The 144,179-nt window shown below is 40.4% G+C and overlaps 2 protein-coding genes across 4 annotated transcripts; one reads left to right on the forward strand and one right to left on the reverse strand.

The window, feature by feature from the left end:
* The first annotated feature begins 5,287 nt into the window (after positions 1–5,287).
* Positions 5,288–19,342, forward strand: LOC124277434 (acid-sensing ion channel 1A-like). The gene is made up of 9 exons (XM_046713132.1): positions 5,288–5,768; positions 8,306–8,728; positions 11,795–11,924; positions 12,292–12,390; positions 12,589–12,769; positions 15,708–15,770; positions 16,537–16,702; positions 17,690–17,781; positions 18,558–19,342. Exons 1-9 carry the CDS (start codon positions 5,644–5,646, stop codon positions 18,704–18,706), a joined length of 1,428 nt encoding a protein of 475 aa, XP_046569088.1. The 5' UTR covers positions 5,288–5,643; the 3' UTR covers positions 18,707–19,342.
* Positions 19,343–20,059: 717 nt separating this feature from the next.
* On the reverse strand, positions 20,060–90,956 carry LOC124277397 (protein Shroom2-like). Of its 3 annotated transcripts, XM_046713079.1 has the most exons (8): positions 89,832–90,956; positions 84,971–84,996; positions 57,944–58,612; positions 33,985–36,207; positions 24,908–25,043; positions 24,322–24,423; positions 23,323–23,496; positions 20,060–22,774 (listed from the first exon to the last, which is right to left on the reverse strand). In XM_046713079.1, exons 1-8 carry the CDS (start codon positions 90,822–90,824, stop codon positions 22,517–22,519), a joined length of 4,581 nt encoding a protein of 1,526 aa, XP_046569035.1. In that variant the 5' UTR covers positions 90,825–90,956; the 3' UTR covers positions 20,060–22,516. The 3 variants fall into 3 exon arrangements, 2 of the variants coding, with proteins under 2 accessions (XP_046569035.1, XP_046569036.1); XM_046713080.1 differs by lacking the exons at positions 84,971–84,996; positions 89,832–90,956 and adding an exon at positions 83,502–83,727; XR_006898815.1 differs by lacking the exons at positions 20,060–22,774; positions 23,323–23,496 and having other exon boundaries at positions 33,984–36,207.
* Positions 90,957–144,179: the final 53,223 nt, after the last annotated feature.

The raw sequence follows: 144,179 nt of genomic DNA on the forward strand, positions 1-144,179 counted from the left end.
AGGCTTAGTCTCTGAAAAAATATAATTTCAGCCAAACCAAAAACTTCAAACTGAATAGGAACCCCAGTGCCCTCGGAGATCCTGAAGGTATGCTGTCCCTCTATTTGGACTGGTTTTCCTGGTTCAAACTCGGTTTGGCTGGCCCTAGTTTGTCATACAGACCCTGAAAGAAAAATATTCAAGAAAGTCCATGCAAGTATAGAATATGTGGCAAGGCAAGATTCCCCCAGTTTAAAGTATATGGGCTCCTTTTCATTACATTTGATCATTATAATTTAGGAATACGTTTTCGGTAAAATATGTTAATTTCAGAAACTCGATGTTAGTCTTGGGCCAAACTGTCGTCCATATTGAGTTTTGCAGACGATAGATACTTTGACATTCACGTAACAATATTTATTACGAAACACAGAATTCTCCAGCATTTCTAACACTTCCCTCCTGTTACAACGAAGTGCAACTCGTGTAAATTTTAATTTGTAAATTTGCTGCTATTTCTTATGCATTGCTTCACAGTCAAGACGTGTGGTGGGGTAGCCTAGTGGTTAAAGCGTTCGCTCGTCACGCCGTAGGCCCGGGTTCGATTCCCCACGTGGGCACAATGTGTGAAGCCCATTTCTGGTGTCACCCGCCGTGAAATTGCTGGAATATTGCAAAAAGTGGCGTAAAACCAAACTCACTCACTCACTCACAGTCAAGACAAATCATGGTCGTTTGTTTCGAAATGGGTTACAACAGAACATATGATTATGTATACAAGCGTGCAGCTAATAAAACGACTTTAATACACCATTTCTTACAGACAAAATCTGGTCAGCATCAACATATGGTACGAACGGTTGATTGTACATAAGCTTGAATACGAACCGGAGTACACACTGACCTCGATGGTGGGTAAGTTGTTTCCCTTTTTATTAAAATCGTATCATGTATTCGTCACGGTGTCTCTTTTCTTGGGGTTTTGTCTTTTGTTGTGGGATTTTTGGGGTTAGTGTTTATGTTATTGTATAATGTTATACTGCATTGTGAATATATGGTTGATACACGTGTGTGTGGAGTGATATATGGATTAATGGTTTAATCTTCCCAGGGCAGATATAGCTTCTTTAGAGAGGGGGATGGGGGTTGGGGGTGCACAGTACATGTTTACCCGTTTTCACACGAGTTTCAATGGTCAGTTTACAAACTTTCAGGACTGTTGCGTATTATATCATCAGTGACTCACAATATAACTGTTGTTTTTGTGTGTTTGAAGGCACCCTGGGAGGTCAGATGGGTTTTTTCCTCGGGGCGAGCATTGTGACGCTGTATGAAGTGTTTGAAGCCTGTTTCCGCTCGACCAAGGCCATTGCCAGACAGTGGGGTACTCGGAAACAAACACGCCGCTCTGGCCAAGAGCACTAGAACCCCATTGTCCACTACCGTCGGTCCGAATGATTGGCTACCGTGAATCACGGAGACGTCTTGCATTGAGACAAGCGCATATAAGATATAGACTGTGTTGTTGTGTTTGCGCTCCAGTATTTCAGCCAAGGAGCGAGTGAGTGAATATTCCTTAACGCCGCATCATCAATGTTGCAGCTATTCGCGGCGATCAGCCAGGGAACTCCTTGCTTCACGTTGTGTGGACCTCACACCGGGGTATATGTTACCAGCCTGTTACCCCTGTTACAATCTCCATTTATCATCGGAGCAAAGGAGCTAACTCAGAGTTGATTAGTCTAACTAGTCCCAGAAGAAATATCTTTTCAATACCCCTTGACATCAGGCTAATAAATAATGTTACTGCTTAAAATAAAGAAGTTGTTGTGTTTTTTTCAGCAGCATCACAACACCTGAAGCATATCATAAGAAATTTTGCTGGACGTGATCCTTACATATCCGATGGGACAACAATTCAAATGAAATCCCTATTTCGCATTTTAGAAGTATTCTCGTCCCAGCTCTTGTGTAATGTTTCTGCCATGTAGCCTAGTGGTTAACGCGTTCGCTCGTCACGCCAAAGACCCGGGTTCGATTCCCACATGGTACAATGTGTGAAGCCCATTTCTGACGTCCCCGTGGTGATATTGCTGGCATATTGCTAAATGCGGACTAAAATCAACTCACTCACTCATTCGAGTCGTATGGTGATTGTGGCTTTTCAGTTGCTCGTAGGAGTAAGTCCACCAGGCTTCATCCTCCGGGGTAAAAGAACATGCAATGTTTACAAGTATATTTGTCCAGGAGTCAATCCATCAATCTTCAAGACTTGGCACATCCCCACCATAAGTCAACCATGCTGTTAAATGTCTGAAAATCCCCATATTCCTTGGCCTGTTCAATGAGCACAACGTCTGAATGGTTCACACACCCTTTATTGATGATTCTGGTACCGTTGGAGCAGGAGAATGGTAGTATCTCTGATGCTTATTTTCACTATCACTCACTCAGCCACTAACCTACTCACTCACTAACCCACTAACCCACTCACCCATCAACTCAATCAATCAACAAATCAATCAATCAATCACCCAACCACTCACCCACTCACTCACTCACCCACTCATTCACTCACACACCCACTCAATCCAGCTATCACTTTTCCTGCACAAGGTTCAGACATTTTCAATAAACTGTAAAACATGTAACCAATGGTAATTAAAAATACATCAAAATAAATTGAACTCATATAAAAAATTCATTCTAATCATGAAATATGATCGGGCTCACATTTGATTAAAGCTTTCATTATCGATAAACCAGTGAACACAGTCAAAGCCTGGGGTACGCTGGCCTGTGATTACGGTATCGACAGAGATGGAGAAGTCTGCAAACATTGAACAATAAACATGTTAATGGCGCCTGATGGTCTTTGGAAATGACAGTCAATAAATGAAACAAATGTGAGTACATATTGGTTTGTATTTTTACAATGGCCGATCATCAACTATACATTAGCAATGCGCGTTAGGCGAAACACTTTAATCATTCTATGTCGGGGTAGGTGATCGCTTAAAGGATATAAATTATTCATAGTGTTCAGTAAGTCAAACCAGTTCAGTATGGAAGGACGCTTAATCTGTGTTCGCCCGGAAGAGGCGATGAAAGCAGACAAGGGGAATTGTCGGAGAGATTACTAGCAGTAATAGCTGTTTAGGGTGGACCGAGCAGGCTTTCAGCATATGGGCAGATACAACTGCATGGCCATTTAAGCCGGACAGGGTATGTAGTGATGGTGTCGCCATGAACGTGAACAAAGACTCCATTAAGGCAGTATTTTGTTATAGTTGTTGAGTAGATGTTGAAGCTGGACAAAGGACGTTGGACGAACCAGGTGTCGTTACAGATGGACAGAGAACGGTTTAAGTGGAAGATGAACTGAAAACAAAGTCTGTTGAACCAGACGCCTGAGGAAAGACAAAGAATATAACTTGTGGATAAATCAGTGACCGGGAAGGACACCCAGTGCTAACCGGTAACCGTTAAAGTTGGACATAAAATGTTGCTGAGGTGTGAATGAGCAGTGGCCATTTGAGAGAAAACAAAAACAAACATAGATGACAAGTCGTTTTGTAAAGTGAACCAGTAGCCTTTGAGGGTGAACCCGTGCCCGTTGATGGTGAGAAAGAGAACAAACGTTGAAAACTAGTTTGCAGTTTGGGGTGAACTAGTAAACGTTCGAGGTGAAAAAGTCGCCGTTGGGGATGAAGAAGACAGAATCGTGAAAGTGGATGAAACAGGAACCGTTCACTGGAAAATAGGAAACCGCTGAGGTTAAACTTGTAGTTGTTTAGGTTGGACAGAGAACAACAGGTGGCGACGAACTACTAAAGTTCAGCGTTAACTCGTAAAAGTTCATGAGACCGACGCTGATAGAACGCCTGACGTACAGATCAAGATGGCGCTGCCTATCAAGGCTAAACCGCCGGGGGCATGGCGTCAAGTGTGGTGTTCGTTTGCTGAAGACACCAGCCTCCATGCCTGCAATAACCTTGTGAAGACACAGAAGACACGTGCAGAGAGGTAAGGGACTCAGCGTTTAATATTTGGGGAGCGATGTCTGGGGCCCACTTTTGGTGATCACTCCACTCCGCCCCACTCCACTCCACCCCACTCCGCTCCACTCCGCTCTGCTCCTGCTCCTCCCCACTCCACTCCACTCACTCCTCACCACTTCCTCCCGCTCACCACTCCTCTCCACTCTTCTGCCGCTCTTATCCTCTCCGCCTCACTGCTCACATCTCCGCTCTTCCTCCACTTCAATCAATCAATCAATCAATCAATCACCCAACCACTCACTCACTCACCCACTCATTCACTCACACACACACACTCAATTCATCTATCACTTTTCCTGCACAAGGTTCAGACATTTTCAATAAACTGTAAAACATGTAACCAATGGTAATTAAAAATACATCAAAATAAATTGAACTCATATAAAAAATTCATTCTAATCATGAAATATGATGGGGCTCACATTTGATTAAAGCTTTCATTATCGATAAACCAGTGAACATAGTCAAACCCTGGGGTACGCTGGCCGGTGATTACGGTATCGACAGAGATGGAGAAGTCTGCAAACATTGAACAATAAACATGTTAATGGCGCCTGATGGTCTTTGGAAATGACAGTCAATAAATGAAACAAATGTGAGTACATACTGGTTTGTATTTTTACAATCGCCGATCCCCTATACATTAGCAATGCGCGTTAGGCGAAACACTTTAATCATTCTATGTCGGGGTAGGTGATCGCTTAAAGGATATAAATTATTCATAGTGTTCAGTAAGTCAAACCAGTTCAGTATGGAAGGACGCTGAATCTGTGTTCGCCCGGAAGAGGTGATGAAAGCAGACAAGGGGAGTTGTCGGAGAGATTACTAGCAGTAATAGCTGTTTAGGGTGGACCAAGCAGGCTTTCAGTATGGGCAGATACAACTGCATGGCCATTTAAGCCGGACAGGGTATGTAGTGATGGTGTCGCCATGAACGTGAACAAAGACTCCATTGAGGCAGTATTTTGTTATAGTTGTTGAGTAGATGTTGAAGCTGGACAAAGGACGTTGGACGAACCACGTGTCGTTACAGATGGACAAAGAAACGGTTAGTGTTTTAACAGTTGTTGAAGATGAACTGAAAACAAACACTGTGGGTGAACCAGACGCCTTTGAGGAAAGACAAAGAATATAACTTGCGGATAAATCAGTGACCGGGAAGGACACCCAGTGCTAACCGGTAACCGTTAAAGTTGGACATAAAACGATGCTGAGGTGTGAATGAGCAGTTGCCTTTTAAGAGAAAACAAGAAACAAACATAGATGACAAGTCGTTTTGTAAGTGAACCAGTAGCCTTTGAGGGTGAACCCGTGCCCGTTGATGGTGAGAAGAGAACAAACGTTGAAAACTAGTTTGCAGTTTTGGGGTGAACTAGTAAACGTTCGAGGTGAAAAAGTCGCCGTTGGGGATGAAGAAGACAGAATCGTGAAAGTGGATGAAACAGGAACCGTTCACTGGAAAATAGGAAACCGCTGAGGTTAAACTTGTAGTTGTTTAGGTTGGACAGAGAACAACAGGTGGCGACGAACCACTAAAGTTCAGCGTTAACTCGTAAAAGTTCATGAGACCGACGCTGATAGAACGCCTGACGTACAGATCAAGATGGCGCTGCCTATCAAGGCTAAACCGCCGGGGGCATGGCGTCAAGTGTGGTATTCGTTTGCTGAAGACACCAGCCTCCATGCCTGCAATAACCTTGTGAAGACACAGAAGACACGTGCAGAGAGGTAAGGGACTCAGCGTTTAATATTTGGGGAGCGATGTCTGGGGCCCACTTTTGCCACTCCACTCCACCCCGCCCACTCCACTCCCTGCTCCACCCAACTCCACTCCACTCCACTCCGCTCCGCTCTGCTCCATCTCCGCTTCATCTCCACTCCTCCGGTCCTCTCTCTCCACTCCGCTCCATCTCCACCCTGCTCTCCGCTCCAATCCTCCACTCCACTCTCTCACCACTTCACTCCGCTCTGATTTTCTCTCCTCTCTTCTCCTCTCCACGCCGCTCCATCTCTACTCCATCTCCACTCCCTCCACTCCGCCCCTCTCCTCTCCGCTCTTCACCACTCCGCTCTTCTGTGCTCCATCTCCTCCATCTCCCGCTCCGCTCCACTCCGCTCTTCTGCACTCCACTCAACTCCATATCCGCATCTCCGCTTCATCTCCACTTCACTCCACTCACTCCCACTCCGCTCCACTCCATCTCCACCCCCGCTCAACTCCACTCCAATCCAACTCCACTCTTCACCACTTCACTCCACTCCTCACCACTTCCTCCGCTCTGATTTCCTCTCCTCTCTTCTCTCTCTCCCTCTCTCCTCTCTACTCCATCTCCACTCCACTCCACTCCGCCCCTCTCCTCTCCGCTCTTCACCACTCCGCTCTTCCGGCTCCATCTCCTCCGCTGCCTCCACCCCACCCGCCTCCTCTCCTCTCTCTCTCCGCTCTCACTCTCCCCTCTCCCCGCTCCATCTCCTCTCCGCTCTTCACCTCTCCGCTCTTCTCCGCTCCATCTCCTCTCCGCTCCATTCCACTCCACCCGCTCCACCCCTCCTCCTCTCCGCTCCACCTCTCCCTCTCCCCGCTCCATCATGGACTGCAATGCTCCATCATGGACTGCACTGCTATACGCTGCCCTGTTAACAGCGACACAGGTCACGGGGAGAGTTCACGTCGGAGATTATTTCTTATAACCACCAAATGAATAAATGTCCAATGATGTATATTCACAATAATATACTCAAACGGAAAAGTAATTTCAATACCAATTAGTCGACAGGAACACCAAATGCCGAGGAAAAGAAATTATACACCTCATCAAAATCTTGAGGGGGGGGTGTGTGTGTGGGGCGTGTGTGTGTTGGTGTTGAAGCAGTTTACATGGGGAATACAGCCTTTATTGTCTTACCCACATCGTTAAATGTGTATGTCATTCATGCCATTAAATGATTTAACTACGTACGCCAGACTTTATACATGGTGGGATGGAGGATAACAGTACTGACTAAGGACAAAGGGACTGATTTAGCTATCGTTGACGTGTATATTGACATTGCTGTCAACACAACACTTAATCACACTGGAATGACTCATTATGCATGAACAACGAATCTCAAACTACCCGTTTGTTTCGCAAATCAATGGTGTCAGGACGATACACGTGTAAAACACGTCACGTTGACAATGTCGACTCATTAATTAATTGCACTACGCGACTGATTCAGATTTGCCAGTGTTATCAATACCGAACTCCGTACAATAATAAGCAGACGGAGTTTGATATCAGTCGTTAAAAATCGTCTCCATGTAGCCCGCCGCAAAGCAAGGCGTCCTGTGAAAGGGTTTCTCAGCTAACAATTTCACGTTGCCACAACGTTATTCTGTGGACATCATTGTGACATGACGTTGTGATAAGACATTTTCACGTCGTCACAATGTTAAAGTTATTTGATGCTAAAGTATTTTACGTTGTCTTAACGTTCTATTTAACGTTAATAGTTGACAGTTTTCCCAGTAGTGAACAGTACATAAGAAACAAAGCAGAAATTCACTTCAATGTTTAGTCGTCAATTTGCATGTTGGTTTGGTCGGGTGTTTTCTGAAGCTGCAGCTGAATAGTGAAGAAAGACTCTCAAAGTGAAAAGTTTAACAGAAAATTCTATCGTGACACCAAGATATTGTGTAATAGTCGATACCGAACGTTTTGACAACGTCTATATGTAACGTTGTTGTAACGTTGTGAAATAACGTTGTAAAAAGATGTAATACTAACGTTGTGACAACGTTTTGTCATGACGTTACCAATCTACAACCTTCCCACAACGTTATGAAAACGTTGTGTGTTAGCTGGGATGACCCCAGCAGGTTACCATAGGTAGCAAAGATTGAAAGTGGGCTAGGTACACTAGTGACTGGCTGAGTGACAATGGCGTTCCGCCATGTTTACAATCATGGTTGAGTGGGTGAGTTTGGTTTTACGCCGCTTTTAGCAATATTCCAAAATATCACGGTGGGGGACACCAGAAATGGGCTTCACACTTGTACCCATAAGGAGAATCGAACCAGGCTCTTCAGCTTCACGACCCAATGCTTTGACCACAAGGCTACCCAACCGTCCCTCCGAATCAAGGTCTTACCTTCAGTTAACAAAAGGCATGTCCTGTCACACTCGTAGCACTAGCAAACAACTCAATTAATTTTGTACATATTTACAGCCTAAAAACTAAATACTGTTAAACATAACTCACATACTCGTTTCTTTTGGCAGAATATGGTGGTTCATCATTCTGTGTTCAATGGTCGTGTGTCTGCTGTGGATTGTTGTCGACCTGACATTATCTTACTTGAAGTACCCAGTTATTACCAAGTCGAGTGTGGAATATCTCCCGTCCATGGATTTCCCCACCATTACATTCTGCAACGCTAACGGATACAACAGCAACGTAGTGGAAAACCCCACTGCCATGAAGGAACTGTTTGTGTCTCTGAACCCGATTCTCTCCAATTTAATAAAGGTAAACGTGTCTTTAGTGTCTCCTTTAATGAAGACAGAGCAAGCCTTTCTCTACAGGACCATGTCCCTCAGGAAATGGGATTACATGCGCTTTGCTCTCTTCCGAGGGCAAGAAGTGACTCTCGACATGTTTGACGAGGTTAATGGTCCAACAGGATACTGCTTCCGGTTTAACAGGTATGTGTCCCCAAACAATCATCATAAACAGTTAATGCAACTACTATCACAACGGTGCTTCCAGTACAGGAGACATCTGAACAAATATAGTTTAAGAGAGCTTCTCATTTCTCTCAAATGACCTCAACACCAGGCTACATAGAAGGTCAGGTCAAAGGTCGGTTGCTCTCAACGCCACCACAATTTTGGGCTACATAGAAAGCCACCTAAACACTAGGCTACATAGAAGGGTCAGGTCAAAGGCTGGTTGCTCACAACGTCACCTCAATGTTGGGCTACATAGATAGCCATAGATATAAACACTAGGCTACATACATCAGGTCAAAGGTCGGTCAACGCCACCTCCATTGATTGACATAGATATCACCTCAACACTAGGCACAAGGTGGTCAAAGGGCTGCTCACATCACCACCACAATGGTGAGCTACGTAGATAGCCACCTCAACACTAGGCTACATAGAAGGTCAGGTCAAAGGTTGGCTGCTCACATCGCCACCACAATGGTGGGCTACACAGATAGCCACCTCAACACTAGGCTACATAGAAGGTCAGGTCAAAGGCTGGCTGCTCACATCACCACCACAATGGTGGGCTACATAGATAGCCACCTCAACACTAGGCTACATAGAAGGTCAGGTCAAAGGCTGGCTGCTCACATCACCACCACAATGGTGGGCTACATAGATAGCCACCTCAACACTAGGCTACATAGAAGGTCAGGTCAAAGGTTGGTTGCTCACAACATCACCTCAATGGTGGGCTACACAGATAGCCACCTCAACACTAGGCTACATAGAAGGTCAGGTCAAAGGTTGGTTGCTCACATCACCACCACAATGGTGAGCTACATAGATAGCCACCTAAACACTAGGCTACATAGAAGGTCAGGTCAAAGGTTGGTTGCTCACAACACCACCACAATGGTGGGCTACACAGATAGCCACCTCAACACTAGGCTACATAGAAGGTCAGGTCAAAGGTTGGCTGCTCACATCACCACCACAATGGTGGGCTACATAGATAGCCACCTCAACACTAGGCTACATAGAAGGTCAGGTCAAAGGTTGGCTGCTCACATCACCACCACAATGGTGGGCTACACAGATAGCCACCTCAACACTAGGCTACATAGAAGGTCAGGTCAAAGGTTGGTTGCTCACAACACCACCCACAATGGTGGGCTACATAGATAGCCACCTAAACACTAGGCTACATAGAAGGTCAGGTCAAAGGTTGGCTGCTCACATCACCACCACAATGGTGGGCTACACAGATAGCCACCTCAACACTAGGCTACATAGAAGGTCAGGTCAAAGGTTGGCTGCTCACATCACCACCACAATGGTGGGCTACATAGATAGCCACCTCAACACTAGGCTACATAGAAGGTCAGGTCAAAGGTTGGTTGCTCACATCACCACCACAATGGTGGGCTACATAGACAGCCACCTCAACACTAGGCTACATAGAAGGTCAGGTCAAAGGTTGGTTGCTCACATCACCACCACAATGGTGAGCTACATAGATAGCCACCTCAACACTAGGCTACATAGAAGGTCAGGTCAAAGGTTGGTAGCTCACATCACCACCACAATGGTGAGCTACATAGATAGCCACCTCAACACTAGGCTACATAGAAGGTCAGGTCAAAGGTTGGTTGCTCACAACATCACCTCAATGGTGGCTTCATAGACAGCCACCTCGACAGTAGGCTACATAGAAGGTCAGGTCAAAGGTTGGCTGCTCACATCACCACCACAATGGTGAGCTACATAGATAGCCACCTTAACACAAGGCTACATATAAGGTCAGGTTAGAGGTTGGTTGCTCACATCACCACCACAATGGTGAGCGACATAGATAGCCACCTCAACACTAGGCTACATAGAAGGTCAGGTCAAAGATTGGCTGCTCACATCACCACCACAATGGTGAGCTACACAGATAGCCACCTCAACACTAGGCTACATAGAAGGTCAGGTCAAAGGTTGGTTGCTCACAACACCACCACAATGGTGAGCTACACAGATAGCCACCTCAACACTAGGCTACATAGAAGGTCAGGTCAAAGGTTGGTTGCTCACAACACCACCTCAACAGTGGGCTACATAGACAGCCACCTCGGCACTGGGCTAGACAGTAAGCCAAAACAACTGTTGACTACATAGAAGGTCATGTCAACGGTTGGCTAAACAGAAGTCTACGTCAAGGGTGGCATACACAGAAGGCAACGTCAACGGTTGGTAACTCTGATGGCCACCTCAACCGTTAGCTACAATGAAGATCACCACAATGGTTGGCTAAACAGAAGCCACCTCAACGACTGGCTACATACAGAGCAACCCCCGCCGTTGCCTGCATAGGAAGCCACCTCAAAAGTGTGCTACATAGAAGTACGCTTTAACGGTGGGGTACACTTAAGGCCACCTCAACGCTGGGGTACACAGAAGGCCAGGTCAAAGGTTGAGTACATTTATGGACACCTCAACATTGGGATACATAGAAGGCAATCTCAAAGTTTGCTTACAAAGAAGGCCATATCAGCGGTTGGCTACCAATTGAGCCACCCTAGCTGTTGCCTGTATAGAAGGTGTCAACGGTGGCCTACACGGAAGGCAACGTCACCGATGTGCTACATACATGGCTAACTCAAAGCTTGGATTCTTAGATGGCCACCTCAAAGTTGGGCTGCAAAGGGGTTTATTTCACTCTGAAGCACAATAGTCCCTCTTTGCAAATTTCGTTGGTCACACTTTCCTTCATGATAAAATCTCACATGTCGTACGAATCCTAAGAATGTATACTTGGTTTCAAGCTTTTTACGAACTATCAATGAACCTTATAATACATTGACTGACTCATCCGACCTCAGTTTATGTACCAAAATAAGCATTTTAAAAAACATTTCAAAGCACGCATACATTAAAAATTTACGTTCTAGAGATTCCAGATACTTCTGTGGAACTGATTTTCTACTTTCTCAGATGTAGCAACTACAGAAAAGAGCTTGAAATAACGTTTATAAATAGGTTTAATAAATATTTGTGTTAATCAATGTTTGTAAGCGAGGAAATGATCCGTCGTCATGGAGTCCACACAACAAACACTCCAGGCCCAAGTGGATCTCTGGAGCTTCTCCTGGACATCCACCAGGAACACTACTTTCCCGGCCCATTCAACCTGGCAGCCATGATGGTAATTTGGTTGTTTTGTTTGTTGTTTAACGCTGCACTCAGAAATATTCCAGCTATATGGCAGCGGTCTGTAAATAATCGAGTCTGGACCAAACAATGCAGTGATCAACAGTAAGAGCATCGATCTAAGCATTTGGAATATGACATGTGTCAACCAGGCAAGCGAACCAAATCAACTATGGGTTGCTGAAGACCAATTCTAACATGGACTTTCAAGGGTACATGGTGGGATTGATATGGACCTTTTCGAGAATTTGAAAATAGCTCATAGTACGTTCCTTGCCAAGCTGGAATAAAATTTAAATCTATCCGCTCTTTGCTGACTTCTGAAGTAACAAGTAATATCTGATGTTGTGGATCTGTTATAGATATACATCAATCACCCGTCTGACAAACAGAGTCATCTTGATCCCGTGATAGCTGTGGCCCCCGGGACGACGGCTTACATCTCCATGACCAAACACCAGGTAGGCGATGTCGCAACGTTTTCTGGAGCTTGAGCTTTCTGTGGACGTTTGTTTTCACGACTGCGAGAGGAAAACCCAAAGTAAGTTGATATTTATATCAGTCTCATCAGTTACGTCTGTACGAAAGGTAAGACGAATAATATAATCTGTCTTGAGCAAAGTGTCCTACACGTTCTGTCTATATGCTTCTACCGGTAGTACAAGTTCCTGCCGAAGCCGTACAAGTCGTTTGGTGATGACACCTGCATCGACACCGACAGTCCCACCTTCACTAACCCCCTCAAGTATGCGTCCTCCTACAGCTTCGACGCCTGCATAGACGAGTGTCTGAGCCACCACTCCACCACCAACTGCAGGTGTAAGACCTCTTCAGACCCGGGTAAGTTGTATTGAAGACTCTCTGGACCAACTATGAGTGTAAGTTCCTGTAGGATATACACCCGATTCTCACCAAAACAGTAGGTGTGAGACCGCTATAGACCAGGGTAAGTTGTATGGAAGACTCTCTGGACCAGCTATAGGTGTAAGTCCCTGTGAGATATACACCCGATTCTCCACCACCAACTGTAGGTTTAAAACTCTTCAGGTCCGCGTAAGTTGTATACCCGACTCGCTGGACCAACTATGGGTGTAAGTCCCCTTTAGATATACACCTGATTCTCCACCACCAACTGTATGTGTAGGACCACTTTTAGGACCACCTCATGAGTGTGACACCGACTCTCCAATAGGAACTGTATGTGTAGGACCACTTTAGGACTCTCCAATAGGAACTGTATGTGTAGGACCACTTTAGGTCCTGGTGAGTGTGACACCGACGACTCCAATAGGAACTGTATGTGTAGGACCACTTTAGACCTGGGTAAGCGTGACACCCGACTCTCCAATAGGAAGGAACTTTAGGTCCTGGTGATGTGACACCCGACTCTCCAATAGGACTGTATGTAGGGACCACTTTAGGTCCTGGTGAGTGTAACACTCTCCAATAGGAACTCTCCAAGGTCCTGGTGAGGAACACCCGACTCTCCAATAGGAACTTTTAGTTTAGGTCCTGGTGAGTGTGACACCCGACTCTCCAATAGGAACTGTAGGACCACTTTAGGTGTAGTGGACCAATAGGAACTGTATGTTAGGGACCACTTTAGACCTGGGTGTGGTCCAATAGAACGTGACACCCGACTCTCCAATAGGAACTGTATGTGTATGTGTAGGGACCACTTTAACACCCGATAGGAACTGGGACCACTTTTAGACCTGGGTGAGTGTGACACCCGACTCTCCAATAGGAACTGTATGTGTAGGACCACTTTAGGTCCTGGTGAGTGTGACGTCCGACTCTCCAATAGGAACTGTATGTGTAGGACCACTTTAGACCTGGGTACGCGTGACACCCGACCTGTATGGTAGGACCACTTTAGGCGTGACACCCGACTCTCCAATAGGAACTGTATGTGTAGGACCACTTTAGGTCCTGGTGAGTGTAACACCCGACTCTCCAATAGGAACTGTATGTGTAGGACCACTTTAGACCTGGGTAAGCGTGACACCCGACTCTCCAATAGGAACTGTATGTGTAGGACCGACTTTAGGTCCTGTGTAGGACCACTTTTGTGACACCCGACTCTCCAATAGGAACTGTATGTGTAGGACCACTTTAGGTCCTGGTGAGTGTGACGACTCTCCAATAGGACTCTCCAATAGGAACTGTATGTATGTGTAGGACCACTTTAGGTCCTGGTGAGTGTGACGCCCGACTCTCCAATAGGAACTGTATGTGTAGGACCACTTTAGACCTGGGTAAGCGTGACACCCGACTCTCCAATAGGAACTGTATGTGTAGGACCACTTTAGGTCCTGGTGAGTGTGACACCCGACTCTCCAATAGGAACTGTATGTGTAGGACCACTTTAGGTCCTGGTGAGTGTAACACCCGACTCTCCAATAGGAACTGTATGTGTAGGACCACTTTGTGAGTGTGACGCCCGACTCTCCAATAGGAACAGGAACTGTATTTGTATGACTTTAGGTCCTGGTGAGTGTAACACCCGACTCTCCAATAGGAACTGTATGTGTAGGACCACTTTAGGTCCTGGTGAGTGTGACGCCCGACTCTCCAATAGGAACTGTATGTGTAGGACCACTTTAGGTCCTGGTGAGTGTGACACCCGACTCTCCAATAGGAACTGTATGTGTAGGACCACTTTAGACCTAGGTAAGCGTGACACCCGACTCTCCAATAGGAACTGTATGTGTAGGACCACTTTAGGTCCTGGTGAGCGTGACGCCCGACTCTCCAATAGGAACTGTACTTTGGGTCCTGTCAATAGGAACTGTATGTGTGTACAGGACCACTTTAGACATAGGTAAGCGTGACACCCGACTCTCCAATAGGAACTGTATGTGTGGGACGACTTTAGGTCCTGTGAGTGTGACGCCCGACTCTCCAATAGTTAGACATAGGTAAGCGTGACACCCGACTCTCCAATAGGAACTGTATGTGTAGGACCACTTTAGGTCCTGGTGAGTGTAACACCCGACTCTCCAATAGGAACTGTATGTGTAGGACCACTTTAGGTCCTGGTGAGCGTGACGCCCGACTCTCCAACAGGAACTGTATTTGTATGACTTTAGGTCCTGGTGAGTGTAACACCCGACTCTCCAATAGGAACTGTATGTGTAGGACCACTTTAGGTCTTGGTGAGTGTGACGCCCGACTTTCCAACAGGAACTGTATTTGTATGACTTTAGGTCCTGGTGAGTGTAACACCCGACTCTCCAACAGGAACTGTAGGTGTAGGCACAGGTGCTTGAAACGCTAAAAACTCAAGGTATGTACTGTCACTAACTCGGTCTTACAACTATATAGAAGGAAAGGGATTAACGAGGTCAAGACACCAAGTTCGTTTCAGGGCGAATTCAACAATGCTCATTGTATTTATCCCATTTAAAGTATGCACACATTTCAAGCCAATATATTTACCTACAAATTAAGACATACAGCACAAAAATCGAAGCAGTACTTTGGGAGCTAGGGTCTTCGGAAGCTCGAAAAATCGTGATTTCCCGATTCAGAGCCAAAATCCCTGCTCAGAATTTGTAGCGGTTACTCACCCATTTTATTTCACAGTATACACAAACGACATGCACCAAACCATGTTGAACTGGTGGCTATCAGCGCGCTAGTCGCCATTCTTACGGAGACACTTACTAAGACCCGGGTTCGATTCCCCATATGGCACACTGTGCTGTCGCCGCCATAATAACTAAACTCACTCACTACTCACTCATGCTTCAAATGCACCTGTTTTATGTTTCAGACGACCTGCCATACCCATACTGCACGTTGAAGGAACTCTTCGGCTGCACCTTTACTTACACCGGTAAGAACACGCTTATTCCACGTCATTATCCAGTTCCTCATTCGCCTGTCATGATTAATACCCTGTAACACATCTGATCACAAAGTTAGCACAAAATTGCTTTCACTCATGGCTGTATTGTGACTGGATGGCTAGTGTTAGCCTCGTGTCATTCGGATCGAGCACTTAACAAACCGAGGTTGCGTACAAGCCATGGGTTTTGATCATAATAGCGATATGATAGTGCATTGGATAACCATGAATTCGTTTAAACAGGCAGACTTTACCAATTCTAATGCTCTCATCTCACGTCTCGATTACATTGGATAATCACCGTTATGGGGCGTTAACCAACTTCTTCTCTTCAATATTGCAAACATGGGGCGTTAACCAACTTATTCCCTCCTTTGTTGCAACCATGGGGCGTTAACCAACTTATTCCCTCCTATGTTGCAGCCATGGGGCGTTAACCAACTTATTCCCTCCTATGTTGCAGCCATAGGGCGTTAACCAACTTATTCCCTCCTGTGTTGCAGCCATGGGGCGTTAACCAACTTATTCCCTCCTATGTTGCAACCATGGGGCGTTAACCAACTTATTCCCTCCTATGTTGCAACCATGGGGCGTTAACCAACTTATTCCCTCCTATGTTGCAACCACTGGGCGTTAACCAACTTATTCACTCCTATGCTGCAACCATGGGGTGACATATTAGGATGAAGAAATTCAGGAATGTATATTATTATTATACTTTCTTTAGGTAATCTTCCACTGTGATTTTGTTTAGCATTGGTATACTACAACCAGACGTCACAGCGAGAACTCTGCCATTGTCACAAGCCGTGTAGATTCTTTGTGTACGACACCAAGCTGTCATACGGTGCATTCCCCTCCAATGCCGTCACCGACTACATGGTTCGGAACAACGTCGTGCCGTCGGAGGAATATGCCAGGTTAAGTACACTTCCGTGCTAAAGAAAGTACACACCCAAGTTTGATAGACTTAGGCTTAGTGTCTGAAAACATAGAATTGAGAAGGAGCCCCAGTGAGCTCGGGGATCCTGATGGTGTACTGTCCTTTTATTTAGAAGGTCGAATCTATATAATCCATGGACTTTTCATCCAGTCTAGCTTTGGAACATGGCTTTGGTAGCCTTTTGTGCGAGTAGTTCGCTCGTCATGGAGAAGTCCCGGTTTTAATTCCCCGTTTACGTTTAAGTTACTGGTTTTCCTGGTCCAAACTCGGTTTGGCTGGCCCTAGTCTGTCATACAGACCCTGAAACAAATATATCCGAGAAAGCCCATGCAAGTCCAGAATATGTGGCAAGTAAAGATTACCGCAGTTTAAAGTCCCTGGGCTCCTTTTCGTTATATTTTATTGTGATTCTATTTTAGGAACAGTTTTTCGGTAAAACATGTTTATTTCAGAGACTAGATGGTAGTCTTGGGCCAAACTGTCGTCCGTATTGAGTATTGCTGACTGAGACGATAAATAGCCTTCGTTCTCTTGGAGAACTTTGACATTCATGCAACAATATTTATTACGAAACCCAGAATTCTCCAGCAATTCTAACACTTTCCTCCTGTTACAACGAAGTGCAACTCGTGTAAATGCTAATTTGTAAATTTACTGCCATTTCTTATGCATTGCTTCACAGTCAAGACGGGTGGTGGGGTAGCCTAGTGGTTAAAGCGTTCGCTCGTCACGCCGTAGGCCCGGGTTCGATTCCCCACATGGACACAATGTGTGAAGCCCATTTCTGGTGTACCCGCCGTGATATTGCTGGAATATTGCTAAAAGCGGCGTAAAACCAAACTCACTCACTCACAGTCAAGACAAACCAATGGTCGTTTGTTCTGAAATGGGTTACAACAGAACGTATGCATATGAATACGAATGTGCAGACAATAAAACGACTTTAATACACAATTTCTTACAGACAAAATCTGGTCAGCATCAACATATGGTACGAACGGTTGATTGTACATAAGCTTGAATACGAACCGGAGTACACACTGACCTCGATGGTGGGTAAGTTGTCTCCCTTTTTATTAAAATCGTATCATGTATTCGTGTGTTTTCTTCTTGTTGTTGTTGCTGCTGCTGTTTGTTATTTGTATACAGTTACACAGCATTGAGCACATACGGCTGATACGCATGTGGTGGGATGATATATCAGATTGATCTTCGTACTCTCCACGATTTCCTTTGCAGATGGACCCGTGAAGGTCCGGGTTAGAATTGATCTTCAGTAACCCATGCTTGTTGTGAGAGGCGACTAACGGGATCGGGTGGTCAGGCTCGCTGACCCAATTAGGTTGATCGATGTGCATGCTGGATTGTGTGGTCCAGACTAGATTATTTACAGACCGCCACCATATAGCTGGAATATTGCTGATTGCGGTGTAAAACTAAACTCACTCACTCACTCCTTTGCAGATGTTCACAACAGATAGTGTCTTCATACTCAAATCTTCAGTTTAGGACATGTGTGTGCAGTGTGGGTTGATGCCCATAGTACCAGACACGAGTTTGCCTGTCCGCACTCGATAATTTGCCTGACGCTGTGACCACAGGGGCGTGTCACGCTTAGAAACAGCGTTAGAAAGACAAATAGGTATATAGACCCTACCCTAGTACTATATACAAAGATACTACTAGGGTAGGGTCTATATACCTATATGTCTTTCTAACGCTGTTTCTAAGCGTGACACGCCCCTGTGGCTGTGACTAAGCTTGGCTATCACTGACTGTTACGTATACCGTCAGTGACTCACGATATAACTGTTGTTTTTGTGTGTTTGTAGGCACCCTGGGAGGTCAGATGGGCTTCTTCCTCGGGGCGAGCATTGTGACGCTGTATGAAGTGTTTGAAGCCTGTTTCCGCTCGACCAAGGCCATTGCCAGACAGTGGATTATTCGGAAACAAACACGCCGCTCTGGCCCAGAGCACTGAACCCCATTGTCCACTGCAGTCAGTCCGAATGATGACTCCGTGAATCACGAATCACGGAGACGTTTAGCAATAATAGAAGCGCACGTATAATATGTGCGGCGTGGTTGTGTCTGTATTGCAGCATTATAGCCGGCGCCAGTAGACCAACACACCAGCTTGTTTACAGTAAGGACACTTTGTGAATCTTCACAACTATCATCCAAGACAATGGTGCACACAGAACAAAAACGGTAGAGGAGGGCGACCGAGATATTATATTGCTAGACGTGATTCTTACACATTCATTGGTACAAAAGTTAAAATAAAATCCCTATTTGACATTTCAGAATTATTCTCGTCCCAGTTCTTGTAGTATATGCTACAAGTCTGAACTGAAAGCAGTCAACATAATACACAGTATATCTGAGATCCTTTTTCATAGCAACAGTTTGGTATTATTTTATCTATGTGTTCTAGAATGTTTAATTATTGCCTTTCAGACTCGTAAAAGTCAGTGTGCCATGTTGAGGAGACCAAACTTATTTGCATTTTGCAAAATTTGTGTGTACAGAATATGTTATAGGATGTACAGAATGCATTTGCTGTAATCTGGGATCCTACATGTAATTCCTACCTTTAACCATTACACCCAGAAGCCAAATATAGCTGCACATTTCACAAGTTACCTTCACATTGACCTGGACCATATACAGAAATCATGCACTACCTTCTGGTTTTACACCAGACACAGCATTCCAAGCGGTTAAAGCATCCGCTCGTCATGCCCAAAACCCTGGTTTAATTCCCAACAAGGGTACAATGTCGCCACCGTGGCTTTTCAGTTGCCTGCCTGACTCCAAGGAGTCAGCTCACCATGCTTTTTCCACACTGATTCTGGAGTTACCACCAGCAGACAAGCTCATCTCAGTCCATAACCTTGTGGATGGCCTTGACACACTGGATCAATATCTCTGAAGGTCACGTGTTCTAGAATCGGTTAATGTGGCATTGCTTGATTACTGCAGTTAATTAGCAACGTGTGAGTGAGTGTGCTTGCTTGCATGTGGCTGCTTGTAACAGTCCGAACAAATGGCCTTTTCATCCAGCTTGCCATTGAGACAAATGCCACAGTATATTATGGATACCCCCTTCACATGCAGTATACAGACTCTGAGATGACCACTTGTTGACTCAAACCCCAGTAATGCTGAGGGGTGGGCAGGGTAAAAGAGCATGCCATATTTAGAAGTATTTTGGTCCAGGAGTCTGTCAGTCACTCTTGAAGACTTTGCACATCCCCACCATAAGTCGACCATTCTGACAAATGTCAAATGCCCATATCCCTAGGCCTGTGAAATCAGCACAACACCTGTATAGTTCACACACCATTTATTGATGATTGTGGTACCGTTGGAGCAGCAGAAAGGTAGTACAGCAAAGAGGGTCAGCTGACTATAGGGCTAGTACATGTGGTTATCATCGTAACTCATGCGTAGCTACGCATATACAACTCAACCAAAGGTTCATACAAAAGTCATACATAGGTATGCAAACTCAGTCGGGCCCCATACACAGTGCATGATTGCATACACTTTTGTGTACACTCGTGTATGTGCAACAGTGATATGATATTGCATAAAAAATGTACGTAATACACGGGGTACAAGAGCTTCTTCCATCATGCTTACAAAGGTCACGCATAGGTATGCAGATAGGGGTACAGACTGGTGTCAACCAGCCCACTAACATTGTTACTTTGCCTTCAGGAATATCCTAACTTACATCAAATCTTTTGAAATGACAAAAAATATCAAATCTACAAATTCAAAAAATATCTCTCATGCTTTATTGCTGGTTAAGAAACACTGTATGTTGACATTGAAACCTTGGAGGGAGATAATGACAAGATCTTTGTAGTTTAACAATGCATGCACCAAGACATCGCAGTCCCATGTACACAGTCACAAATAACTTATTGCAATGAAAAAATTGGTTATTATAAACTGGTGAAAAATAAACGATTTATGTTTTATCTTACAACATGTCACGTCACAACCATGCTTGTTAAAATACCCAAACAACCTTTGAAAATACCTTATGTGAAGATGTCCATGATGGGCTTATGTATTGCTGATATACAAGGCCAAAGGTCACACAGTTAGGAATTTCTTTGAACTAGCACTTTAAGCACCTCTTATAATGCTCAAAAATATGGCATAACGGTAAACTACACATGAAACTATTCACAGGTTATCGGCTGATTTTATCACATTGTACGTTAGTTTCCACATTGTCCACATGGTCCACTGCAAATGAAATTTATTTAGTCGGAGGAAAATCATAAACTTGTATGGTTATCTCCCTTTAATCAGATCATAACTTCACTAATGAAATCACAAATATGTACACTCGTACGCGCTGACAGATTAAGTTGTCATGGCGATCTTTTAAATATCTAGAAATAATTGGCGCCTTAAACATCCAGTGAAATTTTGAAAACGAAAAAAAATATTGCAAGCACTTTAAGATGGTGTGCTAGCTGAAATAATAAAGAAAATATTATGGACAAAATTTACAAATAAAAATGACAGAAGGAACCACAAAAGGCATATGTACAGCATAGATTACACGAGGGCCAAGTTCCAACAAGCTGCATCCATCAGCCTCGTAATATATGCATCCAAATGACTAACTGATATATCTCAACGTAAATTTCAAACAAAATCAAGCAGATTCAGTCGTATAAAGAACCTTTCTTAATTCCTAAACCCAAAAACGTACACAAGAAGAGGTTACGATGGTTGCAGTTTCGATGTTCTGATGAAATCAGCTATGACAGAAAATCAGGGTCCCGATCCAAAGCGTTCGTAACGTTACGAAATGTCATAACTCTATAGTTTATCATTAGCTAAACAAAAGTCGTAGCTCTACGAACGCTTTGTGGATCGGGCCAAGGACAGATATGTGTGTCTTTGCCTTCAGAGCAACAGTAATTTATATACAGCACAACACAGGCAAGTAAACCGAGAGTGATGAAAACGATGAAGACAATCTGAAGTGGAGATTATGATGTCTATTTTTTATGTAAATCTGCAATCGAGACCTACATCTACATGCGAAACACAGAGAAATACCCTGTGACATGTGCATCCTTCTTCCCCCTCACAGCGAGGACTCACAGACACTCAAGGAAGGAGGGTTTATACTGTGGTAATTGCATATTGTTACTTTCTAGAGTCATGATGACAACTTTGGCCCGCCCATCCATTCTGTCACATATTTTCTTAAAAAAATGAACACACTACCAGTCCTCAGAATCAGTGAATAACGAAAATATATATATTCTGAGAATCAACAATCCGATATCCAGTTCATTTTGACAGACTGTATGGTTTTGACAGCAAGAAGCATCAAACATTTTATCACAACATTGTCACAATGTCTCTATATCCCAGGAAGAACAGTGCATCTGGAACACCAGAATTCTTTTCCATAGATTCAATATATGTTTGGCAGAGTTGTCTTCCCTTTGGCCATAGTGGGGAACTGTCCACATACCTTGCATATTTGAATCATTCCTTGGACTTTTTTAATTTTACGAAACTTATGTCAGCTCCATATTTTAAAGAGCTTTTCGGAGTTCAACAAAAAGCATCTCTTCAGTACCGTTGTTCCATTATGTTAATTGATGGTTAATAGTCTTAGCTTCCATGTAAGGAGACTGGTTATAAATGGCTGGAGCACTGGTCTCTCCTTGTCAGGGTTAGATAAACTGCCTTCTTCCACATAACGAGAAGAGTTGTCTCCCTTGTTAGAGTTATCTCCCTTCTGTTAGCCATCTGGGATACTTTTCTTCAACTCCTGAATCTGCTCCTCTCCCAGCATAATCTTGTCCTCCAAATCCTGCCTGTCTATTGTCAGTTTTGACTTCATTTTAATGAAGTACATGTAATCGTCAAATTCATCGTCGGAAAGGAAGTTACGAAGCATGCCAGCCACACTTTCACTGCGCTCATCAATGTCTTCCTTTAATCCTTTAGCATCCTGGTACTTTGCATGGAGTCGTTCACGCTTGTCGATTGTCATTTTCTGTAAAACAATGCGTATCATTAAATTAACATCCCCTACAGCTACTATATGCTATCAAAGACATGCAATAAAGTTGAAATATTAAAGACCAGTTATCTGAAAGAGTTCATTCTTGTTTGTGGAAATCAAGCTGTAGGACAAAATTATTTATTCCAACAATTTCACTCAACATGATCCTTCCAAATTCTGGCTACCAAACAGTTTTATAAAAACACACCGGGGCCATACTGAATCACAAATCATTTCCTACAAGTTCCAAAGGGTTAGCACTTCTATGAGATCAAGTGAGAACTCTTAGGACGCATAGCTACAATGAAATGACATCACAATGCTTTGCAGATTGTTATGACCTCATACAGTTACCTTTACAACACAATCTAATGACTAATCTCGCTGCCACTGAAACTGATCAGCTCTACATTTTACCCTTGGATACTGTTTATTACGGTTTACAAACAAAAAATTGTGGATATTTTTAACATTTAGTATCTGAACCAAGAATACACTTGGGGACAATATGTCTGCAGAGTGTTAGGACCATGTTTTACCTTGATCTTAGCATCAACATTAGGCCCAAGACTCTGCACTGCATTCTCAGCTCTGGCCAGCTGTCCAGACAGATTCAGCATCAGGCGTACTATCTTCTCCAGTTCATCAATGAAGCGGTTGAACTTGCCCTTCTCTGCCGGAGTACGGGCCTGTCTCTCAACCACCTCACACACCTGGGGAAAAAAGAGCAGTATCACAGTCAGCAAAGATGCATAAGACTTCACACGTAGGTCATTGTGATTGTAACATCCAACATACTTCAGATCATACCAACTACATTAGACTAAGGCTTAGTCTCTGAATATATATAATTTTGATAGTAACAAACAAGCCCATTTATATTGAAAAGGAGCCCTAGGGAGACCAGAGATTCAGAACCTGAGGAAATCTAGACTTGCTTTATTTAGGGCTTTAGTACTGCAGAGAGGGCTTGGCAGTAGGGAAATTAATGTGGTTTAGGGACTGTGAGACAGACTACAACTACATCACAACATGTGTTTGATTAATGACATTCTGACTTGTCAAAGTTTTAAGTGCACATGCAACATAGCTAAATATTTCAATCACTCAAAGAAGTTATCTCAATCACTCATTCAAATTTTAATTTATGGCAAATGAAACATTCATAAAATCTCCTCCTCGCCAATGAAGTCCCACAACTACTGATCTTTAACAAAGGGTGTCTCTATTGGTAAGATCAGACACAGATAAAGCTACCTCAAATAACATTCTAGTACTGCTCCTAGCAACTTCGAAAACTGTGAATGTGTTTCACACAACATAAAAGTTACAGGGAAAGTTTGAAATGTGAATAATACATTTGCTAATCACATTATTGCAATGTAAAGGAGATGGAAGAGTAACTATTGTAAAAGTACTACAACAGTATTTACAATACTTTAACATAGGTAGAACGGAGTGGTCAAAGCTTTTAATAAGATTACACCCCAACAGCCTACATATACATGACCCAATTGTCACACTTAGCAGGAACACACCTTCTTGCCCAGATCCTCATTCTCCTCGATCTCCTGCTGCAGTGACAGTTTCTCCTCCTTCAGCACCTTCAGCTTGGCATACAACTTCTCCATCAGCTCCTCCTAGTGGCAGAAACAAGAATATCATATCATTTGAAGTCAATGCTATTTTAAAGTTAGAACTTGAATGATCTATTGAGTGGCACTTCATTTTTTATCCATGAAACATTTCAACACATCAATCATTGACAACTATTACCATGTACTTTAGAATCTTTGTAAATAGTCTACTGCTTGTAAGACATTCTTTAAGTGAAGTTTTCATATATATAGTAAAGGTACAGAACACCAAGCAGCACAAAAAATGGGATAACAAGATAACAAACAATGAGAATTAACACAATTTCATAAAGAACAAAGTTTTAACCCATGAACCAGACTGACAGTTTTACAACCTCTTTGTTTCCAGCTGTTGCCTGAACAACAAAACGTTCCCACATAAACTGTGTAGGTATTCAGACAAATGTCAAACTACAGCATATCTTTCTCTTCACCAACCTACAAGATATCTTACTTCCTTAACGCTTAACTTAGGTGGAGTTGTTACCTTTTGTTTCCTGAGGCTGTCATTGTCCTGAAGGTCTTTGATGATGTCCTTGTTCACCTCTTCATTCTGTCGTCGCAGCTCCATCTCCACCAGAGCCTTGGAAGATCCCTTGAAGTAAGACGCAGGTAGGGCACCTCTGTAAAGACAAGGATCGTATGTTTATATCAGGGCAACTTTTGCCTCTACACAAAGCATGAACTCAATACAAAACCAGCCTATTATCATCTTAAGTGTCACATCAGGGCAACTATTGCCTGTACAGAGTATCACATCAGCACAACTATTGCCTGTACAGAGTGTCACATCAGGGCAACTATTGCCTCTACAGTGTCACATCAGGGCAACTATTGTCTGTACAATGCCACCACATCAGGGCAACTATTGCCTCTACAGTGTCACCAAATCAGGGCAACTATTGCCTGTACAGAGTATCACATCAGCACAACTATTGCCTGTACAGAGTATCACATGAGGACAACTATTGCCTCTACAGTGTCACCAAATCAGGGCAACTATTGCCTCTACAGTGTCACCATATCAGGGCAACTATTGCCTCTACAGTGTCACCAAATCAGGGCAACTATTGCCTCTACAGTGTCACCAAATTAGGGCAACTATTGCCTCTACAGTGTCATCATATCAGAGCAACTATTGCCACTGCACAGTACATGAACTCAATACCAAAGCTTCCTACCGGGATCTCCACAGTGTCAGATCAAGGCAACCTTTCACAACCTGCCACCACAATCTCACCACACAGTGTTAGATCAGTGCAACTGTTGCCACTACACAATAAGGAACTAAACAAAATCTGATTGATAACATCATTGATTACCTCAGCAACACATTACCTCCACACAATAGCATATGCAGCAACTTGATACACATCTTTCTTTACAACAAACATACAATACAAACTTCCTGAACCAAGTCATATTTGAGACACAATTCCAAATGAATCGATCACGAACACATCACAAAGCTTGCAAATATCTCAATTTCCAACAAACACACAAGATATATCCTTAATGAAACCATCTCAGACGCAATGTTTAGTCCTGTGTACACTCACTCTTTGCTAGCTTCCATGTCTATCTATCCTATACTGCAGTCCCACATCCAAAACAGACCTCTACATCTCAATCCAAACACGACTAACTAGAATGAATTACCCTCACACATATTTACCAAATATCTGCTAATAGCGGTCACATGACCACGCAATTAGCCAGGAATGTCATTTATCGGCTAACTAGGTCAGTGGGGTTCAAACCCAGCCTATGAGGCGGCTTTGTGCTATCAGAGTTTGGATGTGACAAGCTCCATTGACTGGCTGTCTGGGAGCAGTCAAGAGATAGGGATACTGGCTCTCACGTCAGTGGTCCGGAAGATATATTCAGGGTTAGTTTACAGATACTTTATAAACCACGAATGAAATGGGATTCATTTTTTATCAGTGATGGTGGAATATTAAACGTTATTTAGAACTATGAGGCAGATAATAGACACCCATATCAATATATTTTTATATATTATCACGTGGGTCCACCATGTTGACAGTTGCAGCTGTCTTGCAATGACAACATCGTAAATCATTTAATTCACCATATCAAGTATGAAACGAAAAGCATCATCTTGAATCTTCAGATTTGATCCTGAAAATATTCTGTCTTAAGATGTATTAATCTCCTTCCCCCACGGATTCTATATTTGGGGCAAGTGGCAAGAAGTTATTCTGATTAAGCAAAATGCCCATCCAAGAATGTTTTTTTTCATAAAATGAGAAAAATTAAAATTAGTACTTTGAGAGCATGACTTCCCATTACAGTGACTGAACTCAACTTATTCCTACCACAGATGTTAGTCTAGTCACTAGTTTGTTGAACAGACCCTGAGCCAAATATATCCCATACAGCCTAGCAAGTATAATATTTGGCAAGTCTAGAGCACTGCAATTACTGAAAATGAAGACTCTCACAGGGCTCTTCTTCATTATAATTAATAAAGATAAGTTAAGAATTGTGCTTTCTGTAACACATGTTCATTTTAGAGACTAGATATTAGTCTATCAAGCTCATAGCCTATGGTAATGATTACCCCATATGTTGATGATGAGGGTTTGATAAGGCTCAACTATTTTGTTTCGCCACAGGCAACATGTAAAACACATTGACAAAACTTTCATCAATAATGTGATTAACAGCAATAACTGTCACAGAAAACTCCTCAAATATTTCTTTACTGCTTGTGTTTAATATTTCATTCTTCAATGTTCAAGCTACTTGATGGTAGCATGTAAACCATCATGTCTGGACCACACAATCCAGTGATTGACATTATGAGCAACTATCCACACAGTGAATAGAGTCACCAAAACAGCGTTCGAAATTAACGTCGGTCCTTAGGCCCGAAGCCAACTGAAAACCACTCGGACCCACAGCTCTTGTTTTCTGCAGGTCCTTATGACCAACAGCATTTTAATCCCCTGATAGCTAAGAGTATTATCTTTCAGAAAATATCATTCAGTAATTTCTAGTTTTCATCTCGATCAGCAGCTGTTGTCTGTAAGTGAAATGACTATCATTTACGAAGAAGCAATTTAGACTACTGAGATATGATTGTTTGTTGGGAATTACTTTTATTGTATCTATAAATATAAGGCTAGACTAACAACTAGTCTCTGAAATGAACATATTTTACTGAAAAAAGTTCATAGTAAAAAAAATATATATATAATGAAAAGGAACCCTGAGACTTTCTTCATTTTCCTGAAGCTGAGGAAATCTAGACTTGCCATATTTTCTAGACTTGCGTGGGCTCTCTTGGATATATTTACTTCAGGGTCTCTACGACAGACTAATATAAGGCCTACACATTCTGATCCAGACCCACAACCTTTTATGATTCTGGGTCCTTAGGGCCTGCAGTTTTTCAGGGTTAAGGGCAAACACTGTCACCAAGATCCATATGGTGGATAACCTGACCACCTGATCCACATGGTAGCCTATTACAACCAGCACAGGTTGATGAGGACCTAGAATAAACTCTAGGATTGCACATTTAAACACGTCAAATTATCTCAGAATCTAACTGAGTTAGAGATCCCTTTGTCACTTGGTGAGTTGGTGTAGCTAAATGCTAGCAGACATGTTGCAGGTCTTCAAAGAAACTGATAATGTCGACCCAGTTCCAGCCAGATTCCAGCTGATCCTGATCCAATCATTCCTGATCTCTCCTACTCAGAGTATGCATGTCTAACATCTCGGAAACATACAGGACATATGTACCAGCGCTGGGCTATATTTACAACTAATACATCATCAATTTGGCAGCCAATCCTTCACAAAAAGAATGCATAATTTCAGTTTTGCCGTTTGCTGGCACTAATGCATCATAAAGACACCCAACAATTACCTCACAGCGTAACAAGAACAAGAACAAGAACGTCCAGGACAGGTGCACATCTTGCGTATAGTCTCATGCTAAACAACTCCCTCACGTGTGGCTTTGAAATAAGCTCATGCAGTTTTTAAATAAACGAAATATAGCTTGTCAATTTCTTTCACTTTCATCATCTCCTCCCTGCCTCCTTCTAAATATACATACGTTATATTCCACAAGGCATATGTTTTGGCGCCAGATTTTTACTTCCTTTGCTTCGTAGGTCTGTGTTATTTTCTGTTATGATGTGCTACCACTGGTATTTTCATTGTAAATGTTCCCTAAAATGTCAGCTCCAAGATGGGATTGAAGTGTGTTAACACGATAGTGATGGGAATTTTACCTCCACAAAAAGGTTCAGCAAATGAGTACTGAACTCAACAGCTTTCACATCTTGCTTACTGGGACTATGTAGCAGCACTGTAGCAGAACATTAGGGAGGGAACTAGAGGTGATTATCCCAGCTCGAGATAAAATTATACTCCTAATATAGAGACCCTTCTTCGTACTGTATAACATCTTTGACCCTTCTTGGAACCCCTTCCACAGCAGACCCTTCATGTTATCCTGTCCTGCATATCAGACACTACATGTTATCCTGTCCTGCATATCAGACCCTTCAAGTTATCCTGTCCTGCATATCAGACCCTTCATGTTATCCTGTCCTGCATATCAGACACTACATGTTATCCTGTCCTGCATATCAGACCCTTCATGTTATCCTGTCCCAGACCCTTCATGTTATCCTGTCCTGCATTTCAGACCCTTCATGTTATCCCCTTCATGTTATCCTGTCCTGCATTTCAGACCCTTCATGTTATCCTGTCCTGCATATCAGACCCTTCATGTTATCCTATCCTGCATTTCAGACCCTTCATGTTATCCTGTCCCTGCATGTTATCCTGTCCTGCATTTCAGACCCTTCATGTTATCCTGTCCTGCATTTCAGACCCTTCAGACCCTTCATGTTATCCTGTCCTGCATATCAGACCCTTCATGTTATCCTGTCCTGCATATCAGACCTGCATTCTTCATGTTATCCTGTCCTGCATTTCAGACCCTTCATGTTATCCTGTCCTGCATATCAGACCCTTCATGTTATCCTGTCCTGCATATCAGACCCTTCATGTTATCCTGTCCTGCATATCAGACCCTTCATTCCAGACTCCTTCATATCCTCAGACCCTTCATGTTATCCCTGCATATGTTATCCTGTCCTGCATATTTGACCCTTCATGTTATCCTGTCCTGCATTTCAGACCCTTCATGTTATCCTGTCCTGCATTTCAGACCCTTCATGTTATCCTGTCCCTGCATTTCAGACCCTTCATGTTATCCTGTCCTGCATATCAGACCCTTCATGTTATCCTGTCCTGCATATCAGACCCTTCATGTTATCCTGTCCTGCATATCAGACCCTTCATGTTATCCTGTCCTGCATATCAGACCCTTCATGTTATCCTGTCCTGCATATCAGACCCTTCATGTTATCCTGTCCTGCATATCAGACCCTTCATGTTATCCTGTCCTGCATATCAGACCCTTCATGTTATCCTGTCCTGCATATCAGACCCTTCATGTTATTCTGTCCTGCATATCAGACCCTTCATGTTATCCTGTCCTGCATATCAGACCCTTCATGTTATCCTGTCCTGCATATCAGACCCTTCATGTTATCCCACATCCAGGGCAATGCACCCCTCCCACCTACCCACATCCAGGGCAATGCACCCCTCCCCAACCTCCCCACATCCAGGGCAATGCACCCCTCCCCAACCTCCCCCCTGCACTGGTATATGGTTTCAGGTCAGTGCAGAGGTCAGGCTTAACTTGACACTATCAAAGGAAAGCATCTTTGCTCAGCCTTATAAGATCCAAAACACACTTGTACTTTTCCCACAAACTTGGAATAGTTTATTTTGATTTTCTTTTTCTCCTCTCATGTAAATACTCCAAATGTATTTGCTAAACCATAAATATGCATAAATGTTTGTGTAAAACAACCGACAGATCACATTTGAGCCTTGCTTCATTCACTGGAAACACCTCCTCCAGAAACAAACTACACCACTAACAATCTAACACCGTCTACATTCCTCTGTACTAATACTCAATACAAACAAGGAATATAGCCCCGAGTGACTTGAATGAAATTGAAAATCAGCATCAGAATACATTCATCCCTACCATAACCACAACTGAACATTACATGGATCTACATGGTATCAAGTCCACTACCGTCCCACGTTCCCCCTCCATCAGCCACGTTCCCCCTCCATCAGCCACGCACACATCAAACACAGCTCCCCTCACCTAGCTCCTTCAGCCCACTGTGATGTATGTAAACACAGCAGTAAACTCCGCTGCCCACCACATGTCTGCCCCTAGTCCTGTGCTACTGCAGTAGCTGATAGACACCGCATCATGGTATTCATAGCGTTAAACCACACAGAATAACAACAGCATGTCATGGTATTCACAGCATTAAACCACACAGAATAACTATACCACATCATGGTATTCATAGCGTTAAACCACACAGAATAACAACAGCATGTCATGGTATTCACAGCGTTAAACCACACAGAATAACTATACCACATCATGGTATTCATAGCGTTAAACCACACAGAATAACAACAGCATGTCATGGTATTCACAGCGTTAAACCACAGAGAATAACGATACCACATCATGGTATTCATAGCGTTAAACCACACAGAATAACAACAGCATGTCATGGTATTCACAGCGTTAAACCACACAGAATAACTATACCACATCATGGCATTTCACAGCGTTAAACCACACAGAATAACAACAGCATAAACAGTGCCAAGTAGAAATTCATACTACCAAATAGAACTAATTGTACAAACCACGCAACTCTTGAGTGAGTGAGTGAGTTCAGAGTGCATGTGTGTGTATGGTGAGTGAGTGCAGTGCAGTGCGTGCATGCATGTGTGTGGGTGTGTGTATTGTGTGGTGTGTGCATGACTGTGGAGTCCGCGTGCATGCACATGTCTGGTGTGTGTGTGTATGGTGTGGTGTGGTGTGTGCATGACTGTGGGTGTGCATGCATATGGGTGGTGTGTGTGTATGGTGTGGTGTGGTGTGTGCATGCATGTGGGTGGTGTGTGTGTGTATGGTGTGGAGTGTGCATGCTTGCATGTGTGTTGGTGTGTGTGTATGGTGTGGTATGTGCATGCATGTGGGTGGTGTGTGCATGTGGTGGTGGTGTGTAGGTGTGTGTGCATGCATGTGGGTGGTGTGTATGGTGTGGAGTGTGTGTGCATGCATGTGTGTTGGTGTGGTGTGTGTGGTGTGACTGTGTGGCATGTGTGTGTGTGTGTGTGTGTGTGTGTGTGTGCATGGTGTGGTGCGTGCATGCGTGTGTGTGGTGTGTGTGTATGAGTATTGGTAATAATCCAGACATATAGGGACTGTTGTTGTTTTAAGAGCCAGTACACCAGCATACAAGGAAGCGTTTTAACACAGATACCCTAGTCAGTATACTGCCACTCAGGACGAGCAGTCCTTGTTATCTCCCCTTACTGCCAAGCACCAGGCAGGGTAACAGAAAGCACCCTCATTAACATTCTTAGGTACGGGGGACCGCCTCCGTGGTGTAGTGGTTAGAGCGTCCGCCCGGAGAGCGGAAGGCCCCACCGCCCTCCAGACAACAGAAGCAGCCCTTTCTGTTACGAGCCATCCTGACCAACATGATGCCTAAACATGTTTTGGCATTAACTTTAACTAAAAAGTTATCGGTAGAGATTTTACTTTGAAATTCCTCATTAAATAACTTTATGATAATCTGCAGATTGTAAATAACATAAAATTCCTAAATATCAATGCATGATAGAGAACCTTTGTAGTTACATACACACACATGACCCCATCTACCTGGTAATCTTGCAAGGTTTATGCAAGCATAACATTAATTATTCCACACACATACAGGCTCTCATTCAAACTTTTATCTCTAACGTCTGCAAATTAGAACTATTCCAGATCTTTTATCATTAATTTTTTCTTATCTCCCAATTTTCCATGTAATGGTTGCTATCAATAATTCCTATGATCTTACAAGGTCATATGGTTTTCTTCAGATAATTTGGAGGTGCATCTCCAAGGTATCTAAACTCGACATACTCCAATGAAAATTGTAGAAAGTAATTAAAAATCAAGTGATTGGATCTTATCTTAGGCAGTCCATTAAACAGGAGGCTATGTTGACTTCATGTGGGACAGGTAAAATGTTTACTATTTTTGGGAAACCTAGAAATAACACAGGATCTCAAATTTGGGATTCAGGATTCAAACCGAGGACATAGCAGGTGTTTTGGACCAACTGACTACCCATGTCTTTTATAATTATATGGTCTCTCTGTCACATTACAACTGTAAGTCTTCAGATAGAGTGAGTGAGTGTCTGGGTTTAGTTTTACTCAGCACTCAGCAATATTCCAGCTATATGGCAGCGGTCTGCAAATAATCGAGTCTGGACCAGACAATCCAGTGCTTAGTCCCTGAATATATATAATATTGATAGTAACAAATAAACCCATTTATATTGAAATGGAGTCCCAGTGAGTTGGGAGATTCTAACTGGGGAATCTGGACTTGCTTCATTTAGGGCTTTAGCCTTGCAAGGAGGGCTAGGCAGTTAGGAAAATAATGTGGTTCATGGACTGTGAGACAGACTAGTCTACAAACAACTCTGGACCTTCAACTATTGAATCATCTTCGAGGCCAGAGATAATCAGATTCTGGAGATTCAGTCTGCCCCACAATTATCACAGTAATGCCAAAATATGCAATCAAGATATACAGAATCCTTGTTTGCGTAACCTGGCTTTCCATAGTCTACATTTCAGTTACAGGGTATGCACCAAGATTGCACCGAGTGCTGCATTCATTAACCTGCCACCATGTTACAGCTCATCCCAAAACTGGCCAGTACTCCCCAAGATCGTTACGACTTCATTACACTATTGATACTCATGTTGTGTCACTAAGGTCATAAAGTAACTCTTATACTTGAAGATAATACAAGGAGGGAAGAGAAAAGATCATGTACCTACCTAAAACTGCAGCTTCTCCAGGTTTGAGTTAATATCCACTATGTAATGACGTCAGGCATACTAACTTCAAACCTAAGGAGATCTACAGGCTGTAGCCAAACAAATTTTATTGCATTGCCAGTGAGGGAAGTTTATCAAGCTGGATATAGCTCAACTTGGAGTAATTATCCACAAATATGTACACTCCTTGTAGATAAACATCACAAAATTTATAACATCAGTGAGTAGGTGCAGCTCATTTTCCACATTTCATAGACCCGTGAAGATCCGGGTTAGAATGCACCTTCAGTAACCCATGCTTGTCGTAAGAGGCAACTAACGGGATCGGTTGGTCAGGCTTGCTGACTTAGTTGACACATGTCATCACATTCCAATTGCATAGATTGATGCTCATGCTGTTGATCACTAGATCATCTGGTCAAGACTCGATTATTTACAGACCGACGCCATATAGCTGGAATATTGCTGAGTGTGGCATAAAACTAAACTTACTCACTCACTCACTCCACATTTCATACCAACAATAGCAACATTTTAGCAATACTTACTTTTTTGTCAGTATCAGCAGGTTTGTTGGTGTCTTCAGGTGTGTTGACTTCCTTGAGCTGCGTTTTGCCACAAGAGGGCCTCCTGTTGATGTCAACAGGATCAGTGAACATGCCATCCATGTATTTCATCCTCTTGTGATCCTGAGTAAGAACCTCCGATAATTTCTTGTCTGAACCTTCCAGTTCCATTGCTAATTGTTTGGCCTGCTCATCACACTCAATCTCTTCTTGTGAACGCTGACGACCATGATGAACAGGAACTGCCATGGAATCAGGATCAACAGGTTGGGGATTTTCCTTCTCCACCTGAGAACTGGGTGCTGATTTCTTATTATCCTGAGTCCGAGGAGAGTCTGACCTCTCAGTGTTCCTTCTCATGTTATTAACATCACTAGAAGCACCTTGTCCTCGCGGAGATTCACTAACACCTTTATGCATATCTGGATGTGGCTGATGATATGTTCGGGGACTATATGTTTCACCGTCCCGATGCACACCATTTGAGTCTTGGTCACGTGTTTGGCAATCTCTCGATCGTTTTTCCCGATACCTGGGTGACAAGGCCTGAGATTCGCCTGACAACATTCTGGATTGGTCCTGTCCTTGAGGAGCACCATCAGGAGTTCTCTGAGCACTACTCTGGAAATGTCTTGGTTCTCTTTGGTTATATGCACTCTGATTCACCTGACCGGGAGCGTGAGGACTCCGCTTATCTACAGCACTTTGTTCTGCTGGGGACGCATGTCTGTATCTAGGATGGACTGGGGAGGTAGCACTGTTAGCAGGATTGTCCTGAATGTTGGGTCTCCTGTCGGACACATTGGGAGGAAGATTGTCATGATTATTGGATCTCCTTTCGGAGCTAGAGACAGTTGAGTTGGATGAAGACGAACTGAAAGACTCGTGTCGTGGGTAGCGAGAGCAGGGGTCATCCCGCCAGGATTCAAGTATACGCTGAGATTTCTGTGTGTTGTTTTGACTGTTCTGACTGTGAGCTGCTTTCTGAGCAGAGCTTTGACTGAGGTTCTCAATTGTCTCCCAGGAGCTCTCAGCTTTCAAGTGACCACCGACAGTTTTGGGTGATGATGTCCGGATAGGATCTGGGTTAGTCTTCCATGAACTGTCTGCAGGTTTTGGTGATGCTGTGTGTTTTGGAGACCCCACTCTACCACCTTGTTCTAACCTGGGTGACCCCACATTCTTATTGCCTCCATGTTCTATTTTAGAGATTCTGTCTCTCACTGAATTGGGTGTACCAAACCTTTTGCCTTCCCCTCCTTCTCCCTCCCGGGAATGATGCGAAACGAAAGGACGGGGAGAGAATAAACTAGACACACCGGAAGGTGACTGCACTGAACCATGGGGGTGAGCTGGGCCTGAAGAAGGTGATTGCACAGATTTAACCACAGGTGTTATGAAAGTCCCTCCAACAGAATTACTGGGTGCAGGATGCAATGCATGTCTTGCACTTCCAGCTGATGTCTGTGGTTGGACCAGGGGCTTCACTGAAGCTGATGAAGGAGAGTTGAGCTGGGCAGACCGGGAACTTGAGGAAGAGCTCATTGACAGAGTTTGTTGAGGTGGACCTGATGATGGTGAGTTGAGTTGGACAGACCGAGAACTGGAGGAAGAGCTCATTGAGAGAGTTTGTTGAGGTGGACCTGATGGTGAGTTGAGCTGTGCAGATCTAGAACTTACGGAAGAAGAAGAGGTCATTGAGAGAGTCTGTTGAGGTTGACCTGATGATGGAGAGTGGAGTTGGGCTGAGCGGGAACTTGATGAGGAAGCTGTCATGGACAAGGTTTGGGGAGGTCGGGCAGCTGGTTTGGGTGCACTTGTTGAGGAGGATGGATAAAATAAGGGGGCAGTTTCCGTTGAGGGAGAAAGAAGCGGTTTGGGTTGCAGAGGTTGCACTGTTCCTACGGACACATTTTTCACATGTTCCACATCAGCTTTGAAAGCTGGGATATTTCCAGGAAGGTTTGGCATCTCATTGTGTCCAATTGAAGCACCAATGGAATGCCTTGATAAAGCAGACTCACTGTTCCATGCCTGATGTCCCAGCTTCTTGTCACTGAACACGCTGTTGGCATCAGTGTCGTTACTGGCGTCATCTTCATCTGGACGCAGCGCTGCTGCAGAAGCCGACCTCTTGTAGTTCCCAGTTCCAGAGTTGCGCCGTGAGCGCCTGACGGCAGCCGACATATAGGAGTCGTCTGCATATCTAAAACCAAAAAGACACATATTAGTATAACATGTCAGCTGATTTTCATACTGATTAAATATCACTGAGGCTCAAGGGAGGCAACAACGTCCTGTTAATGAGACATGACCCAAACCACTTATTCTTATTAAACAGTCACATTACCAGTTCTAGAGTCTCATGAACAATAAATAGCATCAACTTATATCATGGTATACCCTTATCTGACATTCTCAGAAAAAGTCAATGCCATTTGTCAATTAGTATGAAGATGTTAATTAAATAAAGTCAAAAGTGTATTTCCTATACTAAGTATAAATTCAACAGAGTTGCTTGTGTTCCTACACATTTTGATGCCTATATCTTACATGTTTTAATACACCTTGAATACAATGTTCTGGTTTGTGATGAAAAGTATTTTAGTTTTAAAGGCTGACAGGCCAGATATTGGATGTTTATGACTTTTATGTTTTGGGGGGTGTTTTTTTTGGCTATCTTGCAATATATGACACGGGCATGGACACAAGCAGTACAAACATCTCATAATATGAAATGCCTTGGGTTGAAACCCCAACTTTCAGCTCTTCAGAAGACACTCCATCCACTACACTACAGGGTCTGTGTATTATAGAATGTGTAGCTGACACATGTTGCATAGACAATCTAAGTCAGTAATGCTGAATATAGGTCTGAGTATATTCCACATTAAGGTTACATCCAGCAGTGACTATAAACAGCCCAGTTTTGACAAGAACAGGATCTCTATCTGATAAGCAGACATTGACTTGCATCAAAAGAAACAGGTGTTTCACTTGGCTAGTTCCCCTTACTCCACAACCATGGTGGTCTGTGTCAACCAATCACAGATAAATATCACATCTGTATCCACCAATCAGACCTGCATACCTGTGCTGTATCAACCAATCACGGCCTCACATCACATACAGCAGCCTATCAGATACATATCTGACCAGTCTGACACTGAACACTTGAGTTAGACAGGAGACGTACCACACTGAAGAGTGAAGAGTAAACCTTGATCAACACTAGATTGCCTTTCACTGGTGGAAACGACCACAAATCTTACCCAGTGATAAACAGGTTAAATACCATCCGAAGTGATTCAAAATGCCAGGTAACAAGGATTGCTTAATATCCCAACAGGAAGAAAAATAACAATGCATAACAAACAACAGCTGAAGACATATTGTTGCTCTTACAAAAATAATCTGGACACACAATTAAAACAGATCAAAATAATTTCTCCCACCCACCCAAAAAAATAAATTTTAAGACTGGTGTAAATGGACCATACAATGATAAAATTCTTGAAAGGCATTTAGAAGTTGGACAGACATTAATATATGACAAGTTTTGTGGATAACAACTTTTTGATTCTTTATCATGATGTTTCAGTGCTGATCTTTGCTCCTTCATCAGGAGAATGGTGAAGGAGCAAGAATTAGCTCTGAAATTTTGTGACAATGAGTACAAAGAAGTTGTTAACCATAACACATGCCATGTATTTACATACAATGACAAGTCGTAACTTTTCTTGGGTTATTGGTATTCTTCAAAGTCGTGCTAACACACCAAGTGTGATTCCTTCCATTACTAGTTCCAAAGGAAATATTCACACAATAGTTCATGTCTTCTTTCAATAAACAACTGTTAAGGTTATCTTTCCCCATCACATAAACACCCGACTGAAAAACAGAAAGAAATCCCTAATCACAAGCACCGTAATTACAATGTTATAGCTTGCAGAATCCTTGCAGTATAAACGTTCAAAATACCATAAACCTCATGTTTGGGAAATAACAGTATCTCTTCTTGGGACATGTGGGATTGAGATCTGCTACAGCATCCCCTAAGCAAAACAAAGGTCACATCAAAAATAGGAATTCCTCATATACCACTTGGCATTCGCACCTGACAATATGGAATAGCTACATACATTTCTCACTTCACCCATAAAACACCCCACGAAGGTGCCAAAACAGTCTCAACAAACGGTGATTTCATCACCAGATCTCAATGTACATAAGTCTTCTTCTGAGACAATAGACAGGCTATTCTGCCGATAAATCAAAACCTGCTGTAGATGGGAGATACCTATCTCGGCAAGTGGCTTTAATTGAATGTAATATCTCAACTTGAGATACCCCTATGCCATTAAGGCTGACAGGGCACTGATACACGCCACATCCCAGACATCCTTGTTAAACTATACTTCCTGTCTCGAAATTGATGCAAACCAATATTATCAAATATTTATGAAACTCGACTTGGAAGGTATTTGCTTCTAAAAAAAATTCATGGTCCAAAATACTTGGCAGACTCTTCAGTTTTTCAGTTTCTTTACAAAGTCTGCTTTGTGTAAATATTGCAAGATGATACATACTATTTGGGTTACCACTGCTTCCAGCATCAGGGACATGTGTTTTATAATATTTGGGTTACCACTACTTCCAGCTTCAGCAACGATTTATTCTACTTGGGTTACCACCACTTTCAGCATCAGGCACAGTGTTTTATACTACTTGTGTTTCAACTACTCTCAGCATCAGGCACATGTGCTTCATACTACTTGGTGTACCACTACTCCCAATAGCAGATGGGAGATATTAGCATGAGGACATGTGATGTGCAAGATACACAATCTGGTGTTAGAAGTGTTTTTCAACACAGCAGATATCTTGGACAAGGGATTTGGTGTGCGATTCATAAAAATCAAAACAACACATTTATTTTCTCACAGTATCAGTTCCAAGATTCAATACTGCCTGGTTGAAGGAGAAAATTGAAAATTGGCATTGCAAGATCTGGGAATTAAATGTGATTGATAGCTATAACAGTTGTTTTTTTAAATAGTATTTGACAACAGGACAGACAAAGAATGAGTTTCAATATAAAAATGTTCAAAATATTCATAATTAACTACCTATTCCCAAAATTTCAGTGCCAAATATCTCTATATCCCGATGAAACACTGTGTAGTATACATTTCTCATGCAAAGGTGCAGTCTTGATAATAGATGTGCACTTGCTACAGTTTATTAACTTTGCTGACATGACTGACTGACTGAGTTTTGGTTTTACGCCGCTTTTAGCAATATTCCACCAACATCACGGCGGGGGACACCAGAAATGGGCTTCACACATTGTACCCATGTGGGGATTCGAACCCGGGTCCTCGGCGTGACGAGCCAACGCTTTAACCACTAGGCTACCCCACCGCCCCTTGCTGACATGAACTACAGGCATGACCAACTGAATGCATTATCTGATTTGTTTGGACAAACACCTGACAGCCCTGGTCAACAGGTGAAAGGTCACAGGCCACTTCTCATTCCATAGACCCACATCAAACAAGGGCCTCCATGAAACAGGACTTGGTTGACCAACACATACATGCCAACTGTCCTCTCCATGACATATAGATTGGGAGGTGCTCCATTGGTCACACACCAAAGATGGCTGTCAGGTTGACCTATTTCAAGACCATTACATTCAAGGAGACCTCTAAATCCACACAAAATAAATGGAGAAGCAATTCTAAAATCAAAAATGGATAAGAAAATTTGTAATTGTAAAACAAACTTTTCAATAACTCAGATCTTTTTGAAATTTTTCAGGCTCAATTTTGAAAATAAAACATCAATATCTGATAACCAAAGAAATTCATTGTTTTGTCAACCACATAAACTTCAACGTCTAATTTCAACATTTCAACACGACACTTCTTTTATCAAGGAAGTAAGCAAATCAGATTTCATTGATGCATGCTTCTAAAAAACACTTTTTGATATTCACCGAGTTTGTAAAATATTGTATAAATTTCATTACCTAAAATACTGCTCTAATTGGTTACAATTCCTTTCCAATAAAAACAAAGTGTCAAATTCTTCTGTGCTTGTGTTTAATATTAGTTAAGTGTTCGCATGTTTGCCAAGAATGTTTTTACTACAAGCAATAAACTGGTTAATTTACTCTGAATCTCTGAAAGCGTGTAGGGAGCCTTGAGCCTTCATGAAATCCAGCTGAGGCATGCTGCACACCGGTGAACCCGACTTCCAGGTCGCATCACAAACCACATGCTGCTGGAAGGGAGCTAATCAGGGCAAGATTATACACCACCAATGGTGTTGGAGTAGCTCTCTGGTTAAAGAGTTTGCTCATCAGGCCAAGCCCAGGGTTCAGTTCCTCACATGAGTTGTGAATTTCTGGTGTAATATGGTGTTGGAATAGCTCTCTGGTTAAAGAGTTTGCTCATCAGGCCAAGCCCAGGGTTCAGTTCCTCACATGAGTTGTGAATTTCTGGTGTCATATGATGTTATATTAGCTCTCTGGTTAAAGAGTTTACTCATCAGGCCAGCCCAGGGATCAATTCCTCACATGAGATGCTGGTGTCATTCGATGTTATATTGCTCTGATATGGTAAAGCATTTACTGCTAAAAAGTGGAAGGCCAAACCACTGGACATCCAATAACAACACACATGATATTTGACAGACATGTGCAAATCAGAAACTACAAAAAGTGGAATGGTACTTTGACAAACCTACAGAGCATCCAATAACACCACATTGGATATTTGACAGACATGTTCTAGTCAGAAACTACACTTACAGTGGTCTGGTACTTGACAAGAATGTTCTGACAGAGCAGAGGACACAGTGTTATGTTACTTGGCAAACAGGATCCGATCAGAGTCTATGCTCATAGTGGTCTGGTACTTGACATGAATGTTCTGACAGAGCAGAGGACACAGTGTTATGTTACTTGGCAAACAGGATCCGATCAGAGTCTATGCTCATAGTGGTCTGGTACTTGACATGAATGTTCTGACAGAGCAGAGGACACAGTGTTATGTTACTTGGCAAACAGGATCCGATCAGAGTCTATGCTCATAGTGGTCTGGTACTTGACATGAATGTTCTGACAGAGCAGACAACACAGTGTTATGTTACTTGGCAAACAGGATCTGATCAGAGTCTATGCTCATAGTGGTCTGGTACTTGACATGAATGTTCTGACAGAGCAGACAATACAGTGTTATGTTACTTGGCAAACAGGATCTGATCAGAGTCTATGCTCATAGTGGTCTGGTACTTGACATGAATGTTCTGACAGAGCAGAGGACACAGTGTTATGTTACTTGGCAAACAGGATCCGCCTCCGAGTCTATGCTCATAGTGGTCTACTTGACATGAATGTTCTGACAGAGCAGAGGACACAGTGTTATGTTACTTGGCAAACAGGATCTGATCAGAGTCTATGCTCATAGTGGTCTGGTACTTGACAAGAATGTTCTGTCAGAGCAGACAACACAGTGTTATGTTACTTGGCAAACAGGATCTGATCAGAGTCTATGCTCATAGTGGTCTGGTACTTGACATGAATGTTCTGTCAGAGCAGACAACAGTGTTATGTTACTTGTCAAACAGGATCTGATCAGAGTCTATGTTCATAGTGGTCTGGTACTTGACAAGAATATACTGGTACAAAAGAGGACACACAGTGTTATGTTAATTGACAAACAGGATCTGATCAAAGTCTCTGCTTATAGTGTTCTGGTAGCTGACAAGACTGTGCTGAGAGAAAAGAGGACACACAGTGTTATGTTAATTGACAAAAAGGATCTAATCAGAGTCTATGCTCATAGTGTTCTGGTACTTGACAAGTAAGTGAGTGAGTTTAGTTTTACACCGCACTCAGCAATATTCCAGCTATATGGCAGCGGTCTGTAAATAATCGAAGTCTGGACCAGACAACCCAGGGATCAACAACATGAGCATCGATCTGCGCAATTGGGAACCGATGACATGTGTCAATCGAACCAAGTCAGCGAGCCTGACCACCGATCCCATTAGTCGCCTCTTACAACAAGCATGGGTTACTGAAGATCAATATTCTGACCCGGACCTTCACGGGTCTGGTACTTGACAAGAATGTACTGGTACAACAGAGGACACACAGTGTAATGCTAATTGACAAACAGGATCTGATCAGAGCCCTTGCTAATAGTGTTCTGGGAGTTGACTGAGTGAAATGTCTGAGACTTGATTGACAACAGGCATGTGAAGAATGTATCGACTAGCCTGTACACAGACTGTTACTGAGTGTAGGATACCTGAAACACATGCCACAGAGAGCATTGTATTTATGCTGTAACTAGAGAGCCACACACAAACTGAATACCATTTACACCATTGAAGACAAATAAATCTGCAAGCACATCCTGCCGTCTCTGTGCCAGAGAATGGAAGTGTGTCGGTGCTGATGAACAGGTGGTACAAGCATGTGCCCAGGAATGCTTCCACAGACAGTCTGCCAGCACAGTGGTCAATTTACTGCATCACTGGAAAACATGCAGGGTCTTACCCAGGTCAAAATAGAGAATATATGCCTAGATGCTGTATAAACACCATACACTGAGAATACAGAATATGTAATGATGTTTAGTAAATACAGCACCATGAGAACTATGTTTATTTGTTCAACAGAATGAATCTAACAGCAATTGTAAGTGTAGAACATATGGAAAGGCATATGGAAACGAAATATCAACAGAGATGCACAATCCCGAAAAGAAACATGCAACGCTACAATTCAATAATTCATAATAAATAATGTCTTTTAAAGAATATGTTTGTTTATGTTATTTTGAACAGTAAATAATTTATGTTATGCCATGCAACAGTTTGATGCAGGTCTAAGACGTTAGGTAAAATCCAGGTGTGGCGTTGCAACCTAGAAACATTATCAGGGGGAATCTTGGTTTCAACACACACCCATAGATTCACGGCACACCTGTGTGACGTACTCTGCACTAAAAATTATGGAACATTACAAACCCATTCCCCCTTGGGCAAAGGAACAATATTTACCGAAAAATTGCTTGGTATCATAAACACATACTAAATAATACTGGAGGCAAACGATTAAAAATTAGAAATTTATACTCGCTGAAGATAATCTTTAACATATTGCTTGGGATCAGATGAGGCTGCTTAATATTGTTAATGTGAAAAACGTAACAGTTGTTCTTTATTTCCCAGGACTTGAATACACGTGTCACGAAACTATGGTAATACCTGTTGGCAGGATCTACACACGCCAATGTTAAACCAGTGCAATGCGATAGCACCAAGGAGCATTTAGTGTTATTCAATAGCTCCCGATTAACATCTTGTACAATAAAAAACACCTGGGAAAAATTTCTAGAGTGCATCATGATTCGAAAATGTAGCCATTCTTATCATAATTGTCCGAGTCTGTTTCCGCACATAAATTCTGTCCTGATAACCTAGTCCCATGTCTTTGACTCAAGCTGATTGTCTCCCTTGTTTTGACAACCTCTCTTATCCGTTTATATGGCGGTAACATCACCTGGTTGCATCCGTTGGCATTCATCTTGTTTAGGCATTCATCTTGCTTATCTCATAGGAAAAAAGGGAACATAGCATCTCACTTTCATCACTGTGAGAAACCTGAGAGATATTCCTGTCTGTTTAGCATTTTCAGAACAGAAGAACCAAATTAGACCAGTGTAAACCTTTAGCTGGAGGTTATGAGCGCCCTCTGGTGCTGATCTGACATCAGAATGTACACCACACTACAGTGGGAACTGCTTGTGGTGTTATTGTTTTGGACAAGCACTGGTATGTGGACTGCCAGTCTAGCTTGGTTTACGTCTCAGCACCTAGAAATTCCCCATAGGTTTCTTTCTGAACACTCCATGAGTGAGTAACTTGTGGCCAGCTGTAACACCCTCTAATACTACGTGGCTGACAGTCTTAGCAATCAGGCAATCACTGACTCATGACTCAATCAGTCAAGTTATGTACTGTAACCATCGACCCATTGTAAAACTGTGGACACAGTCTGCCATGTAGTCTGTCATACAGACCCTGAAACAAATATATCCAAGACTGACTGACTGAGTTTAGAATATGTGATAAGCAATATTCTAGCATTTCCACAGTTTGGGAAAATGAAGAAATGGGCTTCGGGTTCCCATTTCATTACCCGGGTTAATCCGACATGCTTTCATTAGACTCCGACGCCCCATATATCCAAGAAGCCCATGCAGTCTAGACATATTTCTCTGAAACCACAGTTTTGTCGGATTAACGAGTCTCAGGGTTCCTTGTATTATATTTTTTTTTATTATGAACTGTTTTTTCTGTGTAAAATATGTTCATATCAGAGACAATATAATCTATTATATGGTCTCTGATTTCAGAGTTAATCTATCTGACATGAATCCAAGCAGATTTTTTTTTCACTAACAATTTAGATGCTTCACACCCATGAATGATTTCCTTCTCAAGATGACAGCAGTTAAAATTATCTTGTCACAAAACACCAGAAAGTCACACATTGAATCTGTAAGTCTGAAGAGATACCAATATGTCTGTGTTTCTCTCTTCCATCAACACATTCTTCTCACAGATTAACTGATCTTGGATTCAGTTCCGGAAGTGTGTCTGAAGAGATACCCTTCTAATACTACTCACTTAAACTGAAACCAGGAATAAAATCTAATACTAAATAAACTAAACCAGTGCTAAAATCAAAATAACCCCAATGCTCCAGACTCGACTGTAGCAAGCTCTGTTGGATACAATCCAGTAAATAGTTTACAATGAAGTAAAAACGTCTGAAAAGAGTGTGAATAGCCTTATCTTGATTTCAATCCCAACGATGGAGTAAATACAAAAGAAATCTTCACAAAAGAACATGTGAGCTGGAATCTATATTGCAAAACAAGTCTCAATCTTAGTGTCATCACCAAGCAGTTAGCGAGAAGCTGATAAGGGCAAGAAAAATAACCTTTCAAAACAAGTCTCACAATACCAAGAAGAGTGGAGTCTGGTGAACATTCAGGATATCCAGGCAAACCATGGCTAAAGACTTCAGAAAGTCTTTCTTAGACTAAAGCTTAGTCTCTGAATATATAACTTCTTTGACTGGCATTCTAGAAGTTGGGTAGATGAAGAATGAGGACTATTTTTATGGATATACAACTTCTTTATAATAAAGAAGTTGTATATCCATAAAAATAGTCCTAATTCTTCTGAATATATATATAATTTTGATTGTAACAAACAAACCCATTTAAATTGAAAAGGAGCCCCAGGGAGACCAGAGATTCAGACCTGAGGAAATCTAGACTTGCTTCATTTAGGGCTTTAGCATTGCAGAGTGGGTTAGGCAGTAGGGAAAATAATGTGGTTCAGGGACTGTGAGACAGACTAAGTCTATCTGTATTATGCCATAGGGAGGAATGTACACTGCTAAGGGGTACGAACACTATATCCTTGAATCTGTCTCAGCCTGATAAAACAATGGTTGATATGTTATGTTGTCTGCTGGAGGCTTCCAGACCTACATGGGAGGCAATAACTTGGCCAAACTTGCTGCCATCAGAGTCTGGGGAACAAACAACAACTAGGGCATTATGGGATTTATCCAACACATCAAGTTACTACTAAACATATCATCGTGAGATAACCTAGATTTGACTGTAATCTCAGACGATAATCAACTGTCTTGTCTTACGGAGTTATGTTTCAGTACATCTTGGATTAAAGATGTTTAATTATATACGGTTTCATTGAACATTTGGCCTACTCTAGTAATCACACAGACCCTGAGTTAATTCACCAGCTGTTGCTAGGAAATATATAATACCTATGCCAGAGAACAAACAGTCTCGATTTTCCCACAAAAAAGATTGCAAAAGGCATAAAGAGGAAAATAGTAGTGAAATTATATGGATCACTGATACACAGTGAACAACACCAGGTGTTGCGAAAAAGGTAACCTGCCTTACCATATAGTCATAAGCCAAACAGGTGCTATACTTTAGGACTAGAAAGACATCATACATAAGTTTAAGCATATTTAGTCTCACATACAAAGGGCAATGGAGCAGTTTGAATATGTGAATGCATTGCCAGTGAGATAGCCTAGAGGCCAGTGTTCCCTTGTCATGCCAATGTTCCTGGTTAGATGTCCAGTTTATAAACCTATCTCTGATTTTCTCTGCAGTAAAGTAGGTTCCTTCTAGTATCAGGTAGACCTCTGCCGTGACTTTGCACCGATCATTTCTTAACCCAGGTTTTGAAGTTCACGTTTGAAACCTCATATTAGTTAAATTTCGACCATTTCATAACCTAGGTTTTGAAATGGTCGTTATTTAACCTGATATGAGGTTTTGAAATGACCATTATTATGATTCATACAACTTTGTCTTGCTATGACTGATCGTTAAAATAACTCATTATTGAAATCTTCTAATATATAGTGGCTAAAACTGGTTTGAACCTGGAACCCTTCGCTCTCTAGCTTGGCGGTTGTATCCACTAGGCTCACACGAAGGATTGCTGACTGACTGACTGAGTTTGGTTTTACACTGCTTTTAGCAATATTCCAGCAACATCACTGCAGGGGACACCAGAAATGGGCTTCACACATTGTGCCCATGTGGGGATTGAACCCGGTCTTCGGCATGACGAGCTAACGCTTTAACAGTTAGGCTACCCCACGCCCTGAAGGATCGCTGTGAAGAATGAGATTGTTTGTCAGTATGAACCATGTGTTACTCACAAAACGGGTACTGGAGGCAGCGCGTGCAGGACACAGGTAAGCGTGCAGAGCATGTGCATTGTGCATGCGAGGCAAGGTGTTAGCTGCCAACTGCATCCCAGTTGACACTGGCTGTTCCATCATTTGCGGGCTGTTCCATCAATGTTGTTATGCTCAGTATATGCACATATTGAAAATAATACATATTTGTGTTTTTCATTCATGACGGTTCATAAGTCTCATAAAACACTCCCCTTGGTCTTGCTCGGTTTTACAAGCTCCGTCCCTGCTGCTCTCAGGTTTTACAATCCTGACCAAGACCCCGAGTCGTGTTTTATCCTTTACATAAGGCATGGTGTATGAAGCCCATTTCAGGTGCTCCTCCCATAGTAAGACTGGAATATTGCTAAAAGAGTGTAAAACATGAACATACGTAATCGTGGTGTGACAGTGTTTTAAACGTAAACAAAGGTAAAAAAAAATTTGGGATTCATAAAAGTGCTTGTGTAAAGGTTGTGTGGAGTTTACAGTGTTTTATTTGTACTACAAATGAAAGTAACAACCCTGCAAGGAGTCTGTGATGAAAGATAACACCAGATGTAGCACTGCAGTCAGAGAAGCTCCACACAACACTATCTCCCATCTTAACTACCCTCTCTTATCCGACATACATCAGCTTTCTTTCTCAAAGAATAGCATGAAAGACCCCAGCTTCAATTACTGAAAAATGCCTCTAGTACCCCGACATCAATATCTCTTTCAAAGACATAGTGATGATTGACTACCACAACCAAAACATACCTTCCTCTAAAACAGACTGTTCAAATTCTTTCACAAGTTAGATGTGACTGGAGACTTAATTCATCCTGAAAAGTGAGAAGGGGTTTAGACGTTCCAGAACTGTGCTTGATATACATAGAAAAAGAACCATTCACATGTTAAAATATTGCAAAATGCTATCTTGTAACTATGGATACTGATATTGCTGCTCAAAACCAATCCAAGTCATTGTGACATGGGTCAGTTAATGACACACAATAGCTAATCATCCAAGAACTTTCCATCTGACCACCATCGCCATCCTTTAACTGAAAACTGTGCTACTCCTGAACTATTTTGCCAAGAAACCAAATACAGACAAAACTCAACACGTATCTCATAAACCATGAAGGTATTTCACATGGAATATAAAATGATATCAACCTAAATGATCAGATATGACTTATTAATCCCTATCATATTTTGGTAGCTGCCAGTCATATCACCATCATGCACCAGCAGTAGGAGGCACAAGCTCCTCATCCCACTTGTATCATCCCTTCCAGCCACCATTCCCAGCAGCCCAAACACATGGCAGCATGAGATAGCTAATTGCAGCAAGTAACATAAACAGAATATGAAAAAAGGAGCCATTTATAGAATTTATACACAACTGCATATCAAGTCCAAAGAAATTCTTTGAGATAATGCCTTAAGTGTGTTCAGAGTATTTCAACACTCTCAGTGACAGGGACCGTATATCAACACAAACAGAAAAAAATCATACACTAATGATCCAGGATTACACTGACATTTAGTTCCAGAAATATAGTTCTAAAAAATATTATCTACAAAAAATAATATTAAAGAAACCCAATACAATTCTATAGTTCAGGCTAGAGTTAAGGTAATTCAGACTTGCTCAAGACTTGAATTCGACTCCTTTATTCATATATTTCCTAAGGGCTGGGTTGGTTGGTTGGTTGTTTAACGCCGCACTCAGCAATATTCCAGTAATATGGCATCAGTCTATAAATCATCGAGTCTGGATCACACAATCCAGTGAATGACATCATGAGCATCGTTTTACGCAATTAGGATATGATGACATGTGTCAACTAAGTCAGCGAGCCTGACCACTCGATTCTGTCACCTCTAACGACAAGCATGGGTTACTGAAGACAAATTTTAACCCGGATCTTCACGGGTACCAAAGGTCTGTGAGACAGTCAAATCCAGTATAAACACAGTAGTCAAAAGGATATTAGTAATATTCTGATCAATGTAACTATTGTTTTAAATTTAATTTTTGAACTATTTGTGAGTTTGTTTAGTTGTGTGTTTGAGACGGTCCCTGTAAGGTTATCAATGTACATGCAACCTGTTGCTGTAGAGGTAGGGGTCTGACAGTGATCTCTGCCAGACAGACCCACAAGCAGCCCACCATTGAGCTATCACATCCATGCAGATATACTACAAAAATAACTTCTATCATTCCATATTTTCTGATTATCACTGGCATTTCATCAAATGTAAACAGCAGAAAAGTAGGTAGAAAAATGATGCCAAGTTCTGGGAACGGTAAAAGCGACAAATGAAAAACTTATGAAGTTCAATAACTAACTTCTAATTCCATATTTCCTGATTACCATTGGCAGTTTATCAAATGTAAACTGCAGAAAAGTAAGCTGAAAATGAATGCCAATTTCTGAGACCAAGTTGAGGAAATGAATAATGGGCAATATTTTGATAAACTACTCACTATCTTTGCCTCCCCCAACATTCTCAAAGAGGCTACCGGTTTTACAAAAACTCTGAGAATGCGTATCCCTGTAGATCGATGCTCGTGATGATGATCACTGGATTGTCTGGTCCAGACTCAATTATTTAGACTGCTGCCATATAATTGAAATATTGCTGAGTGAGGTGTTAAACAACAAACAAACAAACAAACAAAACAAAAATTTCGACTGCTGAAGTGTGTCTGTAATGATATCAGGTACAAGGAGAGCAGAAATCCATTCAGTGATTCAGCAAAATTTGACAAAATTTGCCTACCAACCATTTACCCACAATTCATTTTTCACAATGGCAACATCCTGTCAGGTACACCATGTATGAAGGTGAGAGATGCTGTGTTGCTGTGTGATGAGATAGATCATCTCCTTCTCCCAGAAATATAGGTACCATGACTTCACCATGACAAATCACCCATCAAGAAGATGAGAACTTGCTGTTAACTCGTCAACCAGCCGTTGATACTTTCTTCACGTGCCAAATTCATTACTGCCATTTCTTCAATGCCTCTTGAGGCAGAGATTGTTACAGGGAGACAGGAATATATTCATCTGAAGACGATACGGGCGGAAATATGTTTAGTGCAATTACTCCCAGTCAGGGACCAAGTATAACACAAGATGTTTTAACACTGAAATTGTGTGATGGGATCATAAATGATACATAGCTATCTACACAACTACTGGAAAACAGCCAATGAAATGAGATGTGTTACAATTGTTCTTATGTTTCCGGGGGGGTGGGGTAGTCTAGTGTTTAAAGCGTTGGCTCATCACGCCGAAGACCTGGGTTCGAATCCCCACATGGGTACAATGAGTGAAGCCCATTTCTAGTGTCCCCCACCGTGATATTGCTGGAATATTGCTAAAAGTGGCGTAAAACCAAACTCAGTCAGTCAGTCAGCCTTATGTTTCCAACTCAAAGCTGTGCTGTAAACAACCACAGTCAACTCACCTAGAATCAACGAGACTACAGATACACACATACTTGTAATGCTTTGTTTAAAGGTCACTACTTAGCTAATTAACTCTCCATCAGACACAGATAACTGAAAGACATAACTGTTGAATCTTGTCTACAGAATTCCCAGCATGATTCTCTGATAAAATTGCATCTGTCATCTCATATAGTGGTGAGGAACACAATGCCTCAGACTCCTGTAAACATGTACACTATGATTCGGTAGATATAGCGCCGTATCCCACGGCAACTGTGATATGATAGAAGATAGTGATATAAAAGGGTACTGTTTGAAGCATGTTGATAACGGTGGAAACAGAAGCTGAATGTAATCTGAGACAAGCTCTCCTACTGCATGAAGGCACTGGATGAGGCCTCCCAAAAAATATGTTTCCTATTTCATCACATCCGTAAACAGATTTGGTAGGTTGGGTTTATTGGGGTTATTTTTACCCTTTTTCCTATGAAAAACGATATATCTGATATCTACAGGATGTGAGAAACAGATTGAAGAGATTACTGATTTTCAGCAATTTACTCATATAATTTTCCCTGAAGAATCAAGACCGGTTATTCTCTGATTTTGATATTCTATATTTCAAATGAAAATAATGACCGCTTTATCAACGATAAAGCTCAACACACACACTATTGGTATAACAAAAATCATATCATGATGGTGTTAAAATCTGTAGTGCAATTCTAATCCAGAAAAGGGCTTAACGTCAGAGGGAGTTAGGGTCATTGAAAAACCAAAAACACACATATTCTATATTTTGGCCTGAGCACGTAGTACAAGGGACAACACAGGAACAAATCTCTTCTAAACAGCTGTACTAGGGACAGCTGCAGTCTTAACCCTCAGTGAACAATCGTGCAGCAACTGGTTACGCATTTATAGTTCCAGGTTTTACGGTGTTTTTTTCTGCTCTCGTGTTTTTTCTGCTCTCGGGGAAAGTAGTTATCCTAACCAGGAATTCATAGTTCTTGGACTAACTTGATCCCTGGCAGACTCTGTGACCCTGTGTCACATTACAAATGTGAAATGTCCACTATGACCTGATTATGTAGGGCAATAAAGCCAGTCTAAAGGCTGCTGAAGGTATATTTCTGTCTAACACAGTTCAAACACTCTATGTAAAATACTACTTGGAGCTGAAATTCACTGGATCATATTTATATGCAAATTTATATTTTAGTTTCTGTCAATTATCTCAGGAATTGTGAGATATTTGCAAAAAATGAAGCATTCCAATCTTTTAAAGCCACAATATATTTATCTAAAAATGAAATCCAATTTTTCTTCTTTTTTTCTTTCTTTTCTGTGTATGTTTAAACAAACTGTTCAGTACATCTCTGTATCTGTGAACACTATCTACTATTGGAATACATAGGAAGCATGAACCACTAATCTTTGGTTACAATAAATCATTCTCAAATATTTGCACAAATGAACTTTCAATGCCATGGGGTTAACACTATTGCAGAGTTTTTGTTGGGTTACTATGACGCATACTATTTGCCTAACCAGTGACTATTGTTAACAATAAAGCTTTATTCAGGGACAGTTTAACAAATACTATAAAATCCGTAACCAGTTTCCGCTGAACAGTGGTAGCTACCATGTGGTATGGCTCAAGATATCATGCAATAACACGCAGCAGCAGCAGCATCACCAGCATCACTGGTGGCTACAGCAACATCTGGGACTGCATCTTCTTGAGATATGCTGTAGCATTCACGGCACTGCCTCCATGTATATACTGGGGTACATTCCATGGAAAGACTTTATTTTCCTAGTTGTCTCTGTTTCCCGTGCCCCAATAGGCCAAGATCTACAGTGTCAACACTGGGTGATTAACAGGCTAGTGCTATTCTCGTCCCACCACTAGGGAATCTCCACACTCTCTGTCCCAACCCAGGAGCTGCTGTAGAAATATGACCTCCATGCTTTTACTCTTAATCCACCTATAACACAATTCAATTCTGAAGCACAACCATGGCCAAAAGTTTTTATGCGCATGAAGGTCACGAGAAGTTTTACTGCAGCCCATCACCCATTTAGAATATTTCTTATTTTCAACAAGTACTTTGGCTCTTTACAAATCATGTATGTAATCACAAAATTTCATTTGTAATAGTTTCGAAGGAAAGTTCATTAAGGGTCACAGGAAGCTTGACAATGGAGTCAGTTACCCATTAAAAAATATTTTATATTTTCGACAAGTCTTTTTTCAACAAAGAATTTCATTTGCACTATTATTATGCCAACATTTGTCAAGCGCCGATATCCAGCTCAGCTGCTCAAAGGCACTTTGTTTTTTTCCTCGATCACTGGATGTCAATCTCAACGGCATGTCATATTATCAATCTCAAACCCCTGGGGAGCATACAACTCTAGTTTGGAAATAGACTGGAAATCTTTGTTAAATAACCTTACTTCTCTTCTTTCATACAGATCAACTGTCTCTGTTAATGTCGCTGTTTTGGAATATTTTTGAACTGTTCATCATTTGCTGCAATCTACTAAATGAATCTATGACACTGAATACAAAAATGGCAAAAACTGTATTTCAGAAGATGAAATGGTGTTGATATGTGAAAATTTCAAACAGTTCACAACTCATATAAATCCACCAAACAAGGCAGCCGCATTGAATTACCCCATACAAGTATGAGTCAGAGGTCAATCCCGTGTCACTAGCTCTACATACCCCAACCCATGTGACAAGGAAACCCTGCATCTCCCACCAGCACCTCTACCAGGGAAGAAATGGCCTGACCGGAACCTATAAACCATCCAGGAAAACAGGCCTCCATTCTCCTAGGACAGTATCAGGTGGGGACCCAGCAGTGTCATGTTCTCACCCACCATGCTCAACTCTGTGCAACACTGTACAACAAAGGCTATAATGCCACACTATCCTGGTGTATACACATATATCAGAGTCCCTAGTGTAAGATGTATTGATATGCATAAACAATCGTATATCCTTGAACAGAAAATATAATAAATAATTTGTATAAATGAGTTGAGTTTGGTTTTGGGGTGTCTGATTCAGACTTTGAAAAGGTTTATCTCATTCTGGTGGTGAGAAGTTGAAATGCTTTTAAGGGGAAAGGATTTCGAGGATGTTTTGAGGTGCCAATTGGGGAAGGGTAAGACATTATCACCAGACCCAAAGGAACCCCTTCTTGCTTGTCCTTCATCAGCTATCATTTCATCACATAGATAATTATTTTGAGGTCCTCTCAACATAATAGTGTTTCCTTCTTTACCAAATATCAGTTTTCCATCTTTACCAAATATCAGTTTTCCTTCTTCACTAAATATCCCCCTTTACCCAATATCAGTTTTCCTTCTTTACCAAATATCAGTTTTCTTTCTTTACCCAATATCAGTTTTCCTTCTTTACCAAATATCAGTTTTCTTTCTTTACCCAATATCAGTTTTCCTTCTTTACCAAATATTGGTTTTCTTTCTTTACCAAATGTCAGTTTTCCTTCTGTACTTAATATCAGTCTTCTTCCCTAAGGTCCAGTTCTGCGCAACTATTATTCACACAGTGTGACATAGCATACTGCCTTGTACGTTACATTTGAGAACTGCCACATTACATAGTTGAACCCGGCACTGACACAGGCTGCTGTACAGTAAATATGACACGACCACGAGCCAGTGATCAATCCATGAGATTGATTCTAAAGCTAATGTATTTACTTCATAACAATTGCCGATGGGAGCCTTTGTGTTTGACTACACTCAGCTGTTGCCCAAAGATGGTGAATAATATCATTGTGGACATTTTTCATTAACAGATTATTAATCAATACAATAATTCATTTTACACAAAGGTTACCTATAAAAGAAATTCAACAAATTCAAATTCAATGATTCCATATTGTGCATTTGATGAAGCCTGAACTCTGGTGATCCCAATTCCAAACCAACCATGTCAAGTCTGATGCAACCAGATTAAGTTCACAATGACAGATGTACGCATTACAGGATTAACTGCTTTCATTTATGATGGTTAAGATCTGCACCCTTTTACAATCATATGAAATTTATAAGGTATGACTTATAGCTCAGATGCTCTTGTCATCACTACAGATGAAGAAGTAACGTTTTTGCTTGGCTGTCATCCTGTCCAAATATTTAAGAGGCAATAACAAAATCAAAATGGCGTTTGTTACAAGATTCATCAATCTTACTAAATATTAACTGAACCTTCCTAGTTATCCTTTATGGAAACAGTGCAACATCCTTTGACATCCAATGACAAACAGGGACAATTTCTTACTAAAAAATGAATGAATCACCATAATTTCTTTCCAGTGATTCATTCAAGTTTGCAAACCTACTTCAATCTTGATTTCAAACTCTACGCCTATATTTATTTACATTCCATAAGCCTACAGCAAAAATAATCCTGATAACAAAAGTGATATACATTGGGTCCATAGACCTAGAAACACAACTGCAGTGCACCCTGCTTGTACCTGATAGGACCTGCTGTTCTGTAGTCAGTTATGAAACAGTGAGAAGATAACTTACTTGAGCCCCCATCGCTGGAAAGCATACATCACCATTTGTTCAGTATGCAGAAGGGAGAAATAGAGTGGCTAGTCATTACAACAATCAGCTCATCTCTTTTCAAGAATATTAAACGATATCCATATTCCTCATCTTCTCGAAAAACTGATCTGTATGGCCATCAAGAAAGTTCACGTCTGCTAATCCCATGATATTCTCTGACAGGTAACAATCCCGCGTCTGCTCCACAAACGAAAGGAGGGAAACTGACTCTCAGAAGTTCTCGAACTCTCAGGCAGGGTCTGTGACAGAAGTGAACGCTGGTCGTTGCAGTAGAGTTAGGTAACTGATACCACTGCTAATCCCGGCTTGCAAGTCAACTACTACCAATGACATCCCTGTTACTGCATCAGAGACAGAAGGAGCAGGGCAACATGCTACCTGGGAGAGGCCATCAGGTGCATAGGGGAGACAGGTGAGCAGGCCGATCCAATTACATATTCAGAAATTGATACCTGGTTGCTAAAGATATGTCTTTTCCCCAAAGCTAATAATCGCCTCTGATGACTAATATGTGTTGGAGTGTTCGTGAAAGGACCGATGCACTTTTTAAAGTTTACCCACAGCAGGCACCCAACACCCCTCCAAACAAACGTGGCATGCTGTGAGAAAAGAAAGTGTTTGCTCTACTGCTTGTATCAGAAGGGGAGGTTGAGATAGACTTTCCAATTACTCTGACAAACTGACAAACTTGTGAATGTTGTCACAGGCCAATCAGGCATCCACTTAGCCTGGCTGGAAACTCCTGCACCACAACATGTGGGGGTGAACTGGGTGATGTACTGCAATCTAAATAAAGATTATGATAGTACCTTGGATGTAGTGCTAGTGAGAGCAGCTGGTTAAAGCAATGGTTGTGTCATATTTACACAGCCAATGAATCAACATCAGCGACCGGCCGACACACACCCCATCCTGCTCACAATATTGCCCTTGACTACATGCTCAATATTTCCTTATTACATCTCACAAACTGCCCCTCCCAATTTAACATCAACTCTCCCTATCTCTCACATGCCACCACCTCTGGGCTTGCTGTTCACTTACAATCACAGAGATAATGTTACACTTGCAGCAATCCAGCAGGATTTGCCTCCCTTGACTCAGTGTGCTTAGTTCTTCCCATGTTTTGTCCAGTCTATCTCACAGTCCCTGAACCACATTATTTTCCCTTATGCCTACGCTTTTCCGCAATACTTAAGCCCTTAATGAAGAAAGAAAGATTTCCTTAGGTTCAGGATTCTGAATCACCATCCTCACTGGGGGTCCTTTTCAATTTAAATGGGGTTATTTGTTTCCATCAAAATTACATAAATTCAGACACTAAGCATTAGTCTACACTTTGTCATGGACTGACATTTAGTCCCAGAAATAGAGTTATCTCATTTGAAAATATATGTCTACAAAACAACAATAAACTCCTGAAGGACACCAGAAAAATTCTGAATTTCAAAGATTTTCAGAATTTTCACCTTAAGGGCTGAGGCAACCCAAACTTGTAGATTCAAGACTTAAGTTGGATGCTTTCTATTATTTATTCTGTAGGGTCTGGTAACTTTGTTAAAATCCAAGACAGTGGGCATGATACTGACCCAGCAAGGCACGATAATCAGCAGATACTTGGAGCTAAGGGAGGGAATAATGTCACCCAATACACCTTTATCATAGGATTAGATCAACCATAGTTTATCAGGGGTGGAAATAAGTTTAAAATTGCTAGTGTACTCCGGTACAGTGGCACATGTAAAATCACTTGCCCTGATAATTTTTCCACTATACCGGACGTTTTCTTGTTGATTTTTTAAATAAACAACATATTTAACATTGGAAAGTCAACTGGACACTGGTACAGTGTGATATACAAATTTGCTTGCCCAACAGAAAAAAACACTGGACTCGGACGTTGGGCAATGGGTTATTTCCACCCCTGTTTATTGGGAAGTACTTCAAATTTTAGTATATTAAATGAGGTTCCTGTTTCACATCAAGTCCATGTCCAATGTGGAATATGTTTTTTCCTGTTATAATCTTTAGCATGGGAGAAATCTATTTTCATGAAGGACATTCACTATTATATGAAATATGCATGTAACGGATGAAATGTTTAAGTATCAATGCAAATGCATCAACTGTACAGACTTTTTAAATAAATACACCAACATCAGATATCTTGATTACATTTGACAGTTTAGAATGAATCGAGTAGTACCAAAGCTTAATGTTAGCATGTCAACCATCACATCGTTTTCAAGTGTTGTGTCACGTTTTCATTAAATGTCATTGTTTACATAGGAACATGCTGGCAATGATCATCAGCTTGATACATATGGGTTTACATCGTTGTGTGAGACTTACATAATCCATACAAATCTATATAACTCAAAACAGACAAGGACCACTCAATATTTTCAAGTCACTACAGTCCATCTTCTGTGCCATGAGAAATCTACTAAGATATTAATATGAAAGAATGGAGTGGTCCAAAACATTTTAGTTGTATAAAAGTTTTAAAGTTGCTGTATGTTCAGTCATTTCATCACTGAATCTGGTTAATTAGAATACGTCATGATTTTGTCAATCTAAATTCAAGTGTGTGGGAACTGTATGGCAAATTAGCAGCGGCATGTCAAACACTTATGAGTATTTCTGGTCTGAAACATTTACCACTTAGTTGCTTCCCATGAGCACTGTCATAGTGCTGACAAGTCAAGGAAAATCATAATAAATGACGGAAAATCAAGGATTCAAATCCTTCACAAGCTGGGAAGGGTTGGCACCTGTAGCCTACACCATTTCTCCCCTTCTGTATTTCTTTTAGTAACAACTGATACACAATTGACTGTACAAAGTCCAAAATTTGGTGTATATTTATTTGTACAATTGTACTCTGTCTGTTTACAAAAATCATTGATCATTTAAGTTTGAATGCTAGTTTTATGAAACAGAATGAAGTGGACATTTATGGTTTAATTGTTCAGTAAATAAGCATCTTCTTTGGATAATGTATAAAATATATAATGTTTGAAATTAACGAAACCGACTTACCCATCATGCATTTCTTCTTCCTCTTCTTTGCTCAGAAGATCTGGAGGAGGGGGAGGTAACTCTTCACTATCAGAAGTGATCTCAGATTCTGTAATTTTCGGTGGTGATGGTGGAGGTATGTCTGACAGAGTTCTCTCCCTTGAATTCTTGGATGATGGCACTGTGGCCTGCTGGGCTGGAGCTGAGTTTTCCTTGTTGCTCTCCTCAACCAAGTTTCTGATGTCCACCGCTGAATGTTCCTTCAATGGTGATGTTGCTTCCTGAGCCAGCAAGGGATCTCGTTTTATTGTTGTTGGGTAGTTGATTGTTGGTTTTGTGTACTGAATAGACATTGGCTGAGCTGACATCCTTCGTCTTGATTCCATTCGCAGTTTCTCGATGTAAGCATCTTCTCTTGGAGAATTTTCAAACTGTCGTTTCAAGTCACCAAAATCCCTCTTTGATCTGTCGATGTTTTCATCCTCTTTCTGCGAGAGGTCTTGATCCGCGGTTGCTGATCGTTTACTAAGCACGCGGCCCTCGGAGTGCCGTCTGTAGTTTCTAGGTGGCAAGGCAGGTGGCTGCTCGACTGGACTCGGTGACCGTGGCGGCGGGGGAGGAGGTGGTCGCCGGGTGGAGAACAGATTCTGATATGTTGGTGACACAGTGAGTCCGGAGTCCATGCTAGCACTGAAACAAACAAACACAATCATCAGCTAATATAATCACTTGTCTGCCTGGTACACTTACATATAGTCATATTTAGTATGACTGTTGCTGAAAAAAACATGCATGGTATTATTGGGATAATATATATATGTAAACGCTCTTCATCATTACAGCTTCAGTGGACTTTGTACAAAGTAAGTGGGTGGGTGTTATGAGAGGTAAACTACACATAAGGGTACACAGACCTATTATCCGTCAGGTCACTAAGCCTAACTATCCGACCCATTTATTCATGTCCAGACCATCAGCCATTGCTGGGGACCACTTTTGCCCTGGAGTCCAGTTGAGTCTGAGGGTGTCATACATTAAAATACTTTTTTTTTAAATTCATTCTTTTAGAAAACAACACATGTTAAAGAAGAAAAAAGAAATTTTCAGATGAAGATAATATATTTAAAAAGAGCCAGGAGACTTCCTAAATGTTCAGACCTGATACTGCAGTCATTTTGACTTCCAGAATTTGATGGACTTGCAACAGCTCCATTCTATATATTTGTTTAAGGTTTTGTATTACAGACAATCTGATAACATAATTCTATTCAGACTTTATGATTACAATTTTATTTTTTGTTTACAAATAATCACACACAATAACTCACAATTTAATCAGAAACACTCACTGTATATTTTAATACCTCCTTATAGTTGCTGAATAAGTTACAAAGCACATTGACCTCGCATCACTGATGAACCTGGAAGTTTTTGAAGCACTCATAAAATAACCAAGTTCTGAGACAAAGGGACACAACTCCGTCAGTTCTATCAGACCTAAGACTCCCTCACCTGAAACCAACAGCCTGAGGTATTTCCAAGCTACACATGACTGGCAGCTAGTCATGCACACTGGTGTAACTACTGGATGGTGGGTCCCCAGCTGACAGTAGAAACTGATACTGTACAGAGACAGAGACAAGTCACACTGACACTCGGTACAGCAACCCGACTGCCTGTGATTCAGCAAGGAAACAGGTGGTACGCCTGTATCCTGTTCAGTGACATCATCTTCGTCTTTGATGTAAATGTGTAGGTGGACTACCACATTAGGCTTTTCACATCCTACACCATTTATAATTGTTAAGTAGGTCACAAGAATGACACCAGGAGACAGACCTGTGACCCACATTCATTCAGGAAAAGGGTTGGTGTGTATAATTATCAGCCATTGTGAAACAAAATGTGACTGAAGTAATATATATAAAAAAGGATGTGTTTCTATAAGTTCTAAATAAGACCTTTTGATAAACTTTATGCTATAAAGAGAAGATGGTAAATATTATTTTCTACCTTATTGAGAGAGATTGTTCGTGATAATTTAAGTTGAAAAGACTTGATTATTAATCCAGATCACCATGAATATTGACAAAGTTCTCACATATTTTCTCACAATTTCAGGATTTAGAGTGGATGATACAAAAACAAATTCTCTATACCACTGACAGAACAAGTAGGTTCATCTCTCAAAAGTGACAAACTTAACACTTTCTTTACTGAGCAGTCTACTTCTCCAAGCACTAACCACTCCACACACCTGTCAAATCCCTAATCCCCCTTGACCGACACTAATTGACCCCATTCGGCCATCCGCACTCACCGTTCTCTGTGACTGTGTTAATAGCAACAAATCAACATGTTTGACCACAGCTCGAGAAGCTTGTACACACTCTTAACCACAAAGACACACCACTGCCAAAATATTGAGGCTGGTATTTCTAAGCCAGTATCACAAACTGGTAGTAGTGATATCAAGGAATATGGCTTCACAATTCAATACCCAAGTTTTGACATCTGCCCTGAATCTATATATACTTCTTAAGTAACAAGTAAGTTGGTTCAGTTTTCAGTAACTTTTAGTGACATTCTTGCAGCTTTAAGGTAAGGGACATTTGAAATGGGCTTTACACAGTGTACCCATGCAGGAAATCAAACTTTGCCTTCAGTGAGCCAATTCTTTAACAACGAAACCCATAAAGACCTAAGTTAGAATTGATCTTCAGTAACCCACGCTTGTCATAAGAGGCGACTAAGGGGATCAGTTGGTCAGGCTCGCTGACTTGGTTAACACATGTCATCGTATCCCAATTGTGTAGATCGATGCTCACGCTGTCGATCACTGGATTTTGTGCTCCAGACTTGATTATTTACAGACCGCCGCCATATAGCTGAAATATTGCTGAGTGTGGCGTAAAACAACCAACCAACCAACCACCCAGTCTTTAACAACCAGGCTATTCCATGACCCCCTGAATATTAATCTGGGTAGGGGAGTATCCCTGTCGATGTTAAACTGTCAACTCTGGATAACAAAATGCTGGATACAACTCACAACATGGACAAAACAAGGAAGGTCCAATATTTTATATTCACTCACTGATCTTTTGGATATTGTAAAAGTGTCACAAAACAATACTCAATCTGCAAATAGAGCCTTCTCCTTTGCCAGCCCTCAACTGTGAAACTGTCTTCCAAAGCAAATCAGGAAAACTTAATTGAAAGAACTTTGAAATCTCTGCTAAAGATCCATTTGTTCACTGCTGCCTTTCTGTAAAAGTTATATGAGCTATTTCCTTTCCCAATGATCACAGCACCACTGAGCATCTCTACGGTGGATATTAAGCGCTTTATAAGTACATTATTATTGTTTATTATAATCTCACGGAGTGAGGCCATCATGATACAAAAAGTAACCAACTGAGAAGATCTGTATTATTTTTTAAATTAATTAATGTGGAAAACCTCAACCAACAACATTCATAAAAATATTTATCACACAAACAATGTCGACAGATGTCATTAAGATTTGTATGAAAGGAGCAATACCGTATATAGTCGAAAATATTTCACCTGCTCTGTTATTTGCTCAGCATGTCCCCAGTGTCAATCATTCAAATGACCACTTGAAACTGCCTAACCTATGACAATCACTCAGTCGACAAATTCAACTTAATAGGGTCAGCCAATAGTATTGTTGCCCTTGATAAGGTCTGACCGACATATCGCAACAACAAAGGCTGTGTAATTCATGAGACACATATCTTGAGTGGATCTTAGTTGAATAGCCACTCATACAACTGGCAATATTTGCCTGATAGAGTTGATGACCTTTGGTCAAGTGACACATGGAAAATGCCTGTCAGTGGCACTGAAATTCTGTATAATCAACCATCATGTAGCCAGCATGTGAAAAACTTCAGTCCATTCAGTGCAAACCAACCAAAACTGAATGAGTGAATCATCATTTCAAACAGTATTCCGGTTATATCATGACATCTCAGCTGTTTCACTGGCTGTTTCAGTATTTGCCACTTTGGCATGGGTTTGGTGTTGACAAACCTAGAAACAAAGGAGGACTTGAACCTGTGATCATTGGTTTCAGGCATGTCCAAGGGATGTAACTCTGCCCCGTGAATTGAAGCATCTTTATGACTGGGCCACAAGTGAGTAAGTGAGTTTAGTTTTATGCTGCACTCAGCAACATTCCAGCTATATGGCGGCGGTCTGTAAATAATCAAGTCTGGGCCAGACAATCCAGTGATCAACATGAGCATGAGCATCGATCTGCACAATTTGTCAACCAAGCCAGCGAGCCTCACAGACCACCCAATCCCGTTAGTCGCCTCTTACGACAAGCATGGGTTACTGAAGGTTCATTCTAACCCGGATCTTCACGGGTACTGGGCCACCAGTACCCTGGATACTTAATGCACAACTCCTGTAGGATGATGACACCACCTGCATGTGTACTGTACTCTATCAGTCACTTGAGTACATATGCCACAGTTTAACTAACTGATCTCATTTTCCACAAAGCAAAGCCACCACTATTATTCCCTATTATCACAAAACTATTACCCACATTCCTTAGACATTCACTTATACATTAAAACATAATTCCTTGACAGAATGAATATGAAACAAATCAATGAATGAATTTTCTTTTATCCCACAGTCAGCAATATTTCAGAATAATATAACCTCAGCTTGCCAATCAGCATAAGCAACAATCAGTATCTAGTTTGGATGACACACACATCAGCCATTAAATAAAAGATGACCATCTAATCCTCACTCAAGTTCATACAGAGAGCAGGGGACCTGTTCTAACCTGGGTAGAAGGTAATGTAAGTAACATTCATCACTGTGCAAATTATTGGTGCCCTTTCCTCCAGACCAATGTAAGAACTATTCATCACTGTGCAATGGTGCCCCTTGCCTCGAGACCAACAGCCAATGTAAGAAATATTCATCATGGTGAAGTAGTGCCCCATGCCTATAGACCTAAGTAATATTCATCATTGTCAAGTAGTGCCCCATGCCTATAGACCTAAGTAATATTCATCATTGTCAAGTAGTGCCCCTTGCCTTGAGACCAACAGCCAATGTAAGAAATATTCATCATTGTCAAGTAGTGCTCCATGCCTATAGACGTAAGTAATATTCATCATTGTCAAGTAGTGCCCCTTGCCCCCAGACCAACAGCCAATGTAAGAAATATTCATCATTGTCAAATAGAGCCCCATGCCTATAGACGTAAGAAATATTCATCGTTGTCAAGTAGTGCCCTATGCCTATAGATGTAAGTAATATTCATCATTGTCAAGTAGTGCCCCTTGCCCCCAGACCAACAGCCAATGGTGGTTGTTGAACCTGACACTTACCAAGAAGGAGTGCAAGCTGAAATACACCTGACAATTAACGGATGATTTAGACAGACCCTGGGGTCAATGTCTGGTATACACTCAAACCACCAGGATAACTGGCATACCTCACTCCACTCAGAGCAGGTGCTTGACTCTACACATATGGACTCAGTTGAAGGCAATTACTAAATGATACACTTGAATTGACAATGAACATATCAGAATCGACAAGCAATATTGCCCAAAATGTATCAAATATGGGCTCACTGTCTAGCTCCCCAAGACCACTTACCAGACTCAGTGTTTATGAGCTCTAATCACCTTGCTGAAGATCAACCAGCAAAGAAAGCAAACAAATTATTTTTCTAAGGTCAAGTTGAGGTTAGCAGCTGCACATCCATGTTGTTTCTTTCCATTATCACCTTCAAGCCAAGGTGCAACAATAAACAAAATCTACAACAGAAACTTCACCCACTCACATATCCAAAATATAAATCCTCTATGTTACATGAAAATGTGATATCTGACACAACAAAGGTCCATTTTTACATCAAACATGCAAACAATGCAAAAAGGTGCCCTGGCTGTCATAAGTCTAATTTAGCAGAAAGTATCATAGCACTAACATTGCTTCATGAAATGGACCAGAGAATTGTTTGTAAGGCTCGCCGAAGAGCATTTACCTTCAAAGTATGGGAAGTAATTCACTATGAACCTTACTGCTTGTGCTATACAACAACAAATACTGATGACTGTTGTGCCATATCTATGTACCATACATGCAGTGTTGAGCCCTTTCCATTTAGTGGCCCTTCGCCATCCGCTCCTATTGGCCCTTGGCCATTTTCTTGCCCAGTCTGAAAGTAGTCTTCAGTAACGCCCAATATGAAGCCAGAAAGCTAACTGATACTCTGTATTTTTTGTGTATATTACCGATGAGTTTTACACAAAAACCAGCAGATATGCAACATGGGAATATAACTTCCAAGTAACTGTTATTAACATGTCAGTTTCATTGATCAATTTTCTGTCTCTCCTACTGGATCTCTGACAAATTTAACATATTGTGAAGGAATGAATAAGCACGTCGACTGTCACATTTGAAGTGCTTACTACGGTGTGAGAACCATTTATAAGCTGTGTTCAAAAAGCAACACTGTTTAACCACACATGCATCAATATTAATACATCTGCAGCCAATCAACAAGGAACATTAACCCTGAAAACCTAAACTACAAAACTCAAAACAAGAGTTACCTCCCTTTGAAATATTTATATCATATACTACTGCTACATTTACCCTTCTTGTTCTATTTCTGTTTGACCATCAATCCTTAGTTTAAACACATAAACAATGAGCTAAATTCTCCCCAAGTTAGTCAACAGGAAACATCAGAATCGAGGATTTTAACACTTTCATTCACAACCCTTGCTCGACTATGATTCATAGCGGCCACTGCACAAAGTATAAGTGTGTGACTATTTATGGTTTTTAAAAACTACAATTGAACCAGCTACCTCTGCACAAACACAAAAGTATAATCTCAGTGCATCCTCTTGTGAACATGCCTTACATTTGATCGACAAAGGTAAACAAATTTCAAGTTAATTTGATTCTCAAAACATCATCTGAATGAACATACAGGGTATATAGACAATTTTTTGCCCAGAGTGAGTTCTGGTATTTAGGCCAGTTGTGCGACACACGTGAGTGTCGGGAACATTCCGGAGATGAATATGCCCGTGTTCACTCCCCACTCCCCTTTGCAGCAATTACCTGTGCTCAGATTTAAGCCGTCTGACCTTTTGTTCACAAGTAACACTTACAGGAAGTTCATGCCGTCATGTAACAACCGTCTGCACGACATTCGTGTAACATTGTTGCAGGAATAATTACACTTCAGTTGAAGAAACACGGCACTTGCCCTAAACTAATATCGAGACTCTGAAATATACATATTTTACAGAAAAAAACACTTGTTAAATTTAATGAAATGTGTTAAAAAGGAAACAAGAGACTTTTCATTTCAGATACTGCAGAGGACTAGACTTGCCAACTATTATAGACTCGCCCAGGTTATACTGGATGTGTTTGTTTCAGGGTCTGTATGACAGACAACAAGTGCAGTAAATATGGGTATGTACAACAAAAGTACACAAACTTTGAACCTACTAGCCCAAACTTGTCATTTAGATTCACTTTCAACAGATTTTGATTTAAAAAGTATCACTACCTAGGCACGCTTGAGAAAAAGAAATCTGATGTCACTAAAGCTATGGGCAAGTTACTCAGTTAAAAAGCTTTAAATTTTTCTCTTTTCTTTTTGTAAATTTGTTCTGTTAAGTATGAGTTTTTGCTTCAATGATAGACACAACTTGGAAACAAAAGTTATAAAAGAAAAAATACTTCTCATTTTTTTTGGTAATCTTTTACTTCATTTCTTCAGCTGTCTGGTGAATTAAAGTCTTAGTGACACTTTCTTTCATACTCCCTGCACCAGGAACTATCTGTTCATCTCATTCATATCGTAACATCAATAGCCTTCAGACACTAATAAAAAAAATATTTCATATGCTATGCTCTAAAAACTCACACAGTAAAACCTCAAAATAGCCGTAGTTGATTTTATCACTTTGTGTAGACAGCTGGTGTACTATATCTCCTTCTCAAAATATTTGTCACCATGACAACAGATCTGCTATTGACTAGTTGACTAATTGCAATCATTAAAGACCAATATGATCTACCTGTCCATGATGTGTGAAGGTCACCTGCTGTCTTCATTGACAAATTATAAGTAATAGATGGTGATGATGATGACAATGATGATGATGATGATGAGGAGGAGGAGGAGAGGAGAATTCAACACCTTGGAAATTGGTTGTTTACATGAAGTTCACCTACATGAATTTATAAGTCATCAGGAAAACAGTATCTCGCTGTGTCATCAAATGTGTTACAAATCTGAATTGAAACAGGTCTACATGGTTTCTAAAGGCGAATAGAATGATTATTAGAATATATTACCAGCAATGGTAATACCACAAGGTTGATGCTATCTCAGTTCAGGCTAGCTGTCCTTGTGTGTTAGCATACCCATTTGACACAGGTCAGTTTCCTTTTCAGTGTGACAGATGCATGGTGCACAGTTGCATTGACATCTGAGGTGCTGCAATTTGTACTGACAGAGTTGCATCCCTTCCACATGCCAGGAACTGCTGACTGTTAATTCAAATGGTAGATTCACCCTTAATATGTTTCTTTGGAGCATTATAAACCTCTGAGACATCCATCACTTCTTGATCTCATCCCACATCAAACAGACATGCTGCAAATTTACCAAAATATTCTAACTCTGGGTTAGAATGAGTCTTCAGTAACCCATGCTTGTCGTAAAATGCGACTAATGGGATCAGGTGGTCAGCTTTGCTGACTTGGTTGACACGTCATCATATCCCAATTGAGTAGATCGATGCTCATGATGTTGATCACTGGATTGTCCAGACTTGATTATTTAAAGATCGCTGCTGAACTGGAATATTGCTGAGTGTGGTGTTAAACAAACCAACCATCCAAATCATACACAACACGATCCCCTGAAAATGCCATAATGTAAAACTCCATTCCCTCACTCATTCTAACACTGGACTGATCTGCTGTTCAGCAAAACAACAATAACACATACATACCACTTCATACCAGACAACTGTACGAGGATGCCATATACAACCCCATGGTCGAGAGCCAACGGGTACAGCCACAACCACTGTTGCAAAGATCCTGTAATCTGGAGGCTACGCCACTATGCCAGTGGCAACCCCAACATTCAGACCTAAATGACCATGTCTGATAGATGAGGCATGGTAATTAACTCTTGTGGAACACACTTCTGAAGAATGTTATGATGCTGATAATGAGATAATTACCACTATTACTTATACACAAGGTTCCAACACTGAGCTACTTTATTGCCTAATTGTCCCTTTACTCTGCCACTTACTGCGGGATATTATTATTGAAGAGAGAATTGACTCATTATATAAAGTAACAGGTAATGAATCCTATATGGATCTTGACAGGCAGAGTATAATCAACAGATAAAGAAATGCATGATAAACAATGTCTCACAACTAATTACACCTTGAAAATTTGAAGTGAAAATCATGACGTAAGTTTGTACAAATTCACAACAGAAAGTAAGAAAAATACAGTTAACTGGTTATAGTGAACTCAAATGGATTTTAGATCATTTTAAAAATATCTTAACAAGTTCTGACATACAGGAAGTGGGTGGGACATAAAAAGGTTGTTACATCTGTCAGTTCGTTATGAATGTGTTCATACTGTATTAACATTAAATCACTACCCATTCAGTAGACTAACTTTTGACAAAAATACTTTGGAATACAGAAAAACAAAATACCAATTACCTTAAGAAAATTTAGAATCAGAACTGTAATCTGAATACATAAGTGTTCGTCCCTGGTACCATTTACCTGAAAACAACTTCCACACATGACTACACAGACAGATGCTATCGGTTACCTCTGTGGCTGATCTCTCAACACGCACTCCCATTTCCGTGCACTGGGCAGCTCCGACTGTACAGAATGTACTTTAGAAGATATGCCACAGAGGCAGTCCGGGTCTGGCACTGATGGGAACAAGCCGTCAGTCTCACCAACAGACACTGACCGACACCCTTCATCAGGTACTACGTTGACTCCACCACCCACAGCTGGAACTTGGCCGATGCTGCACCACAGCAGGCAGTCCCTCCGTTCCACTCACAAACTTTTATGAACTCTCAGAGCAATTTCCTCAAGATAACAAGCAAGAGAAACCGTCTGTCCAGAGCAGATGTGTAGTGGCCATTCCTGCCTGGCAGAGTGCAAGCCTCACTGTGAATTCATTGCCCGTTTGTGTGAAGTTCCCTCCATGATAAACCCATCAGCAGTGACACAGGTCTGAGATAATCCTGGGGGTCCAAACTGATCGACGATGACTCATACACTGCACCTTTTTCTTGAATTAGCTTTCTCTTAATTCTGTTTGAGTTACACACTCGTAAGATGGCTTGAAATACAATCAATGTTTTGATCAATTTTCATCCTCCTTGACTCACCTTGGTTTCAAAGGTCATGCCTACAGAAAAGGTAATTCATTGCAGCTGAATTTTAATTTCAACCCTGATCCTTTTTCCAAGTCTAGAACGGACAGAAAGATAATACTAAATCTTTGTCATTGATCAAGAGTCCACTACCAAAATGTTCAAATCAATACCATCCCAAAACATTAAAGATGTTTACAAATTCATTGCACCTGTTGAAGTGTCTTACAAAATGGCTTCCATGAAGAAGACTTCGATTTTTACGCTAAACTCACCTGATATGTGATATAACCAGGAAACGGCCCCAAAAGCCTAATCAACTCCAAGAACTGTAACCTAAGTTATCAAAAGACATTTGCAGCAAGAGTTAGTCGTCCCACTTGACCACCGTGAGTCATCGTCACAACAGATAGTTCACACCCATGATAACACTCGTCCATTATGTAGATGGAATTAAGTCAGCTGGCCTACCATGAAATGAGACATAAATGAAGAGAGAGGTGAAGTGATGGCAATATCAAGCAAGATTTGATTCCAGACTCGGGAGGCTCAGTGAGCAACAGGCGTGTTCATCAATCCCCCTGGGACATCACAGTTATCTAAGCTGGGGGGAGAAGAGAACGGGATCCTGCAAGCCAATTTACTGAGCTGGCTGATTCATACTGAATGTAACGCTCAGGGCCGCAAGCCTTTGTAATAAATAACCATCATCAAAGAAAACTTACACATCTTCATTGACTCATTATGTGAAATTAGCAAAACCTACAAAGGTGTTCATAACCTTTGAAGTTTTTTAACATTTTTATTTACACACACTTTTGCCGGTGGTATTTTTATAAGGGCTTGTCCGCAAAAAAGATACTGCACTGAGTGTTAAAGGCTAGAACCCTACAATATTACTACAGCAAGAACAACAACAGTACAGTACATACAGATCCTGAAGCAAGTATATCCAAGAAAGCCCATGCAAGTCTAGTAAATGAGGCAAGTCTAGATTTCCACAGCTTAAAATGACTGACTGAGTTTGGTTTTACGCCGCTTTTAGCAATATTCCAGCAATATCACGGCGGGGGACACCAGAAATGTAGCTTAAAATGAAGAAAGTCTCAGGGCTCCTTTTCATTATACCTTATTTTATTTTTTTATGATTTTTTTTTCCTGTAAAATATGTTCATTTCAGAGACTAGTTGTTAGTCTACAAGAACAGTTACATCCACAAATCTGACATGCAAGGAATCGAGGGCTCTTTGCTCTATCCAACAACAATCGGCAAAGGTCTTTAGCAAAAAATATAATCTGTATTAGCTTTGTGAAATGGAACATCAGAGGGCTACATCTCATGTAACCCTCAACTCTTCAGAAAACTTAATTTACTGTATCAGATACTGAACAGGTCACTGTTGAATAAAGCTGGAACAGTGACGGTAACAGCCTTAGAACTGGTGCAGCAGTGATTACATCAGCCAGAAGTGAGTAAGTGAGTGAGTGATTGAGTGGGGTTTTACACCACTTTTAGCAATAATGCAACAATATCATGGCATGAGACACAAAAAATGGGCCTCACATATGGTACCCATGTGGGGAAATCGAACCCCGCAGCTAGGCAAGCAACGACTGATCAAGTGAACCATTTTGATAATTGAAGGGGAGGTACTTATAGGTATATTTTTCATTTCCTGGAACACTTATCTCCAATCAGACATCTGTTTCCATTCTAGATATGCATCACTCAGTGTTATCAGACCTCTCACGCCATGACATGCCAGGTCTCCAAACATGCAGGTTCTCTCCATGCCTTCCATACTTTATCAGTAACAAGGTCTGCAAGATCCAAACCGAATGTGTAAATTCCTCGCAAATTCCTCGCCAGTCAACCTGAGCAACCCCCTTTTTAATAAGCTGTGCCCATGTCTGAATATTACACCAATTTCCCACCTACGACTCTCACAGCATTCTGACTGCCGCATTTGATATATTAACTGATCCTCTGTTGAACGTCTACATCAGTGTGTAAGTTCTCTCGATAAGGGCCCAATGCTATGCCAATGAGGAGTCCATTCATTGTGCATATTACAGATTATTTTACAGAAACAAAGCAGTGTACAAAAGGTTTGTAACTGACAAGTAAATAATATTAAAAACAATATATTTCCATGGACCAATTCTGAACCATTCAATCTCTTGTTTGATTGGCATTTAGAAGTTGGTGTGATGAACAACGAGGAGAGTTCTATGGATATACAACTTCATAATTTGCTTAATAACGGTGTTAGTAGCTACACGGAAACGTCGCTCATATTATATTAAAGAAGTTGTATATCCATAGAACTCTCCTCGTTGTTCATTCAATCTCTGACAAAGTTGGTTTTAAAAATCACCCTTTAGCAGATTTATAGCTTCTGGAACACATATTACATTATATATGGTATGCGTTGTATACTATTCACAGGTAGATAGTTTGTATTAACCAATACATTCCGGACACTGGGTCAGTACACTCATAATGCCCTCCCACTTGTGCAATGAAGGAAACATAAATGAAGGAAGTTCTTTCTCCCCTAGAAACTGAATGGAGATAGGTCTCCAGAGCAATATATACAGCATTTACATCGTTTTCAGCCATTCATCATCTGTTAAAAAGTCTCCTCAGATGTTGGCATACATATCAAGGTTTCATTATACTCAGCAAGGAGTGGGACAACTGGCTGACCGATCAATAAGGCACACATGATTAACCCTTTCCTTTTCAACCTTACAATGCTCAGGTCACCCTTCCTTAGCCCCTCAGACAGGACTCATCTCAATAGATTTGCCAGTTCCATAGCATTCTCTTGTTTAACCCTTCCTGTGGACGAGTGACATGCACTTGGCTAACCCTTCATGACACAACGTCATTAACCCTTTGTATGAACATAATGGGTTCTAAATTTCTCCTTGGACATGCTCATGTGATCACTGAATATGTTGACAGTATCACATCTGTTGCCTTTCTTAAAACAGTATTTAAAGGATTGTACCTGGATATGGTGATTATTTGGAGATTTAATGTTTGCTTTCCAACACTATGCGTTTTTCACACACAGGCCCCACTCACAGTATTACAAGTATTTCACAAGATTTTCTTTCAAACAACAGTATTATGAGTACTGCACTAGAAGAACCATTGTTCTCACATCAGAACATGTGTATACATATATACATACATCTTACATGCCATGAACATGTGTATATATATATGCAGTGTTGTGAAACTCTTTATTTCCCTTTAGTAAATGTTGTGTAAATATGACCACAAATTCATGTCACTCCTTGAAACAAATGGAGGAAATAGAGAACAGACATTCATTTTTATAATATCTACGGGTCTGTGGGGTAGCCTAGTGGTTAAAGCGTTTGCTTGTTGTGTCGAAGACCCGGGTTCAATTCCCCACATGGGAACATTGTGTGAAGCCCATTTCTGGTGTTCGTTCCCGGCAGTGATATTGCTGGAATATTGCTAAAAGTAGCTTAAAAGTAAACCCAAGCATGCAGCTTATGCCAACTGGGTAAGATACTGTGAGTCTGCTATATCCTGCATCAACCTCATCCCCCATGTCAGCAGTTGTGCACCAATTTAACCCTTGGTCTGTCGGGTATCCTTGGGTGTCCCACATTCCATCTCCCCTGGGATGACCCGCCCAACCCTGGCTGTAACAGACCCTGCTGCAATTAACCACTGTCTTGATCCAGATAGTGTTGACATAGAACAGCTACCACACTAATTGGATTACAGGGCCCAGAGCAATCCTGGCTCATAGCCTTCTCATTAGGAATGTAAACAATCACTGACAGTTTCAACAGGATGACAAAGTCTTCATCAGAGAAGGACAATACCTGGGTAAGCTGGCATTCCTGTCCAATTGGTCAGACTTGGGATGGAGTGGTCAAAGAAGATGGCCAGCAGCTTGGGGTCAGACAGGGTGGCACGTTAGTACTGTGTCTATTACATGTTTCGGTGTCTGTCGGGTTTTATTACACTTTTAGGACTATAGAAAGAATTGTGACATCACCAAATGTGTTCAAGTTGGCATTTAATCTCAAAGATGGCCGACCCAAATATATCTAAATATAGTTAATGACAGATGAACATCCAGGCAGTCTTATTCATATCAAGCGAGTGAGTGAGTTTGGTTTTATGCCGCTTTTCGCAATATTCCAGCAATATCATGACGGGGACATCAGAAATGTGCTTCACACATTGTACCCATGTGGGAAATTAAACCTGGGTCTTCAGCATGACAAGCGAATGCTTTAACCACTGGGCCACCCCAACATTGTACTAAGTGCTTACATTAAATCAGATAAGTTAAGCCTGTATTTCTACAGAAAACAGTTATCAGCTTATAAGGAACATGTGGGCGGTGGGGTAGCCTACTGGTTAAAGCGTTGGCTCGTCACGCCGAAGACCCGGGTTCGAATCCCCACATGGGTACAATGTGTGAAGCCCATTTCTAGTGTCCCCCGCTGTGATGTTGCTGGAATATTGCTAAAAGCGGCGTAAAACCAAACTCAGTCAGTATAAGGAACATGTCTCACATTTTGTATGATAAACATTCCACCCAAGTGAATGTGTCTGTATGCGCTTCAAATTGCATTACCACCACCCTTTCATGAAAGACAAAGTTTTCCAACACTGAACAGGCATACAATCAATAGACGACATTATTTTGAAAACAAACAACTGTACTTTGTAACTGTAGAATCAAAAAACAAACTTGTCACACATTTCCGCTGTGACTAAGAACCACGCTGCGAAGTCACATGACCCACCAATTGGTCATCACAATCTGATCACAGAGTGGGATCACCCTGTCACATTTGACAGGTGTCAGGAATGGTAGATAACAGAATCTATCCCAGCTTTGTTGTCACTCTGCTCCAGCAGGTATAGTATGCTGGTCACGCCTCACATGTGCCAGGCTATGAACTGCGGTATGCTAGGTGTCCCATATATTGTGTTGGTGTAATGCCAACAGAATCCAGCAATTGCAAGAATGTCATATTTTGTATGGCCCTCCTTCCAGGTATTTCAAAACAATATACACAACCTTTTCAGTCTGTTCTGGAACACCCACTGAATATTGACATATATCAACACCTTTACAAAAGTTAGGCAAAATCACTTGGCAGACTCAATGGGCTTGTCAGATATCAGGCTGGAAATAATTCCTTTGCTGGATGATAGGCTAATGTTAATTCCCAAGTTGGATAGTTGGCTTTTAATTAATTCTCACATATAGCGTTTTCCATCTAAATTGTTGAGTGGAATTCTATAATGTAACAGATATTAGACTGTATCTTCCTTCAAATGTATCTGAAAAATCAATTCAACAGTAACTACTCTATTCTTCAAAATGTATTTTCATAAATGTGTTTGAACAATATAATTAAATCACCGATACCTCTTAACTTTAATGTACTGCTGAGTCAGAGGATTAAAATGTCCCTCTAACATACCATATCAATCCCTACTTGCAAAACAATTAAGACAATTGCAATTAAATGAAATTAGAGGATTTCAACTTGCCCGTAAAATCGGTTAAATCCTCAAATGCTATGGCAGCTCATGACACCGAGCTGCAGATGAAGGGAGCAGTGTTACTGGTAATGACAGAGACACATTAAAAGCAGTGTTTGTTTGACCATCACAGCGCTGACACATTCCCGCTGATATTGATCTCAAAATGCCATCTCCAATACTGGGCGTTAACACTTCATATCACATGCCTATTGTCATTCTATCAATCATAAGCTTAAATATTTAATAACACCGGCCTTTGATCATTGTAGTCTAATTGATAGAAAATCTCAGTGAAAAGGCGTGGATGATATTTGTGTACTACACAGCTTTACATTATTAAAATTAAACATTGACTTGAAGTAATTGTATTAGGTACTTTATGGAATCCCTGCACTGAAAAGAGGAAAAGATAAGATCTTGAAATTTATGTCGACTGACCCTTGAGCAGGGCAAGGGTTAACTATCTGTTGACTAGAGCAACCATTATCAGATTTCGTTTGTAAACGTGTGGTGGATCAGTAAATTTGCTTTGATAACTGCTTGAATCGCCCATTATGTCACAGAGGCATTTTAATTGAATCTGCCCATGAATTATTCACACTCCATTTTTGAATCCATGAAGTATTAATGACAGTTTCATAAATGAACACCCAGTATTTCTCTATTCACAAAGAAAGGTCTTGAGGAAACCATCATCTCAAAAACAGAAAAACATCTGTGCTCATGTAACAAAACAACATTTCACTTGCAGGATTTATGAATCTGGCTGTCATAATGATAACCTTAACAGAAAAAAAACTCCAAATGATTTTTCTTTATCAGTTAAGTGAGAGACAATGTAAACAAGGTTGGTATTTGCCTATATGATTCATCGTAATCTTGAAGGTTGATACACAATATCGTGTTTCATAACACATTGCTCTTTCTCTTTTTCTGGGGGCATGTTATCAGACCACATGTCATCTGGCCATACATCACCACCAGGGGGAGCCACCTCAGACCACTAGAGGGAGCTACAGGTTGTCCATCAGGTCCAAATACTCAATCTAAGGAAGTGATAAATTGGTACTCTGAGCTCTCAGGGTGTGAGTCATGATGGTAACTGTTGCTTTCAGTCTCTTTTCATTAAATAAAGAACCATTTGCAGAATTGAAATTTTTAATCATTTTTTTTATTGCATGATACTGATAGTGTATCAGACCAAACAGTTTTAATTGAATGGCCAAAGTTGCTCTATTTAACTACAATTACTTTTTAACCTGAAAAAAATATATATAAAGATTCAAGTCTAAGGAAAACAAAATAACTTATTTTATGTAATCAATGCAGAGAAGATAAAATTTAATATCCTTTTATTCCCAATCAGAAAGATAAACAAAACTACATTTATTTTTCTTGCCTTAAAAAGAAACATAATTCCAGAGAACAACTACTGACCATTGTTTGTCAGATTTGTATACAAGGGATGCGATAGCCATACAAAACATTTTCTTAAATATCAAGGATTCAAGTTTCATAACAATATTTGCACATCATCACTCACTGTTACATTAGACATAATTTTCCACATAAACAAAAACTAGACCATCTCATCAAGTTTAAGGGCGGTGGGGTAGCCTATTGGTTATAGCATTTGTTCATCACGTCGACGACCCGGGTTCGATTCTCCACATGGGTACAATGTGTGAAGCTCATTTCTGGTCTCCCCAGCCATGATATTGCTGGAATATTGCTAAAATCAGCATAAAACTAAACTCACTCATTGATTCTCCACATGGGTACAATGTGTGAAGCTCATTTCTGGTCTCCCCAGCCATGATATTGCTGGAATATTGCTAAAATCAGCATAAAACTAAACTCACTCACTTACTCACTCATCAAGTTTACAAGTGAATAAATATTTCATTACACCTTTAAAAAAGCTGCGTTGAAGACTATGGATTTCAGCCAATGTTGCCAGCGTAGCAGCTGTTTTCCATGTACATGCTTGTGTACACTGTCCACCACCCCTGCTTCCCCTCCCCCTGAAGGCCTGACTGACTGACTCACCAGGAGGTGTGGGGGGGAAGCCTTATTAAACACAACAGCCCTGGGGGGGATATACCACACTGTCTTCATTATTAAACCTTCAGATTGGAATGTTCAATTTAGACTTGATGTCTAAACATCGAAATCAATGAGTAGAATGTACAAAAAGTGTTCTTTTTTCCCAAAATAATAGTCTTTTTGGTATGTGTTATACACTATTTAAAACTGTATAAATAGTACTGCATCATTTTACACTTCACTCATTTTCAAAGCAAAATTCAGTTTTGTAGACATGTTTTAAATGGGATTTGAAACAAGTGCTGATTTCAATATTTTACTGACAGGCCAACAGACTACATGGCAGAAAATAATCCAAAATATAATAGAATATAGGAAATAATTACAAGGAAATAATTTCATTATCCAACATCTGCCACATGGATATTACTCTAACGGGAAAAAAACACATTCCAGATACAGAAATGTATTTGATCCAAAGAGTCATGCATATCATGCAGCTCAACGGAATTAATAGTTTCCATTCACAACTCACACATTAATCAAATTCAAACAAGTCTTTAAATCTTAAATCAAACAACCTCCAAGAAGCAGGCCCAGGATAACAGCAGTTTCAATTACACACCTGACGTACCTAAACATGGACACAATAACACAAAGCAACCGTAAACTATGTTTGAGAACTCTTCCAAGGTGACACTTATTCTTGCTTGGTTATTTCTTCTACCTATTATTGATCGCCAAGTTTCTACCTGTCGGCTGACGAGGCGGTCACTCGGGGCCCCGGACCATGCTACAGGTAATACAACAAGTCTGCCTCATCGATCCTGGCATTGCTGGCATTCCTTCGACACAGCTGTCTGGGCTAGATTGTGTTAATAACACAAGTGGATACATTTCGCCCTCATCCCTATCACATTTTTCAATGTTGCTTAGATATGGCTGCTATTGTTCACCATGACCAAGCTAATTTCATTAGACTTTTCATCCTAGACTAACGCTTAGTCTCTGAATATATATAATTTTGATAGCAACAAATAATCAGATTAAAAACTGAAAAGGAACCCTAACGAGATGGGAGATTCAGAACCTGAGGAAATATAGACTTGCTTCATTTAGAGCTTAAGCACTACAGAGAGAGCTAGGCAGTAGGGGAAATAATGTGGTTCAGGGACTGTGAGACTGACTATTTTTATCCTTGTAAATCGCTTCACACTGATTCTGATTCGCTTCTGATTCCACAGTATACATGATAATTGACCTATTAGCACTAGGAGTGATAAAACCACCTGGCTGCCTGTTGAGAGGCTTCTGCTCAACTTCTCATTAATGATGGCAGCAAGATTCTGTATCTGAGGGTGTCCAACATCCCCATGTTTAAGATGTTTGCTCTGTTTCAACTATGAAGCTTTAACCTGAACGTCACAAAATATCTGAACGATGCACATGTTATCAATCTCTACATTCATGACCAATTCATCTCCAGGTGCAAAAATATAAATGAGACTTATATTGAAACAACAAGTGTGGCCGCCGCCATGTTTTCCGATAAGTCCTGGCAGTAGACATGTTTATGACTCCTCAACATTCCGGATTCTCTTTCCAGACTGTTCTGCACCGGCAGGGAATTCTTGTTATCCAATTCAAGTATGTAAATCCGACTCTTCCACCATCTTTCTGTCAAACTTCTCAAATACTAATTGGTTTGTCACTGTTCATTCTACCATATCTCTATGAGACCCATGTCTTGATCATGTCCCACTGTTTCTGTATCAGATACCTCCACTGTCTGAAAACTCTTGCTTCAACCATTTCATTAATCCGTCTCACAGTCCCTTAATCATTTTATATTCTATATACCTTACTGTAATGCAAAATCCCTAAATGAAGCAAGTCTAGATTTTTCTAAGGTTAAGTGTTCTAAATCTCCTACCTTACTGTGTCTCCTTTTCAATTTGAATGGAGATCTTAGTTTCTATCAAAATTATATATATTAGGGTACTATTTCATCTGTCCCCACATTTCCCTATCAAACCTCCACCAGTTGTTTAAATCCTGGCAGTTGGATCCTTTATCAAATCCTTCAACTGTGTCCATCTACACCCATTTCTTCTGTATTCCCATTTCTCTATCAAAACTCTTCAACTAGTTCCAGTTGTTTAAATCCTGGCAGTTGGAACCTTGTTCCACTATCCTTTATCAAATCCTTCAACTGTGTCCATCTACACCTATTTCTTCTGTATGCCCATTTCTCTATCAAAACTCTTCAACTAGTTCCAGTTGTTTAAATCCTTGCTCCACAATTCTGCATCAACCCATCAAATGTTCAATCATTCCATCTACATTCCATCCTGTATTCCCACTTCTCTACCATACCTCTTAAATTGTTGTCTAAATGCTGGCAGTGGTACCCTCTTCTCCAATTCTTTATCAAACCCCTCAAAATGTGTAAATCCTTCCTGTTAGACCCCTTACCAATCCCTCAATCCCCTATCCAGTCCCCATTTTCCGCTTTCTTGACAAACTGCCTTGTCCTCCAGTTTAATGCCAACTTCCTCCCACAATGCATCACCAAGATAAGCCCCATCCCTCTCCCAAATCCCAATCACGAGCCCTGCTGCCAGAACATCAAACCAACAGGTGCTGCCGGGCTTCAACCAATCACAGCAGTCATGTCACTCATAAGCAGAGATTACCACTTGTAATTTCCACATTTATTACCTTGTGATGGGGGTATTTAACCTGACCTATAACCTCTGACCTGATACTGAGGTCAGCCAGCAGGCAATGTGCTTGTATGAAGCCACCACTGATGTGGGATGATATCGGCCATAATGCCCTTGTATAAACACACCATGTGCTTCTTCAACCCTGCCATAGTGCATCTGACTACAGGCTCTGTAGAATGTCTCAGGCCAGGAATAAACACAAGATAAGATAAAACATAAATATCAACCTACCATGCTACATTGAAATTTTTGGGAGACTGAAAAATGCCCATTGAGCACCTGAATGACATTAAAGAATAAATTACAGTCTTATCAAAATGCACCTTGGCATTCCATGATTAATCACTTAATAAGTGTATATTAGTTACAACGGATGAGGTTTGATAAGAGTCCTATTTGGGCCACCAAAATATTCTACTTTAAAGATACTAAAATTGCCAGGTTTCCATGATTGACTACTTCTGTTGTCTTTTCCTTACACTTGCAAGATTAAGGCTTCAGGCATTACGAAGTACATAAATATGTCAAAATGAATTAAAGAAAAACTGGTATGAGAAAGTCTGTGACCAAGATAACATCTTTATCCACACTGGCTTGGAGCAAAGGACTGTTGTGCACAGCTCTTAAAAAATGCTTCCTCAAAACATATTGAATCACCCCTTGTACACATGATACCTTTCAAATATAATTAGTTGGTGTTAAATCTAGTTCTAACTCATTTAAGTACATCATCCTTAAAACAATTCTTCCTGAAAACATATTAAATCACCCTTTGTACACATGTTAGCCTTCCAAATATAATTAGTTGATGTTAAATCTAGCTCTGATTCATTTAAGTACATCTGGTAATTTTTATAAAAGATTGTAAAGGTTTTATTACCTTTAATTAGGCAGACCCTGGAGCAAAAAGGGCACCTGACATTTTTCAAGATCATACACCTCTTTATCAAAAATAGTGAGTGAGTGAGTATGGTTTTTCGCCTCTTTTAGTAATATTCCAGCAATATCATGGCAGGGGACATCAGAAAATGGACTTTGGCGTGATGAGCAAATGCTTTAACCATGAGGCTACCCCACTGCCCCTTATCAAAAATAGAGTTGTAGGTTATTACTAACTGACTTATTTCCTTATTATCACCTTCCATCAAGAACAGTTAACCTTAAAGCGATTTAATTCTTTTCACAAACAAATCCTCCTGTTTATCCTATAACCATTTAATAAAGTATCCCATGTTGAGCCAGTGTAATGTTGTGTGAACTAACACTGTCTCCACACATGATCCTAGGTGTCAGAGGGGTGAGATGTGTACTGAACCTGACAAACCAGTTGGAGGCCAGAGTGAGTGGTTCACCACATGCCCGCTGTCCCACCCCAGTGTCAACATCAACTCCATCTGCAGTGCACGCACCCTCGTTGTGTTTGGGCCACTGTTGTTACTGCAAGCATCTGTGACTCATGTTTGTTGACAGTAACAACAGCCTGGTACAATGTTGTAGTGTATAATTAGCCAATTTTCGTCCCATAATTACCTCGTTTTTCAGTGACAGCATATTCACAAATAGTTTGTGTTGTTTTTGCTGTTTTCAGTGGTGTTAATCACACTTTCGGTTCATTTCTCTGTTGTCTTCATATATGATACATGTTTTTACAGATTCAATCAGGGAGAGTGTTTTGTGAATAAATAGTGAAAATTTATATAAATACTAGTAAATATTTAAAATATTTTAAAGAAAAAACAATTGTTAAATTATCTTAATAAAATATACTGAAGGAAACCAGAGACTCGAGCTCATCATTTACAAAAGCCACAGCAATCTAGACTTGCCAACTACAGATTTGTATCGACTGTATTGGATATATTTGTTTCAGGTTCTGTATGAGTGAGTGAGTGAGTTGAGTTTTACGCCACACTCAGCAATATTCCAGCTACATGGCAGCGGTCTGTAAATAATCGAGTCTGGAACAGTCATCCATCGTTCTGCACAATTGGGAACCGATGACATGTGTCAACCAAGCCAGTGAGCCTGACCACCCGATACCGTCAGTCACCTCTTACCACAAGCATTGGTAACTGAAGATTAATTCCAAACCGGCCCTTCACGGGTCAGGTTCTGTATGAAAGAATACTAACTAATGTTGGAAAAGTTTCAATGAGAAGTTTGTTATATCTTAACACACCTGCTTTTGAAAGAACATCATTATCAGGTGAGAATTGGTCTAAACAGTTTCCATTTAATTGACAAAAAAATCAACAACAGTTGTTGACACCACTTTGCCATCAGGCTGATGTGTTTCCAGTTTCAAGAAGAAGTATTCTACATTATTCCAGGTTTTATCAGGTGCTAAAGCCATAAGTCAGTTGAGTTCAAGCATTGAAACTACCTACATTATAAGGCATCACTGCAACACTAGTTTGACATGTTTGTAAACTTTCCCGAGGCTTTGAACTGGTCATGATATATTATACAGAAGAATGAACCTTGTTGTGGCCACATCCAAATATTATCCATAATCAGTTGCCATTGTGAACACCCAATCCCCATTTCAATGATCTCTTAAACCAGCAAGAGGCATGAGTATTCCGGCGAGGACACAGGAATAAAAACCATTTTCATAATCATAAGAAAGTCAGTATCATCACGTTGTGTTCATGAATAACTACTTAATAGTCATGACACCTGGGCCTAGATCTTCGAAGCTCTCTTAGAGCTAGGATAAGAAAGTGCCATACATTAACTTACGACTATCTTAGCGCTAAGAGTGCTTTGAAAATCTAGGCCCTGGTGTTTACATGTGGGGTGAGCATATCCTGTCTTAACAGTAAAAATACATGCAAGGGCAAATCAAGTTTAACCTGAAGAAAAACAACAGAACATGTGATACAGGTCGCTGATGCATGAAATTTGGAATGTCCTCTACATGTCTTGATTTAAATCTTTTGAAAGTCCATGTTAAATTATAACCCAAATCAAACAGGTTTTGAGCGACAGCCACTGTTGTTTTCTGAACACTCGCTACAGGAAGTTGACGTGTTTCAAAGTGTTGTCCCTCAGGGTTGTTCCAAGGTTCATCCAACTGTTCTACATCAAATCATATCCATTACTATGTAATCGGGCTACGTGGTGTACTCACCCCCCAAAAAAACAATTGTTTGAAAAATGTCCTTCAACATCTCACGCAGACATTTTGTGAAACTTCATTCCATTTTTTAAACGACTCCAATTTGTTATTCATAGAATAAATCATTAAACTAACAAAAAGCTGTGCTTTCTTTGTTCACACATCTGTTTCTTATGCAGCTGTTAATAATTTCAATCTCAGAAAAACTATTGATCAAAAGCCCGGTCAATAGGTCTTGCAAAGAAAAATGGCCACAATGTAATCATTGTTGCATAAACACAGACAATCGTACAGACAAAGTCGTACAAGCATGTTCCACTTTTGTTGTGATAAAATCCAGTATTTCAACTGTCGAGACAACCCATCAGTAATCTGCAGCATCTCACTTGACTGCACATCAACAATAGCCCTTTCATGATATTTTCCACACAACAAATAACAACGCATGACTTTATTATCCCTTAGCTCAGCATGTTTGCTAATATCTAGAGTTACATCAAATCATGTTTCAGAGAAAAGCACTCTCCTGTACAAATCAAAATTTAAATAAGTATTGCTTACAAGATACTCACTGAAAGTATCTTGCTTGGCCTACATTGAATGGAATGTGTAAACATGAACATAGTCAGCACCCAAACATAAAACATCTCATAGGTAGGTTACATATGCCCAAAGGCTACATCTTGCCTGGAAAGTGACATAGCAAACCTAATACCTTGAGCACTTGGGTCTGTGTTGAGAAATACACAGCCAAACTCTAATCACTAGTGTCTTATCTTACATATTTCCCTGTATTGCAACTTTGTGAAACTGTAGCCAACTGTTCTACTACCGTGACTACTGCTCTTGAGATTGGTGAAAAACTGCAGCAAGCTATCTTTTGAAGTTTAAGACCCCCAATAAATCTTCCACCTACATGACATAAGAATGTCCATGAGATTACAAGGGTTTTATGACTCGTATACCCGAGTACATGGGTGATATGTGTCACACATACAGTACAGGATCAATATACTCAATACATGTACATGGGACGTTGCATTTGTACTTACAACTGACATATGTCAGAAACCTTTGAGAAATTACACATCTAAATCAAAATTTAAGGCCAGATAATTTCTATAAAAAATGATTTAAACTTTTAAACTTCTTGTAGGAAATGGATAAAAAGACATCCAACTGACTGTCAGAAACTTTGAGAAGAAATGAAATGGAACTGCAATATAATTTATTATCTTCTTCAACATGATCTGTTGAAATGTTTGACCCAGGTTTTCATCAACTGTCAGCATTTCTAAGGTCTATGAAGTAATGAGACTTTAATGTATCCAAACTTTTAGTGTTTAATCAAGTTAACATTGAGCTCAAACCATGGAAACAAAGATCTTAGGAATGGAGCTTTGTCCAGAAATGAAAGTGAACTGGGCAACCGATCCAACCAATGATCTGCTACCTGTAAGCCAGCTGTTACAGTCACATTTCGTACTGAATCTAAACATCTGTCTCGGTTGTACTAAGCATCAAAACCCATTCAACAACCAACAACAACCACTACAAAGTCTGAAATCTCTATCCAAACAGGACAGAATGACTGTCATGTATACCAATCAACTTCTACCTATATAGGTAATACAAGCTCTACCTACCTCCACTGGTTGTGGACTCCATTATAAGTCATGGTCCCCTGATCACGTAAATATATCCTGGCCGACCCTCCATAAGCCATCTTGACCACCGTTTACATGTATGTATCCCACCTCGACTCAAACTGTATAATCCTTCTGGTTAATCCTTCTGTATCTTCTCAGTAGCCTCTGCCCATTACAGCACTACACACAAGCCTGGCCTGTCAGTGAGGTTTCCTATACACTCTCTACTGCTATAGCTGGCCGAGCGAAGCTAGCCAATCGGGACACTCGCCACCTTTGTGATTCACTGGTTTCAGGGCATTGTGGGATGGGGGAATGTAAACACAGCCACATGTCATTGTGATGGGATCAGTCCAGGACAACCGGGAATCATTATGATGTCATCAAAAGCAGGTTATGATTGACATAACTATACACACGTATGACACTGTACACGATATAACTCATTCATCTAACCAGGCCTTACATAACTGAGTTTCATTAACATCTATGGGTTCACAGTCAGTTTGTTTTATCATATATCAAATATAGATTTTTCCCCTGAATAATTATGTCATAATTTATTATAAAAAATATAAAACAGTTTAATTTGGAGGCAATGCCAAAGGGTTATTATGGTTTAAAAACTATTAACATTTCTTTTGTAGGTACATTTAATTTATATCATGTGAACAATGCTGTTGACCTTAAAATAACAGATCTCCTCGATTAATCTTGTCTTGTAAATTACATATAGTAGGCAAAGCCACAGCAATGTGAACAAGCTGAAAAGAGTCACACAAATTCAACCCTGGGTTCTTTTGCAGTTAAGAGCCATCATAACCAATTCTTCATTTACCTGGGAGATTAAGAACAGGATTAAGTTAATCCCAGTGTACTAATTGCACCTGTATGGCCAGTGTAATTTACACCAATTACCTGGAAATACAGGTAGATCCACACCTACTACCTACTGTGTATACACTAACTGCTCTGTTTGGTCTGATGTAAGTCACCAGGTGAATGTTGTGATAGTAATTAACACCATTGTTCAGGACACTCAGGTAATTGTTATTTACCTGTCTATATATGTTAATGACAGAACCTTGTAGTATCAATTAGAAATCATGCTGTGTTCAGCTAATTCAGTTATCACACACCTCTTGCCGCATCAAAGATTAAAGGTGTACATCAAACGAGAAAATGTGAAGGTCTTCTTATAAGAAGTAATATTCTCCACAAGACTGATTTTCACAGTATTTTGTCTTGTACAGAAGTCATTATCCAAATGAATACATAAAGCAGAACAAGATCTAAAAATAGCACTGTACCACAAAATAATGTTCCTAATTGCACATTTCCTTCAATAATAATTATTCACACAACATTGCAATTAGAAATTGTACATTCATAATTAAGCTTACTCTTAATTGTTCCCAATTAATATTATATGCACCATTCAACCTTAGAGAAGAAACTTTTCTTACCTTTGGGTCAACCCTGGATCTCTCTTCTGAAACATAACAGAAGATAATCAGTGTGTAATATAATATGACACATCAGCTATCACATGCTGGTAAAGGGGTCATTTGAGGGTACTTCAAATATATTCTTCCCTGTGTACAGAAATGTACCCTAACCAAAAAGGGAAACACAAGTCTACTTTCACTTGGTAATGTACAACCATGCAGCTCGGACATGTCACAAAACCATATTATGAGTGAGTGTATGTGAGTTTAGTTTTAAACCGCTGTTAGCATTATTCCAGCAATATCATGGCGGGGGACACCAGAAATGGGCTTCACACATTGTACCCATGTGGGTCTTCAGCGTGACAAGCAAACTCTTTAACCACTAGCCTACCCCCATCACCCCCTGCATTATCAAATGGATACACTTTTGTGAAGCAAATACTGTTACCCTAGGTACATTAATTTTGTTGGTTTTAATTAGGGTACATTCTGGTAGTGAGAAAGGTACAAAGGATACATATTTTTAGTACCTGTTACAACTCCACTTACAGACAGGCAACCACACACACCATGAACAATGGACAAGTCCTAGAAGCTCTGCCCACTAGAGCTTGTTGCACGGAGGATATGTTTGTTCTTGTGCTTATGATATCATGTGAGCGGCCATATTGCTACCACTAATTAACCTGTCAATACCTGTGTGTTGATACTTGAAGAGATTATCATCACACTGATGTTATGCAGCTGAGTAACACACGGTCTCAAATTTCAAGTGTTATTATAATCAAATAGAATATGCGAGGTATTTCATTTTGTTCTTATAAGTAAGCATCCTCGATAATCTTCAGGGTATACATTCTGATAAATCTCCACTATACCCTGGATGCATCTACGGCTCAAGCCGATGATTTTATTACCTCCCTTGGTTGGCTTTTTATCCAATCAGGTGTCTACGCTGGGAAGTTAAGCGTACCAATCACAACTCACTTTCGCTTTTCAAATTATCTAACCGATTAAACTTGGCAACACAATAAGATATTGTTGCAGAGGTACTCTGAAAGAGGTAGAAGGAGTTCTTGCATATATATTTTTTAAGATTTCAGACCTGTCAATTTGTATGTATGTTTTCCTCCAAAATCTGAACAAACTTTCGCGGCTGCGACCACTATCTTTGTTGACACTGGCAAGCTCGGTTGTAACGGCGGCTTATCTGATTGGCTACTGAGCCAGCAAAGGGAGGTAATAAAATCATCGGCTCGAGCCGTACATGCATCCAGGGTATAGTGGAGATTTATCGGAACGTATACCCTGGAGATTATCGAGGATGACAAGAAAGTAAATCTAGATATTTCTGTCACAATCTTTCTCAATTTGACACCTTCTTAAAGACTGGTGCACAGAACTTAAGTTACCCCTTGAAATGAACAAGTCATTTTCAAAGCTGGTTGTAAAATACTGTGGACTGGATGGCATGTTCTAGAATCAGTAATTTATAATCTGATGCAATATGTTTGTTTGTTGTTTAACGCCACACTCAGCAATATTCCAGCTACATGGTGTGGGTCTGTAGATAATCAAGTCTGGACCAGACAATCCAGTGATCAACATCATGAGCATCAATATACACCATTGGGATACAATGACGTGTCAACCAAGTCAGGGAGCCGGACCACCTGATCCTGTTAGTTGTCTGTGTACCTATTTAATTTATGATCTGCTGTATTGTAACGTGTACGTTGTTGGCTAGTGTGTAAACAACTTGTCTACTTGAGTGAGCTGGATGATGGATATCGGTCTGAACAGTATTTTCTATTAGCGTGAGGTGGAAGGAAAACCACAAGTAATGCAGGTCACATGCCATGTTGTGAAACCCATGAGTATGTTATGGTGCTGACAAACAAGGAAGATAATCAAAACACATCTCAGATTTAAACCAACTATCCCAGGTTTCTGGGATGACAAGGGGACACAACTCTTCATGTAACTTCAATAAACTTAACTACTTTCTATTTAAGAAAATGGGCCATAAAGCTTAGTGATGAAAGCACTTGTTATTTTTAATATCCTGGTTTAAGTCAAACCATGGTCTATTGTCAATGTCCTATTTTTTAAATACCGAAAAAAGCAGCTTAAATTCATATCACTTGCTCTGGTAAAATAAATATTAATTTTCTGAAATTATTTACATGCAATCATTTTTACCAGTACAGTTATCCGACAAGGGTGTCTCCGCCAAGTTTATACTGTCATAGTCTGTACCTAAGTAGAGCTCTCCTACAATGACCAACAAAGAGAACAAACTCCGCAAGTCAACACGAGGATGCTCAAGGAAGGATGATGTCAGCACGTCATGAACGAGACTCGGTATAAAGGATGTGAAAACAAAGGCTGGGTGGCCAGTTAACAAAATGCTAACATAGATCTAGGTCTGTTTTCTTTCTTTGTAATACAATCGTCTCCTCTGTTTGTGTTTAATTACTGCAAGGTTAAGATCAGAAAATGGCCTCTTTAGATTGTTTGTCTGGCTTGGTTTTCTTATTTAGCGGTGAGGATCTTCAGGTACAAACATTTTGCTACATTGTAATCTACTAAGTAACTACATTTTTGCTTTAATTTTTTACACTAACATCTAAACAGGAAGTTAAATTTCAATAAAGTTACATCAAAAAGGATTATATAATTGAGCAGTGTGATAGCTTGGAGTATTTAAGGCAATCCATGTTCAGGCAAAATGGCTGTCCTAGAAAATGTTACCCGTTAATACTCTTATTAGTCACATGGACAAAATCGCTGTATAAACTATTCACAAACTGCAACATATAGACTAGATACTGAAAATAAGCACCAGTTCTATCATTGTTCCCATTTCACATAACTGACAAAATACCATTTTTTAATTTAATTTTACAAATTCAAAATGCAGTTGCTAATCTTAGTTTTAAATAAGTACAGCATGGGAAAAAAACTGCTTGTCATAATATCACAACAAACAGGGAGATAGTTCACTTGTGTTGATAAGGGAAGTGGCTGACACTGTATCTGTTGATATAAAAGAGGCAGCGGCTGGAGAACAAAGGGAGATAACTTTCATGACAAGCCCTCAGAATGTTGGTAGAGTGCATGCCTTGCATGCTTGTCACCAAAATGATGTCATCAGAAAGAAATGCCCTCATTATACCACCGTGATCATACTTATGCTTGTATACAATTTGAATTATACTTTCATCGAAAAAAGTCTTGAATAAAATTTTCATGTAGATTGATTATAAACTACTTCTACAAACAACTATGAAATTGTACATGTGTCAAAGCTTCAAATAGACCACTTTTTAATGGATTACAACTTCTTCATTCACCAGGATCAAAAACCATAGTTAACATAGTTACAAAGAATAATAAAGTTGTTATCCATGAAAAACATTTCATGTATTCTCTCAAATAGTATATCTACACCTCCTACCAGAGCCGACCCGTGAAGATCCGGGGTAGAATAGGTCTTCAGCAACCCATGCTTGCCACAAAAGGCGACTAAGCATGTCGTAAGAAGCGACTAACGGGATCGGGTGGTCAGGCTCGCTGACTTGGTTGACACATGTCATCGGTTCTCAATTGCGCAGATCGATGCTCATGCTGTTGATCACTGGATTGTCTGATCCAGACTCGATTATTTACAGACCGCCGCCATATAGCTGGAATATTGCTGAGTGCAGCGTAAAACTAAACTCACTCACTCACTCCTACCAGAGCCTTTATATATCCCTGTTCCAACTACATGAGCAGATGATTAAAACAGCATGATCCTGGAATTAGCTTCAATTTTGTTTTAAAATTATATAATTGCTACAAAGATGATTTAACTGTGGATAAAACCTAGAACTGAATAAAAAAAGTTCTGGAGTACATGTTTTACACAGCTCATCACTATGAAGTGGGAGGAGACAGACCCACACAGGAATGAAACCTGGACCTTTGCAATGACAAGCAAACTCTCCACCCAGTGTGATTTCTACAAGATGAGGCACCCAGCAACCTTTAAGCAGGATTAAATTCCCTGCATGCTGCATCATCCCTCCATTTATCAATGAATCTGCTCACTTTGTTCGAGTCTATCAAACAGTTGTACTATCACGGAAGGTTACTTCCTGAACTCTCAGTCACCTTCCTTGTTACCATACTGCCCAATGGTCCTTCTCAACCCAGGGTGATTGAAGTTCAGGACAACTACACACATACCCTCTCAACAGCAGGCAAACCTCAGCTCACTCAAATTCAAAATATATAACAAGTAGTAATAACTATAACAGACCAATTGCATCTTTTTCTTTTCAAATTAGGTAACTGCTAACAAGAGTGTTCTTGCAATCAATGTTACATTTCCTACTCAAATTGATAAACAGCATTGATAAACGGCATACTTTTAGGAACGATTGATGGATAAACAAATGACCATCCTTGCCATCCATGGAATTCACAAACATGTTTTCAACATGCCAGAGGCATACAAGTTCATAGACTGGGGATAGTTGTTGCACCAAGATGTGATCTTTGCACTACCATTGTCCTAACTCCAACACATAAACAAAACATACATCACAGCCATTTGGCTGAGTGAAAAGTGGGAAACAGGGCCCTGGATTTTGAAAATGTTGCAGCTTTGTGAGATTTGTATTAATTAAGACGAATACCCTTACCTCTACCTTAGCATCTATAAGTGTAAAATTAGGGCCATGAAAAAAACACATGCAACAGTTTTGTGCATAAATTAAGAAGATTACCCTACCTCTACCTTAGGATCCTTAAGTGAAAACGAGGGTCATGGAATTGAAATATGCTACAGTTTTGTGGGGCCTGCATAAATTAAGAAGATTACCCTTACCTCCCTTACAGCATCCTTAGGTGGAAACTCTTCATTTTCACGTATACTCCCTGGGTAGGAGTTCCGTGGTGTTGACGGTGAGAACACACTGATATCCTCGTACTGGTGGTCCGAACACATGGAGCTGCGGTTGGAGCGGTTCATGTCAGGGCTGTAGTTGAAGGATCCCCGTGAACGGAGTCTGCTCCACTCCGTCTCCTTGCGCTGCTGTCTCGCCATGTCGATGTAGTCACTACTGCTGCGAGACGACGACCGCTTAATACTGTCAGCTCGATGGGCCTTCGAAGCATTCAGATTCTCTGAAGCTTTGTTGATGAGATCGGTGACAGATTCAGTGGGTGATGTTCCTGGAATGTACTCGTACATGTTCGACCCACTTGAGTCAGCACCCTGTGTGTCCTCTGAACCAAAACTACCGGAAGAACCTTTCTTTTTCCCAGTTTTCATCTCCATAAATGTCCGCACAGCTTGTTGTTGCTGTTTCTTAAGATCCTCAACCTTCGGTCCAGACTCACCAGACAGTGACTGAGAATGGAGAACAGCGTTTGCAGGATTTTCATCAACAGAGGATGCCCTTGGTCTGTCAGGTCTCTCAGCAGCTGGATGGGAGCTCCTGCCTTCCAAGTAGGAATCATCATCTTTATATGATCCCTTATCCTCATCCTTGAAAGAGTTTCTATCACTGTTCCTGTATGAATTCCTATCTCCTTCCTTGCAGGAACCCCTATCACTACCCCTATGTGAACCTTTCCCAGAAGCTAAGGAACTGGTTGAGTCCCTATATGATCCTTTGTCACTATCTTTGAATGAGCCCCTATCCTCATCATCAACTATCACCTTGTTCAACCCACTGAAGGAACCCGTTTCATTTCTGTCTCTCAGTTGTGTGAGTTGGTCTGAGGACATTCTTTTGAGGCTGGACCTCTTGGCCTCTTCTTTCCATTTATCTCTGGTGGCGCGCCAGTCTGAGGAGCGGGGGATATTTGGAATCATACACAGTAGAGTCAGAAGGACCACCAGACATACGTTGTCTTGAGGCAGAATTATCTGCCTCCTCCTGAATCTGGTCCAAGGGCTTTGAATCTGATCTGGAACCACGATTATTAGGATGATTCATTTGCACATAATCTGTTGCACTTTGCATACCATTCTTACTATCAACCTGTCCTGCTCGTAATGTTCCTTCCGTTTCATCATAAATCCCATACGCTTTCTTCATTGAAGGCTGGCGGCCTACACTTGCCGTGCTGGACTTGGCATCTGAACTGCTTGCACGAGCATGAACATCGCCATCCCTAGGCATTGGTGATCTCTCATCCTGTGTGAACACAGAATCGTATGAGTCTAAGCGTGAGTCGTGCTCTCTCTGCATTGGTGCAGGGGGAGAATCCTCATACTGGGTGCTGCCAGACGTGCGAGTGTCTGTGGAACTCTTTGGTTGGGAAGGGGTAGAAGAATCAGAGCTACGACAAGATGCTGATCTCCGACTGTTGATAGAGGATTGGGAATCTTGAGACTTTCGTTGAACACTTAACAAATTCTCTGCATATGATGCACTCTTTTCTCTCTGATGTGACACAGCTGATGCAGAGCTCTGACGAGGCAAAAGTCCACGAGACCTACTTGACAGCATAGACGGGTCAAGGCTGTATCTGCCCCGAGCCATGTTACTCTTGCTGCTTACAGAATCTACCACAGATGCAGATGAAATATCACCCCTAGAATCAGACAGACTTGACTTTGAGCCAAAATCATCTCTCCCAAAAGGAGCTGAATTTTCTGAAGGGTGGATAACAACACTGGAGTATGACTCTGCCTCTCTCATCCCCGTATGATGACTTGTGTCCTGAGAAGAGGCAGATGACAACCTTTTTTCCGGTTGATGTGGAATTCTTCCACCATAGTACTCCTTCGACAGACTACGAAGCATGGACTGTGTGCTGGGGTCATATTCTGAGTAATGTGGCATCACAATATTTTTCTTCCTTTCAGTATTACTTTCCTCTTCTGGTAAATAATCTGCTGCATATTTTGCCTGAATATTTCCGAATCCTTCAAATTTAGAACTGCTGCCATCATACCTATACCCCATTCCTTTACCGCCATCTCCACCCAAGGCTGATTTGTCCTTGGACAGATCTACATCATGTTTCTGTGAGGACCGTCGAGCTTGGGAGGATTTCTCCTTGAAACCTTTCTGACCATCTGGCATGGACATGGATGTTTGTGCACCTTCATCAGTTACCTGCACCTCAGCATTGCACTGTTTTGGATCAGTACTTCGGAGAGAAGTCTTGATTGCATAGGAAGACACATCCGTCTGTGTGCTCGTGTTGTAATATGGAGTCTGTTTAACAATATAAGCCTTTGACTGCTGAATCTGTGCAGAAGGCTGATCACTAGGAGCACCAAATTTGGGCGGATTTTTCTTATCTTGGGGGCTCTGAAGTGGACTTGTACTGGAGTCTACTAATGTTTTTTCCTTAGCACTTTTATTATCACTCACGGGTCTCACACTCAAGGGTGCACGATTGTCCTCAGCTGGACTGTGGATGGAGCTGGAATCCTGATGGTCTAACCTATGAGCCTTGGCCTCTTTCTCATACTGACTAGAAAACACAGGTGCTGGGTAGGCTGAGACAGATGCTTGTGAGGAAGCCAATTTATCACTGAGCTCACTCTGGTCCACACCCGGAATATCCCGCTCTGGAGGGGATGGAACACTGTATTCCTTATCACCTAAGTTGTGTCCATCTGAATCAAACCTTGGAGGAGGGTACCCAGGCTCAGAGTTAAACAAGTCCTCGAATTTGTTCTTACCAATATTTTCATAATTCTTTTGCACTACCCTTCCGTATTTGTCATACACAAACTCAGTCTTAAATCCAGGGTCACTCTGATTCCTGGCAGATTTGCCATCCTCACCCTTCCTATCAGACTGAGGGCTTTTCTCAAACACAGGCCTCAAGTTGGAGTGGTGGATGTGCCTGGGTTTCACTCCAGGATGTACTTCCTTCTTAGTGTTAGTATGGTCTGTCCAGGACTGAGCCCGAGCTGTGATCGGTTGTCCTGTCTCACCAACCTCACTAGCCTTAGTCACAGGCCAGGATGGGTACTTTTCATGAGCTTGGTTATAGCGCCCATACTGCAGACTGGAAGGATCTCGCACAGGTGGGACAGGTGGGTGGGCAGGTGAGTGGCCAGGTGAATCCATAAGTTCATGTTTTGGTCTGGGAGGAATTATAGGAGCATCCATATCAGCCTCCTCATCTTCGATCTCAGATATTTTTTCACTGCCTAAAGGCTCAATACCAAAAGCAGAAATATTTTCATAATCTGCCCTGTACCGTCCTAAATGGTGCGGTGCTGATCTGCGGCTATACTTATCACTTTTTTTGGTATCCGAATATGTATCATCATTGGTGTACATGTTTGGCCTTGGTTTCTGGTATTTGGGACCACTCTCCTTATTATACATACTCCAGGCACTGTTCGGTGATGGCGGATGATGCCCACTTCCCGGCCCCCTCACGTCAAGCCGTTTTGGACGTACTGGGTTACCATAACGGTTTTCCTGGACAATATCCTCACTGATATTTGGACTGGACTTAGCTGGAGAAATGGACGGCTTCGGAGTACTACCGGAATAGGGGATATTTTGCTGTAAGTCTTGGTTCAGACTTGGAGTGGACTTGGCTGATACAAGCTGTCTGCTGCGGGATACCCCATGAGACACTGCATCTCTTTGCTCGGCCTCTGAGTAACGTCTTCGTCCCTGGTTCTGGGGATCTTGTTGACCTTGGTTCCCTTGGTAACCTTGATTTTGACCTTTGTCTGGAGGTCGTTGCCAGGGAGGATCATGGGAAGTCCTTTTCTCCTCTCTTCTATTCGTGGACTTCGCCACACTGAAACAAAAAAAAGATATATGAATAAAATTTTAAGACATTTCTTAAAATCTAACTTATAAGTAATCAACTATCAGGTAGATATAGTAAATGATATTATCACGGCCTGCATATATTTCAAGAATACATTAATAAAAACCTCATTTTCTTCACACAAGCAAGATGCCAGTCAAAACTAAATACTATTTTCCTAACTGCAAGCCATGTAACTGTAGTCCAGCTGCGCCAGCAAGGATGGGAAACAAAGTGAACCAGTATATCTCCTATACAAACATCCAGCCAATGAGACATCATTAATTACTTGTCTCCTACAAGACGCCAACACACCCAGAGGTCACCAACTAGCAGTGATACAGCTTTATGTCACCGACTACATAACCTGGTAGCTACCTTCAAATAAGTCACAGATACCTCCAACATACCAAAGGAAAACAGACTGCTGCCAAGACCACATATTTGGATCAGTTTCTGAACTTTTCTGTGCAACTGCCTCTTCACAATCTGTGCTTTAGAAATGACTCAATTTGTGATGTATTAGTACTGAAGACATGGTTCAAGATTACTCATGCTGAGCAAGCAAACAAAAGGGTTAGAGATTGTTTTGGTTTCTATAAATACAAGAGAGAGATAGCCCTTGGACTTGCCAGCATCGTTCTGATTGTTTAACATGAACTTCTGGGTTTTCAAGACAATACATTTGTCTTCTATGCAGCAATGTCAGAATGATGAATACCACTCGCAATCAGTTGAACGGGAACAACTACATGCAGTTTCGGTTTTGGATTGCGGAATATGGACTCGTCCGCCATTAAGGGTACCGGGAATGTTTCTGTATTTTGACTTTGTTTAGGGTACATATCTGTACACAGAAACGTACCTGGGGTACGGATCTGTAGTACCTGTGCCCAAAACGACCCCTCAGTTATAGACTCAGGGACAGAACCCTAGTCATTGTAAATAGCTTACAATAAGTTGTACTAACAATACACATGATTATTAAGTTGGTTGGTTGGTTTAATATCTCACTCAGCAATATTCCAGTTATATGGCAGGGGTCTGTAAATAAGCAAGTCTGGGCCAGACAATACAGTGATCAATATCATGAGCATCGTTCTAAGGAATTGGGATATGATGACATATGTCAACCAGGTCAGCGAGCCTGCTATTAGGCCAGATCAGGTGAATACCTCTTGATTTACTGTTCTTATGAACCAGGAAAAAAAATATGTAAAAATCTGACATACTGTTTGTTCTACATCACCTGAGGCCCAAGGCTTGCAATGTATTTAGGAGATAAAATCTGTTCAACAATAACTTTATTATCACTAAACCACATCTACTCATGACTAAATCAGGCGGAAATCCAAGACAAAGATTTCAAGCATTCATCCATAAATCCAACTTTTGAAACTGGAAGGAGAAAATTAGGACCCCAAAGATATCATCCCTCCAATGGATGTAGACACAATGTTAGCTATCTCACACCTGGCCTCAATGCCGTGAGAGGTACACCATGCAGAGCAGCTTAGATTCTTAGTATATCCTCAGCAAGGAGATGTTAAGGAGAAAAATAAGCTCATATCTCCTCCTTCCACCTGCATAAAACACAGATTGCATTACACCAGGGAGATATACGTTATATCAACTACTAAAGCAGCATGGCCAGTCACTGATGCTATCTGATGTCCGCATAGTTGAGATAAGTCTTTACTGTTATGGATCTAGTTGGTTCTATTGTCAGACTAACGGTCCACGCTTATCACTTGTAGCACAATATCACTCCAACAAAACCTACCGTTTAAGATGTCAAAACGCACACATAGACGCATACCGTGATGAATACCACACTAAGGAAGATGAATATACTGTCACAAGGTGGGGACAGATTGGCTTTGATAAAAAGCGTGAGAACATATTTCTGACTGGTAACTGGATAACGATAATTACTTATGAAAAAGTGTCTTGAAGTAATGTCTTAATTTGTCTGTCGCAAAAGATTCATTCCTTGGGACACTTATTGACATAGTCTTTAATCTATACATGTAATGATCCAGGATGAAGATAACCAAAATGTTTTTGAGGTTAAAAGATGAAGGCACATTGTTTTCTAAGCAGCAGATAAATGTACAGTGTTTTCAAAGTATAAGACATATGTAAGATATGTACATCAGTAATGTTTTTAACATTTTCGGTGTAACCTGTATCTATGAGTGCATGTGACAGCATTTACTGAATTGGCAATCAAATTGACAATGTTTATCATATTTTCTGGTCAACATATTTAGTTTCCTGTACTTCAAATATCTTAGAATACAACTTTTGTAGTTGTTTCACACCACACCTAGCAATATTCCAGCCATATGTGAGCAGAATGTTAATAATTGAATCTGGACCAGACAATCCAGTGATTAATATAGACATATATAGTGTGGATACAATGACATTCATCAACCAACGAGAATGTCCTCCCTAGTCCCCATACTAAAGTCCTCTTACAGCAAGGTTAGAATGCTGATGACCAGTTCTAGCTCAAATATCACCCACATCTGATAATACTAGAACTGAAACGTTGAATTGAGAAAGAAGAACTTTCATATGTCTTCTTTAAAGATTATTGTTATACTGAACCTAAATTGGTCATTTAAATCAAGGCATTCTCCAAATATATAGTACAATATTTGCAACAGTCAAGGTAACTGATGTTATAAAAATTACAACACAGTTCCCGCTACACAGTTTGTAATAATCATTCCATTTATAAGCTAATAACTTTAAACACCATTTTTACTTCTGTTATACATGTGTTGAAAGTAGACTGGCTGACTGAGTTTGGTTTTACGCCGCTTTTAGCAATATTTCAGCAACATCACGGCGGGGGACACCAGAAATGGGCTTCACACATTGTACCCATGTGGGGATTCAAACCCGGGTCTTCGGCGTGACGAGCCAACACTTTAACCATTAGGCTACCCCACCGCCCCTGTTGAAAGTAGAAGCTACAAAGGTCCAAACAGTAGTGATAATATGTTTTAGTAACAAGATTTACACGAATACTAAAAACGTTTCCATGACAATAACGTTTCATCTTTGAGCACCTGTTGTTATAAGCTAACAAGTGATGGTGAAACTGACACGTACAGTGTATTACCAAGGTATTTAACTGTATCACATTGATTGAAAAACATTCAGTATGAAAGGAAAATGAACAGATAAGAAATTGAAATATTTGAAAATTCAAATAAATTCTTGATAAGAGATCACAATGTGAAACATTTTCCTGAGTCATAACTCTCCACATACTTGACAACGGACAATCTTCAAGAAACAAAGTATGTGTGTCCCTGACTTGGAACAATCATGATTATAAACAACAGAGGAACTAATTATCTCACCTGGATCAGAGAGCTCAACAAGGTATATCACAGTAAGATAATATGAAACAATCAGTCTTAGTAATCTGTCTCCGTAGAATACTCCAAGGATCAGTCATGACAGTCACATGGTAAATATTCCCGTGGGTGGCGTAAATCCAACACTGACGCAATCCACCCATGAACTCAGGACGACGATCACCTTCTCCCACCACGGGGATTTTATGTTCAAATGTCACTTAGACCTCAGTCTCATTCAGCCCACCTGGGACGAAGCCATGTTACTGTGTATCAATACTCGTCAACAAAGGCAGGTACTAACAGTCAATAATTCCTTTGTTGATATGTTAGGTAAGCACGCCAAAAATGTTCTTACCTATTAAATGTGATTAAGCATTATGGAGTAGGAACGTAATAGGAAAGGTATGTTGACGAACGAATAAGAAAAATACCTGCCGTGTGGACTGACCCAGAAAGGGCTATATATAGACCAAACACGCCTGTCCTACTGTATGTAGCACTGCAGTGTTAATCCTGGCCGTGTCTGACGCTACCTGTGCTGGGTCCTCAGTGCATCAATAATTAGTAGCCAGGTGAACGTTATCAGCAAATCACCCAGCAGGTGCTCCAGTTGACAGAATGGATGGACGGACAAATGAGAATTAACTGCAGTGGTCAGAGAGGCATGACACAAGGATGTGTTTTGTGAGAGTAAAGACACAAAAGAACACAACATCATACAAAATAAACAGTGAGATAATGATTTCTCATTATTGGGAACATCAAAGGCAGTTATAAATATCAATCCTGCTGGGGGTATTTTACTGATCAAATATTCATGAAGTAATTTTAACAACAACAATACAAATTTCACTATCAAGGTGCATCTTGTGAGCCAAATTGTCCAATAAGAGTTAGTGGTTTGGGTCATGAAGATATTCCGATATAGTCAAAGTGTCATTAAACCCAATTCACTTCATGATATGAAATATTAATCTAGGGAACCAAAACAACCCTTTTTTGACATTAGGGTTCAGACATTAGGGTTTAGTCTGTTTTACAGACCCTGAAACAAATATATCCCTGAAAGCCCATGCAAGTCTAGAATATATGGCAAGTCTAAATTTCCACAGTTTTCTTCTGAAAATGAAGAAAGTCTCTATGCTCCGTTCATTACATTTCATGACTATTTTTCATGAACATTTTTTCTGTAAAATATGATCATTTCAGAGACTATAGATGTTAGTCTAGGTTCAGACAAGGAGCCCTTGAATCAGATCCTCAAACACTGTACAAGTATTCAGGGAAGGTCATTTCCAAAATGGCCTACAGTAAGGAGTGTTGGTTGTGCATCATAACTTCATGAATAACTTCACACACCATTGAACATACCCTAAAATACATTAGCAGTGCCCAATAAATAATAACTAAAAAATGTCATAAAGAATATGACAGTGACTTAAAAGGAATCAAATAGCAGGGCCCAATAGATAACTAACTGACAAATATTGTACAGAACATGATAGTAATTTAAAAAGAATCAATCATCAAGAAACGTTACCACCTGTAATTGATACGGCTAAATGTTATTTACAATCTGTGCCAGTATTCTGGTGATAGATGGTTGAAACCTTGAGAAACACATCTCCAAGATATGTGATACATCTGGTATGTCCACTGTACCTGAACCAGACAGACAGACAATGTGCTGCATGTGTAACTATCAACACATGCTTCAGCTGACATAACACCACCTACATTCCTGGGTGTTACGGTGTTTATAGCCTCCTCATAGAGTTACACCACCACAATAGACCGGGAATAAACACGGGGCAATGTACACAATGTATACCAACAATCATTATCCAATTCAACAGGATCTGTTTCATGATGAGATATGTCACCAGTTACTTACTGGCAAATCTCTCCAGCAAATAGACAGAGTGAAGGTTGAAGAGTTATCTCCCCACTAAGAGTGCACAGGTGAAGAAATATGACTTGGATGAGAAATAAAAAACTTTATATGAGATACATTTTTCAATGATTTGACATAACTGACATCAATTACATTTCAAATATATAAGTAAATGTTATGACATCACTCCATTGCTCTTTAAGTGTGTATAAGTTGAACAAAATATTTCAGTCAAATGGAAGCAACGGTATGAATACACAGTGCCATTTAGAAAGTGGTCAAATGTAACATATGTTATATTTGGGATTTTTTTAGCAAAGTACAGATTCTAGTACTTTTGTTGGGTTGAGTCCCATGCGGGATTCGAACCCACACCCTCAGAGTCAGGCACCTAATCGCCAGCACACAAAGTCAGCTCAGCCTGCACAGCCACTGTGACTTCCACTGGAAGCAACGCCTTATCAACAGGAACTATTCCATCTCTGGGTGATTTGTTCACCACATGCGAAAGTTTTGTACTTACATCTAAATACAAATTAAGTGATGCTGGTTGTGTTTGCACCTTGGCTATCATCAGAACTAATTCAAGCCAAAGAGAGGCCTCTAAAGCATGTATAAAAAACAAAAGTGAAAAAAAATCCACTAGAATGACCTTCACGAATACATGCTTTTCATTCTTTCTTCATGACATACAAACCATAAGGTTTAAAGTACATAAAATAATTCATCAGAAATGAAAGTTTTAACAAAATGCAGATGTTTTTAAATATATTGCTACCTCCCTTCCTCCCTCCCTACCTCCCTACCTACCTACAGGATGCAACAAACGTATGAGGGATTCAAACCACATTTGTTTGCAAAGACAATGCATTGAAGTGAATGAACTAAAACAGTGTGAAGGTTTATCTCATATGCTCCCTCCCTCCCTCCCTCCCTACCTACCTACCTACAGGATGCGACAAACGTATCAGGGATTCAAACCACATTTGTTTGCAAAGACAATGCATTGAAGTGAATGAACTAAAACAGTGTGAAGGTTTATCTCATATGCTCCCTCCTCCTACCTACCTACCTACCCCACCTACCTCCACCTCCCTCCCTCCCTCCCTCCCTCCCCCTCCCTCCCTACCTCCTACCTACCCCTCCTACCTACCTGCCACCTACCTCCCTCTCCCTCCCTCCCTCCCTACCTACCTACCTACCTACCTACCTACCTACCTACCTACCTACCTACCTACCTACCTACCTACCTACCTACCACCTACCCTCCCTCCCTCCCTCCCTCAGGGATAATACCTACCTACCTACCTACAGGATACACGACAAAGGTATGAGGGATTCAACCACATTTGTTTGAAGTGAATGAACTGAAACAGTGTGTGAGGGTTAATCTGACTGTGAGAGGGGGTATATTTTGAAGCCATCACAATGCAGCACAGCACATTGAGGCAAGGAACAGGGATAAAGAGCAACAGCATCACAACCAAGGACACACAGGGACTGTGACAGGCCTACAGACATAGAGGCATCACAAGACAGACTACAAAGAGTGAATGAAAGGTGTGACAAAAACAGGTGCTAGTGAGAAGTAGGACAAAACCCTTGACACATCAGAGGTTACAATACAGATGCATGTACACACTGAAAGTTTTATGAATACAAAGACGGAGAGTCAGAGATTTCCTTGTTCAGAGGGAGAAGTAGAAAAAGATAGGAAGGAGAGATAGTAAGACAGAGAGAGACAGAAAGATGGAGTCACAGAGATAGAGAAGGAGGAGAAAGAGAGACACAAAGACAGAGAAGACAGAAAAACACGAGAAAGGAAGGGAAGAGAGAAAGACAGAGTCCATAAAACACATTTGTGCAAACAAGTGAAACAAAATGTCTTGTGTGCTTTGCCATTAAGCTCAACTACAGTAAAATACATTAACACAGTGTCTAGATCTACTTGTGCAGTCTACATCATAACAAAACCCATCATTAAACATTCACGAACAATGACTGGCACCTGTCAATCATGTTTATTATTGTGCTGTTATCTTTCTATCGCCTCTTATCTCCTTCCTGATGTCATAAGCATCTTTACTTAGATCCTCTCCATTTATTCTGAGAGCACATAAACTGTTCTTATTCAGACAGCATGTCTTACTGAACAGGTCTTACATGCTGTCGTAAGGTAGTCTTGCATAAGGCAATAACTATTACCATCAATCGCAATTTCTAGAGTACACAAATAACAAGAACAAGTTGTCCCAATAAGAGACTGTCATCCTGTCTGTTTATCTAGACTTGCCTATTATAAAGATAGGATTATTATATATCCATGGACTTGTCATTCAGTACAGACTAAAAGGTGAGGTGAGGGGAAATTGGTTTTAACGTCCCGCTTGAGAATATTTCGCTCATATGGCAACGTGCATTCGTATGTATGTGTATATGCGGCTGCTTGTACTAGCCCAGACTTAAGCTGGTTTTATTGTGCTAGCTCACTGAGATACCATGCCGCAGTGAAGCATGAATACCCCACTCAGACACAGTATACTGACTCCGAGCCGAACGCCAGGCAGGGACCAACAAGTACCATATTTTAACGTCTTTTGGTATGACGCGGTCGGGGATCGAACCCGCGACCTTCCGCTCTCCGGGTGGACGCTCTAACCACTACACCACGGAGGCGGTCTCACTCAGTACAGACTAAAAGGAAGAATAATCCTGAACCTTGTCCCAGAAATGAAGTATTTGTATTTATGTACAAAACAATGACAACTGAAGCCCAGAACAATCTCTAAACAGAGCTTTGAGCTGTGGCAATCTAGACTTGCCAAATTAATCTACATTTAAGTTTATTCTCTCGGTTATAGAGACAGATAGACTAACATCTTAGTCTCTGAAATGACAGGAAATGTTCCTAAAAGCTATTACAAGGGAGCCCAGAGATTTTCTTCATTTTCAGAAGCTGTGGAAACCTAGACTGGCCACATATTCTACACTTGCGTGGGCTGTATTAGGTATAAATGTTTCAGGGTCTATATGACAGACTAGGAGACAGACTAATCATGAGGATATGGCCAGTGTCATATCTGTATCTATACATATAGACAACCTTGGATAATTAGGAGCAACGGTGAAGCTAATGAGATAGACTTATGCTAGTCAAGAATATCTAAAAGACTGTAGGGTTGAGCACAATTCCAAAGGAAAACAGTTAAACAAACTGTACAACAACCATCAGCAGCGAAGTTATCAGTTAATAGCTCATATCATCAGTTAAGTGTATGTTCAAACCCTCAGAGTTAAATCAATGGTGTAGAAAGGTTTCAACAGCCTAGCATAAATATCAATACTGTAATCCCCCCCTCCCCCCCTTATTCTTATCCAAAAAAGAATAAGGAGACTGACATTCATACACTCATATTCCTCGCTAGTAGTGATATGAATATTTCAGAGGATCTGTCCAACATTCATCTGTTAAGAATCTTGGAAAATGTAGTCAACAAATGCCTTTAAAAACTAAATTTGAACTTCCAGTATTAAATTCATGACTAAATATTAAAAAGGGGAAGCACATCCACATCTACCCCTAATCCCAACCCCTCCTTCTCCCCCTACCCCCAAGACTATATGACTATTACTATACATATATTCATCTGTGACCCCCATCAATCACAGGGGTGAGTCAAGATGTACCAGTCATACCTCACCCCCAGGAGCCTAAAATACACAATGTCCGTGAAATATAATCAGCCACGCTCCACACGCATATTTACACAATAAACAAATGAATAGGGAAAGTAAACCAGTATCGTAAAGTTATTTGAATAAACAAGGATGTGTACTATAATAAACGGACAAATTCCATCCTTCTTATCAACAGTTGAGGAAAGTTCTAGACAAGGCTGAGCTCTGGCGCTCAGCAATACATGAGTGGGCCTACTTGATGTAAGGCAGGCACACATCCATGGTATGACACAGATGTAAGGAAGGAACACATCCATGGTATGACACAGATGTAAGTATTAATCAATATTTTATTAAAGCGAAGAAAAGCAAAAGAGATAGAATTTTATGAATATATCTGAGGAGTGACAATATACTAAGAGTGACAACAAAAAAACATTCACTAAAATTTATTCTGAACTGGAATGGAAGTGGCATGGAATATCAACTGTCATCAACATCCCCAATCTGAAGTCTGTACAAGCCTCTCCGTCCTCTAAATACAGCCCATGGTGATAAAGCAAAATCTGGCAGGTAATCTCTCCAAATACTTATCCTCCCATACCTCCATCCCAACCACTAAGGAAATGATTCTATGAGTGTCCCAGCCAAATAAACATTATCACTTTCATACCAGTAATAATTTACAATTTTAACATATTTCCATTTCTTCTAGGACATTTCCATTGGAACATTGCAATATTCATTCTTGCCATAAATAGTGAGTGAGTGAGTGAGTGAGTTTGGTTTTACGCCGCTTTTAGCAATATTCCAGCAACATCACGGCGTGGGACACCAGAAATGGGCTTCACACATTGTACCCATGTGGGGAATGGAACCCGGGTCTTTGGCGTGACAAGCGAACATTTTAGCCACTAGGCTACCCCACCGCCCCTGCCATAAATAATGATTTATTTAATTAGGGAAAGCTAATTCTACCAGAATTGAAAAAATAATTTTCTCTGATTATATTCTAAACATTTAGACATGTTTTCTTCATCTAAAACCAACATCATCATGAATATGGAAATTTTATGTAGCTTAATTTGATCCCAGTAAATATTCAAGATCACCATATTAAATGGTCCTGCAAGGTCAAACAAAAGAAAAGTACAACACAACAAATACACAAACTACGACATATGTTTCCAGACCGTTGATTGAGAACATGACAAATCAAGCTTACATCACCCACCAGAATACACCCTCCGTACCTTGTCACAAACTCCTGGAATGAGGATGCCCCAGATCACGCATGTCCTGTATTCTGAAGCTGACATAAAAGGTCACAACCTCGGGATGGTAAATCGTCACATGTCGCACTGGCTTTGAGGCCCCCACACTAAGGTAACAGCAACACTTACAATACTGTCAAACACAAAGGGTGTTTTACCGGTTACACTTCTTGGAATGTCATGGGACAGTACTGGGCCTATCATATCTATCCTGGTATATCCTTTTCCTCAGGACAGATAAGTTTTTCTTTCACAATCAGAAATGGATCATCTGTTTTGAACTTCCTTGTCCCAGTATCTTAAGTCTAGAGTCCATGAAACGCTCATTCAGCTCACATTCAAACAAACATGTGCAAAAAATGGTAAAAATATTTTAAAATTAAACTGTCCAGCACTGACTGTTCCACTAATTCAAAAACAGTTTGTACCTTCTCATCAGATAAACCTGTTCAGTTACTTAAATTTTTCAAAGGGACATGTGTTTTTTTAAGCATTTATCTAAAATTGTAACCTGTAAACTCTTCATCACTTTATATAAACTTCCTCCTCCTTACTTTGAAATTAGATTTCCAGGAATATTTGCGTACTTGGGTAATCATTAACATAAACAGAGAAACTCCATTACGTGCTTGAGTATGATGATAGGAACGGACATGACTCTTATAGCCAGCCATGATACTATAAATATAGCATGTCGATAATGCATGCTTGGCCATATCTGTATATATACTGAACAAATAAAGTAAGGGAACATTGTCTGGGATATTGTATATGAAGTTAGCTGCTTAATAAAACAAATATCCTATGATATTCATTATCATTAACCTTTTGGTCAAGCACATATACATCCACCAAATCATACAATGGAGGAGTAACTCTGTTATCTTAATGATTTAATACAATATGAAAAAGGTTAATATGAAACATATTTTCAAGCATTGCTTAACTTATACAATCCACGATTTCTTACCCAAAATGGAATGACATAACTCATATTCTTGTCAGTAATCTTAAACCAAATTGTTATTAATTTATTTTTAAATAAAAAAAAATAATTGGAACATAATTTTAACATTTATTACCATTCAGGATTATTTCTAAACACACATTACTAATATTATTATTAAAATTAGTAGTGTGGAAGATTCCTGCCCCAAGACTGTAAATAATCAGGTGGACAATAGTATGAGCTACAACCCAACCTACTGGGTACGATAAAACATTGTCACCTTGGCCCCACTTTATGACCATCTAATCCACATTTGAGTCTCTTCTTATGACAACCATGGGTAGCTGGGGACCCTGAAATCCCTGAGTGGTTTCGTGCCAAGAAGACCAAGCTCAGCTGATAATCCTGCACATGCAGTCAGTGAATTTCAAAAGCCTGACATTCTATCTCTGCCCTCTTATCTAAGCCCCATTCAAGGACTGCATCTGACCTGCTTGTGTGGCAGGCCTATCAACAACTACACAGGTAATTCACTAACATGACAGCTATGATAGCCAATACAAACACAAGCAAATTAAGTCTGTGAAGTATGATGGAGACTGCAAACAGTAAAATATGTTCTTACGTAAAAAATATAACATTTTTAATGAAATTGAAATTTTTGCTGGTAACAACAATATTTCTATCTTCATTCAAATATCTTAAAAAGTACAAAGCGTCCTCACATCCTATTTGCATATAACAGCTAAAACAATATCATTTACAAAACAAATGTAACTCTATCCTTATTCAAACATCTGTACAAATATTTGTTGATTTGATCTAATCAAATAAATATCATACTACTACCCTGTTTCAAATGTCTTAAAAACTACTAAGAAGTCATTAAATAAAAAGTTACCTACAAATTTTTTAAAAAATAGAAAAATATGCATATATAAAATAAAACTACATCCTTGGTCTAACCTTGTGGACCTATTGTTAACAACAGACTTGTTATCAATTGCATAACTTTATCAGATTACTATTATCTCAGCTCTCTTCTAAGAAATTCATTGGCTATTCTCAGGGACCAGAAAGTAGATGCAAGTTTATACCAGTCATTGGCAGTCTGTAGCTGTTGATATTAAGTACTACTTACCTATGTACTAATGTTACATGTACCACTATTTATACAATGATTCAATGCAACCTACTTCCCTAAGTACTATCCTCCACTAATGGAATAATCTAGCAAGGCCCAAACGGCTTTGTGAAAAGCCACAGGACAATCATAAAGATTACCTGCCTGTCCACCTATCATAATGTTTCCTAACACACCTCTGCCCTCAGGCCAAGCTGACCACAATTAATTAAGTGAATATACTAGCCCTGACAGACTACTAACAGGGTAATCCCACATAAGAGAGGAAAGGCATTTCTAAATAACTTACATAGCTCAGCCTTGCTCATACCTTTCAAAATACCAATTCAGACGGTTGTAATTTTAACACTTAGTGAGTGAGTATGGTTCTACTCTGCTTTTAGCAATATTCCAGCAATATCACACCAGAAATGGGCTTCACACATTGTACCCATTTGGGGAATCGAACCCAGGTCTTCGGTATGATGAGTGAACACTTTAACCATTAGGCTACCCCACCGCCCTTTAACACTTAGCATCCTAATATCATAGTTCAAATTTCAACATAATTTAGATTTCAACATTCGTACTGCTGATATATATCCCTATGGATGAACCTTGTCACAGTATAGTTTGAGCAAGATTCCATGGATTCCCATCTAAGGACACCAACCACATCTTTACATAGTGTACAAAGCAAGGAATCAAACATCGGTAATGTGTGACAAGCTAACACCTTAACCACTACACCACCATACCCAACTTCATGAGAAACACATATGTCAAGTCCTACCTGAGCTTCTGAACATTTGAAGCACTCTGATACAACATCGTAGCTTCAGACAAGTGTCACATGACTAAATATTTACATAAACATCACCTCCAACTCTTCAGACATCACAGGATTTATTCCATTACCCTGACATTCTACCTGACAGTCTATTGCTGTCTACCTGTCTGCAGGTAAGTTTTGTTGACTGATGAGGAAACAACTATATCAGACAGAAACATGATACCCCTGAAGATAACAGAGAGTCTTCATTGCACTAAAAACTCGGGGATTAGGATTAGTGACGAGAAGAATCTTTGGCTTAATAAAAAAATTCCTAGCTCATGTAACACTGTCACAGTAATGCATACACGAGCTCATTAAATAAATGTATCACCTTTCAATCTAAATTTCAGTCAAGATTATATCTTCTTAAACTTGCAGCCATTTAATGCTTCATGCACAAAAGATCTGAAAACATTCAATTTATGCTGGAGGAAAGACCTTCAGCGTATTTATCTTGATAAATCTTTGCTTTTGTGTTCATCTTACATGAAGCCTACACCCAAGCTACCTACAGCTTTACTGTGTCATGGGCTGACGAGTCACCTGCTACTGATCACCAACCCTAATATACATCCTTTAACTTTGATATACCTATCAGGGTGTGGGGTAGCCTAGTGGTTAAAGCGTTCGCTCGTCACGCCGAAGACCCAGGTTTAATTCCACATAGGTACAATGTGTGAAGTCCACTTCTGGTGTCCCTGTGATATTGCTAGCATATTGCTAAAAGCGTAAAACCATACTCACTCACAACTATCCTTGTCAAATTGATTCCTTTTTATAGTGTACTATCTTTTCTCTCTCTCGCTGACATGTTTCCTGCTTTGCCTCAGTAATCCTAAAGCATACCAACATCTTCAACTGTGTCTTGTCCCATCAGTTCATGGTGTACTTTCCGATCACAACCCAATAGCTATTAGATCTCCAGCTACTTCTTCCCCATTCTAATATCAACCCTCTTCTTAAATCTATACAATTTGCAGCCAGAAGAGCAACTCTCCTCAGCCATCCCCAAGTCTCCGTTCATCTTCAGATTCCTTTGAATTCTGTTACACCCTGTGTTGCTATGAGGCACATTCAGTTTATTAATGTTGCTTTTTTCTAAATCCCAAGGCACCATCACACATTCCACCTCATGGTATTTCCACTATGGAGTAACTCTCCCAGTCACTTACCAACCTTCCTGTCCCCATCCAAGCACCTCACTGATTCAGAGGAGGACCACTTTTTATGGATATATATAAAACTGCTTTATTGCAATAGATGCGACATTTTGGTGTAGATCCTAACACTGTTATCAAGGGAATGATCAATAGATGCAATGTTTCAGTGTAGATCCTAACACCGTTATCAAGCAAATGATCAATAGATGCAATGTTTCGGTGTAGATCCTAACACCGTTATCAAGGGAATGATCAATAGATGCAATGTTTCGGTGTACATTCGGTGTAGATCCTAACACCGTGTATCTATCAAGCAAATGATCAATAGATGCAATGTTTTGGTGTAGATCCTAACACTGTTATCAAGCAAATGATCAATAGATGCAATGTTTCAGTGTTGATCCTAACACCGTTATCAAGCAAATGATCAATAGATGCAATGTTTCAGTATAGATCCTAACACCGTTATCAAGGGAATAATCAATAGATGCAATGTTTCGGTGTTGATCCTAACACTGTTATCAAGCAAATGGTGTTAGGATCCACACCGAAATGGCGCATCTACTGCAATAAAGAAGTTGTCTATCCATAAATAGTGTTCCTCTTCATCCTACCAGCTTCTAAATGCCACTTAAAGAAGAACCTTTCTGATTCGTTCGGTTCTTTCATTCCACCAATTTCAACCCTGTGATAAATCTTGCTACCTTTCAATCCGCATCAACACAATCAATCCTCCCAAACCCCTATAAACAACCCCTTGTAACCTTCTGTCCCTATCCTGAAACACCACTCTAAACAACCTGGTCTAACTCAGCACAAATCAATCCTCCCAAACCCCTATAAACAACCCCTTGTAACCTTCTGTCCCCATCCTAAAACACCACTCTAAACAACCTCAGGTCTAACTCAGCACAAATCAATCCTCCCAAACCCCTATAAACAACCCCTTGTAACCTTCTGTCCCCATCCTAAAACACCACTCTAAACAACCTGGTCTAACTCAGCACAAATCAATCCTCCCAAACCCCTATAAACAAACCCTTGTAACCTTCCAATACCCATCTTAAAACACCTTTCTGACCACTTGGCACTCTGTCATCTAGCCATACACCTCTGACCCCTTTAATAACCTTTCCTGACCTACATCACCACCTGTTCTTACCTGTCCCACCCCATGCCATCACACACTAACTGAAACCAAATATACTCAACATAACATGTAACACACTGTGTAATACAATTGTCATTTTCCCCATCCATATCAATGTTGTTTCCATTGATTAAATGTTTCATTTCCAGCAAAATAATTAACAATAACAATCAACACCTATACTCTCTGTCAGTTAAATATCACCACACAATTAAAACATAACAGCACATCTGACAAATTCTGCTATAAACAAACACAACCTTCAAATATAAACACCATACAGTTACCAGTACTTACTCACAAATGCTGTTAAGCATCACAAATACTACAAGGATTACACGTTAGCTAACACTGACGTCATGGGGCACCTGCTGCTGAGAATGCTGATCGTGCTTCCACTTCCAAGCAACACTGACCCCGTGGGCAACAACTCTCAGTTAACAAACTTCAGTTCGCCCTTCTTATCTCCTCCCTGTCGTCCAGCCTAAAACACCACGGCAGACGCAATTTGTCACCTGATAGCATAGAAAAACACAGGGACACTCGTAACAGTACATGTCTTCCAACTGACGTCTGATCAACTATTATGAAAACAGAAGTGATGTTACTGGTGCCTGTTGGCAACAGATGGCATGTTTTCCGTTAGACGTTCAAATATCGATGACAATGGAGCTCCCCATGGATGAGGAAGTCCTAATGTTTTAATGAGTTTGCCCAAACATTTAACTTTGGATCCAATTAACGTGTCCGCTGATCCTTGCAAATCAGTCCGCCTCCTGGACAGAGCGATGTTCTCCCTCTAATTACCACAGCAGTATATCACCGACTACCCACACTGCACCTCCAGGTGACCTTTGACCCACACAAAGCATAGCAGTCAGAATAGTCACAACATTGTGGGGCAACTGATGCATTTGTCAAATCAACCGTCAAAACTACTAACACATAGATGCAACAGGAGCTCACATTAACACTGGAAAAAAAAAGTTTATTCTAAATTTATCATGATACTAACATCATCCATCACTGCCCCACAGTGATGTGTCGCCCACCTACAGTTATTCTCTTCTGGCCCTTCTCTCTGTCTCGCCCACCTACAGATACCCTTTTATTTCAGGTCCCACCTTGTCTTTCAGGTCTTGTCTCTGGCCCACCTACAGATACCCTTTTTCAGGTCCTTGTCTCTGGCCCACCTACAGATACCCTATTTCAGGTCTTTGAATCTCTCTGGCCCACCTACAGATACCCTTTTTCAGGTCCTTGTCTCTGGCCCACCTACAGATACCCTATTTCAGGTCTTTGAACCCTTTTCAGGTCTTTTAATCTCTCTCTACCCTTTTTCAGGTCTTTCAATCTCTCTGGCCCACCTACAGATACCCCCTATTTCAGGTCCTTGAATCTCTCTGGCCCACCTACAGATACCCTATTTCAGGTCCTTGAGTCTCTCTTTGGCCCACCTACAAATACCCCCTATTTTCAGGTCCTTGTACCCTATTTCAGGTCTTACAGATCTGGCCCACCTACTATTTCAGGTCCTTGTCGGTGGCCCACCTACAGATACCCTATTTCAGGTCCTTGAATCTCTCTGGCCCACCTACAAATACCCATTTCAGGTCCTTGTCGGTGGTCCTTGTCTACCCTATTTGGTCCCACCTACAGATACCCTATTTCAGGTCCTTCTCTCTGGCCCACCTACAGATACCCTATTTCTGGTCTTTGAATCTCTCTGGCCCACCTACAGATACCCTATTTCAGGTCCTTGTCTGGGGCCCATCCGTGCACTCCTTACTTTCACTATCAACTTTCCCTATCTCATTTTGCTGTCCCACCCTCAAGAAGTTGGTTGTTGTTTAATGCCGCATTCAGCAGTATTCCAGCCCAACCTCAAGAAAAGTATATTTCTTCCTTCTCCTCTCTTGTTCATATTATTTCTATGCATATCCCATTTAGTAACTGGGATCTGTCTCTTCATAACAACTGTGTCTGGGCGGTAGGGTGGCCTAGTGGTTAAAGCGTTCGCCCGTCACACCGAAGACCCGGATTCGATTCCCCACATGGGTACAATGTGTGAAGCCCATTTTTGGTGTCCCCCACCATGATGTGGCTGGAATATTGCTAAAAGCGGCATAAAACGATATTCACTCACTCGTTCACAGCTGTGTGCAGATGTCAAGCCTATCACATTTGCAGCATTATGTAACAAAGTAATGATTTCCTCATGAGAATTACAATGATTACAATACACTAATGGCCTGTGTGAGGGTTCTGATTATCAATATGAATATGTAACAAGCACTATCTTCCTACCAACAACAATCATCCCTCATATGACAAAAACACTTCCCCAATGAACCACAAATACATTAATTCCGATATCCCTTTAATAACACTGAAGGGATCATTGTCGGCACGGGTACTACAGAGGTGTAAACAGATAACGCACCCTTGCCAAAATCAGAATACAGATACGTACCCTACGACGAGTCCATTCCGCATTGTGCCATTTTCTTGATCAGAACTATCATATTGTTGTGTTAGATGCATTTGATTGTGTTATATAAGATATAAGCATACACAGTAACGAATATTTCACAATGCACAATACCAATCATGTTCAGTTGAACAGCAACAACTACATAGGGTTTCGGTTTGGGTTTGCAGAATATGGATGGAAATGTACCTGGGGTACAGTACCTGAGCCAAGAACGACCCCTTCAGCTATTATAACCAATCCATCACATACATCACCGGCATCACTCTCCCACATTCAAACCAACCCACTTCCCCGAAACTCAGCCTCACCCACAACAGGTCCTGACACTTCTCGCCATCCCAACACAGCCCCTACTACACCGACCCCATCTCCCTCAACTCAGCCCCTACCACAAGCAGTCTTCACCCCCCCCACCCCTCCCCACTGACCCACATTAGCCATGGTTTATGGCCAGGCAGGGGTCATTCATGTCTTCAGGCCATTGTTTGAGGAGAATGGTTGGTCACTCAGGAATGTGCTTACTATATCAAGTATAGCCACTTGCAGTGTAGCTCACAGTAACATAGTAACATAGGATATATGCATCTTTGTCAAACAGAACGGAACACATTTCCTACACAACTACAGTTTAGATTATATTCTGAATGTGATTGTCCATCATCTGCTACTACAGATATGTTAGGTACAGAAGAAACAATTAATGACAAGTCACACTAATCATGAAGTAAAAGTGAGTGTGTGAGTGAGTGAGTTGGATTTCACAGCCTTGCAAGGTATTTCAGTTACATCCATGTAGAGCATTATATTGGAGAAAAGTGACATGTTTACCAGTTCTGTGAAAACACACGAGACAGGTACATTGCTGACAGATCAAGGATGATAATCGTGACGTGGAGGTCTTATCTTATCTATCTCGACATATTCACCCCAAACAGAATACAAAATATTCACGCAAATTTTGAAGGTGAACCACACAAAGGATACATTCCTCAACTGGGAGTCTTTTCGATAAGTGCTTATTAATGTTCAGACGAGGATGAAGCTGCCAGATCGACACACAGCATCCCAACAATAGACTTACTGCATTAGCTTGTCAAGGGCCATTGACAATATTCAATATACACACACTTACACCAGTTATCCTGATAAATCACAACATCCTTGGAATACCTACACCGTGTATCATTGGGGCTCAAGCAGAGCAGATCACACCTCGCTGGACCTCATTCAGCCATACATCCTCCCTGACGGGCAGTATACACCCGTATCACACGCTGCCATTGTGTAACCATTATCCTTCTCTAACACGGTATGGGTGCAACATAAGCGCCACATTCCTAATAAACTATTTCATCATTTAAGAAGAGAGGACAGAAAACAGGGACGAGTTTAATTACCATGGTAACCTAGGGAGTTTGGGGATGACTGGGGTCATGGGTTATTTCCTCGACATGACCTGTTGAGATAGGTTAACGATGAACGTATTAAGGCATTATCATGGGGAATGCCACTTACCATGAATATTAGATTTCACAGGAATAATGGTTCAACATTATGTGGATGGGTTAAGCTTGGGTGAGTAATGCATTAAAAAGGATGTCAATTTGTTTTTACCAATATTTTTCTCAATTTCTATTACTTCCTTCCTGACAACATTTCATACCAAACACAGCTACATGCAAAGATGATGGACTTGATGATAAACAAACTTATATTCTGCAAGAACTTCCAGGTCTTAAGTGAGTGAGTGAGTATGAGTATTTTACGTTGCTTTTAGCAATATTCCAGCAATATCACGTTGGGGGACACCAGAAATGCTAGGTCTTAAGTAACTAATAATGGATCTACAAATAGTAACATTAATAACAATGATTGACCTTTCATAAAACACAGGTTTAGTCAAAACTGATGACATTACTAACATCCTGTAGATTAATATGAATAAAAACAGCAATCTCTACTCTCTTCGAAGTATACAGTTTGTCGACAAAGTATTTTCCTGTTATGGAAAAACACCTCAAATAAATAATAATCATCTAAAGAATAAAGACCCTTTCAACCCACCTACTCACCATTCGAGCCACTATGAAGGAAATCATTACAATGCTAACTGTGGCAAGGAGAGCCTATCACTCAGCTACATTTAATGGTTTATAGGCACAGTTTCACATTGTAACATAAAACAGAACTTACTTCAACTCCTTTGTCTCATACTGTCCACAGGTTTATCCAAGTAAATATCCACCAGCAAAAACAGAATGTCGGTGTTGGTTTGTGGTCAGTATAACATTCCAGTGGGACTGGTCACCACAGACCTGTCTGTCCTCTTATTGGTCGGCTGGCCAGGTGATAAGAGTGTTATTCCCTAGTGTGTCGTATTTCCCTCTGGGCGATACAGCTCATAACCCTCTCAGGTGGTTGAGTAACTCCCACTGTTGGCTGGATCAGCCTAAACAGACTCCTTTACCCTAGGATTAGCTGAACCATTTTATCTCTTATTAGTTAATGCTGTGGGAGAGTCCACTGTCTCTGCAATAGGGGAGCAGGGGCAGAGGTGTGTAGGAAGTTACTGATCAGTGACATTTATCACTTTAGTTGGATTAATGGTCTGACATACATGTGTCAAACTTATAACCTGATCATGAACATTTTACCAGTCAAATATTTCGAAAAATTGAATCTGAAAACACCAACTAAAAATTATCTGAGTGTGCATTTAAGGAAACCTATATTTTGAACCCAAAGCAAAATTAAAAATTAAGGTTTTCTATAACAGTACTTGAATCTAGTCACCATATAAAACTTTAATTTTAAGGGTATGACAAAGACAACTTGACTTTCAGGTTAAATTAAAACACTGAAAAGTAAAATTTGAACTTCACATCAAGTAATATCAGTTCCTTGAAATAAACAAAAACGGCCTTGTGAATTGAAGTCTTAAGTGGGAGCTCATTCTCCTCGTCATGTGATCAGTTGTAAGGGGAATACTTCCAAGTAGGATGAGTCTAAAGGAACTGAGCTCTCTTGGCGGCCATGTTCAAACAGCCCTGAGGGATCTGGTCACACAGAGGGCCAGTGTGACTGTGGCTCTACACGTGTGTCCGACCACAACTGTGTAAGTCCGCAAGTCAACATCCCAAACCACTACACAAGGAAAATACTGTCGGACAGATTGTGAGGGAAATCCTCAAGTCAACTCTCTCAACATGGCAACTCTATGAAAATTGTTGTTATTGTTAGGGAAAGGGTGTTAACTATTCAAATTTATCGAATCAAATCTCTGTAAAAACATTCCTGTGTCTGAGAGTTTTACAGAGTATTATGTCCCTCTTGGGGTGTATTGGGTTGAGATGGGGTTCATTATAGCCAGTGGTCAGAAAGGAAGAAGAGGTCACAAAGCTGGAACTGATAACACACCCCTGTTTCTAGCAGTACTATAGCATATATCACACTATTTCAGCTGTTGGGGACTGACCAATGGAAGTTCACAACCTCCCAGCCTCTCCCCTCTCATCCCAGTGACCAGGACTGCTGTTAAATGTGACCATGATTGTTATAAAAAGTGACCAACAGGATTGGGGTGAGTGAGTGAGTTAAGTTTTACGCCACACTCAGCAATATTCCAGCTATATGGTGGCGGTCTGTAGATAATGGAGTCTGGACAGACCATCCAGTGATCAACAGCATGAGCATCGATCTGCGCAACTGGGAACCGATGACATGTGGGTCAGCCAAGTCGCCAAGCCTGACCACCCACCAAGTCGCCTCTTATGACAAGCATGGGTTACTGAAGATCAATATTCTAACCCAGACCTTCACAGGTCACCAACAGGATTGAGCTGTCATACTTGCTGACCTGGTTGGTACCTTTCAACATATCTTAATTTCATGGATCAATGCTTATGATATCAATCACTGGATTGTCTGGTCCATACTCAGTTATTCACAACCCAGCATCATATAGCTGGAATATTGCTAAGTGCAACCTCAAAAAACAACAAAGTTATTCAGATATTTTAGGAAATAATAATTTGATGCTCAAAATGATGAAAATGAAATGAAGTTATAGTAAACAATTAATAAACAAAAGTGTAGCAGAAAACAGTAAATTAATGTTACAAAGAATCTCTGCTCTCCCTGGCCAGCAAGACTCAAGTCCTTGAAACCACCTCAAACACTTAAGTCAACTTCCTAGTCACATTTCAAAATGTATAACAGTCACACAGGGACCTATTAACCAATTCTAGATGCAGACTTCACATCAAACCAGTCCTATGGAATTTCAGAATACAACCAATTCTTTATTTGCTCTTTAGAATTTGTTACCCTATAATAGTTATCGTTAAAGGGTTTACATGTTTTAACGAACAGATTAATAGGGTGCTGCTCAAATACTTGCATGGCAACAAAGTTTCAGACCATAATCAAGCATAATTAAACCCAAATCAGTAGTATATAACCACTGGTATTTCAGAAATGTAAAACTTCAAAAAAGAGTCTATTAGAAAATATCAAAATCTTTCAATCTTCAATAACAATTAATATAAATTGTCCATGACACACTCTATTTGGGAAGAAAGAAAAAATATCAACTGAACATAATCATTCATGTTTAAGCAATTAAAACAACCAAGTTAAGACATATATTTACTCACAAAAGAATTCATAACACCTAAAAACTGCCATTCTACCACAAAGGTCATATTCAAACCTTCATTGAGAACTTGACATCAAACAAGCTAAAATAACATTGCATTAACAAAATATTTGTTCGTAGAAACTGTTTACAAAGAACAAATATTATGCGCAAATGTTGATTTATGAGACTAATTGACATTCGTATCTTTTATTCACACCCCAGTATCATTGCATCACCAGGTCAGAGGTCACCCATCCCAGTCACGATGTTGCCTGCTTTAGCAGCCCATCACAGGTAGCACTTGACTACCTGTGTTTACCTGTGGCAGGTAGATAACATACCTGAAATCCCATACAGTGTTCACTGGACTGTAATTATGCTCAATAACAGGAAAACCTTGGACCTTCTAACATACCATCTACCACCATGGACAATGATCAGCCTTTGCCATAAATTATTAGATTTACATGCCTCACTACCAAATGCTCTACCACACATCCTCTTATTCTTCAAGATTTTGTTTGTTTGTTTTTAACACCACTCTCAGCAATATTCCATCTAGATGGCATCAGTTTGTAATTAATCAACTACGCAATTGGGACATGACGACGTGTGTCAACCAAGTCAGCAGCCTGATCACCCAATCCTGTTAGTTGCTGGAGACCAATTCCAACCAGGATCTTCAGTAGTGTTTATCTTCAAGAATTGAGAATGAAACTTCCTTCCTTCCTTTTCACTTGATGAAATACCTGACCAAACATTAATGCTTCATGCAAATCACAACCATCACCAGTAGTGAACACTGATTACTAGATTTGAAAACAAAATATAATCCAGAACAATTTGTTGATGAAATTTGGATGAAAATCGGACAACATATTTCTCGTGGCCTAATCCTATGCCTATGACAAGTGATACAGGACAACCTATTCTGCAGTATCACTTTCACTATGTGTATATGCCGTCTACGGCCTTATTTGCAGAATTCATTCTAAAAAACCAGCAACATTGTTAATGGGGACACATCTTGATGGGTGTATCCCCCAAATCATCATGAACAGGTGAGGATGTCTTAAGTCATATTCAACGGACACGATAATAAGTCACGCTGCACATTCTTGCTGGGTTGAAAACAGGCACTTTTGTATGCTTGAGATGCTCCTTACAAGCTGAGGTTGACTGAGTACATATGACTAATATGATTGCATCTTTCTATATATGCCATGATTATAAAGCTTAACCCTGTAGTAAAGGGTTCAACAATAACATTTTAAAAGACTGTCCTTTTCCTACCAAATCTGGCATTTCACTTAAACCACTATTGCACCAAATGAGCTGAAATGAGATCTATCCCATGTGAAATGCAATGAAGTTTTTCATATAACTGTTGTTCATCTGTCATGGTTAAGTACAGTAATAAGAAATCATTCAAGAGCTCTGTAACTTCTTTTATGTGGTAGATTTTTGAGTGAGTGAGTGAGTATGGTTTTACACCACTTTTAGCAATATTCCAGCAATGTCACGGCAGGAGACACCATAAACAGGCTTCACACATTGTACCCATGTGGGGAATCAAACCCGGGTCTTTCGGCGTGACGAGCCAACGCTTTAACCACTAGGCTAACCCACCACCCCAGTAGATTTTTGAGGAGGCAGTAGTCTGTCATACATACCGCAAGTCAAGAATATGTGGCAAGTCTGATAACCACAGTTAAGGGGAGAAAGACGTTGGGGTCCTTTTTATTATATCTTACGAACATAATTTAGAAACCATTTTTTTTATTGTATAATATGTTCTTTTCAGAGACTAGATGTTAGTCTAAGGGAAACTTGAAACATCAGACAGCAGATAAATAAACATATCAAGATGGTGACATTTTGCCATTCCTGGCCTCATCGTAGCCCCTGTTTACACAGACCATGGCTCTGTCACCAGTCTATAGCGGCATGTCTACAGTACCAGGCATTCACTAACTCCAACAAGTGACAGTTTTTAATAACTATATTTCATTCACTGTTTACTGCTGTAAAGAAGAAAGGGATGTCAACAGAAAATCAATGGCATCTCTCAATGTGTCTGGCATTTTTTCTATGTTCTTCACTTATTCCACTTTCTGTATTGTTTTTTTTTAATTCAAATAATTTCCTTCATTTCAACTGTAGAAAATGAATAAGTGAGTGGCTGTTTATAGTGAATCTACTTTCATCAGTGAGTGAGTGAGTGAGTGAGTGAGTGAGTGAGTGAGTGAGTGAGTGAGTGAGTGAGTGAGTGAGTGAGTGAGTGAGTGAGTGAGTGAGTGAGTGTGTGAGTGAGTGAGTGATTTTAGCAATATTCCAGCAATATCACAGCGGGGACATAAAAAAAGGGCTTAACAAATTACACCCGTATGGGAAATTGAACCCATGTCATCTAAGTGACAAGGGAATGCCCCATATTTATCAATGAGACTGACTTCATTAACAAATTTCTAGTTAAGAATCATTGGTAGTAATGTCCTACTGTATTGCTGTATACATTCACAATTATAATACACCTGAAAGGTGAGGCATAAGATAAAACAGGGTGCAGTCTAAGGGGGTTTCACTGTATAAGATTCTGTTTATGCTTGAATAGTGAGAGAATAAACAAGGTCCAACAGCACACTCAACACTATTCCAGCTACATCACAGCCCCATTAAGATCCATTCAGAACTGGTCTTCAGCAAGCCAAGCCTGTCATAAGAAGTAACAAACAGGACTGGGTGGTCAGCCTTGCTGACTCGTTGATGACCGTCTTCATTTCCTGACTGTGTTAATAAATGTTCATGAATCCGTCACTGGATTATCAAGTCCAACTCAATTATTTACAGACAGCTGGCATATTGCAGAGTTGCACAACAAACAAAACAAAACAAGCACATAACAGTAGATTTGCTAACTGGACGATAATTTCCAGAGTTAGATGAGAACAGTCAAGTCTGGACCAGAAACAGACGTGGTTGCGAGCATGAGCAGTGATCCATACCAACGGCCATGTCACCAACTCCGTCCAACTGATCCTCGTTAGTCATCTCTTGGGACAAGTGAGTGAGTGAGTTGGTTTTACACCGATTTTAGCAATATTCCAGCAATATCACAGCCGGGCTTCACACATTGTGCCAATGTGGGGAATCGAACCCTGGTCTTCATGACGATCGAACACTTTAACCACTAGGCCACCCACTGCCCCTCTTAGGACAAGCATGGGGTCCTTATGACCTTGGTATGTATCTGAAGACATTGTGCGATTGCTTGGCAATGAAGTCAACACATTATTCCAACATTTCATACAGCATACACTGACATATCTTGTTGATAAGAGGCATATGCATTGAACACAGCTATAACATATTCTTTGTTACACATTCCCACTTTTTCCTGTCTGAATATTTACTATTTGATAAGATTCACATATTTATGATACAAAACAAATGTAAAATCTCAATCTGGTTAACATACAAAAATAGTCTAATCCTGTCTGAATAGTGAGTCCCATCAAAAACTTTTAGAGGTACACCCCCCAGGTAACACATGGCAAAGTTCTAACAGTCTGTCCCAAGCCAATAACATAGTATGAAACTGTATACCCTCTTCATGAAGTATATGCTGGTCACTTCAACAGACCGCTGACCTTTTAGTGGCAGATGTCAAGTGGACATCAGCTATCCCTGACCACAACAGACACAGGGGTGTTGCTGAACAGCACGAACGTCAATCACAGCTAACACTACACATACCTGAATTAATTAGCTTCTACCTGAGGTGATAATTAGGACACAGGTGATTGTTACAAGGTGACGGACAGGCAAGGGTTAGGCTGGGGTTAATAATATTCTATACTGAAGAGGTAACTTGTCACTACTACATTTAAGATTTATAAATAATGCTATATGGCTGAAATGATGCCAATGTGGTGTGAAATCTCAAACCATAAATAATGTTTTTCTCTGACACATCTGTGTGTATGTTGTAAGTTAGATAATTTAAATAAAAAAATTCTATAGATATATATTTATGGATGCAAACAAACAAGGGTCAAAATATTTTTTATCCAATTTTACAAAAATTAAATTTATCATATTTCTCCTCCAGTGAAAATTTTAAAAGCACAAAAATAAATTTAGCATACAATGGGGATATTGATGTCTTTGTAGTAATTGATGTTAGCCAGACATATTCAATTTCTTGTTTGGCATATTTTTTGGCCTATTTTGCCAGGAAGGAAAAAACAAAATAGAAAAAGGCTAAGAATGATATTTGATATTCACTTCTTCAATACAAACTTTCAAAATACAATTATTAGTCTGGCAAGCAGAGTTCCTGGGACATATTTTCGACATATCTAACAATGACACAAGTGAGATGAGATTACTGACAGAACATTCACATATTTTCTTTATGCCAATGCAATTATTCCATGTTCAACATTTGAGAAAAATTCCTCATTAATCAACACCTGTTGTTGACAAAACACAAACCATCATGGTATCAGAAATATTGATGCTGTCATTTGCTGTAAACAAATTGGCAAACATTGCTCTCTGTCAAAAGGAAAAGAATGTCTTAGAGAGAAATGCGCTGACAAAGCTAAATAACGTACACATGTTCTGGTTAATTTCAGGATGCAGTGTAGATGTCTTAACAATTAATTATTGCTAAAACAAAGGAAATAACAAAAGATTTATTTTTCTGGGTTTTCATCATCCAAATTTGTACTGATCATGTTGCCTAGCCCCCTCAACTCAAGGTCCTATTAATAACAATTAATAACAAGAGCAGGTAACTCTTCATACTTCAATGGAATGCTGACCAGTGTGTCTCCGGAAACACTTAATTGAGCTGGCACATATTTTACAACCGCAGCACATTAATAGTTTTTTTCAGAATTAACTATATTTCTGTCATACTTTAATAAAAATTAGGAGCTAACATTAGAACATACGAGAGTCAAGATTTTGTACAGTACCGAGATGTAATCGCTTCAAGTGCAAAGTGAACAAATCTTCAGGAAGTGACTGACAAAAGCTGGCCTCTATGAAATTTTTCAACCCATACACACAGACATGCACACAGACACAGACAGACACACAGTCACACATACACACACATATGCACACACAAACAAACATACACACGCAGCACCTTCTACTACCAGATCAGGATTCAGCTGGGACAGTTAAAACATTATCATATAGAGAAATTTGATTGTGATTTTATTATTAGTTTCAAAGACATAGCCATTTTCAACAATCTTTCACAAAAAAACAACTGACTGACTGAGTTTGTTTTTACGCCGCTTTTAGCAATATTCCAGCAACATCACGGCGAGGGGCACCAGAAATGGGCTTCACACATTGCACCCATGTGGGGATTCAAACCCGGGTCTTCGGCGTGACGAGCCAACACTTTAACCATTAGGCTAACACACACACACACACACACACACACCAAAAAAAAAAAAAAACTTCAATAAAATGTACATCTCTAAGAATAAATGTATAATGGTTGCTATTCTGGAAAATAAGTCCAGGTAATGATTTAGCATACAGCTGTCACAAAGGTCACCAGGTTCACCCAGGTAGCATGAAGCCAAGTCCGCATCCATCTGCCCCGATTCACTTTCACTGTCAGATAACTCAACAAGCGGACAACCCATGCTGACAAACACACTCACATAATGTTATCTTTCATTTTCACAGATGTGACTCAAGATGAACATGCAGAATACTTTGGAACGCCATTTGACAACAATGAGATTTTAATCTCTATATATCCACAGAAAAATATTGTCATTATTTTATCAGAGCCTTGGTTCGCGGTGCACTTTATGACCTTCGGTACGGTTCGCTGGACAAGTGAAGGAAGAAGAGTTTGTGATACAATCAGGCTGAAAATGGCAACCAGGAAGAACAAGCCGTCATGTACACAACTCGTACACAACTCCTGACTCAATGCTGCACCATCTGTCAAACAACATACTACTTCACAGTATCTGTTCTCATGGACAAAAGGTCAACAACATTCACAACACTATCAGTCGCTGTCTCAAGCCACAGGTGTTTGTAACCATATGAGATTCCCACACTTAGCAAATAGAAACAATACTAATACAAGACTAGAAATTAAAATTCATTTTTACCATAAGATATACTTCCATGAATGAAAAGGGCTATTGTTGTAAATACCAGATGTCGAGCCAGAAGAAACAAATATATGGAAAAGAATTGCACTTAGCCATCTAATATCAATTGGTTAATTTTTAAATTTGTTGAAAAATGTCACAAATGATTCAAGTAACAGCATTTTCCTGAGAAAAGATTTACCTAAAAACTAATCTAAGATAAGTTGGCAGTGAAGAGGATGTCTCTTGAAAATCAAAATGAAGAATTTATGTCTATGGTGTAAGGTATGGTATTCAAAAGAACTCATATTTGTTCTTCCTACGATTTTATTCTAGGCTAATATTGATGAACTTGTCCTGTTCTACAAGACTTACATTGATGTCACAGTAGAGTGCCCAGAAATCCATCAACAGAATGTATTTTTCATTCCAGGTTTAAGAGATTTGTTGCCAGACATATAGTACTTTATCTAGATCACATACACTTATCAGATCAACATGGAAGTAAGGTAACAGGACCCATTTTCTCCCATGACAGACATAATGATAAGACACAGACTGGAACACTTCCCAGAATCAACACTACACTGATTAACCTGTGATCATGAGTGAGACCATCAGTGAGTTGAGTTTTAAGCTGCTTTTGCAAATTATTCTAGCAATGGCAAGGAGGGGGACATCACAAAAGGGCTTCACACACTGTACCCATGTAGAATCGAACCCAGTCCTTTGGCGTGACGAGCGAACACTTTAACCACTGGGCCACCCACTGCCCTGAGATCATGAAGGTGGTGTGCGACATTACACACAGACCTGATAGAGCACAGTTTGTTGTTCACTTCTCCATCATTTCCCAACAAACTACATATTAAATACCAGTCTCACTACAACACTGCAAGAGACGATCAAAGAAGATATGCCCTGTGACACAAAGCTTATCACATATGACTGATGTATATTAAAATCCATTCACTGAAATGACATCAAATGATAAGTCCACCATCTACCAATCTGACTTCAAATCCCAATGACCCTGTCCTTGATGACATATTTTCACTACAATGTGCATTATTAAATAACATGACAAGTAAAAACAGCATGAGAAAGAAAATGGGCATAAAAAATAAACATAAAAAACTAACATGAAACATAACACATTGTCCTCAGCTTAAGTCCATGTGCACTGGTAAAGGTGCTCCTAAACCAGTGACTTTCATGTTTTTCAAACAACACTGCTTGTTAGTCTTGACATTGTTCATGGTAAATGCTTTCTGACAAATATTTACTGCAATGCGAAGATATAAAAAAATCGGACAAGTTGATTTAATAAAAGTGCATGGCGTGAATAGTGTTGTACTTTATAAGTCAGGCTTGTAAAAACTCAAATGTATGAAAAATCATGACTTTAGGTTTCAGATAATCTTAAAGAGTCATAGAACAATTTCTCTATCACATCACTTCCAGTAATTTGTATCTGGTCTGTGCCGCCAAGACTGGCAGGAGTTATCTACCTTTGATGTGAGCTGCACAAAATCATTTGATTTTGAAACCTGAACATATTTAATCCTTTAGTAAAATCACAAAATAGCTATCATAGATACAAAACAAGAATGAAATCATGCCATGAATGCAAAACCAACAGAGTATGATTATTAAAGTGTATAAAAAGCTTACACCAAAAGAAACACATGACAAACAAATAGTATTTGATTTTGTTCAGAATAAGTTGATAACAGGCTTCAATTTACGTGAACCAATCCTTGTATCAAACACCACAACAAGACAGCATAGGACACTGGCTACTTTTAGAGGTTCACAAAGTAGGGATATAATTTCCTTCTGACAAAACTTAAGTAAACATGACAACAATTCCCTGCTTTAAGGAAACTGATTGAAATTTAATAAATGGCATTTGATAAACTTTCAAAACCTTGGATCAATAAAACATATCTGGCATCTGATAAAGTTTCTAAAACTGGGATTAATGTGACATGCAAATTAGTACGATACTACTTACTTAAAACTCTCCCCACGTCTCTGTCTGGGCCTCATCTTGGCTTGTGATTGGCTGCTTTTAGACTGGCGATAGAGGGCACTGTCATCCTGTATCTGTATTGTCTCGTCAGCACGGTATTCCACACTCAGCTTGCCCGGGTATGACGGCGGGCGCGATACCGACTCATAGTTGCCCCTGGAGAGGAGAAAGATCTGGTCAGACATGACAGTAATACCACAGATCGTAATTGAGATGAGGTGAAATACACATAAATGTCGAAGTTCGATATTTTAGCATTTGTACAGCGATGTCACTGTAGGTGTGTGCGAGGCTGACTATGCCGATTTTATATTGCTAGTTCACCGAGATAGATAGCAGTAAATTTGACACAGAATACAAAATGAGCCAACCAGTCAACATATTATACTCTTCATGCTAACGGGGTGGTGGGGTAGCCTAGTGGTTAAAGTATTTGCTCGTCATGCCAAAGACCCAGGTTCCAATCCCCACATTGGAACAATGTGTGAAGCCCATTCCTGGTGTCCCCCGCCGTTATATTGCTGGAATATTGCTAAAAGCGGCATAAAACTCAACTCACTCACTTCAAGCTAAGTATCAGACAGGGCAACAACAAGTACCATTCATCATCCAGTCTCAATTCAAATGCATATATATACATACAGAACAAGTAGAACACAATATGTTGCATTCGATAAAACCTGCCTAACAGTGATTTAGTATTGCTTAACTCAAGCCAGAAAAATACCTCATATGCCTTGTCAAATAATCCATGAAACATTAAAATGTCAAAGTAATATATAGAGCACTTTTCTTATAATCTTTATCAAATTGATTTTTATGGGCATCATTTTAAACGTGTCTCACGATAATTTGATTTCAGAGCAGTAATTCTGTGAAGCTACCATAAAATCACTAGGACATTCCATTGATTTCTGGTACAGCTTCCCTCGCTTTTTAATACTGTATTTGTTATTTGAGAAGCAAGATCACTGATAAAATGGTCATACTATTTAGAACACCTGTTCCCTAGATATTCCAGACAACACCCTTGCTCACAATGCCACATCTGTATACAGGTACACAACAAAGGACACAGGTGTGTCATAGTGTTACTGTCACACATGAGGTAAGTCAGCTATAAAATCAGTCTTTTCCTGTTTTTATATGAGTGAATTCTTTGATGAATAATCAGATTAATTCACCTTTTGAATTAATTCATGCATCAACTCTGAATAGAATGTATGATTTTCTCTGTGAACACAAACATAAAAGCAAATCATCTGAGGGGATTGTTGGCGTTAGCTTTCTTATAACAGATTCCTATATAATTAAATACCAAAAATATCTCGACAGGGAGTAACAATCTGATCTGTTAGGGGTGGGTTGGCTTTTTTCTATAGAAACAATCCTGTTTTACTTGAAATGAATTGCCTCACATTGTGGGAAGAAAATAATGTGTCATTTTATAATATATAACTTTCTCTTATGGTATCCAAAGGGGTGGCGGGGTAGCCAAGTGGTTATAGCGTTCACTCGTCACGCAGAAGCCCCAGGTTCAATTGCCCGCATGTGTACAATGTGTGAAGCCCATTTCTGGTGTCCCCCGTCGTGATATTGCTGGAATATTGCTCTCACTCCTGTATAGTATCCAAAGACTATAGTCCATTATTGTGAAAAGAACGGAGTTCAACAATGAAAACTACACAGATTTCAATCCAAACTAATAGCAATCTTATTCTGAAGCGTGGTATACATTTTTGTCATTTATTGTCTTCAACAGAAGCATGTCACCTGTCACTTCCTGTTGTCACAGTGGGGCAAACCAACTTAAGTTACAATTAACCTTTTTTGCTAGAGAGTTCCTTCATCACTATTAACCTACTTCCTGTCCTCCACATTAGAGAGTTGCCCTGGACACAAGGTTCTGATAATGATACACTGAAGCAAGTTCCAGGTGACATTCAATCCTAACTGCCTGACCAATATACAATATTAAATTCCTGGCTTGAATGAAGACTGTGTGGTCTTTATTAGTGAACACGCTGAATGACCAGACAACATGTTATTACCTGGACGGCAAACATTCCACAACACTTGAGCATTATCACGGAGAGAACTAGTCTGTTCATCAGTGACCTACAAACATGGTGACAATGAGGGTGTCACAGTACAGTGTAATTATCACAGCTATGTTGAAATTGAAGGCAGCATACCTTATTGACCTGGCTTCAAAGACAGAATATTTTGTCCTGTCAAAAAGGGGGCATTAAATTGTTGAAGAATACCACTGATATGAACAGGTGAGAGTTAGTAGGGAGGAGATGCAAAAGAATAGATTTACTCTCCATGTTGAAAACTGATTAACAACTAGTGTATGTGTTGACATAAATCAAGTGCCCCTGTCAAACACACTATGGATAACAGAAAAACCAGTCCCAGATTGAAAAAACAATATATTTGATAGACAGCATTAATAAATATACCCAATCTGAATTCTTAATGTCAATCAACAAAATGTATGGCTTGAGCAATGGTGCCTTGTTTGTTTTGGTGAAAGAACTGACTTGTGTTACATGAATATATAGAGAGTTTCGGAGAGAATAATATTCGTGACCAGTTTTGATTTATGCAAGTCAGTACTATTCCAATTGTACATCACATGGAAGCCTGTAAATAAGCCTCAACAGGACAAACCAGTGGTCGAAAGCAAGGTCATATCCCATGCTACTGGAGTGATCCATGACACAGGATCTGACACCCACACACCAATGTTTTATTTTCTGCCCCAGAATCTCTAAGGGTTGTAAAGAATGAGAGTGAGTTTTGTCTTATGCTGCTTTCATCAATATTCCAGCAATATCATAGCGAGGGACACCTGATTATGGCCTTCACACATTGTACCCATGTAGATAATCAAACCTGGTTGTTTGGTTGGATGAGCAACCACAAGACTACCCCACCGTCCTAGGTTGTAAAGAAATCAGATCAACAAAATATGTCAAATAGAAGTGTGTGGAAGATCAAGTCAACCCAATATAAAGTCTCGTTCAAGTCATCTTAGATGGCAACTGTACCATGTTTAGAAGATCAAGTCAAGCTGATATGAAGATCTTGTTCAAGTCATCTCAGATGGTAACCATACCATGTTTAGATCAAGACAACTTGCTATGAAGATCTGGTTCAAAAAAGGCCAATATGGAACTTCTAATGTTAAATGATCACAAACCTTCCTCCAGAAGAAGTTAATATGGATTCAATCCACCCACCAAATACTGAGAGATCTCCCTGACTTAGTGGTCGGTCACATTTCCTATATCAGCCTGGAACTACCCCAACACCGAGCTACCTGAGCCGAGGACACGTCCAGGACCATTAGCACTTAATGAATTACATGTTGATCACAGGCAAGCACATAACATGGCGAAATAATCGAACTGACACAGTAAATGTTTGACACCAGCGACACTGCTATTTCTGCTCAGGTAAATTACCTGTGTGAACCAATGTCCACTCACCTGTACACCTTGTTAAACACTGACCGATTTCACAGGTACACAACATGGGGTAGTGGTCAAGTGGCCAAACACTGGACTGGTGCTCATCATCATGTAGACATGACCAACATGGTCAGTTTGCTGGATACATGGCTCATGGAAAGAGGTAACAAATAAATGCAAGCTCAACAGAAATAGCTCCATCAGATCAGCTTCCTGCGCACATGTGCCTCTGGACATCTCACACAGTGAGACTATATACAGTGACCAGTTCCTCTTGTATACATTCCTGATGCAGTGTATCTCACATGGTGTTCAAACCATGTCCAGTTCTATCTCACATAAACCCAGTATGAACATTGTGTTTCAAGTCAGATGGCAACTCCACCATGTTTAGAAGGCAACTCCACCAAGTCAACCCAATATGTGGTTCAAGTCAGATGGCAACTCCACCATGTTTAGAAGACCAAGTCAACCCAATATAAAGTCTGGTTCAAGTCATCTTAGATGGCAACTGTACCATGTTTAGAAGATCAAGTCAAGCTGATATGAAGATCTTGCTCAAGTCATCTCAGATGGTAACCATACCATGATTAGATCAAGACAACTTGCTATGAAGATCTGGTTCAAGTCATTTTAGATGGCAACTGTACCATGTTTAGAAGATCAAGTCAAGCTGATATGAAGATCTTGCTCAAGTCATCTTAGATGGCAAGTCATGTCTCAGATGGTGAAATCTTGTTCAGTCATCCAGATGTTTAGATCAGAGACAACTTGCTATGAAGATCTGGTTCAAGTCATTTTAGATGGCAACTGTACCATGTTTAGAAGATCAAGTCAAGCTGATATGAAGATCTTGCTCAAGTCATCTCAGATGGTAACCATACCATGATTAGATCAAGACAACTTGCTATGAAGATCTGGTTCAAGTCATTTTAGATGGCAACTGTACCAAGTTTAGAAGATCAAGATCATCATACCATGTTTAGATCAAGACAACTTGCTATGAAGATCTGGTTCAAGTCATTTTAGATGGCAACTGTACCATGTTTAGAAGATCAAGTCAAGCTGATATGAAGATCTTGCTCAAGTCATCTCAGATGGTAACCATACCATGTTTAGATCAAGACAACTTGATATGAAGATCTGGTTCAAGTCATTTTAGATGGCAACTGTACCATGTTTAGAAGATCAAGTCAAGCTGATATGAAGATCTTGCTCAAGTCATCTCAGATGGTAACTATACCATGATTAGATCAAGACAATTTGATATGAAGATCTGGTTCAAGTCATTTTAGATGGCAACTGTACCATGTTTAGAACCTTTGGTCAAGCCCATATAAATATCTGTTTTAAGTTTTCCAACATGGTGGCCATGTCTGTCAAGTAATAAGTCACGTCAACCCGATATGAACATCTGGTAAACTCATCAATATATATACCTTTGGTTCACGTCATCTTACATGGTGACTGCAACATCCAATATATAATGCCATCACAATGCATCTGACTCAGGTCTTCGTATGAACAAGTGTATTGCCTTCACACATATTTTATCTACAGAACCTTGTGCTACACCAAGTCTTAAGCTCAGCTTGGATCAATTGTCCATCCAACAAGTCAGAAATAGTCCCTTGCTCTTATTTCATCCTGTATATCAACCTAACAGTTAAAGTTCACATAATAACACACATAAAATTTCTAGTCTTAGAGATGAAATGAATTCTAATGTTTTAATCCAGACTGGAGAGAAGAATCTTCAGCTGTATCTCAGTCGTTATTTAAAAACCACCACCACTGTGAAGCAGTTCAGACCATCATCTTGACTACATAGTACATATTGATTTTGCAGAATATATAATGTATGAACTGCTAGAGCCTCAAAGATAAGAAATAGCAGTGGATAAGATAACATGTACACCATAACATGTACTGCAGAGTGAGCTAAATGCCAACAAAATACATTCCATCTGGCAAATGAATAACTTGCTGCCAGTACCACATTCAACCTTGAGAGACACTGAAGTATAAAAAAACCAGTCCACAGCTTATTTAAGGTTGTACATAATACAACTGAGAGACAACTGTTAGTTCTCAGGCATTGTCACTAGTCTAAGGGTGGATGGTGTAGTGAGTAACTCTCATCAACATATTTGTACATATTGTTTGGGTTTTTTGTTTAACGCCACGCTCAGCAATATTCCAGCTACATGGCTGACGGTCTGTAAATAATCGAGTCCGAACCAGACAATCCTGTGATCAACATCATGAGCATCAATCAATGCAATGGGGACAGATGACGTGTGTAAACCAAGTCAGCAAGCTTATTTGGTATTAAAACCTTTAACTAAGAATTAAAACTATTCTGTAACGTAATGATGACTGTGGATGAGTCTTTGTTAGTTTAAAACTACAGAACTGGATCTATATCAGTAAATTACAGTAAAGTCTGGAGATGCAAACCAGTGGTTGATGTTATGAGCAACTACACATTCGGGTATAATAACATGCAATCATCCAAGTCAACAAGCGTGACCACCAGATATATTTAGCCTCCTCCTAAGACAAGCCCAGGTTCCTGGGTTACTTAAGCTGCTTATAGTAGCCTGCCTTCACCAACCCTCATACATAAGTAAGGTGAATGTCAGGCTGTCCTGGCATCTCACCATCTCTTGATGAATGCATTGCTATTTTGACCTGACAGACACTGCTAGAACTCCTTAATTAATGATAGCAAGCCTCCAACACAACTGAACAACCCAATGTCTGCAGCAAGCATCAAGGCAGGTAAGCCACACAGGGATAGCAAGTAGTTGGTGTTAAACAGCAGCTTGAAACATGGTATGGTCTTACGCCACTTTTAGCAATATTCCAGCGGGGGACACCAGAAATGGGCTTCACACATTGTACCCATGTGGGGAATCAAACCCGGGTCTTCAGCGACAAGCGGACGCTTTAACCACTAGGCTACCCCACCGCCCCAAGTATGGACTAAGCAATCCAGTGATTGATATTGTGAGAGACATCCCCCAACATTAAAGAATGACACACAACACAGTCACCAAACCTGACCAACCCAATCTATTTAAGTCACCTTGACAAGTACAGGTTATTGGGAACCTATTCGGATCCAAGTCACCAAAACACTGATATAATGAACCAACACTGATATGTAATATACTTGACTTTCGTTTTACGCCTCTTCTAGCAATATTCCAGCAATCTTACAGCCGGGGACACCAGAAATGAGCTTCACACATTGTACCCATGTGGGAAATCGGACCCGGGTCATCGGCGTGACGAGCGAACGCTTTAACCACTAGGCTACCCCACCGCCCCAATATGTCATATACTTTGTATCTAACAGCTAAGTCTGAGTCACCTGTGATGACACAGCAGAAGCTGATATTGATGCTATGGATGGCGATGATTTAGGTTGAAACATTTAAAGTTAACGTCTGAGCAACCTGCGTTTAATATAGTTACTTTATACAGCAGATCAGTTACAGAATAACAGCTTGGCGGCAGTTAGATGTTGACATGGCCAAAAGGCAGTATTAGGTAAAAGTCTGATTAATACAGAGCATATACTTCCATGGTCTCATGAACACTAGTGAATTTGGAACTGACACTTTACTCAGAACATTCTATGCTTAATCATATGTAAATTTAGTAGCATATCAATGCAATGAAATTGCAGAAACAATGATGGATTGACAAGAAGCAATTTGACAGGTTTCAACCTGGCTCCCCGGGGCAAACAAGGTTGGTGCAAATGATAACCAGACAGGCATTGACAGGATACAGGAAATGACTGGGTCTGGGATAGATCCGGCAGACGGGCAGTGACTGGATACAAGTGTACCATCATGAGATCACTGGGTCTGGGATAGATCCGGCAGACGGGCATTGACTGGATACAAGTGTACCAATCATGAGATCACTGGGTCTGGGATAGATCCGGCAGACGGGCAGTGACTGGATACAAGTGTACCATCATGAGATCACTGGGTCTGGGATAGATCCGGCAGACGGGCATTGACTGGATACAAGTGTACCATCATGAGATCACTGGGTCTGGGATAGATCCGGCAGACGGGCAGTGACTGGATACAAGTGTACCATCATGAGATCACTGGGTCTGGGATAGATCCGGCAGACGGGCATTGACTGGATACAAAGTGTACCATCATGAGATCACTGGGTCTGGGATAGATCCAGTACGCAGGCTAATTGGGCAGTGACTGGATACAAGTGTACCAGCGAGGCATTGACTGGATACAAGTGTACCATCATGAGATCACTGGGTCTGGGACAGACATACATTGATACAAGTGTACCATCAGGAAATGAGTGAATACAGAACTTGAAGCCAGGAGCTGACAGACTTGTGTTAGCTTTACCAGGACCTCAGGTATATCAGTGTATCGGCTTGATATCTAAAGAAAGCAGCTGCACATGATTACAGTAACACAGGTTTCAGACCTCGACCAATTCGATCAAACCCACCCTTATTACTATGGTACTTACAAACAGCAAATGTTGATTTGAAACCCCCTACCCTTCAGTTCTGGTATGCCCAAAGGATGAACTGTTTATAATCTTGGACAAACTGGGATACCTGTGCCCCTATTAGAGCTTCAAACGAAACCACCTATAAACAAGGAGACAAATGTACTTCTGGATGCTTGGAAGATGGCACATAAGCCAATAGACAGACAGGAACTGACTGGTTTCAAATGTACCATGGAGAAGTCATATTTTCAAAAACATCACGCCCAGGCATCAGACATCCAGACACAGAAAGTGCCACACAGCCATAACCAACATCAAGAATCATGATGGTATATGCCTCACAACAACATTGAGTCATAAGAAACAAGTGAGAACAAGTAAACCTTCCTGTCAACTCATACGAAAATACCAGATTATCCAGTAACCTCCAACAAAGACAAGCCATGGTGCAACAAGGTAACATGAAATACAAGCTGTTCAGGATATGCAAGACTGACTGACTCAGTTTGGTTTTACGCCGCTTTTAGCAATATTCCAGCAACATCACGGCAGGGGACACCAGAAATGGGCTTCACACATTGTGCCCATGTGGGGATTCGAACCCGGGTCTTCGCGTGACGAGCCAACGCTTTAACCATTAGGCTACCCCACCGCCCCGGGTATACAAGAGGAGGGTCAAGAGGTTTCCAACACATGATCAACAATATTACATCCATATCATTTTAATTTTTATTAGTAAGTATGAAACATCCAAAACAATCAAGTTTTTGTATATTGTCTGGTCCACGCCATCAGGGTTGGCTGGCCCACAATCTGCTACATACTCGCCATGTGTAAAAGTCATGTGAGACTAATAACATCACATTAACATTCAACAGTGGTTCATCATGACGTGCATAAACAACATATAAACAAAACATAACATTCCTGCTATTGGGATATTAAACATGACATAAAACAGTCCTTTTTGACATGAAGAATTAACCAGTGGGATAAACAAACATGTCTGACTTGATATCACAACGTAAAATGCCATTTTGAAAAGTATTTAGTCATCAAGCGGTTTTGCTGTCCTAACCTGCACGTATAGTTTAGTGTTGCGTATGGGACAATTTAATCTTAATGAAGGAGGTATTTTTAGATGAGCCAACCTATCCAATAAAAGTTTTATTAGACTTGAGCTTCAGACTAATGGATAAATTAGCAGACCGAGTTACATCATCACGTTTTCGCAAGATGCTGGAGGGCACATTGCAGTGATAGATGGTCTTAGATGTGTACCAGTCTTGTGAAACCCACGAGCACATTGTTGACAAACCTAGGTTGATAATCTGGACAAACCAGGTACATTTGATAAGACACCAACAATACCTGAATAGTCACACAAAGGGGGCTACCAAGATTGCAGAATATATCCAGTTGGACATGGAGCCTGTCTCAGCCAGCCCGTGGCATATGGTTGACACACCTGAGTTACAGGTAATGCCAGAACTACAGCAACAACAATCATCATCTACAGCAACAACAATCATCATCTACAGCAACAACAGCAATCATCATCTACAGCAACAACTACCCGTCCACATACATATTTGTTTACCTGCTATGATTTTACATGACTAATAACTGCTCACCTGTATGAGTATCATGACATCAACAATACACACCTTAGAAATGTTGACAAACTTCAGGTAAACAACACCTAGAGGGACACAGACACTAGGCACATGCATACATTATGTACACAGGTATTACACACACCAGATCTACCCTACAAGTCTCAACTCAGGTAAACATGAATATCTACAATACAGGTATGCTGATTAGAAGTACAGGTATATCTTGATCGCACATTCCCACTCAGGCAAATCCAGGTACTCAGGTGTGACAATGGTTTACTCACCACTATGGTCAACTTGGCTGCTATTCTCACAGGTAAATCCAGGTAAATTCTGCTTGTACTTTGTCTACTGTTCTCTACACAGTGTAGTGTTGGAGAACACATTCCAGAAAGCCTAATTCTCCCATGTAATCAACACCAGCCCCAGACCAAACACCCTGCCTCCATTGTGGCTCCCTGTCTCTCTGAACCCACTCAGCCGACACGACCTCTTACCTTTGACCTATATTAGGTCACACACCAGGTCATGCCCTGAGGTAACAGGTGTTGCTAACAGTTTGCTTCCTACCTGCATTAGGACCTGGGGACAAATCTTGCTGTGAAATATCATCTTGAAACAGTAATGTAACTGTACAACACTATCCTATCTACATACATTTCCATATGTGTATATTGTGGGACAATTAGATTGTAGTGTAATAAAGTGGATAATTTATTGATCTGTATGTCTGCATAATCTACAAACAATTTGGAAAATTAAAAAAATACATAAATAATTAGAATTAGAAGTACTAGTTGTAGTGTCTTAATTAATTTATGCATAACATCATCATCATCATCATCATCATCATCATCATCATCATCATCAATATTACAAGATTCTAATTCTTATTCCATATTTCCGTCTCTGTAACTTCCAATCAACAGCCATCTTGAAACAATTTCGTAAAATGATGACATTTCCTGTTTCAAGAAGTCACAGACAAATTTCCCAAACATCATCTGTATTTTTCTAACTGCAAGATTTGTTTAAAAAGAAATTTCAGATTATTTTTCATAACCCCAAAAGCAAAACCAAGCCCTTTTTGTTGATATATGAGCCCAAACATGGTGTTTCCTCCAGTGTTTGACATAGCCCAACAGCCAACTGAGGGCTGTCTGCTAAGTTCCTCACAAGAACTCGCACGACACGAATACCTGAAGAAGTCTCATTTTTTTCAGACCTATAGTCTTGATTGTAGTACTTGATTACAATTATAATTTCGGACACCATAACCAAAGCCATATGTATTTAGGGACCAGTATAAAATAAACACTTCTGTGGTAAAACCTTTGAAAATACTTTTTAATTTTGAGGGAAATTACACAAAAGGTCAAATGATGTAATCCTGATCCACAAAGTGTACGTAATGTTACATCCTGTTGTAACTCTATAGTTTATCATAGGCTTACGATTGTCGTAGCGCTACTGAACACTTTGTGCAGGGGTGGAAATAACCCATTGCCCAACGCCCGAGTCCAGTGGTTTTTTTCTGTCGGGCAAGCAAATTTGTATATCACACTGTACCGCTGTCCAGTTGATATTCCAATGTTAGTTATGTTGTTTATTTAAAAATCAACAAGAAAACGGAAGGTATAGTGGAAAAATTATCAGGGCAAGTGATTTTACATGTGCCACTGTACCGGAGTACACTAGCAATATTAAAGTTATTTCCACCCCTTTGTGGATCAGGACCCTGGCTATTGAGACATTAAGTGATAATCAAACACTCCTGTGAATCTCATTCAGTGTATTTGGAAAAGAACTTGTGCACAAAGACACGACTTTTGTAATTTTGAAAATTTTGAGAAGTTGATTATCCATTTTCAGAGTTTACTGTACATATGAACATGGCATGTTTATACATCATCTTGTCTGAACTAAAGTTTATTTTCAGACATATCTTGTGCCTCCAAGAATAACTGCTTTGAAGATGACATGCAATTTCAGCTTAATCTCAAAATATGTGGAAAAAGTATTTCCGACTTCCACAATAAGCAATACTCTACAATGTTGCATCAGGGTGGAATTTTCCCTTTCGTTGCACTGCAAAAATCTCCATATTCAAATGTTTACCATGGGTAAACATATCTAACCATACCATCCCTCAGTCAGTCGCACACGGAAATACCCACAATCATCATATTGATTTGATACATCAAATTATTTCACATTTTGAGGTTAACTCTGCTAGTTAATGTTTAGAAGTGTTCAGCAAATTGTTCTGGAGAAAGTTTTCACCATTATTAGAAATGACTGTAAACATAGAACAATATTTGTGTGTGAAAACGTGAATACTGGAAAACTGAGCAGTAATTGTTAAGTCAAAGTCCTTGAAAAAATCTCAGCACTTCCAATCCTAATCCTTTGTCAATGAAAGCATTTTCCCAAATCCAGAATAGAATTATATTAAGCAAACACCTTAAAATTGTGATAGCTGTCTAAATCCAGACTAACACATACTGAAAATAACCCACAAAATCACTCTTCCCGACATCTTTAACACCTGGTATGTCAAGACTATGTTCAACACCTTAAACAAGCAGGCTCCAACTGCAAACCGTGCATACAACTGCATCATCGACAGAGTGCAACATCACCATGTGCAGTTGCTGTATCATCCTGGATGAATGAAACAAACAGCTGTTGTGTTGCAGACAAACACAACACAATGGCGTGGACTGCACTGCTGTTGATGCACAATGCATATAGTGCAGCTGCACTGGTTGCGATGGCGATGTTGAGATAGCATCCTGGAGACAGCGGCAACAACGGCATCCACATCAGTTACAAGAGCCGAGGATCAACTCTACAAACAATTGTTGTGCCGCGGCCAAATACACATATCTACCTGCATCAATGCAGTTGCTTTACAACCGCCAAGATCTGAGCAGTGTACAAACATACATACAAAGATGTAGGAAGGGGAGATAACCATGTTGATGAGCACAATACACATGGCAGCACTCTCTAGCCCAAGTTCTTGTGACCAGCCTTACAAGTACCTCTGTACCCATTCACATAGACTAACAACTAGTCTCTGAAATGAACATATTTTACTGAAAAAAGTTCATAGTATAAAGAATAAAATATAATGAAAAGGAGCCCTGAGACTTCTTCATTTTCCTGAAGCTGAGGAAATCTAGACTTGCCACATTTTCTAGACTTGCGTGGGCTTTCTTGGATATATTTGCTTCAGGGTCTGTACGACAGACTACCATTCACAGAACCTTCTGTACAATTACTTATATCAGTTACAGCTCCCCATTGTGTTAGGCATCTGTAACCATGCATGGATTCGTACTTGCAACCAAGTCACTAGTTGCTTCAGATAACAATCATGATCCTTAATGCTCTTCCCCCAGCTAAATTACTTCAGTTCTTTTTTTGTCAATTCAAAGTTATATTTCATTTCAAGTATCATATAAACAGCATAATAGAAATGAAAATTAGATGTTGTATATTTATCTATTAGTCTCCATTCTCAAACCGAATAAACTGATGCAAATTTTATCAAGAAAATAGTAAATTACTTGCAAATTGGGATAAGAGGGGAACATTTTCAAAAATCTTGAAAAGTCATCTTTGTCCTACATGCATAACATGATCAAGTGAATCAGAATTTGGGTTAAATTGTTCATTAAAGCATAATTCACTTTGGTTATACTATTTTTTTTAAATTATTGTTGATCCATGTTTAAAAGCAAGATTCTGCATCTATCAATTTTCCTTTACTGAAATATTCCGATGATTGCACACTGTCATTGCAGACATCTCACTGTGAGGCATCTCCGTCTCTCGCAAAGGAAACTTTATATCACCTGAGAAATACCTTCTAAAATTGAACGTCTCATTCTTGTACCACCCCAACACCTGAAATAACATTCATTATTGTTCTACTTCACAAAAACTGGTATAAAATTTGAAAAAATAAGAAAAACCTCCATTGAGAAGCTGTGGTGCCCCTTACAAAGGTTCCATACCCATGCTATGACTTGACGTAAATGTCTGTGCATGTCGTGTTTAGCTAAACTTTCAGATCATCTTTGAAGTTGACAGTTTCCTTGAAAATGCTTTGATGGTGGTGTGGTAATCTACAATACAAACACTGCCAGTAACCTTACTTGGTAATCTACAATACAAACACTGCCAGTAACCTTACTTGGTAATCTACAATACAAACACTGCCAGTAACCTTACTTGGTAATCTACAATACAAACACTGCCAGCTGCAGTAACCTTACTTGGTCAACTCTGTGTGGTAATCTACAATACAAACACTGCCAGCTGCAGTAACCTTACTTGGTAATCTACAATACAAACACTGCCAGTAACCTTACTGGTCAACTCTGTGTGGTAATCTACAATACAAACACTGCCAGCTGCAGTAACCTTTACTTGGTAATCTACAATACAAACACTGCCAGTGCAGTAACTTACTTGTAATCTACAATGCCAACACTGTATGCTGCATTTGGTAACTCTGTGTGGTAATCTACAATACAAACACTGCCAGCTGCAGTAACCTTACTTGGTCAACTCTGTGTGGTAATCTACAATACAAACACTGCCAGCTGCAGTAACCTTACTTGGTAATCTGTGTGGTAATCTACAATACAAAACACTGCCAGTAACCTTACTTGGTAATCTACAATACAAACACTGCCAGTAACCTTACTTGGTAATCTACAATACAAACACTGCCAGTAACCTTACTTGGTAATCTACAATACAAACACTGCCAGCTGCAGTAACCTTACTTGGTACAAACTCTACAGTGTGGTAATAATTCACAATACAAACACTGCCAGCCAGTAACCTTACTTGGTCAACTCTGTGTGGTAATCTACAATACAAACACTGCCAGCTGCAGTAACCTTACTTGGTCAACTCTGTGTGGTAATCTACAATACAAACACTGCCAGTAACCTTACTTGGTGGCCAACTCTGTGTGGTAACCTTACAATACAATCTACAATACAAACCAGTAACCTTACTTGGTCAACTCTGTGTGGTAATCTACAATACAAACACTGCCAGTAACCTTACTTGGTAATCTACAATACAAACACTGCCAGCTGCAGTAACCTTACTTGGTCAACTCTGTGTGGTAATCTACAATACAAACACTGCTGCCAGTAACCTTACTTGGCCAACTCTGTGTGGTAATCTAATACAAACACTGTAAGTAACCACTGTCAAGTCTGTGTGGTAATCTACAATACAAACACTGCCAGTAACCTTACTTGGTCAACTCTGTGTGGTAATCTACAATACAAACACTGCCAGCTGCAGTAACCTTACTTGGTCAACTCTGTGTGGTAATCTACAATACAAACACTGCCAGTAACCTTACTTGGCCAACTCTGTGTGGTAATCTACAATACAAACACTGCCAGCTGCAGTAACCTTACTTGGTCAACTCTGTGTGGTAATCTACAATACAAACACTGCCAGCTGCAGTAACCTTTACTTGGTCAACTCTGTGTGGTAATCTACAATACAAACACTGCCAGCTGCAGTAACTTAGATAACACAACTCTGTGTGGTAATCTACAATACACACACCAGCTGCAGTAACCTTACTTGGCCAACTCTGTGTGGTAATCTACAATACAAACACTGCCAGCTGCAGTAACCTTACTTGGCCAACTCTGTGTGGTAATCTACAATACAAACCCTGCCAGTAACCTTACTTGGTCAACTCTGTGTGGTAATCTACAATACAAACACTGCCAGTAACCTTACTTGGTCAACTCTGTGTGGTAATCTACAATACAAACACTGCCAGCTGCAGTAACCTTACTTGGCCAACTCTGTGTGGTAATCTACAATACAAACACTGCCAGTAACCTTACTTGGTCAACTCTGTGTGGTAATCTACAATACAAACACTGCCACTGCCTGTGGTAAGTAATACAAACACTGCCAAGTAACTGCACTTGGCCAACTCTGTGTGGTAATCTACAATACAAACACTGCCAGCCAGTAACAGTACTTGGTCAACTCTGTGTGGTAATCTACAATACAAACACTGCCAGTAACCTTACTTGGTCAACTCTCTGTGGTAATCTACAATACAAACACTGCCAGCTGCAGTAACCTTACTTGGTAATCTACAATACAAACACTGCCAGCTGCAGTAACCTTACTTGGCCAACTCTGTGTGGTAATCTACAATACAAACACTGCCAGTAACCTTACTTGGCCAACTCTGTGTGGTAATCTACAATACAAACACTGCCAGCTGCAGTAACCTTACTTTAGTAATAACAATACAAACACTGCCAGCTGCAGTAAACTTGGTCAACTCTGTGTGGTAATCTACAATACAAACACTGCCAGTAACCTTACTTAGATAACACAACACACGGCCTGACACAAGTAACGCTACTTGGCCAACTCTGTGTGGTAATCTACAATACAAACACTGCCAGCTGCAGTAACCTTACTTAGATAACACAACACACGGCCTGACACAAGTAACGCTACTTGGCCAACTCTGTGTGGTAATCTACAATACAAACACTGCCAGTAACCTTACTTAGATAACACAACACACGGCCTGACACAAGTAGCTCTACTTGGCCAACTCTGTGTGGTAATCTACAATACAAACACTGCCAGCTGCAGTAACCTTACTTAGATAAAACAACACACGGCCTGACACAAGTAACTCACTTGGCCAACTCTGTACAGGGCCTGACACAAGTAACCTCACTTGGCCAACTCTGTACAGGGCCTGACACAAGTAACCTCACTTGGCCAACTCTGTACAGGGCCTGACACAAGTAACCTCACTTGGCCAACTCTGTACAGGGCCTGACACAAGTAACTTTACTTGGCCAACTCCATACAGGGCCTGACACGAGTAATTTTACTTGGCCAACTCTGTACAGGGCCTGACACGAGTAACCTCACTTGGCCAACTCCATACAGGGCCTGACACAAGTAACCTCACTTGGCCAACTCCGTACAGGGCCTGACACGAGTAACTGTACCTGGCCAACTCCATACAGGGCCTGACACAAGTAACTTTACTTGGCCAACTCTGTACAGGGCCTGACACGAGTAACCTCACTTGGCCAACTCCATACAGGGCCTGACACGAGTAACTGTACCTGGCCAACTCCATACAGGGCCTGACACAAGTAACCTCACTTGGCCAACTCCGTACAGGGCCTGACACGAGTAACTTTACTTGGCCAATTCCATACAGGGCCTGGCACATTTAGTGATTACCTCACTTGGCAAACTCTGTACAGGGTCTGGCATATTTAGTAACCTCACTTGGCAAACTCTGTACAGGGTCTGGCATATTTAGTAACCTCACTTGGCAAACTCTGTACAGGGTCTGGCATATTTAGTAACCTCACTTGGCAAACTCTGTACAGGGTCTGGCATATTTAGTAACCTCACTTGGCAAACTCTGTACAGGGTCTGGCATATTTAGTAACCTCACTTGGCAAACTCTGTACAGGGTCTGGCATATTTAGTAACCTCACTTGGCAAACTCTGTACAGGGTCTGTCATATTTAGTAACCTCACTTGGCAAACTCTGTACAGGGTCTGTCATATTTAGTAACCTCACTTGGCAAACTCCTAACAGGGCCTGACACAATTAACCTTACCTGGCCATCCTGACCAGGAGGAATGGACACAAAGAATGCACTCTGACAAGGGTTACCAGTACTTGCTTCGACAAGTATCAACTAGTTCAGAACATCCAAAGCTTCTTGTTGTTGTGAATATGAATACGAAAACATCTCTCATCAACAGCATACATGTTACCTGAAGTTACCATGAAGAATAACCATGCATACAATATGTGACCTTCATCACCTAACCTTTAAGCTAAGACTGTCCTGAGAGATGAACATCTGTATGAATCACGACCTGTGTGATCTGCATCTTCATGTGCAAACAACTGAACAGCATACATACGACCCCTGTCATGCATCCAGTAGGTCAATATAATCCCTGATTGCCAACATCCTTATGACAGCTCATTCGTCATGGACACAAGTACATGCAAGCTCTGCCATTCAATGACCATAAACTCATCCTGAATTGAATCATAACTATGACCTCTATCTCAGATCTGACAGAGAAGAAATGATATATTTTACTCAACTTATATTGTATAATTTGTAGGAGTTACAATTATTAGCACACAAAAACATTACAAAATGCATTTCCATATCACACCCAACACAAATAATTCAAAATACCAATTTATGAAAATTAGGAGATTGGAGAATACAAAAATAACAAAGAAATCTGAACCAAGACAGAACACAATAATAGCTGGTTGTTGTTCCATGTAAAATAATATAGCTATTATCCATGGCAACAATAAGTTCCCAGACAACAATCGACATCCAGACACGCAGCAAACAAACCAAGTTATCAATCACAAAATCGATGGCTTTCTCCAATAGACCACTACAACCATCTCCAGCGAACCTTCCTTGATTACCTATAAATCAATCTATCCTTTTAGTGACACCGGTGTCACTTGCGGCTGTCGCTGCGTGACCTCCCCATTCAGACCAGACCATAATCGTAGTCACAATCAATGTCCAATTCCGCCGCTACATGTAAACACTGGTAAAAAATGTGATGTTTTCAGTGAGAGAAAAACATAAGTAGGTGCATATGTAAGACAACTAATAGTCATACTGATGCATTCTGAAACTGGTCTTCATTAAGTCTGGACTCTGCTTCAGTTGCTTTGAACAATATTTCAGTTAAATTATGAGGTGTATGTGTATGTGTGGCTGCTTGTACTAGCCCAGACTTAAGCTGGTTTTATAGAGCTAGCCCACTGAAATACCATGCTACAGTGAAGCATGAATACCCCACTCAGACACATTATACTGACTCCGAGCCGACCAGTCCTTGTTGTACCCATTAATGCCAAGCGCCAGGCAGGGACCAACAAGTACCATATTTTACCGTCTTTTGGTATGACGTGGTCGGGCATCGAACCCGCGACCTTCCGCTCTCCGGGCGGACGCTCTAACCACTACACCACGGTGGCGGTCAGTTATATTATGACAGCTTGCTGTGACAGGAAAGCCCAAAGTGATGCCCAGAGTTTTTATGACTTAGATTAAAAGATATATATCATGGCGTTGACAATTTTTTTCGAAAGGTGTTTTGGGCAAATTAATGCTTCTAGAAAATTGCTACAGTTATGGAATGCCTTCTTAATTTGGCTGGAACTTAAATAGCAAATCATCACTATAATAGTTTGTCACTTGGCTGAAATCCAACTGAATGGATGTGAATCTGAGTGACTAAATATGAAAGTAGGGGAGAATCTGGGCTTCAAACCTCCAGCCATCTAACTCTTGGGTAGTGAGTGAGTGAGTTTAGTTTTATGCTGCTTTTAGCAATATTCCAGCAATATCATGGCGAGGAACACCAGAAATGGGCTTCACATATTGTACCCATGTGGGTTATCGAACCCAGGCCTTCGGCATGACGAGCAAACACTTTAACCACTAGGCTACCCCACCGACCCTATTCTTGGGTAACAAAGGGAAGTAACTCTGCATTGACAATAACACTCCCTTATACTATTCAGCCACACATGCCCATTTATAGTTTACTTTGATCAAGTGCAATTACAGTAAGTTTTGGAAAATGTTTTCTACAATTATCCCATTCAGATATGTTTGACCTACTTGTGGCAATAATCTCTTGTGTATCTGAGAAAATACATACTGAAGTATTACTTCACAATTAATAAATATCAGAGCATAAAACCTTTGTCATGACAAGAATGTATGCCAACGATCATCCTTTCAAGTAAATGAAAGACGTTTGTAACACACATGACATTAAATGGTTTAATTGCCATGATAACAAACAGCTACACATGTATCAACAGACATGTTCAGTCACACGATAAAACTATCATGAGCCTGTACTCCCGCCTTGAGTCCTGTAAGGTAAACTCATCCATCACGCCTGAGGTAAGGAGGTTTCTTGTACAGGTTCACCATGAATCATGTCACCTT

The sequence above is a fragment of the Haliotis rubra genome, unplaced genomic scaffold, assembly GCF_003918875.1.
Source record: "Haliotis rubra isolate DU_JTF1 unplaced genomic scaffold, ASM391887v1 Scf221, whole genome shotgun sequence".
Taxonomy (NCBI): Eukaryota; Metazoa; Mollusca; class Gastropoda; order Lepetellida; family Haliotidae; genus Haliotis; species Haliotis rubra.

Coding starts and splice junctions, on each gene's coding strand:
- LOC124277434 (XM_046713132.1), top strand. CDS start 5,644: ATGGCGCTGCCTATCAAGGCTAAACCGCCGGGGGCATGGCGTCAAGTG. Junction 12,391..12,588: donor TCTCCATGACCAAACACCAG/GTAGGCGATGTC, acceptor TTCTACCGGTAG/TACAAGTTCCTGCCGAAGCC. Junction 15,771..16,536: donor CTGCACCTTTACTTACACCG/GTAAGAACACGC, acceptor GATTTTGTTTAG/CATTGGTATACTACAACCAG.
- LOC124277397 (XM_046713079.1), bottom strand. CDS start 90,824: ATGATTCCAAATATCCCCCGCTCCTCAGACTGGCGCGCCACCAGAGAT. Junction 25,044..33,984: donor CCTGCTGATACTGACAAAAA/AGTAAGTATTGC, acceptor TTGTCTTTACAG/AGGTGCCCTACCTGCGTCTT. Junction 22,775..23,322: donor ATGTTGATGCTAAGATCAAG/GTAAAACATGGT, acceptor ATTGTTTTACAG/AAAATGACAATCGACAAGCG.